Here is a 138,476-nt window from a genome sequence, read left to right on the forward strand (position 1 = left end):
CCGTGCCATCCACTTCTCGGAAGCCTCCCTTTTGACATCGTCAGGGTCATCAGCGCACACAGGCTTTATCTGCGTGTGAAATATCGGTCGGCAGCTGTGGCGGAGCGTCGATGTCTCTAGTGGGTGCTCGCGTGGCTCAATGTGGAAGTGATTGTAGGACCGCATGATGCGGGAATGTAGGGCTCTGACTGGGTGTTTGCTGTAGTATACTTCCTCAGCATTGCGGCGCAAACATCCGCCTCGTGACTCTCACATCAGCATGAATTTCATACTGCGTACAAGAGTGCTCGTCTTGAGTGGCAGGAGGTTTGCTTCCAGCAGAGAGTCCTCTTTGCGCGTCCCATGCGGTATGCCAGCTATGATTCGACTGGCTTTGTGTGGCGCTGCTGACAGGATATCACGACTTCGTTTCGAAGCGTCCCAGTACCATACCTCAATGCCATACATGGTGTGTGCCTGTACGAGTGCTAGATAAAAAGCTTTCAGCACTTGTCGTCTTGGCCCCCATGTAGAAGCTGAGATGGCTGCTATCTGCAGTAGTCTGAAGTCCATCTTGCGTCTCGTTTCGGCCGCATGTGTTGCCATCCCTTGCAGACACTAGAATGTTACTCCGAGAAACTTCGGTGTCCTGTCAGCTCCCATTCTTTCGCCGTCCAGTTGCAATGTAAGGGGGTGGCGCTCTGTACACCCGAAGAGTATTCACTTCGTTTTCGCTACGTTGACAGACATGAAGTACTCTTTTGACCACTGTAACACCACGTTTAGGCCGCATTGTAGTGTGTGGTTGATGACATCCCTCTCTGTGTGCCTCGCAAGTAGCGTTAGGTCGTCTGCAAAGAATCCGTGTTGCAGTAACGGCACTTCTGCAAGGCGTTGCTGGCTCAACGAGTTCATGACAATAATGAGCATGATTGGGCCAAGGACAGTTCCCTGTGGCACTCCTCGCTCAAATGTTCTGCTTCTGGAAAGCTTCTCCTTGAATCTCACTCTGCCAGTTCGGTTACTCAGAAATGATACGCACCACTCCACAACGTGGGGTGATACCTTCATTCTGTGCATTTCCCTCACAATTTTGTCGTGGTCCACTGTATCGAATGCCTTCTCGTAGTCGACGAATACAGCACCCGTGCGAAATTGGTGCGTGGGGCGGCAGAGGGCAGCCGGCGAGCGTAGGTGTCCAATGCGGATGGCGGAGCTCAATTTCTGTTCCAGGGCGTTGATATTATTATCTCTACCAATTTTCCTGCAGAGCTCGTCAACCTTGAGACGGAAATTCCTCCAGTCAGCTTTTAGCCATGGGTACATGGGCTTTCGAAGCCGCGGGCAACTCAGTGCATCTGTGCCGTCTCCAACGATAGCGTCGAAAAATATGTGATGGTGATCGCTATCGGGAGAATGCAGCGATGTCCACGTGGACACTGTGCAATTCCTTGACAGTGTCACATCAGGGCTGGACTCCCCGTGGTGGCGCGCGAACCCGGTGCACTCACCAGTGTTACAGACTAGAAACTGGTTGTCAATTTACCACTGTGTGAGGGTTTCACCCTTGGTATTTGGCGGGCTCCCGCGATCCCATGCCAACTCGCGTGTGCATTAGCGTCTGCACCGATGAGAGCTGGGCACCGTCAGTCGTCAGAAGCGTATCTAGGTCAGTTGCCGTGAAGGTGTGTTTTGGTGGGATGTATGCCGACGTGACGGTCAGCGCCGTTCCACATGTAAGGTGAATTGTTGCACGCACTTGTTCAATGCGACCAACAACGGCCATACCGGTCTCGACTGGCTGGCCCTCCCTCACTAGTATTGATACACCACCTCCTTTGCAGTTACGAGCTATTCCGTGATGTTGGTAGCCAGCAACGCTAAAGCAAGCCGCCTCTCCAGGCGTCATCCTTGTCTCGCTCAACAGACAAAAGGCGATCCGCTCATCAACAAGGGTTTTGTGGAGTGCTAATCTCTTTCCTTGAGATAGCCCGGCGCAGTTCCACTGCGACCCGCGCAGCGATGGACCGGGATTCTCTTCCACATCACCGGACAGCAGCATCTTAGTGCGGATGATACTGCTGATGGCACGCTGGCACGTGCCCAGGGACCGACAAATGAAAAACGGTGTCCCAGCAAGACGCTGCTGATCCCTGTGCTGTATGATGCCGTAGCCGAAGCACAGCATTGTTCCAAACGAGAGGAGCAATGACGTTCCGTCTGTGCAGAAAGCGAGTTTATGGGCCTTGGGGCCGCGGTGGTGTGGGTGATGTTTTCGCTGAATGAAAAGGCCCCGCCGGCTCATTCGCGTTGCGCGGGAAGAAGATCAAACCACCTCAGATGTGAATGTTTTTGCTTACTGAAATAAAACTGTGCTGGGCCAGTCTCGTCGTGTCCGGTGTTTGCGCACCTGAAACTCCCTTTTGTGGTGGAATATCTCCTTTAGGGACTGTTCGAGTATGTCGGGGTTTTCAGGGGCAGCGCGAACCTACTGCGCGCAGTGGATTGGGCTCATTTTCCAAGGCGGAGTGGTGGCGGTTCTTGGATACACGGCCGATCCGCAGCTGCGAGTTCGTCAGCGCCAGCCCTTCGGACCTCAGGGGGGGGGAAGTTAGGGCCTGTTTCCCTTTCCAAATCCCCTCAACTACTGTTGCCTAAAAGAATGCAGGGAGTAGAACCGGAGGGGGGAAACGTTGGGTCCGCCCCGCGTGAAAGCGGTTGGGGCGTACGTCAGGCTTCGCGAGCTGGGGGCGGTTGTGTTTCGCGTGGGTCCGTTATATTTACCCCTTCCGTTTGTATCCCCACTAAAGAGAAAGTGGTATCCCGATCCACGCTGTATTGCTTCGCCGTGTGCAATTGCTGTGCCGCTGGGGAGTGCCTTACGGCGTCGTGGGACCGACGTGGCTCGGGGACTTAAGGTGCGCCCTTAAACACCGTGGCTGCTGGCTGGTCATGTGTTTATGCTTTGCGATGTGAGGCATTGTGGGGTCGGGCCTTTATGCGGACCCCCGAGGCGTTAGCATGCTTGGTTCTATCGATCATCTCTGTTTGTGCGCGTATGGTTTCCCCCTCCGTGTTTCGGTGAGGGCAGTGGATGGGGAGATGTCACTGAACAGCGTCGCTGTTGATTATTGTTGCTATGTTATTTTATTTTCCTAAGGCCACATTGTGGTGCCTAAATACCCGGGTTATCGTCACGCGCATTTATCATTTTTCTATTTAGCCTTTATAGCTGATCCTTCTTTCAAATACATTTGCTTGTTCTAGTTTCATATATATATATATTGCAAATGGCAGCTTGGTGCACTTGTTCCGTTGTCGGGGTGATTATTTTCAGAGCGTATATACACCGCTTGTGGGTGATCGCGGTTTCAAGCCGGTTTACTTTTGTTTTTGAGGACATGTATTGGGGGTGTTACCACTTTTTTGTTCATTGACATTGTACACTTTTTTGTTTCGGTAAAAAGAAAAAAAACAATGACAGTGATATTTTTTTTTTTCGCTTACCTTCTATATATATACATATATATATATATATATACTTGTCGGTGATATGTGTTTGTGTTTGGTGCTGATAATGCTTGCGCTGGGAGTTTCTTTTGTTGGCGTTTGTTTTCTCTGTAAATAAGATCGGCTTTCATTTCACCAATAGTCCTTGTAATATATCTTTTTTTTTCTTTTTTTTTCTAGGGGGCCATTAGTGCATGTAAGGAGCACTCTTAAGGGAACTTTTGTCAGCAGAATAATCAATGGTAAGTGTTTTACTTTGGCCATTGCGAGTGCGCTGGACTTTGGGAGCTGGTACTGATACTTCTGTCTTGACGGATTTAAAAAAAAGACAAAAAACTTCACAACTATTTCCGAAAGAAAGTAAAGTTTATCCTCTCAAATCAAGTGCGGATCTGTCCCTTTGCACACGCGCTGGTTGACAATAGGTTGATGAGTGACATGTCTGATCACCTTGTGGTGCGGGTCTTTATTAATTGTCTTGCACTTTATTGATTCATCTGCGCTTTGGCGACTTAGGCGGAGTAGAGGATTGCCAATTCCGTCCCTTGGAATGGTTTACCGTCTTATTTTATTTTGTTAACCCAGTTGTCTTATGTGTATTCCTTTGTCGGTTGGTGCGAGCTGTGGGTGGGATGCCGATCGTTTTTTCTTCTGCAACGGCAGAGAGTAGTGCTGATGGATATCGGTAAAGGGTGTTTGCTGCGTCGGTGAAGTAAGTATATCAATAGAAAAGGTACGCATATACTAAACATATCACCGCGGGCAAATCCCCGCAACACTCCCGCAGCTCATATAATTCGTCCCCTTCTTGAGCAAGTGGAAACGTGCGGTGCTTTAGGCTTATACAACTCTGTTGCAGATGTTTTTCTGTGCTTCCCCAGCCACTGCAATTCCCTTACTCTCCGTGTCAGGAATAACGTCAGTGACGGGATGTTACAAGTCACCGCAAATCGAACCCCAGTCTTCTACACGAAATGTCTACCCGGCATAATCCCGTTTCCACGTATTGGCACGATGCTCAGTCCAACCGCTTTGTGCATTCAGGCATCAGCGCCACGCAGTTCGCATCATGTCAACCACGTGCATTCCTACGCTGTTGGTGAAAGAATGAGCCAGGAATTGAAGCACATGTACATCCATATGCAGGAGAGAGACAGTTCCCTCCTTCCCTCAAACAATACACACACGCCACACTACAGTCTCAAAATCACGTTCAGCATTTAACAGCATACACGACACTGTAAAAGGGACAAAAAGTCACTTCAAGCAAAGCATTACTTAGCATGCGATTACGTAGATATTCATATTGTTGCATGCCCTCCGTCACACGTTGGTACGTTGGAACATGCTAACATCAACCATCCGTCCGTCCACACACACACGCACACACCGCTATTTAAAGCAGTTTCTATACATCATTCCACTACCCAGATCCCTTATGGAAAAATAGAACAGCCACCATGGCACTTTTCCCACAAGCTCATCAGGCCCAAAGGAAGAAAATGAACAATCTACATATTGCGTTTAGTATAGTGTAAGTGAAAAATAAAGCAATAAAAACAACACTAGTGAACACCGACACGACCCTTCACCACATAAACAGGACCATTACTATTAACACTGTTCTAACAAACTAACCGACCAATAATTGAGCGATAATCACACTATCTACAAATAGAAAATACATCACACGGCTCTACACACTTCCATCGGAATAGAAAATCTAACGCCCTCACCACTCAGCGCCGGGATCCTACGCAAACTGCGTAACCGTGACGAAAAATATTCTCCGCCGCGCGCACGATCAGAGACCCAACGGCTCCACGGTTACCAAAGCTACTATTGAAACTAGCCGGTATATGGGGGAGACTCAAGGTCTCGGTGATGTTGCATTACCCCCTCCCACGGCGTCTGCCTCGTCGTCCTCATCTAATATTTCCCAAAAGTGTTCTGAAGTACATTTCTCCTTCTCAGCCTTCTCCGCTTCTCTCTCAGCATTCCTACTCAACGTCTCGGCTCTGACGGTATACTCATGTGCATCTAGAAAATTATCTTTCAACCCAAAAACGGCCTTCGTGGTGAGCACCGGTCTCTCGGGTGACTCCCCGCAGAACTTCACAACCTCAGTGAATAACTGACGGACACGCCTTTCACTATTCGACAGCTGCGGCTCAATGTACTTAATCGCCCTGTAGTACTGGTCCGCCAGCTTCTTTCGCTGTGCATTGACAGCGTCAACCAACTCCTTCTGTTCATTCGACTTCACAATTGCGTCACATCTCTTCTTCACAACTTCAGCCCGCTCGGTGGCACGATCAAACCTGTGCCAAACATTAACTAAACGCATGTTTAAGCGACCATACGAAACTTTCAACCCCAGGCAATACCGCAATCGGCGCGTCGTTGATAGAGCGACGCTCCCCCCCACATTGCACAGAATGGCAATGAAAAGGCACACGATGATTTTCTTCGCTAGATTCATTGTCACACACTTGTCTCTCCTATGTACCGCATGAAATTAAAAAAGAAAAACAGAATAATATCTTTTGGGCAAGACAATACGAAAAGGGCAATGCAACATATGCAGGAGAGAGACAGTTTCCTCCTTCCCTCAAACAATAGACACACGCCACACTACAGTCTCACAATCACATTGGTTATTTAAAAGCACTCACAACACTGTAAAAGGGACAAAAAGTCACTTCAAGCAAAGCATTACTTAGCATGCGGTTACGTAGATATTCATATTGTTGCATGCCCTCCGTCACACGTTGGTACGTTGGAACATGCTAACATCAACCATCCGTCCGTCCACACACACACGCACATACCGCTATTTAAAGCGGTTTCTATACATCATTCCACTACCCAGATCCCTTATGGAAAAGTTAGTCCTTCCACTTGATACAACGCACGACGTCTCCTTACGACGCAGTATGTTATGTACAGAAAATAAAATCAAGTAAAGGTGTAGAAAGAGTGACGAAAAAGTGGCATGGTAAGTTGTTATGTGTCCCGCATCAGTATCATTCGAACAGTCGCTGCCAATACCGCCAAGGATGTGACCAACATGGCACTCAAAATTCCACCAAGCACTCGCACGAACCAGTGCCACTGCCGTCCCATACGCTCGCGGTGAATTCCTATCCAGCCTACCCATTACTCGGAACCGATCACTGCGAGGTTACATTTTCACCACCAACAGGCGGGGCAGTGCCTTCGGGCGTTTCGGATGCTGCGCTTCCATCGTTGGGCTCCCCACCTTCTTTCTCTGGCTTTTTGTCTCCCTCTCCGCCCAATGCGTTCTTCGATTCAGCGGAACTGCATTGTGTCGTTCTGGCTTTCACTTCGCTTGTCTCCGCTTCCCTTGACAGCACCTCCATCTTTGATACTAAAGATTTGGCCTTCCACAATTTGACTCTCGCTTCACGCTTGAGCTCAGAAGACACTGGCATGAAAGACGACCAGAAGCCGCAATGCTTTCTTATACCATTAAGCAACTCGCGCACGTCTTTCTTGTACTCAATTACCTGAGTCTCAATATATCTAATGGCATTGTATTGTTCCACTACTAATTTCACTTTATCCGAGTTAGCGTTTTCCGTCCCTTCCCTAGTTTCACTTAGTCTAGCAGCCTTCTCACAGGATGTCCTCACAACCTTTGCACGATCCCGGCTACCATGAAGGGCCTGAAGCAAGGCTGTGCAGCGGCCACTTATTGAATTAATTGATCTTCTCAGTGAATCACAATATCTCTCTCGCACTACCCTCTTGCTGAATGCAATACCACCCTGCACACTACATAGCATAGAAACGACAAGGCACACGGTGGCACCCCGCGCAAGCCTCATGGCCATCCTTGAAGACTACTTCCACAAACGAAAGTTATAAAAAAAAAAAGAAAAACAGAATAATATCTTTTGGGCAAGACAATACGAAAAGGGCAATGCAACATATGCAGGAGAGAGACAGTTCCCTCCTTCCCTCAAACAATACACACACGCCACACTACAGTCTCAAAATCACATTGGTTATTTAAAAGCACTCACAACACTGTAAAAGGGACAAAAAGTCACTTCAAGCAAAGCATTACTTAGCATGCGATTACGTAGATATTCATATTGTTGCATGCCCTCCGCCACACGTTGGTACGTTGGAACATGCTAACATCAACCATCCGTCCGTCCACACACACACGCACACACCGCTATTTAAAGCAGTTTCTATACATCATTTCATTACCCAAATCCCTTATGGAAAAATAGAACCCGGAGCACGTCGCCGATCTGTTTATATCTTCAATAAAAAGAACAAAAAGTAAAGCATATTAATGTTATAAAGCAATAAAGGAAAGCCACAGCACGCAGCTGAATAACTTGTTATCGTCTAAGAGACCATAATTCTGCCACCACTGCCCATCGGGCTGAAAGAACAGATGAGTGTAGCAATACTCTCGGCGGCCACATTAAGAAACAGCCTGTCGCATCCCTTTAGTATTCAGCGTGCCTTACATTCTCCTCAGCAGCGTAGTTAGCATCCACCCCCATTCCAGTTATCACTTAATGGCTCAATTAGCAGATTCTGTGCCCGCATGTTCCTCACGGGTCTCGGACGAGGTAGTGGACGTGGCCCTATCGAGCTCACGAGTTCCGACAGTTGGAGTGGTGTCTTGTAGTGAGTCACCGCCACTTTGCGGCTCCGCTTCACTTCTTGTGACTTCCTCCTGCGTATCTGTAGCTGGCGCGGAGCACCACTCCCCTGAAGCGTGAGAAGCATAAGATTTCGCATTTTCACTGAGTGATTCCACCTTCGATATCAATTCTGAAGCCTCCTCAAGGTGGCGTTTTGTGATATCACGCAGAAACGAGGATACGGGAGTGAAAGACAACCAGAAGCCGCAGTGCTTTCCCAAACCGATTAATAAATCGTGAATTTTTTTTTCGTAATCGGATATCTGCCGTTCATTATACATAATAGCGTTGTAGTACTCATTCACTAATTTCATTTTATCCGAGTTAGCAGCATCACTCACTTCCTTCTCTTCACTTAACTTAACAAACCTTTCGCAATTTTCTTTAACATTCTCCACCTTATGAAGTGCATCCTCAAAAACATTCCAGGTGTCAGTAAACCGCTTCCCCAATTCCTCAACTGTTGCCTTCAACTTTGTACAGTATCCCCCTTTTTTTTCAACCAGAGAAAAACCACGCACGCCCCCCACATTGCACAGAATGGCAATGAAAAGGCACACGATGATTTTCTTCGCTAGATTCATTGTCACACACTTGTCTCTCCTATGTACCGCATGAAATTAAAAAAGAAAAACAGAATAATATCTTTTGGGCAAGACAATACGGAAAGCACATGTACATCCATATGCAGGAGAAAGACAGTTTCCTCCTTCCCTCAAACAATAGACACACGCCACACTACAGTCTCAAAATCACGTTGGGTATTTAAAAGCACTCACAACACTGTAAAAGGGACAAAAAGTCACTTCAAGCAAAGCATTACTTAGCATGCGATTACGTAGATATTCATATTGTTGCATGCCCTCCGTCACACGTTGGTACGTTGGAACATGCTAACATCAACCATCCGTCCGTCCACACACACACGCACACACCGCTATTTAAAGCGGTTTCTATACATCATTTCATCACCCAATTCCCTTATGGAAAAATAGAACGACCACCATGGCACTTTTCCCACAAGCTCATCAGGCCCAAAGGAAGAAAATGAACAATCTACATATTGCGTTTAGTATAGTGTAAGTGAAAAATAAAGCAATAAAAACAACACTAGTGAACACCGACACGACCCTTCACCACATAAACAGGACCATTACTATTAACACTGTTCTAACAAACTAACCGACCAATAATTGAGCGATAATCACACTATCTACGATAAAACAAAAAAGGTATTCTACCCAACAGCTGCTGGATCACTATAAACACATCATGCCCAAATCCATTATTGCACAGACACACCCTCGGCACCTACGGATCCAGCAGTTTCTTTAGGTCCAGCACTTCCCTCAGATCCAGCACTTTCTTTGGGTCCAGCAGTTTCTTTGGGTCCAGCAGCTTCTTTAGGTCCAGCATTTCCCTCAGATCCAGCACTTCCCTCAGATCCAGCACTTTCTTTAGGTCCAGCACTTTCTTTAGGTCCAGCACTTCCCTCAGATCCAGCACCTTCTTTAGGTTCAGCAGTTTCTTTAGGTCCAACACTTTCCTCAGATCCAGCACCTTCTTTAGGTCCAGCAGTTTCTTTGGGTCCAGCAGCTTCTTTAGGCCCAGCACTTCCCTCAGATCCAGCACTTTCTTCAGGTCCAGCAGTTTCTTTAGGTCCAGCACTTCCCTCAGATCCAGCACTTTCTTTAGGTCCAGCAGTTTCTTTAGGTCCAGCACTTTCCTCAGATCCAGCACTTTCTTTGGGTCCAGCAGTTTCTTTGGGTCCAGCACTTTCTTTAGGTCCAGCAGCTTCTTTAGGTCCAGCACTTCCCTCAGATCCAGCACCTTCTTTAGGTCCAGCAGCTTCTTTAGGTCCAGCACTTCCCTCAGATCCAGCACTTTCTTTGGGTCCAGCAGTTTCTTTGGGTCCAGCAGCTTCTTTAGGTCCAGCACTTCCCTCAGATCCAGCACTTTCTTTAGGTCCAGCAGTTTCTTTAGGTCCAGCACTTTCCTCAGATCCAGCACTTTCTTTAGGTCCAGCACTTTCTTTAGGTCCAGCACTTCCCTCAGATCCAGCACCTTCTTTAGGTTCAGCAGTTTCTTTAGGTCCAACACTTTCCTCAGATCCAGCACCTTCTTTAGGTCCAGCAGTTTCTTTGGGTCCAGCAGCTTCTTTAGGCCCAGCACTTCCCTCAGATCCAGCACTTTCTTTAGGTCCAGCAGTTTCTTTAGGTCCAGCACTTCCCTCAGATCCAGCACCTTCTTTAGGTTCAGCAGTTTCTTTAGGTCCAGCACTTCCCTCAGATCCAGCACTTTCTTTGGGTCCAGCACTTTCTTTGGGTCCAGCACTTTCTTTAGGTCCAGCACTTCCCTCAGATCCAGCACCTTCTTTAGGTTCAGCAGTTTCTTTAGGTCCAGCACTTTCTTTAGGTCCAGCACTTTCCTCAGATCCAGCACTTTCTTTGGGTCCAGCAGTTTCTTTGGGTCCAGGACTTTCTTTAGGTCCAGCAGTTTTTTTAGGTCCAGCACTTTCTTTAGGTCCAGCACTTCCCTCAGATCCAGCACTTTCTTTAGGTCCAGCACTTTCTTTAGGTCCAGCAGTTTTTTTAGGTCCAGCACTTTCTTTAGGTCCAGCACTTCCCTCAGATCCAGCACTTTCTTTAGGTCCAGCAGTTTCTTTAGGTCCAGCACTTTCCTCAGATCCGGCACTTTCTTTAGGTCCAGCAGCTTCTTTAGGTCCAGCACTTCCCTCAGATCCAGCACTTTCTTTAGGTCCAGCACTTTCTTTAGGTCCAGCAGTTTCTTTGGGTCCAGCAGCTTCTTTAGGTCCAGCACTTCCCTCAGATCCAGCACTTTCTTTAGGTCCAGCAGTTTCTTTAGGTCCAGCACTTTCCTCAGATCCAGCACTTTCTTTGGGTCCAGCAGTTTCTTTGGGTCCAGCACTTTCTTTAGGTCCAGCAGCTTCTTTAGGTCCAGCACTTCCCTCAGATCCAGCACCTTCTTTAGGTCCAGCAGCTTCTTTAGGTCCAGCACTTCCCTCAGATCCAGCACTTTCTTTGGGTCCAGCAGTTTCTTTGGGTCCAGCAGCTTCTTTAGGTCCAGCACTTCCCTCAGATCCAGCACTTTCTTTAGGTCCAGCAGTTTCTTTAGGTCCAGCACTTTCCTCAGATCCAGCACTTTCTTTGGGTCCAGCAGTTTCTTTGGGTCCAGCAGTTTCTTTGGGTCCAGCAGTTTCTTTGGGTCCAGCAGCTTCTTTAGGTCCAGCACTTCCCTCAGATCCAGCACCTTCTTTAGGTCCAGCAGCTTCTTTAGGTCCAGCACTTCCCTCAGATCCAGCACTTTCTTTGGGTCCAGCATTTCCCTCAGATCCAGCACTTCCCTCAGATCCAGCATTTCCCTCAGATCCAGCACTTCCCTCAGGTCCAGCACCTTCTTTAGGTCCAGCACTTTCTTTAGGTCCAGCACTTTCTTTGGGTCCAGCACTTCCCTCAGATCCAGCACTTCCCTCAGATCCAGCACTTTCTTTAGGTCCAGTACTTTCTTTGGGTCCGGCACTTTCTTTAGGTCCAGCACTTTCTTTAGGTCCAGTACTTTCTTTGGATCCAGCACTTTCTTTAGGTCCAGTACTTTCTTTGGGTCCAGCACTTCCCTCAGATCCAGCACTTCCCTCAGGTCCAGCACCTTCTTTAGGTCCAGCACTTTCTTTAGGTCCAGCACTTTCTTTAGGTCCAGCACTTCCCTCAGATCCAGCACTTCCCTCAGATCCAGCACTTTCTTTAGGTCCAGTACTTTCTTTGGGTCCGGCACTTTCTTTAGGTCCAGCACTTTCTTTAGGTCCAGCACTTTCCTCAGATCCAGCACCTTCTTTAGGGTCGACAAGACCCCCAGGCGTGACGGGGGTACCTTGCGTTTTGGGCGACTCTAAGGAAGTTGGACTGCTATTTTTTGTTTTGTTTGTCCTATTGACCTCTTTTTCGGTGGACATTTCGTCGGTTTCTGTGCCAGGATCAAGGAAAGTGCATATTCCCTCTTTTAGATTTTCCCCGTAATACCTGGCATCAAAACTAAGAGCCTCAATTCTTGCCGTAAGAAATTTGACCTGTAACAAATTGGTAGTTGTATACCGGTGTACCTCATCAGATAATAGCGTGAAAGACACCCAAAAGCCACATTCTTTTTTAATGTTGCCAACCAATTCGTGTACCTTCTTTTCGTGGTCATCAACCTTGCGTTTTATAAGAAGGATGGCATCATTGTACCCATCCAGTATCTTTATTCGCTCCCATGCAAAAGTACTCCTACCACTGGTGTCAAGTATCCTACAGTTAACAACCTCCTCCCTAACATTTACAAGTGAACGCTTGACGTCACGTTTTGCCTGCTCCAAACGATTATTAATATCAAATAAAAGACGCTTCATTCTTGCACAATATCTCGCTCTGCTCTCCCATCTATTAAAAAAACTGCTGGCATCAACAACATATGATGTATGCACCACAAAAAATAGCACAATACACCACAGAACATGCATTTTCTTCAACGACAACAACACAAAAACAATAAAAAAAAACAATAGCACATGCACATGCAGGAGAGAGACAGTTCCCTCCTTCCCTCAAACAATAGACACACGCCACACTACAGTCTCAAAATCACGTTCAGCATTTAACAGCATACACGACACTGTAAAAGGGACAAAAAGTCACTTCAAGCAAAGCATTACTTAGCATGCGGTTACGTAGATATTCATATTGTTGCATGCCCTCCGTCACACGTTGGTACGTTGGAACATGCTAACTCCCTTATCTCACGGCCGCTCCTCCCCACCGCTATTTAAAGCGGTCCTAACGTAATCTTATAACTAACCGGATCCCTTATGGAAAAATAGAACGACCACCATGGCACTTTTCCCACAAGCTCATCAGGCCCAAAGGAAGAAAATAAACAATCTAAATGATATCAATAATATAATGTAAAAATAAAGCAATAAAAACAACACTAGTGAACACCGACACGACCCTTCACCACATAAACAGGACCATTACTATTAACAGTGTTCTAACAAACTAACCGACCAATAATTGAGCGATAATCACACTATCTACGATAAAACAAAAAAGGTATTCTACCCAACAGCTGCTGGATCATTATAAACACATCATGCCCAAATCCATTATTGCACAGACACACCCTCGGCACCTACGGATCCAGCACTTTCTTTAGGTCCAGCAGTTTCTTTGGGTCCAGCACTTTCTTTAGGTCCAGCACTTCCCTCAGATCCAGCACTTTCTTTGGGTCCAGCAGTTTCTTTGGGTCCAGCACTTCCCTCAGATCCAGCACTTTCTTTAGGTCCAGCAGTTTCTTTAGGTCCAGCACTTTCCTCAGATCCGGCACTTTCTTTAGGTCCAGCACTTTCTTTAGGTCCAGCAGTTTCTTTGGGTCCAGCAGTTTCTTTGGGTCCAGCACTTCCCTCAGATCCAGCAGTTTCTTTGGGTCCAGCACTTCCCTCAGATCCAGCACCTTCTTTAGGTCCAGCATTTCCCTCAGATCCAGCACTTCCCTCAGATCCAGCACTTTCTTTAGGTCCAGCACTTCCCTCAGATCCGGCACTTTCTTTAGGTCCAGCACTTTCTTTGGGTCCAGCACTTTCTTTAGGTCCAGCATTTCCCTCAGATCCAGCACTTCCCTCAGATCCAGCACTTTCTTTAGGTCCAGCACTTTCTTTAGGTCCAGCACTTCCCTCAGATCCAGCACCTTCTTTAGGTCCAGCACTTTCTTTAGGTCCAGCAGCTTCTTTAGGTCCAGCACTTTCTTTAGGTCCAGCAGTTTCTTTAGGTCCAGCACTTTCCTCAGATCCGGCACTTTCTTTAGGTCCAGCACTTTCTTTGGGTCCGGCACTTTCTTTAGGTCCAGCAGCTTCTTTAGGTCCAGCACTTTCCTCAGATCCGGCACTTTCTTTAGGTCCAGCACTTTCCTCAGATCCAGCAGCTTCTTTAGGTCCAGCACTTTCCTCAGATCCAGCAGTTTCTTTAGGTTCAGCACTTTCTTTAGGTCCAGCACTTTCCTCAGATCCGGCACTTTCTTTAGGTCCAGCACTTTCTTTGGGTCCAGCACTTTCCTCAGATCCAGCAGCTTCTTTAGGTCCAGCACTTTCCTCAGATCCAGCAGTTTCTTTAGGTCCAGCACTTTCCTCAGATCCAGCAGTTTCTTTAGGTTCAGCACTTTCTTTAGGTCCAGCACTTTCTTTAGGTCCAGCACCTTCTTTAGGTCCAGCACTTTCTTTAGGTCCAGCACTTTCTTTAGGTCCAGCACCTTCTTTAGGTCCAGCACTTTCCTCAGATCCAGCAGTTTCTTTAGGTTCAGCACTTTCTTTAGGTCCAGCACTTTCTTTAGGTCCAGCAGCTTCTTTAGGTCCAGCACTTTCTTTAGGTCCAGCACCTTCTTTAGGTCCAGTACTTTCTTTAGGTCCAGCACTTTCTTTAGGTCCAGCACCTTCTTTAGGTCCAGCACTTTCTTTAGGTCCAGCAGCTTCTTTAGGTCCAGCAGCTTCTTTAGGTCCAGCACTTCCCTCAGATCCAGCACCTTCTTTAGGTCCAGCATTTCCCTCAGATCCAGCATTTCCCCCAGATCCAGCACTTTCTTTGGGTCCAGCATTTCCCTCAGATCCAGCATTTCCCCCAGATCCAGCACTTTCTTTGGGTCCAGCACTTTCCTCAGATCCAGCAGCTTCTTTAGGTCCAGCACTTTCTTTAGGTCCAGCACTTTCTTTAGGTCCAGCAGCTTCTTTAGGTCCAGCAGCTTCTTTAGGTCCAGCACTTCCCTCAGATCCAGCACCTTCTTTAGGTCCAGCATTTCCCTCAGATCCAGCATTTCCCCCAGATCCAGCACTTTCTTTGGGTCCAGCATTTCCCTCAGATCCAGCATTTCCCCCAGATCCAGCACTTTCTTTGGGTCCAGCACTTTCTTTAGGTCCAGCACTTTCTTTAGGTCCAGCACTTTCTTTAGGTCCAGCAGCTTCTTTAGGTCCAGCATTTCCCTCAGATCCAGCAGCTTCTTTAGGTCCAGCACTTTCCTCAGATCCAGCACCTTCTTTAGGTTCAGCACTTTCTTTAGGTCCAGCACTTTCTTTAGGTCCAGCAGCTTCTTTAGGTCCAGCATTTCCCTCAGATCCAGCATTTCCCCCAGATCCAGCACTTTCCTCAGATCCGGCACTTTCTTTAGGTCCAGCACTTCCCTCAGATCCAGCAGCTTCTTTAGGTCCAGCACTTTCTTTGGGTCCAGCAGCTTCTTTAGGTCCAGCACTTCCCTCAGATCCAGCAGCTTCTTTAGGTCCAGCATTTCCCTCAGATCCAGCATTTCCCCCAGATCCAGCACTTTCTTTGGGTCCAGCATTTCCCTCAGATCCAGCAGTTTCTTTAGGTCCGGCAGTTTCTTTGGGTCCAGCACTTTCTTTAGGTCCAGCAGTTTCTTTAGGTCCAGCACTTTCCTCAGATCCAGCACTTTCTTTAGGTCCAGCAGCTTCTTTAGGTCCAGCACTTTCCTCAGATCCAGCACTTTCTTTGGGTCCAGCAGCTTCCTTGGTGGTGACCGTTTCTTTTGGCGACTGGGATGTCGCACCACTGCTTTTGGGTTCCTCTTGTTTTTTCTTTGCCTTTTCTTCCTCCTCCCCCGCCAATACATTCTCTGTCCCCACCAAGACGCATCTGTTTCTTGCGGCGGTATCGCTGTGATTTTTTGCACCAAGACTGAGTTTGTCTATCATTATCGTTAGGGATCTTGCTTCTAACAGTTTTTCTTTAACAGTTCTTTTGAATGACGATGTGAGTGGCATGAAAGACAACCAGAAGCCGCAGCCGTTCCATATTTCACCAGTCAAAGTGTTGATCTTCCTTTCGCAATCACCGATGAGCAGTTCAATTTGCCTAATGGCACTGTAGCTCTCGTCTACTAACTTAAGTTTTTCTGAGTTGGTGGCGCCAGAAACGTCCTTGGCTTTCTTATGCTTCAAAATACCTTCGCATTCTGCTTTTACGGCTAGCGTGTTATTGAACGCACGGTCGAATACGTTCCATGACTCTGAAAATCGGTTGTTAACTTTGTTAATAACACTTTTGACCTTTTTACAATGAGCTGCTCTGCTTTCCCGCCTCTCGAAACCACGCACGCCCCCCACATTGCACAGAATGGCAATGAAAAGGCACACGATGATTTTCTTCGCTAGATTCATTGTCACACACTTGTCTCTCCTATGTACCGCATGAAATTAAAAAAGAAAAACAGAATAATATCTTTTGGGCAAGACAATAGGGAAAGCACATGTACATCCATATGCAGGAGAAAGACAGTTTCCTCCTTCCCTCAAACAATAGACACACGCCACACTACAGTCTCACAATCACGTTGGGTATTTAAAAGCACTCACAACACTGTAAAAGGGACAAAAAGTCACTTCAAGCAAAGCATTACTTAGCATGCGATTACGTAGATATTCATATTGTTGCATGCCCTCCGTCACACGTTGGTACGTTGGAACATGCTAACATCAACCATCCGTCCGTCCACACACACACGCACACACCGCTATTTAAAGCAGTTTCTATACATCATTCCACTACCCAAATGTCCCATGCTTATCCGGAAGCCGGAGCACGTCGCCGATCTGTTCATATCTTCAATAAAAAGAACAAAAAGTAAAGCATATTAATGTTATAAAGCAATAAAGGAAAACCACAGCACGCAGCTGAATAACTTGTTATCATCGAAGCAGCATCTCAACCTACGTAGCCTTGAGCAAGACGAAGCAACATCTTCCATCGTCGTGTTCCCAATCAAATAAAATCCGTTGACTCCTTCTTACATTCAACTTGTCTCATGCTCTAATCCACCTCTGCCTGGGCCTCCTTCCCTACCGCAGGTTCAGCAACAACAGCAGGTTCCTCGTCGGCGGTTTTTTCCCCAAGACCTTCTTGGCTGCTATCGGTGTCACCTTTAGCGGTGTCAGTCGACCTCTTTTCTTCTCTCTGCTCATCCATACTTGTGGGTGATTCAGGAGATTCGGGCACGGGGCCATCGGATGTTTCCTCGTTCTGTTTGCCGGAAGTGTCTTCACCAGCACCTGCCTCCTTCTCTCTGCGTTTATCCTCCACCGTGGAGCACTCATCATTCGCCGCATCAGCGGCATAGCTCGCCGCATCTCCACTAAGAGTTTCAATTTTCGACACCTTGCCTGTAGCTTCAGCCGTCGTCTCCTCAATGCTCCGTTTGAATGAAATGGTTACTGGCATGAAGGACAACCAAAACCCGCATCGGTCCTTTAGATACACCGTTAGTTTGTGTAAATCGCGCTCGTAGTTCCTAATCTCTGTTCCGACATACATGATCGCGTTGTAGTACTCATCTACAACTCTCTTCTTTCCGCTGTCTGCAACATCTGTTATCTCATCGTCGCTGACTTTCTTCACGTCCTCGTCGCACTTTCCCTTGACAACACTGGTTCGCTTGAGAGCAACTTCAAACGTGTGCCATGCGTTTGCATAGCGGGTATTAATGGCCCGAACTGATTTGGCCACTGTAGTACAGTATTCTGAGCGGCTTATCCTTCCCCAATGAGAAGAGGACTTGCCTCCAATACTGCATAGCCCGGCCACGAGAATATATAGTGTTACGCCCCTTGCGAAAACCATTATTTTCAATAGCGATCCTCTTTTTTCCGCCCCTCCTTTCCAGACCTAAAAAGACGACGGTGGGATGAAGAAGGGAAGCGAGACAAATGGAGGGACGCGTCCAAGCCACTAAAAGGCAATCCAGAAATGGAAACTTTAACAACACAAGTAATCAAAATAGGGGGGGGGCGTAGAAATCACCGGGTGAATAATTGATAAGGAAAAAAGAAAAACGGAAAATATACGGGTGGCCACCAGATACAATGCAGTTTGGGCACTTCATGCGCCACGCACCCTGACTCCCCTGCCACTGCGCACTAGATTTTCATCCCCGTGCCTCTGCACGGTGGATCACCACAGATCTGCAGCTGTCTAGATAGGGATACTCCTCAAACGGCGCCGTTTAGTGCATTAACAGACAAAAAAGGTAAAAAAGAGAAAAGAAAAGAAAAGTGCAGCCCCAGACAGAAATGACATAATCAAAACAAAAATATTTTCGTCGCTACACTCCACCGGAAGTGCCGCATGAAGAAGAAAACGGGGTGACAAGCACCGATGCAGGGGAGTCACACCTGTCACCCTACACTCAAGACTTATCCAACATTTACTTCACTTTTTGTGGACGATGCGCCACACGGGAGACTCTCGGAGACGAGACTATCCGCGGGGCACTCGGCCAAAGCGATGATGATGAAGTTCGTCCCACCGCATGCGAGTGGGAGTCCACCGAAGTAGCTTTGGTTATGGGGCCCAGCCCAGTGTGTGATCTCGAGGTGGAAGGCATTCCTTTACTTGATTGCAATTCCCTTCTCATAACACCCGGCTCGTGGATTTCGCCCGTCGATCGCGAGAGGGTGGAGCCGCGAGGTGCTGGAGACCCGCCAGGGGAACGCAACGCTCCCACACATAAACCCGGGGGCTCCACAGCAGCAACCTCTGTCTCTGTAGGCTTTGCGTTGGGTGATTGCGCGGTGGTCCGGCGGTGCCGCCGTTTACCCGGACGCCCCCTAGCGGCTCCCTTTGTCCCTCCTACACCCAATGACGGGGCCGTTAGCTTTGGTGAAGTTTGTACTTCACGAAACGGCGAGCACCGCTGGGACGTTCCCCTGGCAACCTCACTGCTCCCAGTTCCAGTCCTTGCCGGAGCAGCGGTGGAAGGTGGAACCTGTCCTAAAGTATGCATCCGTGATGACGCCGAACTCACCGTCACCTGAGAATGATTCTCACCACTAGTGGAAGATCGGCTGCGATTCCGGCTCTCCCGCTTACCTTGCACTCCAGAGCTGGTAATGTCAACAATTGCCTTTACAACTCCCAATACCTCACGACAATTACTAATACAGCCCTCGAGATCGGACTTTATAGAAGGGTTTCTCAGATCATGCAACAGTAAATCTTCCGCTTTGCCAATGTATCGTAGGCACTTCGTCCGGCATTCCTGCACTTGCGCCGAAACACCAGGATCAACAAAGAAATTACGCCGTGAGGCTGCCTGAATTTCGAGGAGTTTGGGCTGTTCTTTTCGTACCAACTCCCGCACCCGCTGGCAGAGCAAGTCACAGTCAGACACAACAGAAGAAATGTCGTTCTCACCACGGGGAGAGATGGAGGCCCTTCCAGCCGACGAAAAATTCCTCCTCCGTCTCCGGGGGGTGTACAACGTATCTTCGGGTTGCTTCTTTTTCAAAACTTCCAAAAGCGCACTAACGTTCCAACGATCCGGAGCGCTTTGATATGAAAAAATATCCTCTGCAGCTGCCAGTGGTGCTTCGCCCAATGGGTTTTTCCTTCCGTTTAACGTCGCACCACCTCGTGAGCTCTCCCGACCATCACGATGGCCTTCTTTGAATGAGGGCAAATCGATCTCAATAACAGTAAAGCGGTTCGTGAGAAGGGACTGAAACAAGCTACGCTCTGCGAGCAATGTAACTTTGGATCCCACACGCTGAGCCTCACTGTACAGGTTCCGGAGGGCTGACTGGGCTGGCGAATCCCCATTCTGCCAAGCCAACTCCGTGTCACGATCAAGCACAGCGTAGTAGCAGGCACCTTTGAGTGACGCAAGTTCCAAGTGAGCATCGTCTTGCTGATTATTGGTTATCCACCTCCCATCCATATCAGCGCACAGTGCAGCCACAGCAAAAACAACCTCTTCCATTTGCTGTACCTTTCCGCCACATGTTACAACAGCCGCGCGGTACCGATTTTCAACAGCACTTGTCAGGAAAAAAAAGATGCGCCCCACAAAAAGCGCACTACGTGAGCGACTCAACCTCGCCGGAGAGGAAATAGGGTACAATGGGAACGGAGATTCATCACACTCTGGCCTCAGGTATTCTGCTTCGGAAGAACAATCATCCCCATGCAGTATTGGAACGCCAGAGCACGCTGGTAATGGCGTTGCTGCCAAAGGTGATGCTGCATTGCGCGCCAAAGTAGCGAACCACTTAGGGATGTACCCAGGTTCCACCACGGTGTAGCCACAGGCAAGTGCAGCAATACACGCGGGGTCGTCATGAGTGAGGGCAGACGTGCAGTGCAGCAGCCCAACAGGAAGCGGTACATCAAGTTCACGTGTTGGAGTAAGCCCGGGGACCACAGTTGCACCACGGCGGTAGCACGCGCACTCGAGGTCGCACGCCTGCCTGCCACTTAAGCTACTGCGTGACACCGTTACGACGAGTGGACGGAAACGGAAGCGGAGGCGCACACGATCACCAAGTGACAACTGGCCACCGTCCATAACAAGATGCGGTTGCGTATCGGTCACTTCGGTGGCTCCCACTGCAACGCGACCACCATCAGGAAGCCTACGAACGAGCACAACGAGAGGATTTCTCTCCTTTACCACCTTTGTGTCTGTGCTTTTCTTTTCACCGTGGTCGTGGGTGAGGGCATTGTGTCCACAACATGAAGATTGTGTTTCCCTGCCCTCACAACAGTTATTTGTGTCGTTCAGAAAACTCCCGTCGACGACGCTGTCAAGAGATCCCATATTACACGCCTTCATGATAGCGCTGTCACCTGAGGCACCGCAATCGTCACCATTAATAAGATCTGGAAAACTTCTTTCACATATTGATACATTTGCGTCATCCTTTGATTGTTTCTCAATCAACTTTTTGGCGTTGCTCCGCCTCATCACAGAAAGGGATACATGTTGGGCCGCAATGTCAGGCTGATTTAGTACAATATCGCAGAGGCTCGCGCGACCAACAACATATGGTTCTCGAACGACAATCGCGTAGTAGGGTGCACTCATGGGAGGCCTCCCACTTACAAACTCAACGGAGAACATTGCACAACAAAACCAAAAACAGAGCACGCACTACTCCAAAGTGGCGTGATATATGAATATATTTTTACAGTTAGTGTCCCTGTGATTGCGTCTCGGCGCCGCTGCTACTGTTATTATTATTTACTCCTGGTGTTGACGCCTGCTTCCCACACAAACTTCCCCGGTAGCACGACAGGAACGAGCAAACGGACCCTTCCAGCGCACTCAACGTTATGCAGTCAGCGCCGTTTACTGGCTCGGTCTCTTTTTTTTTTTTGCCCTCCGCCGCTTTAATTCCTAGAAAATCTTTACCACGTTTGATATGTATATTATATATATATATATATAATATATGTATGTGTGCCTGTGTACAGGTGTACGTCCCGTTCGCAATTTATTTCGTCTTTTGGTCGCCGTATATTTTTTGTTTGCTACCGTCCTTGAGTCCCTTCCCTTCTCTTCCACCTTCGGCTAGTGTTGGATTCAGATACTTTTGTCACTTTCTGTGAGGCGAAAATGCGGGGTGATGGCGCCAACACGAGAAACACAAATATAGAATAGGAAAAAAGAAAACGACGCGCAGCAACACTGAATAAATTTTAACGTAAGGGTGAGACATTAACAAAAAAGAAGGAGCGTAACGAAGGGAAAAAGAAGAGAAAAAAAAAAACATCATGCAATTCGTTAGCCGGCCTGACCCAGTACTCACCTTTGCAGACGCACCCTCGCACGCGCGAGCATATATAAATATATATAACCTCATCATTTATTTTCTTGTTCCGCATGCACGCCGAAGCGCATACACGGAGCCCTGGAAACGGAAGGTTCTACTCGTTTTCACGCAAAAAGGCAAGTGCGGGCCGGAAGTACAGCGTCACGAGATTGCCTGAATTTGACCTCTCTCTATTAACGGTCCGCAAGGCCGCGCCACCACAGCAACGCTCCTCTTCCTTCCTTTATTTTTTTTCTTTTGTCCATATTGTGCTCAACCCTATTTAACACCTTATTTTCGTCTGTGATCTGCCAAGAATATCACCATTGGCGGCGCACTGCACTTCCCCCTGTAATGCAACCGCGCCTTATTTCCCGCCCTCTCCATTCCTCTGTTGCAGTTGATAATTTTTCTTTATATCCTTTATCCATTGCAACAGCTCCTTCATACGGTTGAAAAGCGGAGACTTGTACTTCCGCGTAGCATCCGCCGCCAGTTCATTTAGTTTTTGCTTCTGTAAAGGAACGTTGGCATATGCCTCAACACATTCCTTCATGGCACCCACATACGTAACGGCCACCTCGCCACCCACATCAGCCAATCGAGTTTCCATTGTCTCAATGTTCTCAATCATTCCGCGCATCTCCTCGAGCATACCATCGAATTGCTCTTTGCAAGAAACTAATGCAGCGTCCACCTCATTCACTGCTGCTGCTGCTGTTGCTGATGCCGCTGCTTCTGCCGCGTTATCACCTTGTGCCTCCATCTTGGCGCGCTTCAGCTGTAGCTTCAGCATTTGATCCAAAGACTTCTGTAGCACATCAACGTGCCGTTTGAAGTTGTCAATTACCTCCCGCAGTGCCGCCACAAGAGAATATGTTTCGCCATAGTCCACTTCCTCCTCTTGACTGCAGCCAGCGCCCTCAACAGCAGCCGCCGAAGGAACGAAATGATCACCATTTGCGTACACCGCCAAACCATCGGGGATGTAACCCCATTTCATTGCGCTGATGGGAATTCCTGCAATATCGGCTTCACGACCTGTTGCCGTATCACCCTTCAGTGCACTTTCTACAGTGTTGGTGCGCAAAGTGGCGGGAAGCGGTTGCTCCCCACGTCTATCACGCTGTTGTGCCTGAGCAACAAAAGCCTTTTCCGACTCGCGCAGGTCGTTCGCCATTTGTATAGCGGCCACAATCTTCGGATCATCAGGTGGAAGCTCCTCATTCACCTGCGACAGTCGTGTGGGTCTGTAGTTGGTGAAACAAACGTACTGATAGGTAAGGTGTGCAATAGCTGGGCGGAAGGTTGCAATGAATAGTGGCCCATCCAACAGTCCTTCCAACATGGTATGATTTTCCATCACAGTTGTGAAGAGTAACTTTCCTCCGTTACGCAAAAGGAGCTTGGCCGTTTGAATGTACGCTGTCCATACGTCCTCTGTGATGAAAGGCGGATCAGCTACAACGTAGTCGAAGGCACCAAAGTACTGCACGGGGACCTCCTCCGGTCGATGAAAGTCGTAGAAGACAAAACCGGTGTCGTCCTTCCACTGTTTGTCGTACTCAAAAAGACGACTGTCCCGAACTAGAGCGGACTTTGCATTACTGTCACCTTTGGAGGCCTCTTCCGTGTTACCGTCCCCACCATTCTTGTCAGCTGCAATCATTGCAAAATACAGCGATGGAGTCGAGAGGAAAGCACATGCAGTTGCATGATGACGGACCTCACCTATGAGTGCATCAATGGTGTGGATGGAGTACCAGTATTGGTTAAACTCAGCACGCTCTACGTTGTGGTCAAACCGCACCCCGCTCTCAGTCACGAAGCATGGAGCCGCTTCCGTCATTTGTTCCTCACACAAATCCCCCCCCTCTCTGTAACAGTAATTCCTCCTCCTCCCCCTCCCTTTTGAATGTTTTCCCTCCTCTACTTTGAGATGTCCATGAAATGGATACATGAAAGTCATATTGCACAGACACGTTGTCATGGTAATTGAAAGAGTATTAAAGTGAAGACACACAAAAAGAGAGAGAAATATATATATTTATATATTTATATATATGTCATGCAGCACAAGCAAATTAGAAAGGAAGGAATGTGTAGTCTTGCGTCCTAAACACCAACCCGGGTGCAGGTACATTTTACACATCTATGTATATATTAATCTACGTGTGGATGTGTCGGATTACAAATGCAATAATATATTAAGCCATCACACTCCCTTTCTTGGTGCCTCCAGGGACTAAAAATAACAAGAGGAGGAGGAGGAGAAAAAAAAAACACCATGATGGGAGGAAGTAACGAGATGTGAAGTTAAAACAATAATAATAACGGAACGCACAACCTCTTATTCACTCCCACACACACATAAACACACACAAACATACATATATATATATATATAGTTTCGAAAAAGGACATCTTCACGTGGCCAGCGCTGTTCATCCAATGTCCTCAGCCCCTTTTTTGTTATTCTCCTCTGATGGTAATGCTGGAGTTAAAGTTGGAATTGGGGTTGCTTCCAAAGAATTGTCATATCGTCCAGTGCTCCGCACATTTTCCGTACGACGTCTCACTCGGCTAAACCTTCAGCATAACTCTCTATGCTTTGCCACTTTTCTTTCCCTTTTTTTTTTTACTCTCTTTACTTTAAGACAAAACATGAAAGGACAAAATGGAAAAAGAAACAGATATAAAAGCAGTTAGTCCAATCACGAAACTGAGACAATGTGAAGTTGCGAAGGTTAAGAAAAACAAAGTAGGGAGTCAGAAATTTTCTCAAAGCCATCAAGGACAAGAAATGGAAGGAGGAAAAAAAAGAGGAGAAGTAAAGGATGGAAAAAAAAATGAATGCGGGAAAAAAAAAGGAAACAAATAATATGAAAAGCGCAACTTACAGACACAAATACGAACACAAACACTCACCTACCACCGCATTTCCCTTCCACTTTTTTTTTCCGATGTACTTCTTTCCGCCTACTCGATGTCTCTCACCACCTCTTTATTTTGTTGTTTCTCTTCTTTTCTTTTTCTTTTCTTTTCTTTTTCTTTTCCTTTTTCTTTTTTTACTTATTCTCATTATGATTTCTACTACATTTCCTTCCCCATCTTACACATTACCCCTTCGTCTCTGCAGTGCACACGGCGTACGTACTCACAACAAAAAAAAAGTGAAAAATAAAATGTGGCTTCTACATCTATTATTCACAATGGACTTTATTACTTTGTGTTTTTTTATTTAAAAAAAAAAGCAAACAAGACACAAATATTATGATAGTAATTATAACCGTTAAAATGACAATAATAATGGTAACAATAAATAAATAAATATATATATGTATGTGTGTGTGCGTGTAAGTGGGGGGAATGGTGAAGAGGCTCCAAATAAATGAATGAAAGGAGAGGGAAGAAAAAAGGGGGGAAATCACTCGTCTAGAAAAAAAAAACATACAAATAAATTTGCTCCCACCACCCTCCCACACACACGCACACACAGAAGCGCTATCCTGTCTCTTACTCACTCTATAATGCATCTAAAGCATAGACGTAATAATAATAATAATAACAAAAATAATGACAAAAATACCAAAAAGAAAACCTCCTAACCGCTTACTTGGGAGCGTATCAAACACACAAAAAGATACTCATACGTACGCGTACGTTTATAAAGATGAATAAATATGCGCGTGCAGAAGAGAAAAAGGGATTTTGCTTGCACACCGCATGACAGCTCTACGTAAAGCACACGGTGAAGTCAGACTCTAAAATTTAAAATAAGGAAGGGGAAGACGCGAAAATATCGAAGAGGGGGGGTCAAAGAAAAGAAACCACTTGTAACAACTCCCCTCTCCGCCTACTACCGATGTTGCGGTGGATGACATGACGGTTCATCACCGATCCAGCCTACAGAATTTACCCTCGTTGCTGGCGGCGTTTGTATGTGTGTGTGTGTGTGTGTGTGTGTGTGTGTGTTTCTCTTTTTTTAATTTTTACACGTCATTTTTGTAACACCACATTCTAAAGTAATTTACCTCAATTCAACTCATCAGATGACTGATCGCGTCTATGTGTTCACGCATGTGCCACCTTTTCTTCTTTTCACTCACGCAACACTAACTGAGTGTTTGCACGTGAATCAGGAGAGGGAACACAAGAAGAAACAGATACAAAGAGAAAGAGAGCCACAGAGGAGAAGGAGAAGCAATTATGTGTTGTTTCTCCCATAGCCAAGCGCATCGCATTGCCCCACCCCCCCCCCTTTCACCACAACTCAGCGAGGCTATGAGCAAAGACGCGGTAATTCACCATCACGTCAAGTGGCGGGGGATGATAGCGATGGCGCCCCTGTTGACATCCCAAACGGTTTAATTGCTGCCGCAGAAGCGGGAGACACGTGGGTGTCATGAGACGAGCCTCCGAGTCGGTTCCATCACTGCCATCATCCGCCTCCCCAGACGGTTGCACGCCGAGGCGCTCCATAACACCGCGTTCCCCAAAGCATTCGTGGAAGCAGCGCCAGAGACCTATATACATTTTCATGGCATCATCCTCCATGGCTGATGCCTTCCGTCGGTTCAACATCCTTTCCCACAGGCTCCTATGAGTTGCAGAAGGCGACGATACCCCCCCACTTGATATCGTGTGGAGGGTGCCGGGGGATGCCACCGACATTGGAGACTGGCTCTTCTGGTGTTGTAGTTTTGTTACGGGTGAGGGCGACGCAATGCACATGGAAAGATCCGCGGCCTCTTCACTGTTGGGTGCAACACTGGAAGGGGAACCAATCATAAGCACTTGCTGCACCACGCGAACCACAACAATCATTGGAAGCGTTCCCGCTTCATCCAAGTCATAGCCATGCAGCCGCCGCGAAATGGCAGCGGCGTGTGTTGCCAGCTGCCGGCGGAGAGAACTGGTATCGGATAAAATCGAGTTTATACTGTCACCTCTGCTGCCGCTATGGCTTAAAGTGCTTCGACCTTGTGCTAACTCGAGCTCGCCCAAGACGACAGAACTGCGGTTGAGACTGAGTTGAAGTGAGCGCACCACACGGCGCCCCTCAGCGGCCACCACGGCATCCTGACTGGCACTTTGAATCGCTTCGGATGGACCATTCGCATCAGCAGCGGCGCCGCCGTCCACATTGGATCCACTGTACGTGCGGCTTACTTCCTCCAACTTAGCTAAAAGGCGTTCGCTCGCACGCCGTACTTCACTCCTGGCACCTTCAACGAATGATCGAAACTCTTCACTAAGACGCGGCGAAGACACTAACTCGGCGCAGCCCTCACCATCAGGAACCACTGTACGGTGATCGGTGCTCCGAGGCCCACGTTCCGCGTTACCCCCCACACCTGAGAAACCACCTACGGCTTTATTGCCGAGGGTTTCCTTGCAATCACAACATTCCTCGGTTGTATCCGAAATGCGCAGTGCACATTCCCCCTCTCCGGTGCCGTCCCCAGCAGCCACGTTACGGGGCCACACGGAATCGTAATCACTTCCAACGAGGGAAGTTTCGTTATTTGGTGCTGTAGAAGCAGGAGCCGAAGTGTTAGCGTTGGCACTGTCGCGGGTGTCTAAAATCTCCGAGGCACAGCCAGCGCCATCTCTCACAGGCGTCCCAGTGAGTACCTGCAAGGAAGGCGTTGGTGTTGAGCCGCTAACAAGTAGCAGAGATTCACGTCCCCGTGGTTCAGTTGCAGGCGACAGCCTCACGTCCCACGATCCACTCAGGCAGCTGTTAGATAATTGGGTCTGCTGCACATCAGTAGCCGCCGTTCTCATCAGCGCTTCATTCCGCCTCTGTGCTGCCTCGGCGTCCGGACGAAACCGCTTCCTCTCATCTTCCTCATCCGGAGCGTTCGTCACCTGAGTCCCAACCTCCGAGGCGCCACCTACAAGTGGGCTGATGCCCCCGTTGCACAACAATAACGAAGACTGGAGGGAGCGTACCCGCTTCCCACAACCGGGTCGCAGCTGCTCTTCATGAATGGTTGGTTCACCAGGCGGTGTTAGCCCACCGGACATCGCGCCCAATGCAGCTCCCGGTGGCAACAACATACTCCGCCGCATAGCATTGCTCCCACAGCCTTCCTCATATACCTCTTGGCTGGTTATCAGTGGCTGCCGTCCAAAAACTTCCGCTGACTCCGCTTCCGCATCGAAGCACTCCCCATGTCCCTCCAAACATGCTTGAAACTCCTGCTCCAACGCAGAACCTTGTGAATCGGGTACGTGCTCATCATTGTCACCCTGTGAGACTTCACAGTCTGAAAGCTGCAAGTGAGGGAAGTTTCTCGGCGTGATCGTCGCTCGGGGTTCCCTTAGTAGCGAGGACGGGGACGAAGAGCGATCCTCGGTGGATTGTGTCGAGTTCAATTCACGTGAAATGGAAAACACCGGCGGACGGCCGCTCGAAAGAGCACTTGAGTCAGCGCAGGCATTGTCATTAGCTTCACTGACATCCATTCCCCCTTCCACTTCGTTATCACACGCACCGCTAGCGGGACCGACAGCACCTGGTCTTGGCGGCGGTGTGAGTGACTGAGTCTCAGGTATGAAGTCGGACTGCGAAAGTGAAGGTGATGTTAGCGCCGTGCATGCAAATGATGACCGGTGCTGGTGCCGTTGCTGCTTTAGTTGATTTTTCCTGGCGGATGCCGTGACGTTGGAGTCACATGGCGTTAGGACCATTGGTGTAGGGGGGAGGGAATCGAGTCGTAACGCGGGACGGCCTTGAGGCTGTGAAAGACTCGCTACGGAGCTTTCATCACAATAAATGGTATCACTGTCCATTGTCAATGCGCTGTTGCCACCGATGCCCCTTCCCTTCGTTTCTCCTCAGTACAACACTGTTGTTGATTTTTATTGTGTGAGCACAACCGCTCGCTCAAGCGAATGAATGATGACGATGACCGCAAAATGGAAGTGAGGCGGCAACGTATAATATATATATATATATATATATGTTATAAACAAGTGCCTCCTTCACTTGACGATGCACAAGTAGGAGTATAGAACCGAGGGATGTATGCGCGGGTGTGCCTTTTTTTTCTTTGTGTGTATTCGTGAGTGCACGTCTAACAAATGTAAGCGAAAATGAAACAAAGTTTCTAGTGCTCTACCTTTCTTTGTTTCGCTTCCTTCCTCTTTACTTATTGCTTTGTCCACCCGCACGTGTTTTCTAAGCCCTTCGGCACTCCTCTGTGTTTTCTCCGCAGCTCTGGCTGCGCTTCCGCACTAATATTATTCTCACCGGAGCCCTAAAAAAAAAACCCAAATATCTTAATTTGAACTACGTGTGCTCTATGCTCGAAAAAAAGAAGAGGAAATAACAATTATGTGTACCGTTATTCTTCACCCTTTATGTTTGTTTGTCCCTTCACTTTCCTCCTTCTCTCTCCTTCGTGTCTACTTCCTTCCTACTTTATTTATTTTGTTTGCTTGTCTGTCTTGCTTTTTTTTCTCTTCCTTTTCAATCTGTTCCTTCGCTGAGTTAATTCCCACTCCTTCGATCCCTAACCCAAATGTTGCTGTTTTTTTTTTCCTTGTTCTTGTTGCCTTGTCTTGCTTTTTGTTTCGTTTTCGGAGGGGGAGAGGGAAAAAAAAAATGATTCTTCCTTGTGCCTTCGGCGAAAGAAATCTATTGAAATGCAGAAGGTTAAAAGGCAAAATAAGACAAAATAAGAGAGTCGGATGTGTCAAACAAGAAAAGAGGAAAGGCCACAAAAAGAGTGACGTTCAGTTACTGAATTCATGCACAATAATAATAACAATAATAACAATGATAATGATAATGATGATAACGGTGATATAAAACATAATGAAAGGAAAGGGGAGAGAAAAGTGGGAAGAAGGCACATGAAGGAGAGTGCGACAAGAGGAAAAAAGAAAAAAAGAAAGTTTTCCCGAACCCCTGAGGCATCATCAACATCACACTCATTTTTTTCATATATGTTTTTATATGCACACGCGCATGTCGTAACGCTGAATAACAAACGTAAATATGCTTGTTTGTTCATATTTAGTTCATATAAGAAATGGAAGGGTGAAAAGAAGAAACAAAAAGAATGCTGAAGTTCAACACCGTTCCCACCAATACTTGCGCCACAGTAAAACGAAACAAAGTGATTAAAAATGGTGAACAAAAAAGAGTTCACATATCAAAGCAGACCGATGATGATGAAAACAACAGCAGCGAAAAAAAAAAGGTGCAGAGTTACGGACTGGTGTAGCAAACAAAAGAATCTGGAAAGAAAGAAACACCGTGAAATGCGAGTAAAAGTTGCGACAATATCGTAAGAGCATGCACATGCGCACTTTCATATCTGCATTTGAGCACACACACACACAACATCGTAGAAAGACAAAGAGACCCATAAAATACAACAGTACATAGGCATACGAGCATATACATGGATGTATATGTATACGTATACATGAATAAATATATGTATATACATAATATATATATCTACAGTCCTTTCTTTTATCTTTCTTTTTACTGGTTTACGGGCGCATTCCCATGCACCCAAACATCCCGTTTCATGATACCAATTCTCCCCTTTTTTTTTTCATTACTTTCAGATGCCCAGCATTGAACACACATACATACAAGTACATCATTCATATATACATATCTTCCTGTTTCTCTTGCTTCCTCACCAACGAATATATATATATATATATGTATATAACGCAGTGACTCAATCTGCTACGTTCTTCATCATTTTTTTTTGTCTTTCCTCCCTTCTTTCTAACTACTCTACCAATCCATCTCCTTTCTACTCTCCTTCTTCATGTAAAATATAACGAAAAAAACAGAGGGAAACCAACACACAAAGTAACTAAACAAAAGCGGCATCGCTCCCATGTAGTTCTATTGGGCTTATGGACTCATTCGGAAACTGCTATTGGGACTTACAGATGGAGGATGACGGCCACCAAGATGACGCAACTCCAAAGGCACAAGTACCCAGTTAGAACATAACTCGGCACCTCTCCGCGCCAAAATGCATTGCTTCACGAAGAATGCCCTTCTCGGGAGACGCTTTGCGGAATGACGAAGGGTTCGTGCACGATTAGCTGAATAACGTAGAATTTGCTTCCTAATTAGTGCACCCGAGAGCCGTGGAGGGCTGAAATCCCCCGAACCGCAGCTTTGAACTTTCTGTACATACCTCTTCACAACGTTCCGGCAGAATGCGAGGTTGGAAGGGCGACGTCCCAAAGTGCTCTGACACAGCCGATTAACGTTGCGCAGTAGACTCCGCTGAACGCATTTCGCCGTTGACGAGAGCGGCCGCCACGACTGGGGTAGTCCCGATTCTTGCCATAAATTTTCATCGACGCCCACATCACCTAATGTGATGTTAATGCACGGCAAGGGCGAACACATTTTCAGGTTGCGGCCCACGGGGCGAAGAGCACTAGTACCTCTTCTGCGGGAAATGTCGTTTGAATGGCCACCCTCAGCACCCATGTTTACGTATGGCCGAGGTCGAACGACTGGATTCGATTGGACAGACGACATTGTGCTGATAGGGTTGAAACACTTGAACATGTTCGGCTCAAGTACGGGACTTTCCGGAAGAACGGGCCCAGTGGCTGATTTGGGGCGGTGAGCCAGGAGCATTCTGGAGAGAGACCGATAGTAGGCCTCCTCAGCTGGTCTCAGGTACGTCCGTGCGGTGGGAAAGCCCTCCGTCCCTATGTCTAAAGTTACCCCGGGTTTTAACTTACGTTGGGGCAATTCGTGAGTACGAGCCAACTTACGCTGCAGCGGAAGTGGCTTATACGCACCGCGATGAGCAAATCCGGTGCCGGGGCCGCCTCCACCACTACCACCAGCACCGTAACCATAGCCAAAACTACCGTGGCCGGCGCGGGCATCACTGTGACCAGTGCCAGGACCATAACCAACACTGCCGGGGCCAGTGCGCTCACTGTAACCAGTACCGCCGGCACCAACACTACCGGGGCCAGTGCGGGCATCACGGCCAGCCCGGGAACCATAACCAAAACTGCCAGGAACAGTGCGGGCATCGCGGCCAGTGGCAGAACCATAACCAACACTGCCGGGGCCAGCGCGCTCACTGTAGCCAGTGCGCTCACTGTAACCAGTACCGCCGGCACCAACACTGCCTCGTTCTCTCCCACGTCCAATGCCTGCGAAAATTTGTTCAGCCGTACGCGGGGTGAAGGTATAAGCATGCAGCAGCCGCTGCTCCCGAGGCTCGTACTGATCCTCGTCGCCTTCTAACAGAGGTGTGCCAGGATCATACCAAGGTGTCCCACGCTGTTGAATAAAGGAGAAGTTCTGCTGCAACCCTGTGAACCTGGCTGGGGGCGCACGGTCCCTTTGCTTTACCTCAGGAATGTCGGTTAACAGGTCGACGCGAATCACCGAAGCCCGCCACGGAATACGCTGTACCCCACGCCGCGTAAGTGTCACGGGAGGCGGTGATCTCTCCCTTACATATCCCGAAGCCTCTGAAAGAAAGGGGACAAATGTTGCACCACCGGTGCTCTCCGAAACCTTGGTATCCCTATCGTCGGAGCACGGAAGATCCGAAGTACCAGGGCCAAACTGGGGAGCATCCGTAATAGGTCCTCGAAGACTTCCAGGGGCGCTACGCTTGGCAGGGACTGCGGTCGGACGCGGTGCTGTATCAGGTGGAGTGTCCACTTTTTCCACTGCAGAACTAGAGAACACACTCGAACCCCCTCCCACAGTCCCGTGCGAAGGTTGAATCGGGTGCGCTGTTCCGCCCTTTGACCACCGCCGCTTGGAGTCTGCCAACGAACCCGAGTCATGAGACTGAAAGCTCTTTGGTGAACTGCGGCCACCTCCACTCCTCGAAAGTTGAGAAGAGACCTTTCGACCCCTCGGCGACTGTGGTTGCACTTGAGCCGGCAAATCAGTTTTACCTCCCTGCTGATAGCGTTCATCTGAGGAAATATCACCAGACGATTCCCTTCCTCTAACTTGACCGGGTCCATGCCTGCTTGCCGGCTTCGCTGTGGTACGCACATCACCATCCCCTCCTGTAGCTGGTTGCTGCTGACCACCTGAGCCCCTCACCGGGCTCGCCTTTTGATTACTTGGCGACGCCGCAGATCTGGTGCTTCCACCACCAACGCTCGTGACAGGAGAAGCAGCAGCAACAGCACGCACCTTTCTCGCCTGCTGAGCACCTTTCGCCTGCGGGGAACCGGTGTCGTCTGCCCTTCCCGGTGCACGTAACCCCTGTGACGCCCCTGTGCCCTTCGATGGAAACTTGGGGGCAGCACCACCTCGGGGGCTCCCGGGGGCCAAATTGTTTGACGAAGATAGGCTACTTCTCTCGCCCGTAGTATCGCTGGCGCTTCCTCCAGATGGCAACCTCCCGCGCACGTGACGCAGAAAATTCTCCAGTACTAGTGTGTCACTCAATACTACTTCTGACATGTGCTCCGTCAGTACGACGGTATTTGTGTTAGGCCCTGGTGCGCGGAACTTCACGGTCTTTGTTGAGTCCGTGCTGCCCCTTAGCGACAACGATTCCAACAGTTCATTTAGTGCAATGACAGACTGGTGCAGCAAGCCATAGTGACGAGCGAGTTCGGCGACGTGATTGCCAACGCTTACCGACAAAGGACTCATCCGAGCCATAAGTTCCATCGTTTGAGAGAGTGAGCGTGTCTCCTGAGAGTTCTCGCGCTCACCATCGTCAGTAGTAGCCTCACCGCCGGCACCGGCAGAAGATCCCCGTCCTACTCCCAAAGGAGGCAGTGCATGTGAGCTCAAATCTCTCGTCGTAGCTGTCCCACCTCGGGAAGTCTGCGAATGGCTCGCTGTCCTTCGCTCAGATGGAGTCTTCCTCCTCTCACGGATGTCTGCATCCTCAGCGGTCGTTAAGCTTCTCTTTGAAGCTGACGTCACCCTCCTCCTCCCAGTATCGCTGCTGCGCGTGCTTCCACCGGAGAAAGGCCGTTGCGAAGCATCATCGCGGCGCGACTGCTTTTCGGTGCGGGACTCACCGTGGGCCCCACGCCTCGTTGAGTCGCTACCAGCACTTGGGACACGAGCGTCTGTGTTGTCACTAGGGAGGAATGACAGATCCGAAGCCGCGCGTTCACCCGAGTGACCTGCCGCCCCCGATTTAGAGGCTGTTGCCTCTTTCGCCGGCCGTTTGGAAGTGCTCTTCTTTTTACTTTTTTCCGTCGTCCGTGTAGTTAGCGACTGTCTGGGCGATGATGTAGAACCGGTGTCTGGTCGCGGCAAACCCAGAGGAGAGAACAAATCCCCTTTTGTCTTAGGAGGTTGAGCGGCGCCACTCTGCCGACCTTTGCTAGACGGTGGTAACGCCGCATCGTCGACAGAAGTTGCCAATTTATCCCAGCTCACAGAAGCACGTGAGTCCCGTCCCGATGTAACACTAGGCGGCAGCACGTTAGACTTCTTTTTTGACTTCGTCTTCGGAACCGCTTCCTCCGCAGAGGGCACGTCTTCCTCACTGTCTGAAAGAGTGGAATGAGATGCAATGAGAGGCGTTCGCTCAACAGAGCCCTCATCATCTGTGAAGACATCCCTCCTAGCCACGAGTTGAGCCGGAACCACGCTGGTAGGAGCGCCCTGAAGAGTGGCCCCATCAGCCGACTTCGGAGAGGCACGTCCCAAGGAAAGCCGGTCTTGCGTGCTATCGAATTTGGTGGAGCGCCCATCCCCGGTGGTAGGGACGGATTCGGTCTCCTCTTGTGTTCCCTCAGCAGGGGGGCCGACACATACATGCGATAACACAGCATCTTCCTTTGCCATGCACAGCGTTTCGTACGCCTCCGTCACCTCTTGTACATGTTTACGGTAGAGCGTGTGACGCATCATAATATATTTCTTTTCGTCCTCTAATTTCCTGATCTCCGACTCCAGTCCTAGCGTATAAAGTCGATGCTCTGCCTCAACTGAGTTCCCCTCAACGCCCTCCGCGATAATTTTGAGTGCTTCCGCGGAGTACTCGCCACCCTCGTGCATCAGTTGCTGGTGAGGAAGGCGCCTCCCGTAACTAGCCATCCCGATCTGTCGCCGCAGGTTTGTAATGATGGTTTCCTTTAATGAAAGCGCAACAAGTCCCTCGGCCACACGGTTGTTTGAAATCTGAAGCTCCTCGTCCCGTTTCGCCATCCGATCTTCAAACATCCCTAACTCAGCCTTCAACCGGCTAATTTGTTGACGCAACTGGTCCGCTGAGATATTCTGTCTAGCGATACTTTGATGCAACTGTGTATTGTTCTTCTCTAGTTCCAGGGAGCGCTTCTCAAGAACGTCATATGATGCCTGCAGCTGCTCATACCGAGCGTTCGTTTCATTCAACTCCTGACAGCGCGTGTGGAGTTCCGCCCGAGTGCGCTCCAACACCAATTCCGTATTCACGAAGCGAGTTTGCACCGACTCGAATAACTCAAAAGAAACGGAAATGGCGGGGATAGTGCTTGGCGGAGGTCCCTCTTCCCCGTAAAAGAGCGCCTTCATAGCGCCGTAACCCGGCTCTCCCATGGACTCCAGAATAACCCGGTAGCCCTCTCCGTATTCAATCGCGGCTTTGGCCTCAACGCTGATGGGCCGCTCGCTGCCAGCCGCCGCGCCATCGTTTGCGGCGGCGCCGGTGACTGACCCGATGCTGCTGGACGGGCTGCGATCCTCACCCAATGGGTTGGGTCGATGGAACCCTCCAGAGTGACCTGCAACAGCGGCATCGTTCATTTCTTTTGCCAAGATGGCTAACGCACAGACCGAATACAACCAGAGCCAGGTAAACTATATGTTACCTGCTTCCCTTTTCGTTCCCCCCTTTTCTTTCCTTTTTAGTCACTTTCAGACCTGAATAGGAGGCAAGTAATGGCAAAATAATGTTTTTGCTTTGTAATGATGATGATAATAATAATAATAACGGATGGAGAGAATGTCAGCACACAAAGGGCATCGATTTCGGTGCCACACACGTTCTTGTCTCCCTTCCCCCCTTTTTTCCTCCTTATCCCTGGGTCAAAAGGTGGAGAAAAGCAAAAACACCTTACATTTCCCCCCTTTCACCAAGTCCTTCTTATCACACCACAATGTGAACGTACGCGAGCACATTTGCAGCTGCTTCGTGCCTCACTTCCACCCACCTTACCGCTCCTTACGCACAACAGGAGCCAGAAAAGATTAAGTGAAAGGGGGACGAACTGAATGTGGACTGATATTAAGGTCCAGCCCTGTTGGCATGAGTTACAGTCATAAATTTACAACCCACGACATGCAGGTGAAAGGGAGGAGGAAAAAAACAGAGAAGGAAAAAAAAGGTGAATCAAGCAGCAAAGAACACCAACTACCATTGCTCAATAGACCCCTGGTTGGAGAACCAATAGAGGTAGAATCTATGAGCACTGGCAATCAACATAAAATTATTCGCACACGCACGCACCTCCCCCCTCCCTCCCCCACCCCCTCCTCCCGCTAGCGCCATCACAGACCCAACGAAACAACAGCGCCCATTTGCGCACGCCGCAAGAACCTGCCATATTTCCCCCCTTCCTTTCCTCCACACCCTCACAGTGATGCGCCGCAAGGCAAGCACTTACGAAGCCCCAAACCATCATCATTATCAGTCGTCACTTTAAAAGAAAAAAACAGCTACGACCATTCCCCCGCACACGGTGGTCTTTCCTCCCATTTCCTCATGCACACACACACACACACACAACAAAAGGCAGGCAAGTGCACTTCCCAATCGCGGCAAAAAGTAACGTAAACACGAAAAAAAACACGAAAAGGGAACGCTTTTCCTTTTGCCTTGGTGCTGCATTTCTCGAAAAGGTTTGGTAAGCCCGTGGGAAGAGAGAGTAAAGTGCGGTAACCGCACAATCAGCAACAAGCAAAGTAACATTTAATGGAAAGAATGACAACAGCAATAACCATAATAATACAACGAAAAAAAAAAACAGGGAACCCGTCGGGAAGAGAAACACGGAATGCCTGAAAACTTGAAGAGGGATAACAAAAAAAAAAGGACGAACGAATTCCATGTAAACAGCCTCCGTAATAATAAAAACAATAAAGCCATCGCATGAACATGGAACACCGCGATTTTGGCAGGCAAAAAAAAAATGCCGAAGCATCAACAGTGAACAATCATGTAAAAAACGAGACGCATTCAAGACAAACAAAAAGAAAAGCAGTACCATACGTGTCTAAACAAATGTGGCACCGAGGCTGAAGCGTATATTGGTTCTCACACCGCATTGACACCCCCTTCTGCTAACAACTGTCGATACTTCGCTGTCGCGGGAACTAATTGCTGAGGCACTGCCTCGTCGAAATGTGGCTGGCGAAGCAAGCAGCCGATGATGATCTCATACACTGCCATGAATTCTATTGCTTTTCGGCCCCTTCTCCCCCTACCTGCAACAACATTACCGTTACCACCACCACATTGCCCGTCCTTCGCGTGAGGGTTAGTGCCATTGATGCGCAAAGTAGATTCTTCCTCTTCTTCCTCTACTATCTTCAGAGACGACCGGAAAATGTCTCCCATCAGTCGCGCATGAATGAGACGCTCCGTAGGTCCGAGTCCCTGCTGAGAATGACTCACAACAGAGTAGAGATATTTCGCTGCCTCCACAAGCCGTTTTTCCTGTAACAGCACCTCCACAATCTTATCATCGGCACGGAGCCTCACTAACGTATCCATGCCCATCTGCCACCACTCCTCACCCATATCCAGGAAGAGAAGAGCCATGGGTAATTGATCTGTTATGACGGTAGACCGCAGGAAATGCCTCAGAGGACCACAACCATCGGCGACGTATGGGAAAAGGCGCATGAGGTCCTGCTGAAGTCCACCTATCAGTGTAACACCGGTGCCCACCACACAACGAGCATATTCCAGTAGGGCGTAAAAGAGGTACCGGCAGAAACACAAGTGCGCGGAAGCCGAACCGCTGGTCGAAGCAAGCGACCCCGCATCCATCGCATCCCCTGCGTACGTTTGTGTACCCTCTCTCATGTGACGCATCGCAGAGTCAACCAAAGGAGTAAACACGTCACGCTCTAGTCCAACCTGACCAATGCTTTCCTCAAGTAGTGAAACATCACGACGATGGGTCGAGGCATGAGACGATGTACATGCCGCAAGGATGTCCTGTATCGTCAGAGAACTCCTGCAGCGCCACGGTGGGCAATACGGCAACGGTCCATCCGTATCCTCCTCCGGAAGCCAATGGCAGAGCGCGGTAAGATTACCCGTAAGTAAAGCCGTACGGCTGAACTCCTGCTGGGGTATCAGAGAATATGTATCCCTCCCCGGTGTTCCACGTACAGTGGCCTCATGCAACGTGCTGGTTGAGGTTCGCGGACCCTTTATGCCGCATGGTGCCCGCAAGTGGTGATGAGCCGCATGGTGAGCTGTGATTAACTCGAAAGTACGGCCCACAGCAGAAAGGTGTTTCCGCCTCAAAAGCATATCGTACACAAGCGAGTGAACAGCCTTCCCAGCACAGTACATACGATTAAGATAAAACTGCACACGCTGACAGGGCTGCGACATTACAGCAGCTAATGCAAAGGGATTAACACCAACGAGGCACACGGCACCACTGCGGCGGTTGAGCAACAACGGCAGTGCACCAGAGACAAAATCGAGGTTGTAAATCTCATTATCTTCACACGAAATGGGATTGAACTTGTCCACGCGTTCCCCTGGGTGCAGTGAAAGTGCCGCACTAAGCAGCGGTTGCATAACAGGAATCGCCACTTCTGCCCCGGAAGCATCGTCACACATGCAAATACGGCCTTTTCTCACGCAGCTATTCCGAACTCTGTTCGCCAGCCATGAAAACCACGAGGACTGCGTGAACATCCTGCGCCCCGCTTGGTCATTCCCCTCTCCTGAACTTATCGTATCCGACGAGATAACCCCTGAGCGACGCTGCATTTCAGATTCCCCAACTGAGCCTCGTGCACCAGAAGCGTTGGTATGCCATGAACAGTCATGGTTGGCATCCTCTTCCCAATCCTCCTCGCAGTGAAGAATGTCAAATGCTGTCGATACGCCCAAACGCGGGGCATGCAAAACAACAAGATTATCGATCACCTGAAGTGCGATCGGCTCTCGACGCATATGCAGTTGGAAGTCAGTGCGCAACACTGCGTGCATCGTGAAAGAACTAACACCCCCGCTCTTTCCATCATCCGCAGAAGGAACGTAGCGAAACAATGTAACGCCGCTACTCCTCCGTGAAAGGCTACAGACAAACAGCTGCTGGTACAGCGCAAGCAGAACAACAGGATATCGCACAGGAGGTGCGTTCATACATGCGGCAGCTGGGAGTAGTGAAGAGGCCGTCGTCTCCCGCTCCCCTTCAGCCGCCAGAAAGTTCTCCTCCAGCCTTAATGACGGCAGCCTACGAAGCCCCTGTTCTCCCTGAAGCTCAAACACCTTTACGTGCCACGGTTTCAGCATATTAATTGACAGTATAGCCATAGCTGCTGGACAGTAGTGCCAGTAGTCTGTGTGCGTCGTGTAGCGGCATAAAAGCACCCAGCCATCTTTGTTTTCAGCACTCTTAGCACCGTACGGTATCCCAAGGAGATCTATGCTAATTGACGTGATGCAAAGGATCCGGCGAGTCGAAGGAGTGGCGGACTCACTGCTTTTTGTAGCACACCGCTGCTGCCGGTGCGGGTCACTCGCCGTAAACGGCGTAAGCAGCAAACCCCGATATGGCGCCTGACTTCCATTATCTCCTCTGTCCCCCCACACATTTTCCACCCAATAAAATGCACAGACGGGGTAAAAACCTTTGCGGAACCGCAGGTTTCGCGGTTTACACTGATAGGTTGCTATGAGGCTGTTTTCCCACTTGTTCTCCCCTTGCATTTGCAGGTGGCAAAGAAAGAAGAAAACAGCATCAGTGTTTAAACTAACCGCAATGAGATGAGCCGGGCCCGTAGCATTACTGCACACGGGAATGGGGCAGCGCTTGGCGTGGTGAATTACTGACTGGTCATCGCTGCTCTTGGGCACAATTCTGAATGAAACGGCGTCACCGCACAGCATGGGGTGGTGCCGCAGCCACTTCTCCTCCTCTGTAAACCGTTGCTGTTGATGTTTCTGGTCCCCGGGTTGGTCAAGTGAGGTTTCTATCCGATCCGCCGCCCCCTCCTCCTCCTCCTCATGCAACAATAACTGGTAAAAGCACACCTCGCGAGAATTATCACTGAAAATGACGACGTCATTTGCTACCTCATCAATGTATATTCGCGATACAACAATGTTAGGGGCCCCCTCCACGCTACCGCCATTCTTACAGCCATTAGCAGCTGTACCGCTGGCACTGGTTTTGCCTTCGCGAACACCGACAGGACCCCCATGCGTTTTGAAGCGGAATATGGGCTTCTGGAACACTACGAATGGTGGGGTAGTGGACGCGTTGTACGACATGCCTATGGAAAAAAGCGAAACAAAAAAAAAAGCGGCAACAACAATAACAAAAATGAAAGCAACCAAAAATGAGTTGCTACTGGCGCTGCGGCCTAAAAGACCCTATTATTTCTTTTCCCGCTTGCTGCTGTTAACGGGGGGTAGTTTCTTTTTCTTTTTCTCTCCCTCTGGGGGAAAGAGCGGGGATTCTTGACCTTCTCTCCCTCACACTTCTCTTTGCGACCTTTTCTTCCACCAGCGCACTCTGAAGCCAGTAGGAATTACTGATTGCAACATTGTGTTACGGGAAATGGGGAGACATGTACAAGTGTGTGTGGGTGTTTAAGCACAAAAGGGAAAGAATAGAGAGAAAACGGGCAGCAGTAGTAACCAGAGCGGTAAACGACAGACGACCAAAAAAAAAAAAACGAACGAACATGGGTATGCAAAAGCATTCAACAAGAGGCTCACAGTAAAGAACCCCACCAACATGTTAAGTGCAAAAGCAGGGTTAGGGGGCGTGAAGACACGCTTCCTAACCTTCGCTAAAGAAATAACAGAGAAAAATAAACTTCTGTTTTTTTTTTATTTAAAGAAAACAAAGACTAGCGGAAAAGTGTTATTAGACAAACGCTGCGCAGTGTATGAACCATACCCAAGACCACAAAAACAAGACGTATCTTCACGTACGTGTATGTGTGCCCGCACCTAGGCATCTGCCCGAGCATCAACGTGTTTGTCATTACACGAAGGTATAGAAGAAAACATATGTGTACCAGACAAATGACGCATTACTTTTGTCAACTAATAACTTAACTCACGTTTGAGGAAGGATTTGGGGCTCGTCAGCCAAGCCATATCATAGCTCTGTGACGACATAATGGCGTACAAAAACAGCATAGAGCATGTCGCCGGTGCAGTCATTGTATGAAACAGAATATCGAATGAGAGGGAAAGCAGGAACGCTGTTGTGAGCACTGGGAAGGCAGCGTAAAAGCGCCCCACCATGTAGCAACCACAGCAAAGCAGAAACACCTGAAACGCACCAGGAGTACGCCACCGGACCCAACTCCAGTATCGAGGCATCTCATCGACATTCCGTGCCATCCATTCGGGAAGAAACTTGTAGTAAAAATATTGCGTGTCACTTACTAAGTTACGATAGCGACGGTCTATGGTGGGGCTCTTTGTAATGATTTCGTATGCTTTATTGATCTGATTCAACCTCGATATGTCGCCGACACGATTTGGCTCCAGATCGGGGTGGACCTCACGCATAAGCTCATGGTAACGCAACCGTACCATATGAGTGGAAGCCCCGGGCTTCAAGCCAAGTACCCGCCACGGGTCATAACCCTCCGCCTCATACGCGGGTGTCTCTTCATTCGCCTGATCCGAACCCGACCTGCCTGATATATTTTTCAACACATCCTCCTCGCGTGGTTTACGACTATGGCGGGAGCTCTCAATATCAGCAGGGACGCTGCCGTACGGAACTCCGCTGCCTCTACGGTAAATATGACCAATACACCCACATGGCATGGCGACGCGAGGGCGCCGTAATGCCACGCGCCACATGGAATGTATAAACTTATGAGTAAATAGATAATAAAATAATGTGTACGGACAATTTTACTTGTGGTCGGTGGTTTTAATTACACGGTGGCGCCTTTGATTAAGTAACTAAGCGCACGAAGGGAAATCTCTTCACACGGTTTCTTTTTTTTTCCTTCTCGCCACTTCCTTTCCTTCGTTTTAACGTGTCAGTCAACTCCCCGTTTAAACGAGCTGCGGAGACACGTAATAGAAGCTTGCGTGAATGACCCTTGTACTCAAGTGTAGAGCTAAGAAGCGTGCTCGTTGGCGCTCTAAAAAAAAAAAATTACGCCTCCACTTTGCTACTAGCAGCACGTCTCACTGTGCCCTTTTTTTTATTTAAAAAATCTTTTTGGAGGAAAAATCAGTTAAAGGTGGTGAAAGAATCAACGGCAGAGGGCGATGTATTTTTGTTTGACGTGCTTCGCATACGCACACACACGTGAACCTTGGTCACAAGTGGGAGAAGAACTTTAAGTGGATGACGGACATGTGTGCAACCTTCGGCAGTAAAATTATAACCTCAAAATAAATGGGTGTGCTTCACTCTTAGCGACGTCACCGCCAACAAAAAGAACACACGCACAAGCGCTACACCCCACCTCACGCCTTCCCATCGACGAAAAAAAATGTTCGTTGGGCACAAACATTAGTGTACACTTGCGTACACACCAACATGCGCACACTTATTACTCGCAGACATTATCGTGGCGCACAACTTAAAAGCAGGAAGAGTGAGAGAGAGAGAGGTGTGTGTATATATAAATATATAAGTAAATGTTACATTCCGCCTCCGGCCACCCTACAACCGAGAGAGTGAAAACAACCAGACAAAGAGTAGGTGTGGCAAGTGCACACTCACACAAACATACAGCCCCATTCCAAAGCGCTCCACCACACAATTAACGTTAACGTCACCTTTTCCCTTTGGTACTTCCCCTTTCAGTCCTTCGTTGCCGGAATCTGCCTAACCTGCAAAGACGAAAGCACTCAAACTAGGCCACCTACGCAATCACCCAACAATATTGAGTCAAAGTAACTACAAAATGAAGGTCCACAGAAGCCCGTGTATAATCATTACAATGGCAGTTGCCAACCGCCGCTCATGATACAGCACAAATGCCCACAACGAGAGAACCAATGACACCCAGAGCCATTCCACTAACGGGCACAAGAACAGTAAAGCCACAAACAACATGGTAGTTAGTCCTATGCTTGCCGTATGAAGGTCCTGCGGACTGCGGAGAAGGAGCAAACGTCTCACTGGCAATTGCTGAAGCGCAGCGTAGCCCACAACAGCTGTAACCACATGATGTAAAAGAAGCAGTGGGTAATATATGAGCCCCCACAAGATTCGATACCAACTCGCGTACGGAGCCCCAGCATACGGCTCTTCCATAAGAAGAAGGCTGTGAGTAAAACTGACTACGGAACACTGCGGGTCGAGGTTTACCTGCGAAGGGGTCCCATCTCCCCTCGTTGACGAGTGTGGAATGGCAGGAACACATACTTTCAGGAACACGGAACCATTCACTGCGAGCGCTCCGCCGCTTTGGGGCTCATCACGTACGTAATCGTGCACGCTATGTACGTGCGCCCGGCCGTAACGAACAAAATCGGCTGCCATCATCGCGTAAGCCCGAGCCGCCGCAGACGTGTTAACGTTAAACATAATCTCCGGTATCATCTCCTCCCCCTGTGCCGTTTTAACATGCGTTTGCTTCAGCAGATGCCCTAAAGGCACGGAAACGCTGGTGAGTATGGCGGCAGGCCGACGCGCGAGCGGTACCTCCCCACCAAGCATATCACGCAAACTATACACCACCAGCTCCATAACCAAGAAGGGTTGAACGCCCTGGTTATTCCAACTATGCCATAGGGAGCGGAGAGCCACTAAAGCAGCGGTAGGGCACATGGTCGTGAAGCGCCACTCACGAGGCACAACCGCCGCGTCATAGAATGGGATCCGAAGCGGGGCAGAGAACGTAGACCTAGCAGGCTGTGACGACTGCAAATACCGTGTTTGTAGCATGGATGGCGACGACCACAGACCAGTGAGATCACCCGCAACAAAGAATGTGCTGTCGGCAAGTAGACAGCCTTGGCACTCTGTGGCTATGCCAGGAACAGCGAAGAGAATCTCCTCAATAGTACTGAAGGGACGAATTGGGGGAAGCAAGTTGGTACCATCGTCCACTACAAGCGAAGCACCCATGTAATACTTGTCATGCGTTCCGCTGCTCAATGTATCCTTCTGCATGTTTCGCTCAGAAGTAATGCGTACACCGATGAATGTGTCATTGTAGCGATAGATGAGCCGCTGTTGTTGTCCGTTCCCGGGGTCCTTAAGAACCTCAGAGAAAAAGTAACTGACAAAATGGGAACGGTAAACGCCACCTTGCTGCAGAAACAGGTGGTGGACACTGTCAAAACTGTGATGCTCCACAATGCTGAAACTGTTCAGTAACGCCACACTATGTGGAGAACGCTTGCGCTTTCCAACGCCCGCACGGCTCCGTCCCTCGCTTTGCCCCGGTCGCAACCGTCTCGTGTTCAACGAAGACCCAGCATTAACAACAGCCCATCCGCCCGATCCTTCGACGATTGGTGCATTACTGTCATCATCAGCATCGTAATCATCAGAACTGTAACCGTAGTCACCCGGATTGGCAGCACCCTCTTCATCTTCACCCACGTGTTCGTTCCAAGTGTCCCCAATGAGTTCAACACCGAGCTCCACGCCTTTACGTCGCATATCAGCCTCACACAATAGCAGGGGGCGTTTCCTTCCCGTTGCCGCCCAAACCACCGGAAGGGAATCACCTTGAGAGGGTAGTGATCGCAGGTGCAGCAGCGCCAACGTAGGTCGAACCTCCACCACAAACGAAATAGTGGTCCGCCCTTGGGTGTGACTATCTTGTACAAGGGCATCACGCATTGTGATGCGGAGCAGTCGGGGAAGTTGAAGCCGCTTCAACAGCTGCCCACTTTCCTGCTGCTCGTTGTACTCAATCGGACTCAGCATCTGAAACGAAGGGCAAGGAGACAGCTGCAGCCGCAAATGCTTGCGTGTCGCAGAATCAACGCTCACATCCATCCCGGCACGCATCTGTGCCAAACAAGAGGCGAGGCCCACGCCTGCCGTAGAGCCCTCTGGGCCACCGCCCTCCTCTATGACATCAGGATTCTGCAGCTCCTCTAACAAAACATTCTGCGGAGGAAACGCGCCTCCACTAACGAACCTTGTGCCGCTTACATTAATAAAAATGGTCGGAACTCGCCCCTCAACCTCGCACTGCTTAATCGCTGGTGGCGACGCCCCCACCGCTGGCGGTTCGTCCATTACCTCAACACGGGAAAACAGCACGAGCGAAGCGGGCGCAGTGGATGTGACTGAAATGTTTGTTCCACATATCAAATCCTTGTGTAGAGCCGTCCGAAGAAATAAGTTGTGGGGAACCGAGAATGAAGCGTAGTAAGGTAACTTAACTCGGATGGCGTACACACCCTCACCCGTTACGCCCTCGTACAAACGTGCAGCGGCCACGAAGCGCTCCTCCGCTGTCATGGCAGCAGTTGCCGCAGTGAGCACCAGTTGTTGTTGCTGCTGAGCATGCTGCCGATCTTTTTCAGCCTTTTCCCGTCGTGCTTTTTCGATCTCATCAAGTTGACTCTTTGTTATTCTTCGGCGGGCGAGCGCCTGCTGCACTTCTGGTCGCAACCCCGTCACGTCAATACCCTCACGCGTGAGACGGAATTCCTCTCGTAGCGCTTTTAGTTGCTGTTCGACCACCTCCTGAGACACAAACTTCTGTTCCTTCGAAGGAACGAAGCTGGCACGCCGAGAACGCAGAGTGGATTCCGTATCATCAGGAAGTCTAAGAAGCTGCTCGAGCGAAGCAAAAAGTGGTTCGCATGTCACCTCAGCGCCGCCCACGTGGCGAACGTACTCTTCCCACTCGGGGGCAGTCCCCCCCGCGGCCCCGTCAGGATGGTTGACCTCAGTCCAATACGTAAGCACCTCCGACCCGCGCAGTGTACCACGGACACATTTGGCAAGGAAGCTCTCCATCACCTCCCGCTCCTGATGGTGATCGTGACTACCTTCTCCCTTTTGACCAGCATATGGATGTGAAGACGTGGCGTGAAGAAAACTCGCCATGCGCCCTGGCTGACTTCGGTCCAAGTGAAAGACGACGTCCACCGACCTGCTACCATTCTTCATTCCCGCCCCCCTGTCTGTCGCATTGCTCCTCTCCCAGTGCATATACGTCCTTTCACTAATATCCAACTCGGAGGCAACAATATCAGCAACGCCCAGCTGACCAAGCAATGGCCGCATTGCCCGATCCTCACGCACGAGGGTGGAGGGGTTCATAAAAGGCAAAAATTTTGACAGCCCATCAGATGCCTCAGCAGCAGGACGGGAGCGGAAGCGAAACCATGACGAATCCTCAGCCGACCCACCAACGCTCCAGGTAGAAGCCCCCTCAATCACTTCGCTCGGTACAAAATCCCCCCCAGTGTGATGGCATGGTTGTGACATGCTGAGGTGCTCCTGGGCGAGGAAAAGGTGATGCGATACCTCTTTCGACTGCAAGTGATGTTCTGTTGCTATGACAGTAAAGGAAATGCACTGTCTTGAGTTATCAACCTTGATGTCGGACCAGCGCGTGGTGCGTGCAACCCACCATGGTAACGAGCAGCCACTGGCCGTAAGCCGCTCAGCACTACTCTTAATAGAATTCTCAAAGTCACCGGGTGCGACAAGGTGCACACCCAAATTCGACGACGAGGGCTTCTCCTGGGCCGCTACAGCATTAGAGGAGCTTGCTGGTTTAATACCTTCCGCATGAAGGCAGATAGAAAAGCGACCGCGTCCAGAGTACGCGTCGCATTCGTGATCTAGTGTGGTATTCACTGAGAGAAATGCAGAAACACGCTCAATTGTCAGCAGTCGCTGTTGTACAAATGGGCAACGTTTCCTCAGCATAGCCCCAAACAACCGAGGTGATGCGTGAAGCTCATACTGCAAATGGGTGGTGCCAACCGGAAGATTCCCCACGAATAAGGCTGTCTCCTCCGGTGCATCTTCCGACCTTCCACTATTGTTCCCTCCGCCACCAATACCGCTTGTAGTCTGATTTTTATAGACGCGACCGACTCGTAAGGTTGGATCGCGAGCTGACAGTAAAGCTGACGCCCTACGGTCAGCGGGCTCTACGAGCACCCAGCCTAATGTTGAGCCCGTGATGAGCATCTCAACACTACTCGACAATGTCACAAGGCGAGTTGTGCGAAGGTTTTCCGTTAAAACCAGCAGCCGCACCGTGTCATAATCCACCAAAATACCAGGTTGACCCTTCTGCCTTCGTTCATCGTCATCCGTTGTGCGTGCGCTGGCATATACGGACCAGCGTACGGTGACAATACCAAACGGAAGCCCCTTCACCACAGTGTGGGGACTGCTAACATCCTCAAACTTAATACCACTAAAGTTCGTCTCGTCTGTCAGCGTAATGTTGTCCGCCGTTTGCACTGACACCACTTCCCACCTCGTAGTAAAGCTACAATTAATGGCTTGTGGTAGTGGGGCCGCGGTGAGTACAGCCGTGTCCCCACATACAGTCAACTCATTCTCCAACACTCGTGCGTGTGTCACATGCAAAGTTTCGGTGACGGTGACGTTGGGGCACACGTTGGGATGGACAGGATCAAGGTGCTGGTGAGACAACGTGTACATTCCTGGAACTCGAATGTTATTCAGAAGGACAGTCGCACCACCGGCACCGCGAAGGATCGCACGGGGGTGCGGTTGACGCAGCGGGATAATCTGTATCGAATCCAAAAGCCGCTGCGTACCGACTGAGGTGGTTTCCGCCGGCACGACAGTAACTGCCCGCCACTGCGATGTGCGACCATCAGCTGGAGCGTCAACATGCAAAACGGCACGCTTCCCTACAATCCAATGTGTTCTCATTCCGGCTGCCGAGCTTTGGTGCTTACCCAGCGGTTCTCCACCTTCTTTTCCTGCTGTTGTGCGTGATTGGGACCCAAAGGAATTACTCTGTCGTCCAGAGCGCCGCATCGGGCAGTTACCAGGGGCCCAATTGTCGCTCAACACACTGAAGTTCAAAGTTACGGGCGCCGGATGTACACGCTTTAGCATAAATGTCTCGGACTCCAAAGTTTCGGTTAGTGCATTGTACACTGTGAGTTTGCACGGAGTAGCACCCGCTGAACCTTGATACAGAATTGAAAACGTTGGGCTGCGCTTCTCCACCATCATCACGCCATCAGCAGTATTGCTGTCAGTGCTGGACCGCCCAGTAGCAGTATTTTCACACGTCCATGTAAAGTCGTAGTGGTATTTTGTGTGGAGCCACGGATGACGAGAAAAGTTAAAAGTGGATTCGCAGAACGCGATGTCGCGCACACCAATCACATCCACCAAACCACGTGGGTTGAGGGCAAGAAACGAAATATTCCCGGGCCGCGAAAGACACATTCCACGGCGCGCAAACTCTGCAGCAGCGCCCTTCCGAGAAGGCAGTTCAGCCGCTGCGGCAACGGCAGCTAAAGACAGTCGTACATTATACTGAAACGGGTAGTTCGAGCTGTTACTGAGCCCATGAAGCTGCATATATTGTCCTGTCTGCGAGTTGTTGTGTGAAAAGCGGGCATCACATTCACGATCAATGTTGTAATCGCGGTGGTGTCTTTCCATCTCCCAGTACGCTGCTTCGTCACTAAATATACCTTCATTGTTATCCTTCCCATTGGAGCCGTGTTCGTGCGAGCCACTGACACCAACAGTGGGTGGGCGGACGAAGCGGCGAAGCAGCAACGGTCCAGCAGTGGTGGCAGCGGCGCTATCGTCGGGATCGGTGAAGGTATTGGGTTCGTCACTCTTCCCACTTCTATCGTCACTTACCGCAAGCCCTGTCCGTGCAAAGTGACTTGCCGTCACGTGCAGCTGATGGGCAGCATCATGTTCGTAAGCGAAATCCACCTCGTAATCTCCTTGTGAACCGGAATAGTTGAAAGTGTAGTGAACCGCAGCAGCGTACCCTGCGATAGGGATGACGCGACGCGCGAAATAACGCGGTTGTGCCTCGTGATGCACCATAGTTTCGTCAGTGGTGTTACTGTTGTCGCCACTGCGAGTAACGGTATGTTGGCTCTCATCGCCTGTTGTGATACCACCATCCAGCCACTCCACAGAAGGCAACGCAAGCGTATCAATGGGTGACCCACTACCACGTCTATCCCCACCGCTGAATTTATGAAACAGCAGATGTGGTGGTCGCTGACAGCGTCGCAGCGAAAACGTTTGTGTAACACTCCCCACCAAATTGCGTGCACTCCACATGGCTTCACACCACCGGTCCACCTCGACACCACATACAACCACTAAAGCATCAGCCGAGCCATTATACCCCTTCGTCAAATCTACTTTCTGTTTTTCCTTGGAGAAATATGGTGGAGCTGAGGCCTCTTGGCAGGGGCGGATGTCCCAGCGAACCTCCTCATCCTTCTGTGGTTCCCGTGGCGGTGACAGCGCAACACAACCGTCCTCCGTGTACACCGGCACGAACTCTGGCGCGACAGGTGGTGCAGGGACGGCAACGAGAGAAACAATGTACTCTACAACGCGTGGGGGACAGCGTGATGTATAAGGGGCAGCTAGTAACTTATCCTGCACCGCTTCTCCCGGATCCTCCGCTATGAACTGTAGCGTCCCCTCTGGTAGCACTTGCCGAATGTTGGGTACAGCGGATGTGTTCAGTTCCGCGGCGTAAGTCTCGTCGACGGATATCAAGCTGATTGGAGGGTTGACAACCCACCGGCCCGTAATCTGTATATCTGTGTCTTTATCCCTCTCATCTAAGCTTTCCTCATGCTGACCAATTACAGGATGCGGAGGACGAACGGTCAACCGACGTTCATGCATCGGTAGTTTGACGTCAACCCTTCTAGGCAAAGCAGACATTCGGCGCACAATGAGGACCGACGGCGAGCGTACCTCAATAACTGTGAGCCTCCCATCAGAAGAGATAACACGTGAAAGCGAGGGATCGAGAAAGCCTCCAAATGGTCCCTCATTATCATTGTCATCATCAACAACATCACTTCCCTGACGTTGCCGCAGTTGCTCGATGTGCTGTAGATATGAAGTATCCACTTCAACACGCACGACCCACATCAGCTCCGCTACCCCCCGCTTCAACATCTGCAATACACCGAAGTGGCTGCCTCCCATTCCCGTAGCGATCCGACAGGGGCCAACGCCGCTTTCAGTGCACTTAAAGTGCCCCTCTACAACCTCCTGTGTACCACCCGACCGGGCCAAATCTTCCCATGGCAAATCCCCCGCGAGACGTATAAGCATCCGCTGCCGAGACCGCATCGTCTCTAACAGCCCTCTAAGCTCAAACGCCTCTAGCGAAATCCTGTCATCACAAACTGTAACTGGAGAAGTGACCGGCTCCAGTAGCAATGCCTGGACCGCCCACAACTCCTGCATCTCCAGTAGCACCGGCTCACACACCTCGTCCATGTCACGCACGTAGTACGACAGTACGTTGCGGCCAACGGTAAGCGGGTACCAAACAAACGCTTCGGAGAATGGGTTGTGGGGTACATGGGGTGGTGAACCATCGCTCCCACGCACCTCATCGCTGGTTTGTGTACGGATCCAATACCCGGTATGGGATGGGCGCCCTTCATCAGGTAGCATGGCAAACGCTTGTTTCAGCTCTTCTCTTTCACGCGTGATGCGTGAAAGACGCAAGCGCCGGCCGACGCCAAAGTGAGGTTGTGTAACGTTAGAAAACTGCGCTGCTTTGCCTTCCAGTGTAAGAGGCAACCGTAAAACGAAAAGGCCGCTTAAGGTTTGCGTGGCAGCGCCACGAGAAACTGTTACCATCACGTTGTAAGTATGGTGCGGTATGACACTGAAGTAGCCGCTGGTGGTTATCTGTGGTTGAACCATTCCAGAGCCTTCCACCTCCTCTCTTAGTGCGGTATACAGGGAGACATTAAGTACAGCATTGGCTGCCCCTGTTACTGCAGTGGTATCTGTGATAATCCAATGCACGAGTGTTGCTGGAAGCAGTGCCGGTTGTAGAGTGAGAGACGCCGCCCACCCACCGTTGGCTAACTGTATAACAGGCTGACGAAGGACCTTCCCTTTAACATCCATTTCGGGTGTCACACTTCGGAGCTTTTGTCCCACACCACAATGCGATCCCAACCCAACTATAGATATTGGTGGTAGTGTGTCTGGCCGAGCGTGAAGCACAGGCATTACAAGCAGCGTGTGGGGGCACTTGCACTTTATTGCGACGTTAGAGACCCTGAGCTGGATATCGGCGGACGTACCGACAGCACCATCGACAGCACTGCCACTACCAACGCTACTATTACCAGTACGGGAACCGAGAGGCATGTCAAAGCCCCCACGGAGACCCGAAAGGGGGAGATTTAACGCAGTGGTTGTTGGCGGCTGTTGGAGCGGTACGCGACGAATGCCAGGCCCGACAGCACCGGTCACAAGCACAATTACGTCACCATCACCATCATTACCCCGCTGCATCTCCTCAGCGGAAGGCACATGTGAACTTTCGTAACGGTGTGGCGGCTGTCGCTGAGTGTCAAATATAACAACCCTATCACGGGGAAACATCCTCCGCTTCTCCCCAAGAGTTAAGGTATGAAACGGCGTGGACCGCAAGAGATCGTACAGGAAAGTATCGTAGCGAGATTGTTCCCGTAGCAACCGCCCGTTGAACTTATAACCGCAACACAAATTCAACTGAAGCGTGAGGTTGGCTGATACAAGGAAGCTTGCCGGCGTGAGTACGTCAGGGGCCGTGAAGGTTCCTGTGGCCCACACCATAGAGGCATGTGGACAGCCGTGATGTACCGAACATGGGGAAGATGAAACATTCGGCACGAGAAACTCGGACGATTTGAACAACTGCTCATTCAGTTCAGAAAGGTTATGTGGCGTCGCCTCAACTGATGCCTCCACAAATGCGTGTGTGGCGAGTGCGGCGATAATTACCGACACCGTAAGAAATGCAAACGGCGGCCTCGACAGAACCCCATCTCCAACAACGCGCGTCATCGCTAAGGAAGGGAAACGACTTCTATCACGTAAATAAACCTTCGTTCCCTTATCTTTTCTATGTTTACTTCGCTCGCTATGTTAGTGCCACCCTCAAAGACAACAACAACAACAATAATAATAATAATAATGGTAATGTACGCAGCACTTGAGTGTGGGTGTGCTGTTACGTTCCCTCTCCCCTTTTCTTCTTTCCCCCCCCCTTTGCTTTGCTTTTTTGCTTCCGTCCCTCTTCTTCTTTTGGAACTTTTTCCACTCCTCCTGTCACCTCACCTTCAATCCCAGCGGTGCGCCTCTCAGGAGCTTGAAATGGATCAAAGTCCAAAGAAGTGACTTCAATTTCAGAAGAAGAAAAAAATGAAAAAAAAAAGGTGGACAAACGAAAGGATGAAAATGAGAAGTGAGCGATTAATCCAACAACAACAAAAAAAAAGTGTATGGAGGCGTTGAAGCAAGGTGAAAGAACCAAAAACAAAAAATAAACCCTTCCTTTTTGTTTGTTGTTGTTTTTTTTTTTGCCACGCGTGTGTGTGTGTGTGTGTTGGTGCATATGGATTAGAAGTTACGGAATCGGCTCATGGGAATTTAGTGAGCAAAATAAAAGGAAGATAACCGCATATTTGCCTGAGGAGGGGGGGGGCGTATCCTCGGATTTCTCAGCCCTCATTTGTCGGCGGGATGGTGGTTTTCCTTTTTTTTTTTGTCCCACCCCCGCCACCAAAGCACATGTTTTCCTTTATTATTATTGTTATTATTATTGTTATTATTTTACGATTGCTTTGTTGTTTTTGTTGTTTCCGTCTTACATGCATTTACTTATGAGTGCGAAGTTAACTCAACGCCATACCGCAATGCAAACAATCCCAAGCAGAAGATTACCGACAACACAAATAGAAGAGAAATAAAGAGAGAGAGAAAGACAAAAGTAGAGGTAGAACTAAGTAATTTAAAAAAAAAGTGAAAAATCATTCTTCAAACAAAAAAATGAACAAATGAATGAATAGACGGGTGAACATATTTATAAAAGGGGGAAGGAAAAGAGGAAAGAAGAAAAAGGGATTAAATTAAGAATAGAAGTGTTTTCGCTACGAAGCAATAAGTTGCTCTTCCTTTTGTGACTATTATTTATTTATTTATTTTTCACTTTCCCTCTCTCTCTCTTTTTTTTTTTTTTTTTGAGTGGGAAAAAGGTGCCGGTGGCACGTTAGGCGGAATCAAACAACAGCCACCAAATGAGGGTGGAGGAAGTCAAAAAAAGAAAAAAGAAAAAGGAACAAAAGAAAAGAAAAGAAAAGGAAGAAAACATAAACGTAAACGTGAACGTAATTCATATATTTTTTTTCTATTTGTTACCATAAAAGGGGGAAGAAAAAGAAGTAGAAAAATTTTAAAAAAAAAAGGAAGCGTAACATTACTTAACCCTGAAGCATGATGTGGCACCACAGTTGTCAACACCTCTTCAACCCGTGACTAATCACTTGAAATACACATCCCACATGCAAAATATATATATATTTTTTTTTAGTTTTTTCTCTTCGTTTTTTTTGTTGTTTCTGTTTAATTTTGGCTTAGGTGATACGACTACCTTTTGTGCTTAATTCTTTATTTTGTTTTATCTGTTTGTTTCTTTTCGTTGCGCTTTTTATATATATTTCGTTGCCGTAACATATGCACGAAGACAAGAAAAAATAAAAAGAGGAGCATAGAAAAGAGTTATAACAACCAAAACGCCAAAATAAAACAAAGACAACCAAAAAAGAAAAAAAAGGAAAAAAAATGACGAAAGCGCAAATAAACAAAACAAATAAATAAATCATGAAGAAACGGGAGGAAGACGAAAGGAACCCGGCCGATTGAACGACAGATTTGTAACATCTGAAGCGCTTAAAACAAAAAAAGAGGAAAGATGGAAAAAAAAAAGAAAAAGAAACACATGAGGGGCGTAGCCGCCATTTGCGACGTTCACATCATCCTTTAGGGTTTCATCACCATGTTCCAAATTCATATAAACGCATCACCAGCGCTATGTCTTTTTAAAAAATTAAAAATAAAAAATAAAAATAGAGATGGAAAGCAGGGAGAGAGAAGACGAAAAAAAAAAAAGAGAGAGAGAGAGAGAGAAAAAAAGGCACATACAAGCACATAAACACACATGCAAAACACAAGATTTTTAAAAATAAAAAAGTAAATGCACGCCTGTACACAGTGATGTTGTACGGCACATGTAAACACGAACGGGTGCACTTTTTTCTTTTTATTTCTCAAAGCAGCTGGTTCCTTTCTTCCCTCAATCTTTCTCCTATTTGGTTAGCCATTTATTTCATTTTATTTATTTTTTCTTTTTTCTTTTTTTTTTTTCATCTTTCCTCTTTTTTTCTTTGATCATTCACTCCTTTTGGTTTTCCCCTTTTCTTTTTTCCTCAACTAATAAAATTCCACCACGACATGACCACTTCCAAACACCTTTATACATCAACATTTACCGCCCGTCACTCCTTAATTGGGTACAACACAAAAGAAAAAGAAAGAAAGAAAGAAACATACACACAAATATAAATATAAACATATATTTGTGTTTATATGTGGATGAATAAATGAGTGAATGAGTGAATACCCACACCAGAAATACCATTCGACAGAATAAAACTACCAAATGCAAAAAAAAAGGGAGAAGAAAAGAAAGGAAAGGAAAAGGAGGAAAAAGGCAAACCTAAATAAATCGAGACGAAAAGTGGAAGAAAAGAGGTCATTTAAGACTAAAGAGAAAAGATGAAGCAGATCTCTAAAAAAACAAAAAAGGAGTGGAAAGGATAAATATACACAGGAATATAAATAAAGCAGAAAAAGAAGGAACAGCAGAACGTAAAAACGTAAAAAAAAAAATTTAATTAATTATCAAAGCGTATCCTCCCACTCCTCCTTCACTGCTCATCTCCCGTTGTAAGTCGAGCAATGAGTCCATCGGCGAAATAAACAAAAATACTTATAATTGTAATACGCCTCCTCACATATGCCTAAAGAAAACGGGAATAAAAAGAGAAGAAGAGGAAGAAGCATATAAAAGATATAAAAGATGTAAAAGATATATATAAATACTACCAACTATATTCAGTGAATGCAAAACGCACGTATGATAAAGTTAAAAACTCGACTTTCTTTTTTTTTTTTCGCCCCCATCCCGTGCACTCGCAGCCATCGATGATGTTATTGTTGTTGTTTCATTGGGTCTTTCTTTTATTTTTTTTTCCTCTCTCTCTTCTTCTTTTTACCCCACTTGTGCTTTCTTTTTTTTTTTTTATTTTCTTCATTTTATCAAAGGTGGAATGATGGAGTAACCAAATCTGCCAAACATGCAGAGCTAAGAAAACATATGCAATCACCAATAGGTTCATTATGCTACCACATATCACCTCAACTGCGAAGAAAACATACTGTCGACGATCCGTGAGCCTCTTTTCCTTTCCTTTCCTTTTTATTTTTATTTTTTCTACAACCCCCTTCTCTTCTTCTTTTAAGTATACATATATATATATATATATATATTCGTGGAGTAAATCCAACAACTCACTCATTTCTGCACTTACTTTCGCTCCTCTTCCCCATGCACACACACACACACACACACGCTTCTCTGCTGTATCTACTTGTATTTTAGCTACGCTGAATGCAAAAAAAAAAAAAGAAAAAAATGGAAAGGGAAAACATGCACAAATATATATATATATATATATATACCCGTTCATGTACACCTTTGCTCACTCATCGTCTGGTGGCACCTCCTCCAGCTGAGACTCCGGACATTTGATCCATTCATGTTCCAACAGTTCCGCTGCCGTGGCACGCTTTGGTACATCACGCTCAAAACACCTTGAAAAGAAATCGTACAGCATTTTGGGGCATTTCTTCGGCACTCCCGTCGGCATGGAAGTACTCTTTGAAATTTGGTACATGACTTGAAAAGCATTGGCGTTAGCGCTAATGGACCATGGCTGGCGTCCAAGTAACTCAACCACAAGACAACCCGCAGACCAAACATCTGCCGGGGCACCGTAATTGCCGTTGCCACTTAGAACCTCTGGTGCCATAAAAAAGGGGGTTCCAACAAATGTTTGGCCACCGGGACCCGTATTTCCACAATCCTGCATGGCACTTGTGCCAATACGCTTGCTACAACCAAAGTCAGCGAGCTTTGCTTCACCCTGGGAAGAAATAAGAACGTTGTCGCTTTTAATATCGCGATGGACAACCTTCATACTATGCAAATAGGAAAGACCCTGAAGTATCTGTCTGGTATACGTTCGCACGAGGGAAATTGAAAACGATTCCTTTGCTCGCTCAAACTTCCGTCGCAGCTGCGTCAAGCTACCACCGTGACAATGCTCAAGGAATATCTCCAAGCAGCGCGCGCCACTTTCCTGAACTTTCGTCTGGCATCCGTAGTACGCCACGATGTTGGGGTGCTTCAAGGAACGCATCAGATTAATCTCGCGCAAAACACCTTCAAGCTCCGCCGTGTCTTCAGAAAATGGTATATCCTGCACCTTCACAGCAAATATTTTACCATCGTTGGAAATACCCTCGTACACGCAACCAAAGGATCCTTTGCCCAGTACACCCACCTTACTCCACTGCAGCTCTGAGTCCTCAGTAATTACAAGTGTATGATTTAACGTACTTGACGTTCTGTTAAGTTGAGTCGAGACGGTACCAAAAGTGGAGGTGAGACAATCGGTGTTTACATGACTTGAAGAAGGATTAGGCGACATGACATCCTGCTCATCCCGCTTCTCTACCTGCATGGGCATCTCTGTTGCAGATTGCTCCGGCATGAGTTGCTTGCGTGTATCCGGCAAACCAATCTGAGATCCCAACAACCGACGCTGCTCCTCCCGCTGCCGGATCTTGTGCGAATCACGCACGTAAAGGCGAAGCACCGTCGTGTTGCTACAACTACCATCCTCTACGCTCGTTTGAAATTCATGCGCTATTACGGGTGTGCGTGTTAGAGCTGCACTACCTGCCCGTGCCTCACTCGCCACAAATCGGCGTGAGAGTGGACTCGCTGCCGCACTTGGACTGCCTCGGCCAGAGGCGCACGTTGGCTTCGGTACCGTTTGACTTGCACAGACCTCTTTTCCTCCCTCTGTCATTAACCTCTTGAGGAACTGCGTGACGAGATTCCTAAAGTCTTTGGAAACATCAATATCCACGTGATCACCCGCAGCATTGATGCAATAAATATCAAAATCACCCATTCTCTCATAGCCGAACCGCCGCTTGATGTTGCTCCGAAATTGTGAGAACCGCGTAGATAGGCCAATGAAAAAAATTTTTACATTACGGTCCCCTTCACGTGATACCTTCACGGTAACTTTCTGGCGCCTCATCCACTTGAGTTCTGCGGCCTTCGCATTTCTGGCTTTCCCGTGAGTTTGACCGTGCTCGCCATCAAACACGTCTGAATCATCATCCCCATCATCATCACAATCATCCTCCTCATCATCATCATCTTCTTCATCTTCATTGTCATCATCCTCATCATCATCATCCTCTTCGTCGTCATCCTCCTCATCGTCTTCCTCGTCGTCGTCATCCTCCTCATCGTCTTCTTCGTCATCATCTTCATCATCATCGTCATCGTTATCATCATCATCATCACTATCCGAGGCGGCACAGTTTAGAGTCGGAACTTTTTTACTTTTTGACGCATCATTCTTTGATCCCTTGCCACGGGGTCCTGTCCCCACTAATCCCGCTGAAACCACTGAAGATGACGCCACTACTCCGCTACACCCTTTGGTACGTTCATTTTTACCGCTTCCTACCGAAACTAAATGACTCGTCGGCTCAGGACCCGCTTCTCCTGCTCGCCCATGAGGTATTGGAGGCAACTGCTCTATTGCCGTATAGGTCCCATCCAATTCTTCGACCATGGTTGAGCAGCGTGAGATTGGCTGAGTTGAACCGTCTTTTCCCACCACCGTTTGCTCAGATCCTGCGCCGCTTCCACGGCCTTCACTCGGAGTATTGGTGATGATATTCCTCATTTCCCTCTTCTGCTCTGGTGGGGCTAACGGATCATCGGTGCCGCGTCCCGTTTTGGCCTCCTCACATGCTTTAGTTGAAGTTTTGTGGTTTGTGGGTCGCAATCCCGGACGTAAAGTCGTTTCCGTCCCCTTTTTCCGACTTGCTGCAGCGCCTTTCTTGAGGCCGGTGCCGGGCACTTCACCACCACCTGGCGATGGCGCTTTGGCTAAATTCACTCCCGCTCCTGCCACCTGACGGGAATTCTCAACTCCTGATGGCAAATCCCCAACAGTTTTCCCACCTTTAGATGCGGGTGCCTCCCTCGTCACTTCTTTATTTCCGCTACCGGCGATGGGGGTCTTTTTAGTTGAGGTGGTTGCAGTCACACGCCGCCCAGTCGCTGCCTTCGCGCCCTTCACGACAGGCATGACAAGCGCGGTCAAACCGTGCACTCTCTGCTTGGCTCTTCCTTCTTGATATTTTTTCTTATATATATATATATATATATATATATCCTTCCTAAACACGTAATGTAAATATATGCTTACGCGCGCTCAGGTGCGTGAGCCCAACAACTGAACAGATAAATCAAAAGGAAAAAGGAATATCAGTAGTTATTACAATCTTTATTATTGTTGTTGTTATTGTTATTATAATTATATGCTGATGGGAACAAAAGAAACACAAAAAGTGAATGATCTGCTGTGGGACAATTCCTTAATTTAAAGCACTCACACACGAAAGTGGCGGCATCTTTCATTCATATCTCTACTCGATTTTCGAAAACGTTTATGCACACAATAATATGTAGGAAAGGTTGTAAAAAAAAAAATTTAAAAAAAAAAAAGAAACACGCACGATAATGCATGCTATGGAAAGTGGAAACGAAAAAAGAAAAAAAAAGCGATGTAAGTGAGGCAAAAAAAAAAAAAAAATCTGGCCATAATGACATCGTTTCAGCAAACAAAAGGAAAGGGAAAAGGAAAAAAGAAAAAAGAAAAAAAGGGGGAAAAAAAGCGCTGTCCCTCTAAATGTACGGCTTACTAATACTCGTACAAATATTGAAACCGTCACATACAACAACACATATAACATCACACAAACACCTCCTCCGACACAATTACTTCACATGTGTCAATCGGTACTTGAATTAATCCTCTCAACATATTTATTTAATATATATTTCCTTTCCCCTCCTATTTGTGTCCCTCGTGTACTTTTTTTTTCCTTCTTCCTTTTATTCCTCATTTAATTTTCCTCCTTTTACAGTTCCTCTTTTCTCTTGATTTTTTTTTGTTCTTTTAAAGTTCTAAAAATAGGTACAAAAATTGAATGCACATTTCCTGTGCGTAAAGGTTACAAATAAAAAAAAAAGAGGCGATTGTCTGAAAGGAAATAAGAAAGGTGAAGCTAACAAAAATAAGTAATATAAGGGTGAAATTTACAAAAGTAGCGCCCATAACAATTCAAACGAAAAACAAAAAAGAAACTGAGAGGATTGAGTAGCATAATTAAAAAAATCTTTAATGAGAAAACAATACAAAACATGACGGAAAGAAAGAAAGAAATGTGAAGTAATGAGTGAGTAACTCGATCTAACAAAAACAAAAAAAGTGCAATTAGAAATCATGTAGAATCAACAATGATAATGATAATAATAACAATAACAATAACAGCAACAGTAATAGTAAAATGGAAGAAACAGAGACGTGAAACAAAATATCGAATTCTCCATTGAAACCAATAAAAGAGGGAAAATAGGAATAACAGAGTACTATTTGAATCCTCTTTCTTTTTATTTCTTTTTTTTTTGCTTTGCTTTCCTTCTCTTCCCCTTTTTTCCTCTTTATTCTCACCATCAGGACCAGACGGCGGAAAATTTAAAATAAAAAAAGTACATACGCACAAATATATATATATATATATTTATTTATATTTATTTATTTAGGTGTGGAAAAAACACAAAAGTGGACGCCTGTGCGAGTGGAGCAGAAAATAAAAACACAAGGCAGCCACTGCGTCTCTAATGATAACAACTAAAAGATGATATAATAAGGAAAATTAAAAAAGAAAAAGGGATGGGATGGGATGGGATGGAATGGGACAAGCAAGAGAAATGTTTCCGGTGGCGAAAAAAAAAAAATGGGTTGACCACCAAATCTCAATAAGTTTCACAGATTGTGGATTACCCTGAAGAACAATAGTAAAAACCATTCTTGAAATAAAAAAATTTAAAAAAAAAAGATCATAAAAATCATAATAAAACAAAACTAGGAGTTCTACATCTCCTCCTCCAAGAAGCTTTCATCCCCGAATGCTTCTAACACTGTTGTCATTTAAAATATTAAATGTCATTTGTGATCTGTTAATCCATTTCACAGCCCATACATTCAACTGTCAGTATTTCGTGTATATCCCACACTCTCCTAAACTCATTCACCCCCCTTTAAATCCACTTAGTGAAGAAGAAAAATAAAAAACAAAACAGTGCTCGAGGTATATATAGATATGAGAAGAGGGAAGGGAGAAAGGGAAAGAGAGGAGAAACAAACTAAAGAAAAGGAATGTTTCTTTTTCTCGATTTCCTCATCCGTCTTTTGCCAAGACAATAAACTTATCTTTGACCTTTTTATCTCCATGACTCGCATTACGTAACCTTTTATTTTCCTTCTTGTCACCATCTCGTTTTCTTATGCGCCTCTACTAAATTTATTTTCTTTCCTTCTTTCTTTCTTTTTTTTTTCATTTAGTCCGTCATGACCTCATCTTTCCTCTTATTCCATCCCTTTCCTTCCTACCCCCTTTTTGCTGATATTTCCCTCACTGCTCTGTGTAGCTCTGTCATCTATATTATTTGTTACGGGGTGAAATCTTCCCTTCTAATTATATCACACATCCACTTATTTCTAGTCAAGTAGCCCTCCAAAATTCCCCCAAGCATGTACATTTACAAAATAAAATAAAAGAAAGAGAAATAGAAACAGAAACAGAAACAGAAATAGAAATAGAAAAGGCGAAAAACGCACACATATACATACACACACTTTAGGACCAAAGGGACCTGCTACGATGCTTCAATAACAATTACGAAAGCAGCGCACACTCATGCGGAGCGAAGTGTCCCACGTTGCGGCACCCGCCCACTCGCGATGTTGATGTTTTCATTTCCTTTTGTCTTTGGCCCGTTGACTCTCACCGTCTCATTCAACATTGACTGCGGGCGGAGGCACAATCCAGCCTTGGGTTTGGATCCCTCGGATGATAATGTTTCATTCAGCACCGCTGGACGACGCGATGAGTGCACATTGCTGCCCGGGCTGAGAGGTATGGATGGCGGCAATTCCAAAAAAAATCCACCGACACGGTGCGGTGCACCACGCATTTCGTATTCCGGAAGCGGAACGGAACTGCCCCGGCTTTCCCCTGTGGCACTTGAAGCAATTCCACTATCATCATAACGGCCTGGAGCCAGGCTCCTTCTCACAGCATCATCCCCACTGATCCCCTCAGAGTCACACCGCCCACTTTGTATATCTGCATTCCCGCTATCAACTGCACTGCGGGCTGCAAATTCTTGAGGAGTGCAAGTCGGGTTGCGCGGTGCAGGTGACCAACTTACGCTGTGCTCGCTATGATGTGGTCCACCTCCAGATCTGCTCTTATTTATCCGATGTGATGCCAAGCTCACGCGGCCGGCTGTTCGAGATGTCAATTGATAGTTCCCCCTTGTAGTCACGGCTGGTATTTTTGCGCATGGTGACTTTGATGCACGGTTGACACCTCCACTGGGTTGCATGGCTTGATTTGTGTTACCACACGCCCTACCAGCCGCTCCTGCGGAATCCACCGGACTGGTCGTGCCGACAGGAGTCGTGAGCGAATGTCCCCACGACACGCACGACAGATCCATCGGCAGTTGCCCGTCCGTTGAGGACTCCGTGAACTGCACACGAGAGCAACTTCCCTCCCGCTGCGAAAAGAAATCGACTGGGAGGTTGAGCGGACTATTTGGCGGCACATTTCCCTCTTGCGACCGAGATGAAAAAGCACCAGACTCCAGCTGCAACTCTACCAAGCTTTCTCCACATCTCATCATGCTGTTGGTGCTGCTGCGACGACACAAACACGTTTGTCCAAGTAGACTTGTATCGCATACGGCACTGCATTGGCTGACATATACCATAGAAGGTGCGGCGGAACGGTGCGCAACGCTATTGGCTTCGCTACGTGTGCCACCCCACGTCCCGGGTTCGCGTTCAACAACAGTTCGGCATCCAAACTCAACGGATTCGGTTTCTCTGTCACTTACCATCAGATGCTGCGGGGACGGAGAAACATCTCTGAGAGGAGGTGTGGCGGAAACACTTTCCGTCCCTGGAGGATCGCAAGTACAAACAACCGCTGGTGGGAAATTCGGAAGCGGCGAGGTATCGGCTACGGAGCGGGCGAGAAGCGACGTCGGGCAACGCTCACGAAGCGGTGATACGCCCGGGTAGGGAATGGGAGATTTGCGAAATGAAGTAACGGCTGCGGTGGGACGCGTCGCCTCAGGGCTTCTGGAGAGGCTCATTTCTTTGTTTTGCTGTTCCTTTTTTTTTCTTTTTGATTTTTTATTTTATTTTATTTTCAGTTGTTTGTTTGTTTGTTTGTTCGTTTGTTCGTTTGTCCCCTCACCTCTCCTACTGTTAATGGGGTGATGAGAAAATGTAATAAAGTTGCCCCCTGTGTGATCCAAATGATAGAACAACTTATTCTTCTCAACCCTTTTTTTCTTTTCCTTTTTTTTTTCCTCTTTCTTCCCCGAGATGTATGCGATTAATACGGGACGCGACTACCTTTTCCTATTGCCCCCTACTAACCCTTTATTCACCGCGTATATCCCCAGAGCCTTCACTTGACAGCAACTTCACTTTTCCCCCCGAGATCGTCCACAACTATCTGCTGCTTTTCTGTTTTACGTCCTCCTTTTTCTTTTTTTTCTCCTCCTCCTCCCCTTTCCTCTCTCGCCGTTTTAATGCCTTCCAAATCTTACACACAAATATATATATATATATGTGTGTGTGTGTGTGTTTATATATTTCTTTTATTTCTTTTTATTTATGCCTCAGTTGATGAGAAATAAACTCTCCCTTTCCCTCGCTATAACACAACCTTTGCGCCGTAAAGAAACGTGTGGTGTCGTTTACGATGCAGGAGGTGACGGACTCTAATTCCCCTTTCCCGTTCTTTCACTTTTGCCGCTAGCTATTTGATTTGGCTTTTGTTTCTTTTCTTTTTTTTTCTTTTTTTTTTTTGCTTTGGTTTGCTTTTTGTTTATGCCTTCTCTCTTCTTCTTTATTATTATTATTCCTCTCGATGTTCGTTAACAACAACAAAAAAAAGAAAAAAAGAACTACCGGATAATTGTTTTGCTATTCTTCCTGTTTGTCTGTCTGTTTCCTAAACGATTGTTTTTTCCTGCTAACGACGTAATACACACGCACAGTAAGCAGTTTTGAAATTTTCTGCTCAGTGAAATAAATAATAAAAGGAAAGCGTAAATATATAACAACCAAATCACGAGAAAAATTAAAAAAATTAAAAAGGAAAGAAAAGAAAAGGAAAGGAAAGGAAATGGGAGAAAGAGTGAAGCACGCTAACAACAACAACAACAACAGCGGCAGTAACAGCAGAAGCGGCAGCAAATAAAAGAGCACAGAACGAAGGACAAATAATAAATTAACAAATGAATAAATAGAGACAGTGGAGACATCAAATATTTCGCCAAGACGACGAGAGAACCGGCTAATATTTACAAAAAAAAAAGAAAGAAAGAAAGAACAAACAAACAAAAACTATTATTTACGTTATTTATTAATAGGCGAGTCTGCCATTTAAACATTGAGTCGGTGAGTAATAATTAAAAAACGGAACAGAACAGAAAAAACAAAACAAAACAAGAACTAAGAGGAATGGCAAGAACAACAAAAAAAAAGAAATAGAAAAGGTTTGATCGAATAAACGAATGAATGAATGCGTGAGTAAACGCGTGAGAGTTCGTACACGCTCCTCAGTAACGCATCAAACGGGAGCGTAAAAGAAGCAAAGTTGAGAAGCAAATAAAACAAAAAAAAAGAAACAGACAGAGACATAAATAAGCAGAGAAAATAAAAATAAAAATAAAATAAATAAATGAGCAGAAAAGATAAATAGAAAGGGAAATAGAGAAGAAGACAAGCAAACCAAACAAGCACTTACGGGCTCACACCTACACACTTACATGCGAAACACATTAATATAAATATACACACACATAAACATATAAATATAAAATATGTATATATGCATATAAGTTTTTCTTTGTTTTTTTTTTGCCCTCCTTTTCACATATAATAATAACACACATCCGGCAAAATGCATCATCAGGAATATTCGCTTTCATCCACTTGCATCTAAATATTCATCCAGCGGATAACATATTGTCAAAAAGATTTCTTTTTTAAAAAATGGGGGAGAATCAGAAAATGAGTAAAAAGGGAAGATAAAAGAAGTACGAGGACAATATGTTAAAATAAAGAAAAATTTTAAAAACAAAAAAAAAACAAAAAAGGAAGGACCTCCTATCTACAACACACAGAGAGAAACAAATACCTGTAAAAAGAAAACAAAAATTACTTTACATTAACAAGCAAACACACAAAAACAAAAGGCGCAAAAAGAACACAAAAGTATAAACCAAAGATTTTAAAAAAAAAAAGATATAAAAATAAATAAAAAATGAACTAAAGAAACTAAACCAAACAAAAGGTGGAAATGTCGCATAATCTCATCTTGAAAAGAAACCGTCACGTCTTCTTCACATCTCTTTTTTATTTCTTTTCTTTTTGTTGTTGTTGTTGTTGTTGATTTCCTTATTCGTGAGTTTCCTGGGCAATTTAACACCTACACATTCATTCAAATCATTCATTCAAATCATTCGTTTAGCTAAAGAAAGAGAAAGACCTTACGGCGGAAAAGCAATAGTGATGACTCAAAAAAAAAAAAAAACACAACACAACACAACACAACAACGGACTAAAATAAGATAAGATAAGAATATTATTCAGAGAAAAACAAAAAAGTAAGATAAGATAAGATAAGATGAAGTGGGGTGAAGTGAAGTCAGGTGAAGTGAGGTAGTAAAGAAGCAGGAGGGAAATAAGTAAGAATATTTAAAAAGAAAAAAAGTACGAAATTATTAAAATCACAATATAATATGATAATTAAATATATAGTAATTTATCTATTCATTCATCCATTTTTTTTTAAAGAAGAAAAAGAATGAAAGAATACGATAATGTGCGAGGAGAGGGTAAGAGAAACAAAAAAAAGGGATGAATAATGCGAGTCAAATATTACTAATTGTTGTAAATAAACATATTTATCGATTTCCTCCTCCCTTTCGTAACTTCTTGTTGTCGTTCCCTTTTCTTCTCTTTTTTTTTTCTTTTTTTTTACTTTTTTTTCTCTCTCTCTCTCCCTTTTCTTCTCTTTCTCTTTCTTTTATTTTGCTTTTACTGATGTCTCTGTTGTTTTGCATCAGGACACCCTCTCATTCTCTCACTTTCCTAATCCTAACACTTTTTCCTTGTCCGCTTGATTATTTTTGTTTTCTCTTGAAGCAAAAACAAAAAGCAATTATGCTTTTCTTTCATTTTAATATTATTATTATTTTTTTTCATTTCTTGTCCCTCCACTTTAACCCCATCTCTCTTTCCATATTTCCATAGTAGTGTAAAAAAGTGACACTCGCATGGTCTTCTGTACATGAGAAATGCACATAACGTTTAAATCATCCCCTTTCCATTCTCTTCCCCTTTTCGCATGTGCCGTTACAAAACCAAAAAAAAAAGAAACAGCAATAAGTAGCGCTACATCCGCATTATATCATGCGGAAGGGGAGAGGAAAGAAGTGCCTTACACAAAAAAAAAAATGGGGGGAAGTAAAAATAAAAGTAAAGTAAAGGAATGGAAAGGAAAGGAAAGAAAACATAGAAACACACACACACACACATATACGAAAATGTGCAGCAACGTCAGCTCGCACTTGCATCATTACTCATTTCACCAGGCCTGCACGACCGCAAGCGAGTGCATTAAATCCTCACTTTACCAATAACGTGGTTAAACCACGCACATACATATACATACAAGTGCATACACGTGTATGCACTTCATATATATATATATATATGCATGAATGGACGGGTTCATGTAAATATATATTTATCTATTTATATTTATGTATAAATGAATGGGTTGCATACCCGTACGCATGGGCTTGTTGTTGCTTGCTTGCTTACGTGATCTCGCAGTCACGCACGGATGCTAAAGGCGAGGTTGCAATTGCCTCTCCATCACCCCTACCACTTCGGCTGCAACTGCAACTGCAATAACCATGACGGCTGTTACTTCTCCGATTGTGAAGTCCATTGTGATTACGCTTGTAGTAACCGGGGTTTGGATATGGAAGTATGGAAGGTGATGGATCTTTTAACCATCGGCGTGCGAGAGGCACAAATGCTTGTCCATATGATGGCCGTGGCGAAGAACAACTACTCACAGCACAAATATCAGCAACTCCAATTGAAGCACTCGCAGTTGCAACGGCGGGACCACCCGTCAGCTCATCTCCGTTAAGCGTAGAGGCGTCTTCACATGCACACCACGCGAGAGGAGTCATGCGACCACCCGTAAAACCAAACGAACCCGTACGCGAAAACCAACGTGAGCGACTTCCAGAGCGACGGCATGATTCCTCCGCCATTAAAACATCATCGCAACAACAACAACAACAACCGCCAGCGCCATCATCATCCCCATTGGAGAAGTAATAATAAAAGCCATCATCGTCATCGACATCATCGTCGCGGTTATGGTTATGGTTATGGTTACGTTCAGCGCCGTAACAACAATCACTTGCGTAGTTGTTATCACTACTATTGAAACCGACGCTGTTGGCGCGGCCCTCTGTTCTTTCTTTTTTTTCCTTCTTTAGAGTTGCTAACATTAATTGTCGTCTGGCGCGAGTCGGTGGGCTCGGGGCCCGTGGGGGAAAATTAGCGATGGAAAATACGCCAGCAGCAACGGTCCTCTCAGGATCTTGTGGAATGTCTTCCATCCAGCTTTCGAGAGGAAATATTTTCTCTTCTCTTTTTATTTTCCTTATTTTTTATTTTCTTTTCTTTTATCTGTTTCCTCCTCCTTCCTTTTGTTGTTTAGCACAACACACGACTTTGCTATTGGTGATTGTGAATCAAATGTATCGTTGCCGTTGTGAAGGCGGCGTCCGTACCTTTCAGGTGGTTGTTCGCCTGCTTTTATCAACTTTTCAACCCTTCCGTTTTGTTTTTTTGATGATGTTGTTGTTGCTTTTGCCTACAAATAAATAAATATCCTTTTTTTTTCTTTTCTTTCCTCTCTCTCTCACTCACTCACTCACACCCTCTCTTTTCTTTTTTTTCGTGTGTGTGTGTGTGTGTGTGTATGTGTATGTGTCTTCCGAGTCTGATCTTCTCTCTCTTGCTGACCTCTTCCTTTTATTTTGTTTTTGTTTTTTTTTTAATGTTCCTCCTTTTCCCCTCCGTTCTCCTTTTATTTATTTATTTTGCTACTGCTTTTGTTGTTGGCTCTTCCCTACTCGAGGGATGTGCAGTTCCCTACTCGTTATTTTTCCGCTTGAAGCGTGTTTAATTGCTCTATGCGTGCGGAAGTTAATTTTTAAATAAAGTAAAAAAGCAGTTTCTATTGGAATGGGCACTTGAACCAAAAACATCGTGTGGAATATATTAATATTCAAATACAAAAGAGAAAAAAAAGAAAAAAGAATAGAGATAAGGAGAGAAGCGAAAGAAAAATATGTAATAACTGAAACAAATATACACGGAGAAAGACAAATAGAAAAAGCAAAAAAGGTGAAGGAGTGATTTTAGGGTGAAGATGACGGGAGTGAAACGATATAATCCCTCTTTTTGTTTTTCTTTTACTTTTTCTTTTAAAGAAAAAAAACCTTCGATTAGATGATGGAAAAAAATTAGGAGGAAGCGGGGCGTCATGTCTAAAATAGAGAGGATGAGAAAAACCGAGTAGAAACAAAACCACGCGGTCACTCATGTTCACACAAACACAAACACACACACACACACGTAATCACCCGTCCATATTAATAAATTTATATATATTTATATTTACCCCTCTAGTGCCTATTGTACCAAAGAAGCGGAGGAAGTGAGAACTTTTTTTTAACAAAAAGAAAAATATGGAGAAAAAAAAAAAGAAACAAGGTGTGGGTAAACTTTTTCTTTAAAAAAAGAAAAGAAAAGAAAAGCAAACAAATGAGACGGAATTGTGTCTAAACACACAAATACATGAACTAGGAAAAGAGGGAGAAAAGGAAGGAAAAAAAAAAGAAAACAAATGCGTTACACAGTGCCGGGGCAATAAAGGGTTTAAAGAGGAGAGCAAAAAAAGAAAAAAGAAAAAAATTGATATCAAGAAAGGAAAAGGGAAAGTGTGAAACCCAAAAGCAGGAACTTAAACGCGAACAAAGGAAGGGAAAGAGGAGAAGGAGAAGGAGAAAAGTGGGGGGGAGAAAAATATGGGAAAGGGGGCGAAATAATTGACACGAAAAAAAACAAAAATTGTACTGATTTATTTTTATATTCAGCAGAAATAAAACACGCACATTGGGAAAGAAAAATACATTCATTTCAATGCATGCGTGTCCTGAATCCCGTCGATAGGCGAATGTACGGGAATAATTAAGAAAAATAGAAAAAAAATACAGCAGTGGGTGTTGCACAGCAGCGTTGTTCCAAACAGTCGGTTGGTTGAAAAGCCGTAAACAAACACGCATGCGCGTAAGAGAATCCCAAAATAGATATAAGTGAAGACAGACATATGTTTACGCATATATACATATTTACATATTTATAAACAAACGCATGCGTTCGAGCGGCCTTTCATTGATGGAACCCTGCCTTGCTTGAAATCTGCACCGGGTTTGGTCATATTTTTCTTTTCCTTATTCTCCATTTATTTGCATGTTTACTTTCCCTCCTCCCTTTACTTCCGTTTGTTATTAATGTTAGTCTCTTTTCCCTCGTCGCCGTTCACTGAAGGAATGATCGCTCGTTTTTTTTTTCTCTCTTTTTTTTCTCTCTCTATTCCAAGCTTTCGCACATTCAATACCGCTCGTTTTTAAGGCGGTTTCATGCAGTTTGAAGTAAAACCTCGCACGGTGGGACAGGAAGCGGGAAAAAAGGAATAGCATAAACCTTCCATGCACGTGCACACGCATATATACACACAGAGAGAGAGAGAGAAAGAGAAAGAAACTGCGTGAAAGAAAAACAAGAAGTGTGGAAAAAAAAAACGAGCGATTAAAATATGAAATAATGCACAAAACAACGAATAGAGCCAAAAAGAAAAAAATCAAAAGGAGGTAAAACGAAAAAATGATGGCATGACGGTCCAAAAAGTTCACCCGGGGGCTCACACCTACTTCGCCCTCACGCACGCGCACATGCCACTAGCAGCATCATCATAACCAAATCCATAATAATTAAAAATACAGTGACATCCCGGAACACTTCACTTCTATTCGATTGTACCTTCTACCGAATCCGGTTGTTTGGATCCCTTGTTGTTTTTTTTGTGCACAATTTTCTCCTTTTGCGTTTGATACCCTCCCCTTCCTCCTTTTTCTTTTCGCACAGCACCACTTACCTTCCCAAAAAAAAAAAATGGTTTAGTTATTCTCATCCTCCCGTGTCCCATTGTTATCTTACGCAATGAATGTTCACACACTTAGCGACTAATGTGAACCACATGGTTCCGCGGGTCGACAGCGTTGATTCCACGGCGCCCACAATTCGCTACCGCACCTAATGCTGAAAATGATGCCTGCGTTGGGGTTAAAACACCACTCCTATTGTGTGTGGATTGAGTGCCACATGTCGCTCGCGAGCCCTTACGCCGGCGGCGCCGTCCCTTCAACAAAAGAGATGTATCTCCACATGGCATTATTTTGAGCCTCCTGAAGCGCCAAATGCGGCTGCTATTCAAACCACGCATTGCCTGCCCGCTCAACTCTTCAGCCCCTGCCGCAGCCTTTAAACCCTCACCAGAACTACGAGGGGTGTTAGCCGCGGAAGAGAGGGGTGACAATGTAACGAGCGATAAATCCCCCGGGCGCAGTGTAGACTTTTTCCGGATATGACCACTGGAACCATAAGCAGAGATCAAACTAGTGAAAGACACGTAGCCGGTGCTGGTGCTCGATACACTTACGGAGACGGTATCACCCTCAAGTACATGGACGAGGCAGCGACTCGGTTGCTTCTTCCGTACAGGCAGCCTTAACCGCTCCAATGGCACAGTGGAAGAGCCGTTACGCTCACCGCAGTTCGATGTAGCAGGAGTATCCTCTGTCAGGGCAGGGGTTTCAGCGTTCGTGGACATTCCCCCCTCAGCTTCACAATCACCGGCATCCACATCCTTTTCCTTGTCCCTGGGCCCCAACGCCACCGCAGTTCCGTTGATCTTCGGCTCCTTCGAACGCACCTCTGTGTCATGTCCCCCCTTTCTATCGACAATCTCAGGCCCATTTACTCGTTCCGGAACTTCCCGCCCCCCGCCACCGGGCGCAACCCCCGACGGCACCGTCGTCACCAGTTCCGTCGGGACCTCCGAGTCCCGGTTAAAATGAACGGGAGCTTCAGGTGGTGAAACGGCATTTGCTTCTTTCGCCTCCTCTTCGCGGTGCGGCCCCGGATTGCTATTTGCACTGTCAGCGGCGATTGGCTGCTGCACACAGGGCGGTTCGAGCCCAACGGGGGAAGATTCCTCATGTTCTTGTTCTTTATCTCGTTCAACTAAAAGTTTATTAGGGCCACAGTCCTGTACATCAACCGACTGCGGATGGGATTGGTGCTGGGGTTGTGCCGATGCCCGAACTCGCGAATCGCCACACCCCATTGCTCCTCACTATTGTCTTCTTTTTTACTTATCTCCCACTTTCAAGTACTAAGCTAACACCCTTTTACAGCGGTTTTGCCTGTATAAATATATGTATATATATTGCCTTACTTGTTTCGGCGTTAACAGCTGTTGTGAAATGACACCGCTATCCAATAACGCCGTCAATGGAAGCAAGATTCCGGAGTGGATGGCAGGCTTCGACCGTCCAAGGCAACGGTTTATCCTATGTGTGTATGCCCCTGCACGTCCTTTCCGAGGTATTTATATTTCTTTTATTTATAGATGTTACGAGATTGAATATATAAACCTCACTTCTTGCGGAGGCCGCGAATACTAAAGTCGGGGATGTTGCCAGTGCAATCCCACGGACTTTAAAATATGAAAATAGAGCGGTAATAGGGGCACCAAAGGAAACAAAAAGGAGGGAGTAATGAATTATACATAACAGAGAAGCAGCAGAACACGGGGAAAGAAATACTGCAGTATTGGGAGGCAAGTACCACAAACCTTCACTTCAACGGCGATGAACAGTCGCTGCAAAAATACACAAAAAGGCGGAAAGAATGTATTTTCCCCAGCCCCCAACTACCCAACCGTACTGCCTCACTGGTCACCAAACACCCCACCGGTGGGAGGGACGTATTTTATTTCTATCATATTATCTATGGGTGCATAAGAAAGCAACTCGCACGTGCCATTCCATATAAGCACATGGACATACTCAAAAGCGCAATAAATGTGTACGTAATGCAAAGCCACACTGATGTTCTATGGTGCGTACGTGCTCCGCTGTATGGTGCGCGCCAACGTACCCGCAAGTGCCGCCGACTGCTTTAGCAACGAAACGGCGTCGGGACGCACATCCTCGCACGCGGCCGCGCAGCTGCCCTCGTCTGATTCCTCTCCCTGTGGTGCAGCGCTGCCCTGAGGTTGGTTGTGCTCCACGCTCCACCCTGTTGCGTCCTTAACCGCGGCAGCGAGCCGAATCTTTGTTGCCTTGCAACGCCGCCGTAACTTCTCCACATCTCGCTCAAGGCGAAGAACATCTGCGTCACGTTCTCGTTGGAGCTTGGCGAGGGATGCAAGATGTACCTGTTGCTTCTCCTCGTAGTGCTTTCGTTGTTCCTTCAGTTCTTGTTCCGCCCCCTCCGCACGCAGGCGGACGCTCTCCAGCTCCTCTTCCAATTTGGCGCCAAGGGACAACTTTTGCAATGCATCGTTAAGTCGACCAGCCACAAGACCCAGTTCTGCCTCCGTTTCCCGTACGCGCATTTCGAGGGTCATGCACGAGCCACGTAACGACTCCAATTCCCCAGCCTGTTTCACCTTCTCCTCCACGCACCTTCGTCCAGCAGAGCGCTCAATTAGCAGTTCGCGTTCAAGCCGCTGACACTCCGACGCATGTTGAGCCACCGTCTCTGCCAGCGCTGCGTCACTCTCGCACTTCGCTCGCACCGCTTCTGCTGCCCGCTGCTCCGCTGCTGCCACGTCGGATACGAGCTGGGCTCTCTGGGCCTCAGTTTGCTTCTGAAGTGTCTCAAGAGTCCGCTGCAGGGTCTCACGTCCGTGAGCGTTGTCGTCAAGAGCCCTCTGTAGTTGCATCTGAGCCTGAGACAACTCCGCTGCATGGTTTAACTTCAGCAGTGCAACACAATCCTGGGATTCCTTACGCTCCGCTGCCACTGCTGCAGCCGTGGTGGCAGCGGCCGCCTGCAACTTTCGCTGTGTTTCATCTAATTCGTCACGGCAGTCGCGCAGCTGGGCATCTGTAGCTTCCAGCCTACCGGCAGTATCTTCAGCGAGGGAACGCCAGTGATTCAACTGCAGCCTGAGTCGATCGGCCTCCGCAGACAACATCAAGGAGTGCTGCGCCTCCCGCGCGGCAGAGAGATCCCAGAGTGTCTGCGCAAAGTTTAGACGGGCCTCCAACTCTGTGTATGCCATCGTGGTACGGTTCAACTCCTCCATTAAGCGGAGCTGCTCACGCAGGCATAGCTGGGAGCTGCACGCGGTCGACTGCTCACTCCCCCACTTGCTATGGATGCCAGAGCCCAGGTAATTATTGACGTTGCTGTTGAACCCGTTAGTATTGGAAGTTAGCTCATCGGCCGCTGCAGACCCACTACTTGCAATGCCATTTACACTCTCCATGGATTGCGTCTGGCGCCGCTGTGGTTGTTGGGCTCCCTCCTGATGAGGTGCGCCGCGCTCCGCCATATTTTGAGGCAACGAACTCGACGTAAATGACGGCGTTGGAATCGTTGAGCCTGTCATTGGCGTTGTACCAGACGTGAAAGCTCTCAGTTCAGAACTCCCGCTGCTGGGGACCTGCCCGACAAACTGTTGGTGATGATGGCGACCGTGGATTTGAGACTGCATTTGCTGGTGGGGCGGTCCTCTGCTATTTCCTCTGTGGCCTGCGACTTGTCGCAACTGCTGGTTATCCAAACTAAGTCTCTGCAGCTGAAGGCGGAGAAGTTCCCTCTCTCCTTCCCACCTCGAGTACTCACGACGAGCCTTTTCATGCTCACCTTCAGCCCTTACACAGACCTGGTGCAGACGCCGCGTCTCCTCCGCCTCCAGCAAAAGGGCATTACGACTATTTCGCACTTCTTCCAGCTCACGACGGAGCGCAGCCGTTTCGTTCTTGTGCTTGGTGGCGAGGTCAGTGCATATTGTACGGAGCTGCAGCACTTCTGCAGGAGAGGCCCAGTCCTTGTAATAATGCGGTTCATGAATTGGCATGCCCTCGTCCACGTACAGCGCTCGCTTCACTCTTTGACAGCGGTTGTTGTCGTCTGTGCTGACAGTGCTAGTCATGTTGTGTGCAACTGATGGAGCCCGGCTGGTTGATTCCCGCTGTGTCTGCCACCCATAATCAAACGAGGCGCCTGTTCCCGCTGTGGTTCCGGTCGATGACGGCGTGTGTGTAAGTTCGGAAGTTGTCACCGATTCGGGGCGGCGGCTGGGCGGCCCGGCCTCAAACTCCATCCGCCTGCGCGTGAAGCTAAACGCACTGACTCTCAGAAAGGAGGGGGTGGGAAAATGAGCCAATAATAGTGGAGAAAGTGTGTTATCACAGAAAAATAATCCGTGGCGCTGACGGTGTTCGTATCAAGGGCGAGGTACAAGAAGAAAAGTAGCCAAATTGAAAAGGCACCCACAGCAAAATGCCGCACACGAAAAATGGGGGGAAAATGTACAAAAGTGAAGGATGGTGAAGGCTGGAGAAAGCAGTGCCGACAAGACACCGCAAATAGGCATGCGAGTCAAAGAACCGACAACGTCCGAGAGAACGGATTCTGGAGCGCTCTACCCACGTTCGGTAGCACGGAAAGACCTAGTGCAGCACCACTTTCAAAAGTCATTCAAGGATGCGGGAATCTTCACCCCATTCGTGCAGCCCTCCTTGTAAATGTACTGCACCGTCAACTTCTTCGCCCGCCCATGTGCCCCTGCATTGCTCAGATCCACGACGTTCTCTCCCTTCGCCTTAGAAAACGCAAGCGGCATCCCCTTAGGTTTCGCTGCAATAGGGCGCCCAAAAAAATCCTTCAAAACAGTCTGGGCAGGCTTCGATGACGATAAGGCGGCAGAAACTGCAGCTTTGGGCCCCTCTGCTTGGGGAGAACACCCACACATTTCTGCGGCATCTTCCTCACGCTTAACCGTCACCCCAGTCCTCGTCCCGTGCATTCCATCCGCTGGCTTGGGCACGCCGCTGAACTTCTCTTCTTCCTTCTTCACCTTAATCTCTCTCCCATCGATTTCATCGTCCCGCTCACGCTTCCGCGACGGCAGCGTTGAATCCCTTTTCACAACGATTTCATCGGTACCTCCAGTGTTATCTTTGCGAGCTCCCCCGTGACTTCTTACTGCGCGCAACGAACTGGTTTGAATAATATGACGATGTATCTCGCCCACCAACAGCTGCTTCACCTCCTCCTTCATATGGAGGACCATAACTGAAGACGACGAGGTGTCCCTCACTGCCGGCCGCTGCCCTGGCATCCGCTCCTGCTGTGCTTCACTCAGCGAGGCGCAGCAGATGCGATGAATTGGGGGATCCAACTCCCAATGCTCCTCCTCTTCAGCGACATGATCCGGTTCGTCACTCCCCCTCCTGTGGTTACCAGGTCGCCCTCTTGTGGTTCGTACATATGTGAACCCATATAACGCGTGGCGCGCCACGGCAGCTCGTAGAAGCTGCTGATCTTTTGGAGTTAGGCCTACACCTGAAGCGACAGTGTGGGACGGAATATGGAGCGAAACATCACACAAGCACCGTAGCAATGACGGTACAACCTCCGTGATAGCTGTGGTAGAGTACAGGTGTGACGCCACCTCTAAAGAACGACAGTTGTCTCTGACCATACGAGTAATATGAAAAGATTCATCACGACGGCGAGCTGCCGTCGCGGCCGCGCGAGGAAAGCCGCTTGCGGTAATGGAAGAACCGCGTCCCATGGCGCTGCAGCAACTAAAGCACGACGTGGCAGTTGCGGACTTCCCGTACTGTTCGGCGAACGGCAGCAAGGGGGTGTGACGATATCCCGTGGTTGTGAGGCAATCCTGAAACGAGAAGGCATCCGACACAGCACACGTGTTCTGAAAGGAATAGTCCGTGTACGAACGCCGCAAGTAAAACTCATGAAGACCATCAAGAAGCCCGTTTGTATCATCACACCACTGAAGCACACGTGAAACATATGTGTAGCCGGGGTCGACCCTAAAACCCGTGGCCACGTACCCCTCCTCCGCCACATCCATGTCAACCTGCAGTTGTTGGGTCTGCTGATAGCTGCTCAGTGGTAAGGGATTTGCACACCCAGCCATAACAACAGCGTCGTAGTTCATAGCGAATTCCTTGCGTAGGAGTTGCACGTATTTGCTGCGGTCCTGACGCTCAAGTACAACCCGCCACATGTCCCACAGATTTAACTTCATGTCTTTTCCCTGCATCTCCCGCAGTAAGTCCTGTTGCCGCTTATGCTGTTGCTGCGGAGTTTCCCCTGTATCTGACACAACACACCGATAGGCGAACTGCAATGTGTTCAGGCAACAACGTACGTCCCCATTACTTGCACGAACCAATTCTGCTAGGACCGCATCAGCCACTTTAATGTTCTCATGCTCCGCAATTTCACCCAGTCGCTGCAACAGCCGTTGGGGACGGATGGGAGGAACATGAAATACTAAGCGACATTGCTGACGTAGCAGTCGCAATGATGGGACGTAGTAATCGTTACATAGGCACAGGACGGGACAATGAATATCCTGCTTCAAAAGAAATGAGGCGAAGTTGGCTGCAATGCCATCCATCTCGTCGATAATCAAACACTTCGGCAGCATTAACATATCCACAAGTGAGGTGGCAGATCCCCCGTTTCCCCCGTTGCTAGTGGGAACAGCTGGACGTTGTACACGGCGTCTTGAACGCCCCGGTGATACAGCAAGTTGAATGGCACTCTCAATGCCGGACGCTGTGCGATCGACACTCGCGTTGATTTCTATTGGCTCATACCCACAATGCAAAGCGAGCACATGCGCCAGCGTCGTCTTGCCGACGCCCGGTGGGCCAACAAGAACCGCTATGCGGTCATCGGGCCGTGTTGAGGGGGAAGAAGACAGACCATCCGCACCTGGCGAAGCTCCGTTCCGAAACGTGTACTCGTCCCAACTTTTCATCCACTGCAAAAGCTTCAAATTAGTGGTGTCGTCACTGAGAAGGTCGCGGAACCGCTTGGGGGTATACTTAATGACCCACAGCGAGTCCTCTTCACTCAACGGTCCTCTGCGCTGCTCACCTTCCTGTTGTCGTGGTTGGACCGCACCGCAATCTTTGACAGCGGCGGCCTCCACATCCTCATTGAATATTTGCCGATGCAAGGTAGCAACATTCACAAAGCCAAGCCCACTACCGGCAACACGTTTTTGCAACCCCAGCGCGTTAGCCCGCATTCCCTCTGCCTCGATGGCCTCTTCCTCTTGCTCTCGCCGCCGCTGTTCCTTGCTAGCTTCATCATCGGGGTTGGAAAATCCTGAAATTTCCTGCAACCCCGACGCAGTGAGCCAGCGCAACTCACCATTGTCACCACGCATCATAAAGTTCACACGCGTGCACGAAGGAAGAAGACAGACACCTTTGGACATCAGAATAGCAGACTCAGGTTTTGGCGGGTCAGGAAGCTCTGGCGCCGCATCGTGGGCATACGGAACGCCATGAAGTAGACTCTCGTCTATGCTCTCAAATTCATCCTCTATGTCGTAATCGTTGTTGTGACTATTTGTGTCCCTTTTAGGGACATCGTTATGTTCCGCGCAATCTATGTCCATCATGGGAGGGCCAACCTTCCCTCCTCACGACCAAGTATACCTAGATTTCTATGTGAAATACTGAGGCTATGCTGACGTCTTCCTCAGTCTCAAGGCTTCTTTTCTTAGCCGTTTTTGCTTTGGGAGTGGGAGTGGAAGTGGGGAAAATGATGACAATAAACGAGGCACCAATCTAATGACCCACTAGCACAAGTATCGCAACCCCCTCCCCCAAGTAAGGGTTAGCGACTCAGCTGCAAGGAACCTCTTTGAAAGGAAGGACGAACCAAACGATGGAAACTTCCAGAACGCAAAAATTACAGGGATGCAAGTTTTTAAGCCAGTAATGTAATATTGCTTCACGGTAACAAAATCAAGGCTAGCAGTGAAAGAGGGAAAAGCGGCAGCAACAAGCTGCATTGGCCAGAGTTGCAACAGCACAGGGCAACAAAATAGTCTTTTGCACAGACCTCATCTGGTCAACTTTATCGTTGAGCCGTTACGCAAGCGTATGCGCGCGAATTTCATTGTGTGCTCCTTTTGTCCTCCCTTGTTGACTACTTCCACTCCAAAACAGCGTGATGACCGACGAGTTTTGCCCCCACGTTACTCACAACCCCGGACATGCCACATTAAGCTTTTCGCTCAAATCTTTCAGAGCAGAGTGAACATCAACACGCAGTCCACTGAGCTTTGACCGTAGCTCCTTCAGCTGCATCTGCTGTTGTTGTATGGCACTGCTAATGCGCCCATCAAGCTGGTCGCAGCGGCTCTCCACAATGGTGTCAATCATCGACTGGTGGGCCGACATGAGCCGCCGCACGTGTTCTGCAAGCGGTTGCACAGCCTCTAAGTTGACGCGCTGAAGGCATCTCTCCTCGTAAGCGTCGGTAACACGTTGAATGCGTCGCATAAGAACATCCAACAGATGCTTCTGTGAAGCGGTCCCTGTATCACCGGCGGCCTCTGCGGAGCTTGTCTGTGCAGGCGGAGGGTGCAACGGAAAGGAAGAACTGCTTTGATGTTGTTGTGGTTGGTTATCCTGAGGTTGTGGGGCGCTTGCTGCTGCCTCCGTCCCGGCTGGCGTCTCAAACTCTTCCACAAAAACACTAGTGCGAAACTCATGCGACTTGAGGTGGGTAGACTCGGCAGCTGCAAGCGTGAGGCGCAGCTTCTCCTCTACCGCCGTACAGCGCTGGTGATATTCACGCTTCATTGCCCTCATCTCCCGCTGCTGCGACTTCTGCCGCTCAACGAGCTCCGACACGCACACAGGAAAGCCGAATTCGTTTAAAACAGCTCGAACGACAGAGTGGACATGTTGCTTCAGCGCGACTTCATGCCTGTCGGGCGTGCAACCACCCAGAGTGGCAGTGCCGACTGAGGCTACGGTGTTGTCACCGCACTTTTCATCGACGGGAGAAGCGTTGGCTAGCGGACTGCAAAGGGTAGACCGGTGACGTTTCCCCGAAGCTTCGCCGCATTTAGCACCACCGACCCACGTGGTGCGTGGCTGCTGCCGCACTACTCTATGTACCGTGTCAACGATATATTGCTGGAGCTCGGCTACAACCTCATTATACACTACGGGTGAACTTGCTTCACCTGAGCTGCCACCGTCACGCGCCCACGTGGGTTGTTGCCGCGCGAGATCATCCAACATTGATTGCTGTCGTTTCTGCTGTCGCTGAAGGTCATCCACCCGTGCGTGAAGAGCATGCAAGTCCTCCCGAACAGCCCCGCATAAGTCTGCGAAACCGGAACGAAGTACCTCGATATGCTTCAAGATGCTACCGCTGTTATCATTGTCGCTGGCGCTGCTGCTGACACTGGGGTTGTCCCCCACGCCGGCCTTCCCATCACCAGCGGGCTTCACTGAACACGGTGTCGAATCGACGACGTTGGTGAACTTTGCCGGCGTCGCGACGGCAGCACTGCAGAAATTACTTTGAGAGAACAAAGTGAGTCGCGAGCGGTCCCTTCCTGATGATGGCGGGTTTTCATAACTACTGCTACTGCTGTTGTCATCGCCTTTGCGCGCCAACCGCACATCAGTGCTCGGAGCAACCGCCAATGCAACGCTGGTACTCTGCAATGGGGCCGACTCGCACTTCAGAAAAGCTACGCGAGGGCATCCGTCGTCTGGAAAATTTTCGCCACACTTAGAGTTCCCAGTGCGGTTACCATCATCGGAAACAAAAGCAGAGGCGCCACACTTCTCTCTACGAACTGCCTCGCGGAGCTGTTCCAACATGCCCTTCAGGTCCTCACTCAACACCGTTGATTGAGAGCGCATGGTTTCCACATCAAGTTCCCGCCGCACTTTCGGCTGCCGCTCCTTCGCGGCATACCCTTGGTGCGCTGCAGCCCCCTGCCTCCGTAGCAACTGATCACGACGGGGAAGTGGCTCCGCAACGCGTTCGGTTTGATTCCGTCGCGGACCAGAACTGGGCTCACTCTTGGAAGGGCTACAATGAGGGGTGCTCGCTTTGCGAAGCAGCGAACAGACCGTACCACGATCCACTCCGATGGCTGGTGAGACGTTCCGCGACACTGATTGTGTTTGAAAATGGCGATCCAAAAATCCTCGGGACTGGCGGTTCTCTCTACTCCTTCCCCCTACCCAAGCTTTGCCGTCGCTATTCCTGCTTGAGTGTCTGCTCGTTACCGCGGACCAGCGAATTTCCGCCGCTGCAGGTGACGGACGGCGGTTGGTCGCGCCACCCGTGGCGTTCCCCTCGTCACCATGATGGTGTGGTACGTCCAATCTACGGCAAATATCACAGTAGGAGCTCATCACCAAAAAGGGAAAGGGTGGAAGTCGCGCGGTAAGCGTACTTCAACCTCTCCCCTTCCCTCCTTCCACCCTATGGGCCTTAGATTTTTTCGTGTGTGTGGCTTTACTTTCGTCTGTGGAGAGAGGATCTATGCGGCTGCAACTCCCCCTTCAAAGGAGGGTGGGAAACAGGAGCAGAAAAACCCACCCGCACGCACGCACGCACAACTGTCGTTGTCCCCTGGCTGCGGACTACCGCTGGGCTCCTGCGGTAGTCCAGCAACAGTGAAAAAGTGGGGAGACATATGTATGCTAGCAAAGTGAAATACCAGTTTGAGGAACGACGGCCAGACACAATAATGATGGTAACTGAGAAGGACAAAGACATAGGATATGGGCACAGCACGAGCTGCTGTTCCGAACATACAACGGCGCAAAGCGATGGCCCCCACAGCGAGGTTTACTCTTATAGGCCTCTTCCCCTCCTCGGCTCAGAGAGTCAGCGTATTACCACATACAGAGTTACACCGAGTGAAATGGGTGAAACCTGAATTACACATTAGGCAATCACAGCATCACCAATCATCCCCAACTCCGGGCACCGCGAGCGCCGACAGCCACGCAAGTGGAAGTTACAGCGATCTCGAATGGCATACATACACACTACCTCAGTCAGCCTCATTGCAACCCCCCCCCCCAATGGACAGTTATTAGGTGCCTAACTCACTTCCTCTGATGTTATCGAATGTCTTCCAGCTCCACCCGTACCGGAATCCCTTCGAACATTCGTCCAAGAGTACACAGGTGCAAAGGATCCAATGCGGGCACACCGTAGGAACTACACCTTCACTCTGCAAATATGGCTCTGCTAAGCAGCTGCTTTTCGCGGGATAACGCCCCCAAAGTATTCTGTTCCAACGCCAGCGCCTCGCGCTGTAGCGCATCCAGCGCTTTGCTTACCTTTGTTTCCTGCTGACCCAGCTCCTCCCACACGTTCCGTAGTGCGCGCCCCTCAATGCTGCTGTTGCACAGAATTTCACTATCCCTGTTAACACTCTGACAGGTGTCCCCATTGCATACCGAAACCGCACAACTTGACAAGGACTGTACACATGAGTCCCGCACAGCTTCCTTAGCCACATAAAGAGCCCTTAGCGCGCCGTCCCTCGCCGCCGTAACCGCTTCGCGGAAGGCGCGCAAGTCAGCGCAAATGTCACCACTTTCGTTGCTTGTGATGCTCAACTCCCCCCATCGGCACAGGTGTGTCCGCGTTCCAATGTTGACCCCCTCCGGCCACTTCGAACTAGCGCATGATTCTCTTAGTTGTGTTGGGGTCACTTTTTTCTCCCTCACCACGTCTGCAGAACTGGGGGCAACCTTTGTGGCTCGCGCGAGAACGTCGAGTAGGTGCGCAGAGGCGGAGGAGTCATCACTTGCAGCAGTAGAATGTCCCTCCTGCGACGCCCAGCGGACCATTCCAGCTCCATTAGTGGTAATAATTTCGTTATAACACTTGGGGTTGACGGTGACTGTATCCCCTGCAGAAGTGCACGTACCGGCAAGGAGCGACCCCGCCGTGGGATCCCCACGTCCCGCAGCCCGATGTTGTGGTTCTTTGGTCTCCGCCGCCAAGTCACTCAATGTAATTTCTCCTCTGTGCTCTAATGTTTGCACACCGACAGACTGTTTCTCAACACTCCGCGTGGCAACTACAGGGTCTGCGTTTGTCCCAGATGCCCTAACAATGTGTCGCGGGGTGCCAGCAAGGGCACTACCACTAGCAGGGGCACTTCCAGCAGGCGGAGTAGCCGTAGTGTCGTTTTGTCCCCGCAGCAAATTCAACTGTGTACGGAGCTCGTTGTTCTCGCGCTCCAGTCTCTGTAACCGCTGTTCAAGAAAACTATTCCTTTCTGCAGCAGCGAGCAGTTTCTCTTGTTGATGCTCATGTTGCCTCACTTCGCTAAGCATTAAACCGCCGGAGTGAAACAGCGCACTGAGATTGGATATCGCACGCCGCTGTTGACGCAGTTGCTCCCTGTAGTGCTGTGAAACTTCCTGCAGTTGTGCTAGGGGATGTTCCAATAAACGCTGGAGAACGTGCGCAACACCCTCCAACTCGTGCTGGGAAACAAATGATGGATCCCCACTCACAGGCACGCGTGAAATGTCTGGGCAGTCCGTTGCATACGTAGAGGACACCAGCATGGGGTTCGGATGTTCTGTTCCCTTGCTCGATGGCGTTGACGCGCACACAGCGTCAGGATGAGACACTGTAACTGGAGAGTGCCCTTTCAACCCATGTGGTGAGCCAACCGGATGCGCGAGGTCTTCTGCCTGTCCTTGCGGCCGCTGCGACCGAGAATTGGGAGTAGATTGCACGTCGACAACGTTAGCCTGAAGGAAGGCGCCACAGTTAGCGCGAGGCAAAGAAGGCAAATGTTGCCTAGGTGCGGTTGCGATACGATCAGCACATGATGAACCCGCAGGGGCCTCAGATGCCAAGACAGGGGATATTAGACGAGACCTAAGCCTAGACGAGGCAGGGTCACCGCATCGTGAAATATCGTTAGGAGTCGTTACCTTCGGGCTGCAACAGTCAACGTTGTAGTTGCTAAGCCCGCGAACAACACTAAACTGCAGAACGCCACGTTGCTTGAAAGGAACAGCGAATATGTTAATTACCCGCTCGGCAGCACGTAGGTTCTCTTGTCGTCGCTGGCGACGCAACTCCTCGACAAGATCGGCGTTCTCGGCATCACCACATTCTGAAACTGCAGCCGCAGCCCTCAAAACTTCCTTATTGATGACGTCGAAGGATGTGCCACGCCTCAGCGCGCCCATCCACAGAACAGAAGAGCAAGAGTGCTGCACACATGCTTCGATCATCGCCGATACACTGTCTAACCCAGAAAATAACAGGTTTTGGTTATTTTGACCTCTACATTGAAATAGGCTCTGCTGTGCGGTAGATGTGAGTGGCACGACATCAGATATGTGCCGCGGCAGCGTCCGTACCGTCTCTGCTTCATCCGCCATGCTTTCCGCAATGATTGACATTAAACCAGTATGTAAACCACCACTCCATATCATAAGCTGTGCCGTCCGGAGAAGCGACATGTGAACAGAGCGCGCCAGACAAAAGTGAGTGCTATTGCGGTCGTACGAGAACGGCGGGGGCCCGCAGAGATCCCATAACCTCCATATGCTAACGGCATCACATCCGCTAGCGCCGCGACTACGGATAAGAAGCGTCACGAGTACGTGCGAATTTGAGCCAACCACTGGGCTCAGCACTGCGTCGGGAGACCCTAAGTCGAAATCCCCGATGACGCAGCCCTGAGACCTGAGCGTTGTCTCTGATGGCTGTTCTGGGCTTCTGTCCACGGGCCTCCACGCAAGCGAAGAGCTAAATGCCTCATGTAAGGTCACTTGAACCTCGTGCACACTGCTGCACAGCACGTAGCGCGCCGCGGGGATGTCAGCGTAGTCCTCCATGAAGCACCTGGTGGGTGAAGAAGCATCAGGAGCACGGGCTAGCAAATCTACGGCCTCCGACTGCGGCAGCACATCGTCACCCCGTGACGAACCACAGCAACCAGTGGAATTAGGTACTGGTCCCCGCTTCATATTCCCGTGGTTGGGACGTCCCAACGGCTCAGCAGTCGCGGTACCGGACGTTGGGGCCACCAAACGCCACTCCACAACGCTGACAGCTGCAACTGGTGAGTGATACTCTGCAGGGTCATGTGGAACAGCAAACAATTGCTGCAGCACTAAAGGGAATAGCCCAACAGCACTAGTCGAAACATTTGGTCTTGAGGAAAGGGAAGAGCCGAAGAGCTGCGTTGTCTTCCCACTTCCTGACGGACCGTGAGCGAGGGTGAGCAGTTCAACTCCGTTACAGTCCAGCAGGGTGCTTGCTACACAATTTGCTAAAGCCTCAACATACGCGGTGTAAGAAAGTGTACATCCTTCGCCGTCCCCCGCGGTGACGAATGAAGTACGCACACCTAACACCGTCGGAGGTTTGCACTTTTGATTCCCCCTTTGTTGGGGTATATCACTACAACATACACTCGCCCACGCATCTTGCAGTGGCATCCCTAAACCCCCCGGAATGCCCCTCTCCCCGTCACGGTGGAGCACGTGCACACCGCCAGCCTCACTCTTTTCTTGCGTTTGGTTGCTTCCCTGAGAAAGGCTCAAAGCAACTGTCACGCGATGGTTGCTTCGGCCTCCGGACTGGTACATTGTCCACCCGCCAACGGGCGCAGCGAGGTGCAGAGAAGACAGGGAAAGTCTGGGGCCTAAGTGAAAAACGAGACACACAGGAAAGGAAGCACACAATAGAGAGTGGAGAAAAAACAAAGGAAATAAACACCGCACATACAAGCGGACGGCAGAGCCGGTTGAAAACACAGAACAGAGAGACACGCATGCCGCAACCCACAGCAGGCCCTCTCTTGTTTGGTTTCCAGTAGTGCGATTACTCAAACTCAAGTGCTTCCAATCAGTACAAAGCAACAGCAACAATACAGCGATACCATCACAGAGCATTCTTCACGTAACTGTACGTCCATGCGCGACACGGCGCGAGGCAAAGCATCAACTCGGTTTCCCCAAACACCAGGCTCGCGCTGTAGGCTAACACAATGACGACAGGGAGTGGAATACCGGCCGTCGCGGTAACGACGACCACTCCCCACAACCGAAGTGGCGGCACCAACGTTGTAACATTCTGACTGCAGCTGATATGTCTCCATCACAACGCATTGGAAAATCTCTCGAGTGCTCAACACGAGGTACCTAGCACTTACTGTGAGCAAACTGCAGCGACTTATTTTATCGATGAGGGTTACCGGTTTCCCCTGGATTGACATTTTCTCTCCTCTGTTCCACGCACACACAGCATCATGTGTCCAGTAAAAGGATCGAAACCCACACCTCTAACGAAAATGCTGCTGCCGCCCCCAGCCCCCCCTTGCAGAATGGTCCCGAACGAAGCCGATGTTCAGCCGGTTTGGCTATGCACGGATGCCAGTGAAGCTGCTGAGCTGCCGCACCTCACGGTCGCTGTCGGCATCAGAGCCGTGCAGGATCACTGCGCTAAACCCAAAAGTGCGATTGGCGACGGTTTTTTTGGACCCATAGGATTCGTAGTGAGTAAGCAAACAGGTCTCAACGGACATTTACGAATTATCAATCCGCAAAGGCCCCATGCCACACGTAACACATACACACACAAACAAGCACGGGAAAAAATTACTTGACCGACTAACCTGCTCCGAGCGCAAGCCGGTTAATGCGGCGCGCATCCTAGCACAGCGAAACTGCTCGCATGAGAGGCAAAATAGTTGTAACCCTCCACCGCGTCACGTGGAGTTGTTCCTTTTCGTGTCATTCCTTCATATTACTCATTTTTGGCGGCCTGGCGCTCTTGGTCGCTGGTACCGCAGCCCCGACATGGATTTCTTTTTACCATAAGTGTAGTGCAGTACCAAAGTAAAAAAGTGAAAATAGGGAAAGTTTTCTCAGTACACCTAAATACACAAAGAAATGTACGTCATCCTAACCTATCGGCAACAGGTATGTTCGCTATACAAGTGCGCGATTGCGTTTGTGCGCACATATAAATACAAGTGAAGTTACCACTGACAGCGCGGAGCAGTGCAGGTAAATCCCTCGATGTATATGTACTTGAACGAAAAAACTATATCCCCCATTTCTGATAGCCCGTAGTGCAGTAACTTACTGCGATGGTCTTTTCCCCTCAGCCCCATTAATACCTTCCTCCCTTCTTTTTACCCCTGTCATCACCATCCTTCATTGTCACACACACACCGTGTTCAACCCAAGGGGTTATTGAAATTAATAAGCAACGTAAGTGTGCGCACTGCAAATGCTAAAAACAAACGGCTCGCACAATTTACGTACAGTATGTCTCGAGCTCCCTTTCGCTACTCCGTACCCTTCCCCCACACATTCCCAAAAGAAAACAAAAATACACACACCATACATGTGTTCCTTCACCACCCTTCTTTTTCCTATGGTACCGTGCTTTTATCCGGGTCTTCGTTTACTCCACCTCCCCCCCCCTCCTCCCCTTGATCTCCTAAAAAGCAGAAGAAAGAAAAAAAAGAAACGAGTGCGGGTGCCACCACCATATCACAATCACCTTCACTATGCTCATTTATGAGTAAGCATCCCTTATTCTCATCGTCGTCACGCAGAAGGTGGCGTCCTCTAATTAGCTTCGTCTATTTCTCGCCATCGTCTTCGTTTTCACCTTCCCTTCACCCTCCTCGTTCATTCGCACACGAGCACACAACGCCCCCTTGCCACGCTCGTATTGTAAGAATCCCCTCTCAGAGCTTCTACTGAGGTGGCTTCCACGGGTTGGCCGTGTTGGCTGTCTTTTCAACGAGCAGCTCCACGTACTTTTTCATTGCATCCTCCTTTGACATATCGCTGATGGCCTTACGGGCATCCCATTTGGACCGCTTCTCCAACTGTACAGCCCATGGCTGAGGATCCGTCACGGGGCCCTCCGTCGCTTGCTTAAACAGCGCGTAGAATTGTAACTTTTCCGCATCTGTCAGCTGAACCGGGCCGTCCTTTGGGAGCGAGCGAACGAACTCTGTGGCAGCTTCAAACTGGGCAGAACTCATATGTACCGGAACGATGTTGTGAATTACCGTTTACAACGTAAATAAACAAATGTATAAGCTGAATTGTGCTTTCGGCCACTACTCGTCAAACGGTATCGGTATTACCTTCCGGAGTGCGATATATATCCTTATTTATTTTTTTTTTGCTCCTTTGTCGTTTGGACAGTTTATTTTTTAAAAAAACGAATGTCAAAAAGGAATGTACGAGCGATACAGCACCAGTATGATGCAATGAGAATGAAATGCATATATATATATATATATATGCGTGACAGCAATTTCAATGACAAGTGAAACGGTGGATCAATAAAATCGGATTCAAACTCCTGAAGAAGGGAGTTGAAGGAGTTTGGCGCAACGCCCATCAGGAATACACGAAGCGAGTGAAGGAGCAAACAAAGAAAAAAACAGGAGCGAGTTTGTGGGAAATTTTGAAAACACAAGAGAATCAGCAAAATGGAGTGGTGCTACACAAATGAATCGGGACCAAGAGAAATGTGAGAAAAAAAAGCAAATAACAGAACAAAAATTCAAGGAAAAGCAGCTCCCAGTTGTTTTTGTTTCGGTTATTTGTCGTTGTTTTATTTCATTACGCACCTCGCCTACTCTTCTCCCCCATACCCTCCCCTTTTTTTCTTTCTCCCCCTTTTGGTTCCCAGCCACTTTTTCACAAATTAATTTATAGGCTATTTAATTTAAACATAATTTGATTCTGAAAGTGGACAACAAAAAAAATTAAACAAACAAACAAGCAAATAGATCAATCAACAAATAACTTAATGAAACAATGGAGCAAAGCAAATAACAAAAGCGGCGGGAAATTAAAGTTACCCCATGGTGGTAGCGAGCACATGCGTGATATATACATATATATATATATACCTATTCATTTGCTTACATTATTCACATATTACTTCATTTAAACATAGAAAAATAAATGAAGTTATGTATACACACATTTTTAAAGGCAAAAATAAATAAAACGGGGATGGGGATAGGGGATCAAGGAGTTGTGGGGTCGGCTTTATGAATCACACTCAAGAAGGCACACACAAATAATAATATGGAACAAGAGAGAAAAGGAACATAGCAGGAGAGGGGGAAGTAAATATAAAGCAAAATAAATGAATGGTTTTTTATTATTTTCCTATTTTCAACGGAACCTAACATCACCACATACGCACACGCTCCACGCTTTTGCTCTGAGTTAAAAAAGACGCAAACGCATGTCCTCTTCTCGTCTTCCTCACAATTACACACTTATGTCACATTTCAAACTTTATCCATTCGAGAATTTGTCATGTTCCCCTTTTATGATATAAACTGATCCGCTACCCGCTTCCTTCACAATTAAATAAATATATATATATGTGTGTGTGTATGTGTATGTGTACGCGTATGTATCCTTCCCCTTATTGTCGTCGCCATCATATTTTCTCTACTTTGTCTTGTTTCCTACGTTTCCTCCTCCCTAATCATCATCATCATGACGATGAACGAGAGGAGAATTCATCTACACTTATATCACACAGACACACACACACACACATACACACAGAGGCACACGAACAAATATATGTGTACCTGAATGTACATAAATACAAATATGTGAACACGCAACGTTACGAGCATATGAGTGTATAAGTAAGGCACAAGCTCACCAATTCACCACACATTTTCCCACCATCAGTTACAGTTTCCTCACACATATCCTTCTTTAATCTAGTTTCGCCTCTCCAGCTTCCTTTCCTCTCTGATTATCCCTCCCTCTCTTTTCTTCTCAGCCCCCTCCAACTACTGCCCCTCAATACGCGCACACACATATATACAGATAAACATGTAAATATGTACATCAAAAAATTAGAACACATTATATAAATGTATATATATATAGAGAGAGAGATAGATAGAGATGCATATATATGTATATATATATATATATATAAATAAATAAAACCATTTCGTTTACACGTCTACTGGCGCGGGTGAGCGCCGGTTATCGCTTCATTCGGACTCGCACACCCCAGAAAAGAAAAGAAACATGAACGGTGCCTTCCCTCCCTATTTTCCAACCAAAATCCTCAACAATATTATCATTATCATTTCTCGTTTGTTTACACTTCCCATTATCTGTTGGTATCACCCTTTACACTATTGCTTTACCAGTATTCCCTCACCTTCACCCTTCACAGACATATAATACGCATATCTTTCCGAAAAGGAAGAGCTTGCCCCCGCTCGTTCACCGACCAAGTGCGGCTTTTCTTTCACTTTCGTCCATTTTTTTTTTGATAGTTATTTTGGTTCGGCTCCGTTTACAAAAAAAGTTGGAAAAAGAGAGAGACAGAAGGTAGGAAGTGACCCCCTCTTCTCTTCCCTTGAGTGACTGGTTGGGTTATGAAGACAGTACACTGGAGGCGAATAAATAGATAAACGAAAGTTCCCATCAAAAAAAAAAAGTGTCAAATTCGATCCCACATGCGGACAGAGAGGATAGAGAGAGTGGCACAGGTTTTTTAAAAAATAGTAACAATAATGGTAATTGTGATGGTAATGATGATGGTAATGGTAATGATAACAATAATAACCACAAACGAGGCAAATGGGCGTGATATAACAATGAAAGGGATAACAAAAATAAACTGAAAGTAAAACAGGTGAACAGGGGAGGACATAAATGGGTGGAGGTCAAAACGTTAATGAACCACACCGAAAAAATGTAAAAAAAATCCTTGAGAGAACCGATCACACAAATGTGACACAGCACAAAGTTACTCTTCCCCTTTAGCCACGCGCTCCGCTGGGGACATGCCGCTGTATTTTGTTTAGTTTTGGCTCCTCGTTGCTTGTTTTCTTTTTTTCCTGTCTTTTTCCCCTCCCACATGCACCGCCGAAACTGACTACCAACCCAAAGGGAGAAGAGAGTTGAATATAAAAGAAATACTTCCCCTGTTCGAAGCAGGGAAAATGGTAAATCGTCATCATTATCTTCTATTTTCATTTAGTACCCACATCCCCCCTTTTTCTATCTTCTCGCTCATCATTTCGCTTCCTTCCTACTTATACCCTCGTCGCTGCTCTACACTGCGTTGCGCCACTTCCAGTGAGCATGACATCAAAACACACAACATAGCCAAATCCTCGTACCACCATGCCATCAGCTCTCTATATGTATAGATGTGCGTGTATGCGATGCAAACACATTCTGCCTACTGCAGGCGAATACCGCCATCCAAAAACTCCTCTCAAACATTTCCACTTTGCTGTTATTGGGGTTGTAAAACATTACCACCTTCGCGGCGTGTAAGAAACAGGTACTGCTTCGCCAACCGCGCCACCACAGGCACCACACGAGCAAACTCCTTCTCCGTCCACGCCAGTATCCGCGTGAGCAGTGACGATACCTCCTGTTCATAGTGCGAGACGACGGCCTCTTCGGGGAGCAGTAGCGCTCGCGACTCCGCCCAAACCCTGTCGCTGCGAGCACGACACAGAATACAGACCTCATCCATAAACGACATGCAAACCTCCGCGGTGAAGTGCTTTAAAAAGGCCCGAAAATGCTTTGGAGGCGGCGACACAAACCCCGGTGACTCGCCTGCACATGAAACGTTGTGACGCCTGATGGTCCGCACTGTGCCACTAGGCTTCCTTCGACGTCGGGATGGCGCTTCAGTTGGCCGGGCCGTCTCCTGTTGCTGCTGCGGTCCCTTGGCAATCAAAGACGCAGCACCGTTGCTAAGAGTGCCAGCAGAGCCGCAGCCGTACGTCCGACGGAGAAAATTTAACACTTCCTTTGCGTCACCTGCAGTAAAAACTGACAAAATGCGTTCCGTCTCGGACGCCGGGCACGTCATCAGCGATGCCAAATAGTGATCAGCAAGCGCGGCCTCCAAAACCTGCGGCAGTGCGGGATGCTCCGTCAGAAGTTGCGGGACGGTCGCCACGTCGGCATTCGCGCGCTGGAAAGCGTCAGCCGCGTGCAACTGGGCCCGGGGCCGCATCTGCCGCTCGTGTTGCCAAAAATAATCACTTGGGGGGAGCGCACGACCGCGACGCAACATCACCTTCGAGCCGCCAGCTGGGGCCCCACGGTCAACCCTCTCGCCGTCACGCCGGATCGTATCGGACTGCAATACAACCAGTTTGGAGTCCCCATCGGCGTTGAGGGTGGCTATACGGCCGGCAACAGTGGACTTGCCGCTATCCTCATCGTTCCCAGAGCCCCACGCAGGGCCACCAAATCGTTTCTCCGGCAAACCGGAGCGTGAATAATCTCCTGATGGGGGTGCAGAGGTATGACGGACTTTGCTTTTGGATGATCTGGAATGTGCCGCCCGCCTCACCTGGTTGGCCCTCGGAAACTTGTTGCGAGACATTTCAAGCAACAACCCTGACCTCTCATGCATACTCCTGAGTGCCTCACTGGCCCTCATACCGTTGTAAGCATGGTTGCCGCTACCACCGTGAGTTGTTAAGTCAGCCGGGACCTGGCCTACCTGTGCTTCAACCTTCATATGTGTCTTGGAGACGGTGGCGGCCTCGACAGAGTTGGTGGCGGCAGCGGAGGGCACGGCACGTCTCACTGAAACACCCTTAGAGCACCTAGTTAATGTCAACCTCTGCGGGGGTGAAAGACTGGAATCCGTTAGATGATTAAGTTGCTGTGGCGGCTTCCCGTCCAATTTTGTGCGTCTCCACCCCGTTGCGGAGAAGTAATCTTGGTGCGACGGTGGGTGATCTCGAGAATTGCGTGAGACAACACTACTCTCCGTCAAAGCGTTCTGCACCTTGTCGGGTGTTGTTTCGTCACAAGAAGGCTGTATTGACGCTCCGTTGCGACCAGCATGGTACTTTATTTCCGAACATTCCACCAGCATGATGCACAAACCCTCTCCTTGCCTTGTTGCCCCTGCTCGTGTTAACTCCCCCTTAGCTCCTCCACTGAAGTCACAGTGGTAACCACCTTACGGTAACAACACCAAAACGCTTTTTTTTTTCTTTCGTATTGGTTGAAAAGTTTTTTTTAATTGCCTTTTTCCTCCGGCACTATATATGTATGTGTGTGAGAGGATGTGCTTACTGAAATTTCACTTTGGGCACATAGAAAGAGAAGGGAAAAACAAGAAATGACAAAACGTCTAAAAAATACGCGATCCACAAAATGCCTGTTGAGATGCCTCCTAACGCCGCTACGAAAAGTAAAGAACGGGGCGATACATCCTCAAGAAATGATGATTTTCGATAAGTCCCTCCAGTAGAAACAATAATGTGCCATCACATCACCACACCTGAGTCCCCTGTCGGACTCTCTTTTTCTCTTCACTCTGCTGTGACAACAGCCAAGATGAAACTGACACACATCATTCCACAAAAAAAAAATGGAGGTGTTTCAGTATTCAACTACATGCGGTGCGAGTACTGGGCGGACCGAAATGCGGCTCCTCCTTCAGGCATAAATTGCCGTAAGCTACAGACGCATTCTCTTGGGCCTGGGCGCGGGGAACAAACCTACATCATAACGCCAAAGAAATAAAAGTCTCGAATGCAGTTCAGCGCACGCGCCACGGACACGGACGCGGACACGTCGGGAGAGTGTAGATTTTCATCTTCACGCCTTTGATTTCTTTTTCTCCTTCTTCTTCCGCGGTTCCCCTCCACCCTTACCCGCAGACTCGGAGCTAACCTGGGCGGTGCTCAACATAAGTTGACCCATCTCATTCGCCGCCTGCTCATACCGTTTTGAGATAAAGCAATCTGGCTCAAAGCGTCGCATCCACGCACCTAGCACTCCCGCAACCTCCTTTGCCGCACTCTCCTTGAAAAGGTCCTCGTGTCGCTGGCAGCACTTCACCACAGCAGGGCGCCTGTGGCCGAAAACTTCACTGTGAGCTGCCGCGTCCGACAGCGGGTTAGCAGAGGGAACAATCAACTGCACGGGATGCCGAACACCCAAAAGAGACTTCAGTGGCACGTACCGGCTTTCGTCACGCACCAAACCCCCTGCGCCGAAAATTCTGTTAGGGTCGAAGAGGTAGTCACGGTACAGGGACTCATCCTCAGCAGCCGGACAGGGCAGCGGCCCTTCAAGGGAAGAAAGAAGAGCTTGTTTTGCAAAGGCCAAACCATCTTCCGGAACATTGATGTCCCTCTCTGCCTTGGCAATGTCCTCCCGCTGCTCCATGTTACGTAGAAGCTCACGAGTTACTAATGGGGTATCTAGAGACATTAGCGTCCCAACGCGGTGGGGAAACTCCTGAGATGACGCCATTCGCACCGCGACGAGGGCACCATAAGAGTATGTCAAGAAATGCGTCCACCGCACGTCGAGCGCGTCCATTACGGCACATATGCGCTGGCAGGACTGCTCCAACAAGTCCTTCGACGAATCTGTACACTGGGCATGTAGTGGGATATACACTGCGCCATAGTCCCATGAAAGTTGGGAAAGGATTGATTCGTACTTTCTTGCCGCCTCCGCAACCCCCGCTTCCCCTTTAGTGGAATGATCAAGAATTATAAGGGGACGGGGGCCCAGGCGCGCTCCATGGTACATTAACATCTGCGGCAGCAACTTCCTGCGCGAAGCTCCCACGCAACGTGCCTGCCACGGCTGAATAGAGAAGGGCGTGAAGCTTGCGTGTTGCTTGTGAGCAACCTCTGGTCCATCATTCACCAGCCCCTCTAACATCTGCCCACCACCAGTTGTTGCTGATGCCACATGGTGAAGGGTCCGCGCCAGCCGCATGTCGGATCCAAACCAGCAGCAAGTTGACCCCACAGCAGCGAATACCAGGTTAGCTCCAGCCCCTGCACAATTCCTCCTGGAACAGCCTCAAACCCTTCCTCTTGCTTCCCTTATATCCGGAACCGCTGCCAAAGGTAAAAGGAAAGAAAAGTACCTGAAGCAACGCAGTACATGCTTATCGCAAATAGGAAATGAATTTTACTGGACGGGGGGAGAGATCATACAGGGGTGCACTATTACGTCCCCAACCTTACAAACATCGATTGACCTTCGACAACAGGGGACTGGTATGGTCCCTTTGACACAAATAATGCTGGCCCTATACGACCACAGTAGCGAGGGCACGTGTAGTTGGTTCACCACACCAAACGCAAGACGAGTGAAATGCGCTAGTCCTTCCACACGTCCACCCACCTGAGACCTACAGCTCAGCACAAACCACGGAAGTTTACAGCGCTCCATTATACTGGCGGAACACGGTCACAGGACCAAAAACACACCGTAAAGAAAGACCATCGGTCAGGCCCACGCAATTCTAACCCGGTCCCACACACACACACCCATAGCTCCTGCTAAACGTAGAAAGCTGGAAAATTAGGCACCCCGCTTCTCAATAACAAGGAACCAAACAAGCTTTCAATGCATAAGAGGAGCCACGAAACAGTAATGTAATCCGTCACGTCAGCAATACACCACACGTGGAGGAGTCACAGCTCAACCTTTCCCCGCACACAGCGTCCATTGCAAGAGCCATACTCAATACACTCCGCCTGTGCATGCACGTATACATCCGTATGGCACCTCGTTAACAATACATAATTTCCTACCCTTTCGACGCATGCAACGGAAGCACATGGATGTCTACAGAGGGGAAAGTTAAGGAAAGATCAATAACAACGGAAGTGCGACGAACATAGAAGCATCTGTTATTCGTGTCATAATGTCAATATCGACTACCGTCCCCCTCCCCAAAAGTCACCTGCAAACGGGAAGGTCTGGGGCAACTAACAAAAGAGGGAAGTAGAATTACTGAGTGAAAACTAACTCTCTCCTTTAGCGAACACTCGTAATACACTGACAACTATGCCATAAACCTCTCAGGACACACATGTGAGCCTGGTTTAAGCATCAGAGAAAACTACCGAAACACGCAACAAGCCACGGATCCCCCATTACCTACAGCTATAGAGTCATGTGTATATTCGGGAATGGGGAAGCAGAAAGAGGAGAATTAAAGCGGGTGTTGCAGAATAAATGGTTGACTGGTGAAGTGTACACAACCGAATACTATATTATTACACCTCAGGGTCAAATCAATGATGAAAAGGCATGTAGACATGCGTACATATATAAGCAAATTGAGGAAAAAGATTTTTAGGCACATACTCTTCCATTAGTACTAGTTCTAATCGCATTTATATTAGTTCCCACTCCCTCTCCGTTTTGCGGTGCAGATTACTGGGTACAGAAATGCACCTTCTCGGAGGTGCAAAGAGCGATAAGCGCAACAGGCAGTAACCTCACAGTTTCGACCACAAATTCAAGAGAGGAAGGAACACCGCCCGGCAGCCCATTTCATCCCATTCCAACTTGGCACACCCATTCAACTCCATTAAAACAGCAATACGCAATTACTGAAGTACCTTGGTGAAAAACATTATTCGTTTGCGGCAACCTGAGCCATACGGTCGTACTCCGCTCGAGCAAAACGATCCCAGTGTGTCCGTTCCAAGCCACAAAGCAGCCGGTCCTGGTGTGCTACAAGCGGGTCCTTCTGTTCAAACTGTAGAAGACGCACCACATTTGTCAGCATGTTCAGTGCCGCGCCGGCTGCCTCGGAATTCGACAGGAGGTCATGTAACGTGATCCCACAGGACACAGTAACACCAAGCATATCAAATATCTGGCACACAGCGTCCTCAAAGGGTATTCCCCCCTCTGGTACGTGCTCCAATATGATTCTTCTAGTCTCATCGTAAAATCTCTGCAGCTCGTACAACGAAAGCACACCATCACAATCAAGGTCAAGTATGCTAAACCAGTAGCGTACCGCTGTGGGGGTTGTTTTGTCCTCCTCAGAGAGGCAAAACCAAACAAACTCTTCATAATTTATTCTATCCTTTACGGCAGATTTCGATCGCCGGCCAAGACCATTAAATATGCGGTCCACTATTATGGGATTCATGACACCATCTGGGGTATACTTTACAAAGTCCTGTCGGGACAATAACATGTCGCGGTCCGTGTCCAGCTCCCAGAAGCGACAGTAGAGCACATAAAAGTGTTCGTAAGAAAAATAATGGAAGACAGAATTGATGTCATCCGCCACATCAACTTGGCGGAGGGAATCTATAAGAGCAGAATCTTCCATCTCGGCATAGGTAATCCGTCCGCGGTTGAAGCGGTCGAGGTCGTAAAAAATGCGGTAGATGACGGTCTCCATGTACCTGTTCTGAACGTCGGGAGTCTGCTTCAGAAGGGCGAGCCCCGGGTGATGATCCAGAAGTATCCTCAGATAGCCGCGGAAATCCTCCGGTAACAAATAAGACCGCGGGGACGCCGAGTGGGGCGTAGAAGCGCAATTGCTGCCTGCTCCAACTGCCGATCTGCAATTGTGCTTGCCGGTAGAGGAGCTTAAAAGAAACAATTCAAACACACGGCGCACAATAGAACGACCACGCAATGAACTTTCAAAGAAATCTAAAACCTGCTGGACTGTGATAGGTGCCTGCGAACTGCACGTGGCCGTTACAGCTGAAGAATATCTAGATAAGGGAGAGCAAACATCCGGAGCAGCAAACATGCCCATGGCATCACTATCGCCAGTCGCCCGCAAGATCTTCATTATCATAAAAGCAAAGTACTTCGGGAGGCCAAAGCATTGTGTACAAATCCTTTGCATTGCCTGCGTTAGTTGGTCGTTGTAGTTTGCACCTTGTTTTGCCAGAGTGCCGTTGCTGACACAGAACCCTCTTACTTGTGGACCAACAGAGGGGCGGGAACTTTGAATTGTTTTGGGTGGCATCGGGATTCGACTAAGCTCCCTTTTGACAAACAGTGAAACATTTTTGTCCTCTAACGCCCTTAGGGAAACTATGACTACGTTCTTGTTACCTCGCGTCGCCGATCTGCTATTCGCCCCAGCACCCTGCTCGGCAGCGTTTTTGCATGCAGCTGCGGGGATCATCATCCCCTCGATCACCTTGAGGTGTGGGTTTTCGTGTTTCGTATAAGTAACTCCTACTAGTGTTTCCTCACTGGTCTTCGGCACACCTTTAGGAAAATAAAAAGGTGGTATATCCCGATATGATGCTCCCCGAAGGGTGGAATCTTTCGGTTGACCACTACGTTGTCTCAAAAATAAGTTCGGCGACGCACAGCCATCATCTTTCGCTTCTGGAGGGGTTGGCAACCTCGTCGCATCAAGGGGAACACTTTCAGACCGCTGGGCAGGTGGGGAATGCACCGGAGGCTGTTGGGGAGGTCCATTTGGGACCCTACTTTGCTCAAAGGCATCCTTCACCCGATCCTCGTAACCTTCGTCCCATCCCGCATCCCGTTGCAGCTCTTCAACTTCTTCCTCACCAGCCGCGCGTGTTATGTCAGTATTAACGAGCGTGAAGTAACCCGATGACGGTGACAGTGATGTGGGTGGTCCCGACCTACCGCCGCAAGCGCCATGCGGCGTGGTGCCCGAGCCCCCCTCGACCTTCTCTAAATCATCAGGTGACGTCTCCCGTAAGTAGAAAGCTTCATCACCGGCTTTAGACGGCGTCGCACTAGCATCATACCTTATACCAGCTTTCTGAAGAAACTCGGCAATCAATCCTTCAGCTACCTCAGCAGTTGATTTCTCACCCATCCAGTACTCCAAGAGCTCAAGCACTTTTATTCCAACACCACCCTGCGATTGCCCGTTCGCACAAATCATACGACTTTGAACCCCATTTATCTGTTGAGGCGTCAGCGAGGCGGAAATAAGCAGTGGCAGGTCCGCGGGACCTCCAACATCAGCTGAGGTCTGGCCTGCAACACCGGAGTTACTACCAATCGCGCGAGAATTCGGAGCGTAGAACGTGTAATGAAGCGACGAAGCCCCAGCAACAGGTGCAGAACCGCTACGAAAGTACGTACCCAGTTTAGTCCCTATATCTTGAGGGTGACCAGTTTCCTCCCATTCCGCCATATGAGAGCCGTATGCGCAATGGTCTGAACCATGTTCGCCACTGACAAAGTCACTAGTAACTCCACTGCCCACATTGGAATAACCGCGGAAGAGGTTGCCGTCTGCACCAGTGCGGTAAGATGCACCACGCCTCCATTCAGGAGAGCTACCACGACTAGGAGGCGTCTGGACCCTTTGAAGATCCCAACGAGATGAGTAACTTAATGGTGATACTTCACCACTAACAAACTCGCCCGGGAGAGCAGAACGAATGCTACTACTGCGGCCTTGACCATTCACAGTGTGTTCAACCCTGTCATGAGTAGCCACACTCTCACCTCCAACTCCCCGCCGCAAGTCTACGGGGGAGGTACCCCATGCACTAACTACCCTTTCATTTTTCATTACTTGCAGCGGCTCCATGTAAACAAAAAAAATAAAGAAGCAGGGATGATCGATGTATGCTAGTTAGGATATGAAACAAACGTCCTTGTTCGGATCATATTTTAAAAGGATATGCCAGTGAAATGCGCTAGTCCTTCCACACGTCCACCCACCTGAGACCTACAGCTCAGCACAAACCACGGAAGTTTACAGCGCTCCATTATACTGGCGGAACACGGTCACAGGACCAAAAACACACCGTAAAGAAAGACCATCGGTCAGGCCCACGCAATTCTAACCCGGTCCCACACACACACACCCATAGCTCCTGCTAAACGTAGAAAGCTGGAAAATTAGGCACCCCGCTTCTCAATAACAAGGAACCAAACAAGCTTTCAATGCATAAGAGGAGCCACGAAACAGTAATGTAATCCGTCACGTCAGCAATACACCACACGTGGAGGAGTCACAGCTCAACCTTTCCCCGCACACAGCGTCCATTGCAAGAGCCATACTCAATACACTCCGCCTGTGCATGCACGTATACATCCGTATGGCACCTCGTTAACAATACATAATTTCCTACCCTTTCGACGCATGCAACGGAAGCACATGGATGTCTACAGAGGGGAAAGTTAAGGAAAGATCAATAACAACGCCTTCCAACGATCATTGAGACTGGCTATTACAGTTACCGTGGATGCATAAGTGCATTCGTCCGAACGTTCCTCACGATGACGGGGAACAGATGAGAACATTAGGCTCGTCACTGTGTCCTGAGGGGAGCTGACTGACCATAAGCATTTATTAACTTCTCCGAGGGCATGCGACAAAGACGCGAACAGGTCATCCTTCATAGCAGTCTATTATGCCTGTGGAGTGCAGTCTATTCATTCGCAAGTAACCAACCAACTTACGCGGAGCGAACAGGTACCATGTGGACACGCAGACTTTGGGGTCTCAGAAGGTGCAGTGGAAGATTAATAAACAAGTACAAGTGTGAAAACATAAAATTACGGCGTAATGGAACAACGGCAAGCAAGAAAGCAGACATAATTCTTGAAGTCACCTAACACCCCCCCCTCTACAAGCCACTTGTTGCACACATAAATGAGGTACAATGTTAACGAGCATATGCTCAGCAGAGTACCGCGTTACGAAGAAAAGGGAAGGAAATGTAAGTACCGAAATTCAACTCTTACTGCGGACCTAGGGTAATACCTCGAGCAGAAAAATTATGAAACAAAATGTAACGGAGGTTAAAGACAAATCTTTAAATGTGTTGAAACAAAATAGTCACAGAATAATTTTTAAAAAAAGCATGCCTGTACGTGCGGGTGTCCCACGCATATGCGGTGGCAAACATTAAGCACAGCAACTTTCGTCAGGCACATGTAAAAATGATGGGTCATCATTCTTCTTGTAAGGTGGAGTCCATCAATGAGTTCTAGTACGTGATACTGACGTAAAAATACTAGCATTAACGAAGGGCAAAGTAACTGTGCTATAGAAAATTAACCCTGTCGCACGCTAAGTCCCCGTGCGAGATATAGAAACCGTCTGTCTTCCTTTCCACGTAGCTTCTGGAACGGTAAAATGTGGGTTTTGGTAATCATCTCACCTGGCGCTCGGCGGGCAACCGATATGTCTTAATGTCCCTATCAAAGTGCAGTACGATTGACATGCGGCAGCACGCGCACACGTCGACAACTGCACCTCACCAGCGTGTCAGTAACACAAAACGTCAACAGCACAAAAGATTTTTCTCCACAAGCACATAAGGTTTCCCATCGGCAAATCTGAACATCTAACAGAAAGAAATTTTGCCCGCTTTGTACATGGCTGGATGCCCTCCACTTACTAACCTGTTCTCTATTAAGAGAGGTTGGCGTCAAAGAATGTCTCAAGTCTCAAGAGCATCACGTTTGGTTGTGAAGAACAAAGTCTGCAGTAACCTTGAGTGCATCCAAAAAACAATAGCTGAAAGGATCCAAACGCCAACGCCACCAGTTCCAAAAATAATGGCTGATCACACTAAGTGTACGCGGACCCATACAGTTAATCTACAAGTCAATTTTGTCATCAACAGAGTGCCGTCCTGTAAGTACCAAAGAAAGTGTGGTACAGGTAATTTCAACCTACAATATGAATTTCTTTTCAAAACTTCACACCTACGCAGCTGCGAAGTGCAGCTGCCCGTTGAATAGACATATGCGCACGCACACACGAAAAAACAAAAAGACTCCCCGACTGCTTCACGTGGGTTACGATGGAGGTCCATCCCTCTAAACTGTACGACTGGAGCACCCAGTACATCCGCTTCAGTATCATCATGTGACACTTGAGAAAAAGAGTACGGGTGTCAGTGCCCTTAGTGAGCACAGAAAGAAAAAGAGCACAACTCTCAAGGCAACCGCATGATTGATACGCAGATTGATGAGTGTCGGAAACGAAAAAAGGTGTTTGAAATCAAAGGGGGCAATCCATCCTCAGAGCTTGTTTCCACCTACTAAAGGGCGATAAAGCCGTTCTGTGCAATGAGTCTCTTCAACGTATAACATCAAAACTCAACATTAACGCGTCGTCCTTGTTAGAATTACTAACGATATATCTCACAAACTAAAACCTAAGTTTTTGGCTCACGTCGTGCCGCGGTAACCAGCAGAGAGGATGTGCACGTGTACGCACAAAAGTGGGAGGATGGTCCAAATATAGGGGGAAAAACCATACGTGACAAATTTTTAACCCCAACCTACAACCTTGGAAATAGGACAAGGTGTTGCACACGCATCAACACTGCCCCTATCATCCAAGTCAGTGGGTCACAATGCGTCAAGTAATGCCACGCTCTCAGAGAGGGGTTATGGCTTACGAACTCAGTAACGACAGAAATGGTGTCAAGCATACGTCAACTTTCCATTCCATCAAACACCGACTCAGTAATTTTTTTTCAGCTCCTTAAATATTGCTCTTCCACGGGTGGGCCAACAATACACTCTATACAACAGCCTTTACCACCGATTTGACCTCCTCAATAAGTGTATTTCTCTAGTTCCCGAGAGGAAAATCTTGTATTGAACCGGGCGTTCCACCGACTGTCCCATCTACCATTTACATTCATGATCCACTTCTTCTGTAATATTATGCCCTCCTCCGCTCCATTCGGTATTTCATGCTGAGAACCACATCAGACCGTATGTGTGAAGGGCTCAGAATACTATGAACACACCACCACTGCAATTGGGTGTTTTCGCCTTGGCCTTAAGTGGATTTACAACATCACACTAACTAGTATCCCCCCCCCCTAGAACCAAGTGTTCATGAAGGAAATGAACAGAGTACGCAGTAGGCAACCGCTTTACACGGCGGCGTGGAACATGGTGTGTGATCAGTTTCAAATCAACGTTAAACAAAACAAAAATCTTAACTAGGGCATATGGTAGAAATGCTCAAGAGTGTATATCCACAGCTCCCGAAGCAGTTGCCGTGACGAATCGCATAGGATACGGAGTTTGCTCGGGAAACCCTTCCACTAGTGAGTTGATATAGTCGCGTAGGAACGTCTTTTCATCATCGCACTTTGCATAAACGGCATACCCATGGAACATCGGACATGTCCATAAAGCACCAGAAACAACGTCAATAACATGACTGGCTGTATCCGATCTTTCAAGCCACAGTTCGTACTCACCGATCGTTTCAGTGAAAAGAGCAGAGACAGTAGCCCCCGTGACCTGTTCAATCAAGTGCGCCACCCTCAATGGTGGAACATCATCGGCAACAAACTTCAAAATTACGTCGGGTCCTCTGCAAGTTAACCTTCCAAAGAAAGATTTGGTCGCGCACCTCGCACAAAGGTAGTTAAATATCTCCAAGTGTATTCTTGGTTTGTCAAGGGGTCTTACAGTAAGAGAATGTACGAACAGGCTACTCATCTCCATAAAAGGAACGGGTGCGACCGCAGGCGCACCATGATAGTCCACTTTCGTCCATCCTTTTTTAAGTTGTATGTACGTGTCACCATCCTTCTGGCTAAGACCTGAATCAGGGGTCGGAGACCAAGGTTTAGCATGAATAGACAAGCTACCTTTTTCAGCCTTCTTCACCTCCTCTGATGTTGATGAACTCTTTCTGCCCGGGCTTGACGTTCTTACAATGGGAGTGCCACTATACCTTCTTGGGCCGCCAGGAAGCATGACATTCATTTGCGCCATAGCCCTTACATGTGGAGTTAGCATAAACATATCGTAGTACTGTAGAGGGGAAGGTGTCCATGGAGTACTTGATCCCATCACAGCACTCTGCTCTCGCTGCACTCCAGGCTGCTCTTGCCACTTGTCAGCCGGGTATGATGATCCGCTCGAGCCGGGCTCGAAAGGAGTAGCGTTAACAGAAAAGGTATGAGGTGTCGAAGGCTCACCGTGGTTCCCCTCATTAACTGCCTCGTTGCCATCACCGCCCATTTTGCTTATTAACTTGGTAATATTAAGGCCTTTACCCTGAGATCTTCACAAAAAGAAAAGAAAGCTAACTACGAACGGGATTTACGGTCGGAAACACATACAAGAGCAAAGAACATTAGCCACCACCTACACCATGTATAGCATAAACATATATACGGTTACCACCTGTAACCATCAAATATTCTGGAGAGATAAACATCCGCTCACGAAAATGATCCAAATTATATTCTCATCTAAGTAAAAAGTAAAAAAGAAAGGGAAAAACAAAACAGATCATGAAAAACCAAATATAAAAATGCAGCGGAACCAACGGCAGCAACAAAAAACACGTGGGATTGTTGGTGGTACGCCTGCACATAACCAAGTTATTTCTAAGAACTATTCCTGTTCTGTAACGGACCTGCTACGCGCCCCAGCGTAAATTAATGACGTAACATCTCCAATGGAGGTTAAACATAACGGACTACGCTGCAGACGCTTGGCTTTTCTCACCTAAGCAAGGTACATGACTAAAGTGCCTAGTTGACACAGCTGCCATCACCAAGGAAGATGTTGAGTCATTTACCATACGATCTTCTAAGGGACTGCCGAAAAGGGAGGTCCTCCCCACCCATTTGAGGCTCACTGTTCTCCACCAAATCCTCTCCAAGAACGATGTTTTGCCTACTTACACCTGCTTCCATTAGCGTCTTCCGCGGCCTCAGCAAGGTAGCGACGGTGTAATGCAATGGAGGCGCGCCGGCAACGCGCGTGCACGGGCGTCGAGTCTTCACTTCATGCACCGGAATTGCTGTTAAATTTGGCTCCTTCTCGACAACAAAACACGGGGGATGGGAGCGGATGGCGCGGACTTCACCAGAAGGCGCCCCGCCTACACATGCTCCCCTCGGTGGAGGGAAGTGTACACCGCAAGGAGGGGCGGGCCCGTAAATCACCATCTGTCCGCTTTCCACGCACGCACGCACACCTCCCTGGCCCATGTATTGAGCACGTGGAAACGAGGGGATCAAACCGGCCAGCACAATGCGGAGGTTCAGCTGCGCACTCTCCCGAGAATCGAAGGAAGTGTACCGCGCAGGTCCCCCGAAAAAAAAAAAAGGAAAAGGAGTTGGTGAGATGCTAAAAGTCGACTCCACACCCACCAGACATGACGGCGTGAGCTTTCGGAGGCTTAACAAGCGCTTCCGGAAGCCCGCCGCCGGAGCTTACTTTGGGGGAACACCGCCAACCAGCACCGGAGGTGAAGGTGCGAACGCGGCTCATCCCGACCGTTGAGGTGGAGACGCGCGGATGCGGTTGACGAAAACGTGGAGAAGTTGGGTATCGATCCCAATACCTCCCGCATGCTAAGCGGGCGCTCTACCATCTGAGCTACATCCCCAGCGGAGGCTCTCCACTTTTCCGAACCTCGAAAAGCTATAAAACACGAGTGACCTCAAAGGGGAAAAACCGCAAACGGAAGGGTTCGAACCTTCGCGTGAGATCACACCTGCTTAGCAGGCAGGCGCCTTAACCACTCGGCCACGTTTGCACCGGACCTCGGCGTCAATTCGAGCCACTTGGACATCTTATCGTGAAGTACTTATCGGCGCGTGAGATGCCGCGGGTTCTCGGTAGTATAGTGGTTAGTATACCCGCCTGTCACGCGGGTGACCCGGGTTCAATTCCCGGCCGGGAAGGTTTTTTCGTCTGTGTACACCTCCGGAGGCCAACCGTCCTAACATAGGTTTTGTCTGCCGACAGGGCCAGCACCACCCCGGAGGGGCTGATACTATTGGTCGCCCCGTCACCGTCCGCATTTTCAGAGCGTTTGTTTGAGTCGTTTGGTCCTCCGAGTATCCATCCAACACCGGAGGTGCCGCGATCCTTTCCCACAGCATGACCACGTGTGTGCGCAGCGCTTGAGCGGAGGTGTTTTTTTTTTTTTTGAAAGCCTGCGTTATGAATGGTTTTGGACTTAGGATTGCAGAGTATTATTTTGTACGGTTATCTCTGTATAGACACACTGTCTTCCCCGTTATTTACACAGCTGTCTGCAAGAGGGTGAAATTTTTAGAAAGCCCACCCAATCCGACCCTCTCCGCCCCGCACTGGAGACGAGTTAAAGACGCTTTCAGACACTTCCGCTTCGTCAGTAAATTATCGTTTCAATTCATATTTTGTGTAGGATAATGAGGAACGCTTACTATTTCTTCAGCATGATAATTATTTCGTATATCTTTCTTTTCGGTAGTAAAAGGGAAGGTAAGGACTAAACTATTTTCGTTGCCAGATCGCCTTGCCTTCCATCCCAAGCGTTCCCCCGCTACTGACCACGCCAAATCTAGTATTTATCCAAACCTAATGCTTATTTTTGTCGTGTGGCCGGTCGTTGGGCCTCAACGCGTTTTCGCACTCTGCCCTCCAGCTCCCGAGATCCCGTCAAGGCTGCTGTCCTCCCCCCCCCCTTCCCCAAAACCGATACGAAGCCTTTCTCCCTAAAGCTTGAAGTTGACATAAACAGTTATCGTTTTGGAATGAAAGAGCACGACCCTCACACAACGGGAGGCTAAGTGTACATGGTGTCCAGCAGAACGAGACCTCAGGCACCCGATCCCCTTGGTACACCCACGGGTGTATGGGGCGCTAGCCTCGCTTATATGGAAAAACTCCCTCACAACAACGGTTCCCCTCATCAGATGACATTCAGGAGACAACAGCAAGTAAATACAGGTGAGAGGGTGTTGGTACGACTTGAACAATATTTCACTGATGGTCGTGCCTATCTGAGCGATTTTACTGCAGAATCAAAAGTAGCTGACACAAACACCGCAGTGTGCCCAGTTATTGAATACTTTTCCGCTTCTAAAACGGTCTATCAACTCCGTTTTTGATAGTTTGTCATTGTATTTTTGTGAGAAGGTTCTTGTTTCAGTGGGGTCCGTTCCCCACTTTCTTTCAGACTGCTTCCTTTGAAGTCGAAGGAATCTAGGTTGCCGACGCGCCTCACCCCGGGCTAAGAATGCATGAAATTATTCACTTGTAGTCAAAGTCTGGTAGCAATGCACTTCTTGACAACACCACCTCCATTATCGCACCATCAGTCGCTACTGTGTTAATCCCAACGGAAGTGTTTCGCTCCTCCACAAGGCCGTAGTTTTACCGATTCGTGAAGTGCGCTCGGAAGGTAACGGAGAAAAACAAACTCGGAGGCTGAAAAACCAGTCATGTTATATAGAAGACGTCGTTCAAGGCTCGACTCTCCTCAGGACAAAGGGAGTTGGCGGACATTGAATATGGCCGCACACCTGCATTTGCATTGGTAGTCACTCAAACGCCACACCTTTTCTAAAAAGCTTCATTGGCGCTGCACCTGTTCACTTTTGTTGCCTAGCGTAAATGGATAATGCAATGTTAACATCGCTGAGCCGTTGGCTCTCAACCTCCTTCTGAATGCGACAGTAGCGACTGATGGTGCGATAATGGAGGTGGTGTTGTCAAGAAGTGCATTGCTACCAGACTTTGACTACAAGTGAATAATTTCATGCATTCTTAGCCCGGGGTGAGGCGCGTCGGCAACCTAGATTCCTTCGACTTCAAAGGAAGCAGTCTGAAAGAAAGTGGGGAACGGACCCCACTGAAACAAGAACCTTCTCACAAAAATACAATGACAAACTATCAAAAACGGAGTTGATAGACCGTTTTAGAAGCGGAAAAGTATTCAATAACTGGGCACACTGCGGTGTTTGTGTCAGCTACTTTTGATTCTGCAGTAAAATCGCTCAGATAGGCACGACCATCAGTGAAATATTGTTCAAGTCGTACCAACACCCTCTCACCTGTATTTACTTGCTGTTGTCTCCTGAATGTCATCTGATGAGGGGAACCGTTGTTGTGAGGGAGTTTTTCCATATAAGCGAGGCTAGCGCCCCATACACCCGTGGGTGTACCAAGGGGATCGGGTGCCTGAGGTCTCGTTCTGCTGGACACCATGTACACTTAGCCTCCCGTTGTGTGAGGGTCGTGCTCTTTCATTCCAAAACGATAACTGTTTATGTCAACTTCAAGCTTTAGGGAGAAAGGCTTCGTATCGGTTTTGGGGAAGGGGGGGGGGAGGACAGCAGCCTTGACGGGATCTCGGGAGCTGGAGGGCAGAGTGCGAAAACGCGTTGAGGCCCAACGACCGGCCACACGACAAAAATAAGCATTAGGTTTGGATAAATACTAGATTTGGCGTGGTCAGTAGCGGGGGAACGCTTGGGATGGAAGGCAAGGCGATCTGGCAACGAAAATAGTTTAGTCCTTACCTTCCCTTTTACTACCGAAAAGAAAGATATACGAAATAATTATCATGCTGAAGAAATAGTAAGCGTTCCTCATTATCCTACACAAAATATGAATTGAAACGATAATTTACTGACGAAGCGGAAGTGTCTGAAAGCGTCTTTAACTCGTCTCCAGTGCGGGGCGGAGAGGGTCGGATTGGGTGGGCTTTCTAAAAATTTCACCCTCTTGCAGACAGCTGTGTAAATAACGGGGAAGACAGTGTGTCTATACAGAGATAACCGTACAAAATAATACTCTGCAATCCTAAGTCCAAAACCATTCATAACGCAGGCTTTCAAAAAAAAAAAAAACACCTCCGCTCAAGCGCTGCGCACACACGTGGTCATGCTGTGGGAAAGGATCGCGGCACCTCCGGTGTTGGATGGATACTCGGAGGACCAAACGACTCAAACAAACGCTCTGAAAATGCGGACGGTGACGGGGCGACCAATAGTATCAGCCCCTCCGGGGTGGTGCTGGCCCTGTCGGCAGACAAAACCTATGTTAGGACGGTTGGCCTCCGGAGGTGTACACAGACGAAAAAACCTTCCCGGCCGGGAATTGAACCCGGGTCACCCGCGTGACAGGCGGGTATACTAACCACTATACTACCGAGAACCCGCGGCATCTCACGCGCCGATAAGTACTTCACGATAAGATGTCCAAGTGGCTCGAATTGACGCCGAGGTCCGGTGCAAACGTGGCCGAGTGGTTAAGGCGCCTGCCTGCTAAGCAGGTGTGATCTCACGCGAAGGTTCGAACCCTTCCGTTTGCGGTTTTTCCCCTTTGAGGTCACTCGTGTTTTATAGCTTTTCGAGGTTCGGAAAAGTGGAGAGCCTCCGCTGGGGATGTAGCTCAGATGGTAGAGCGCCCGCTTAGCATGCGGGAGGTATTGGGATCGATACCCAACTTCTCCACGTTTTCGTCAACCGCATCCGCGCGTCTCCACCTCAACGGTCGGGATGAGCCGCGTTCGCACCTTCACCTCCGGTGCTGGTTGGCGGTGTTCCCCCAAAGTAAGCTCCGGCGGCGGGCTTCCGGAAGCGCTTGTTAAGCCTCCGAAAGCTCACGCCGTCATGTCTGGTGGGTGTGGAGTCGACTTTTAGCATCTCACCAACTCCTTTTCCTTTTTTTTTTTTCGGGGGACCTGCGCGGTACACTTCCTTCGATTCTCGGGAGAGTGCGCAGCTGAACCTCCGCATTGTGCTGGCCGGTTTGATCCCCTCGTTTCCACGTGCTCAATACATGGGCCAGGGAGGTGTGCGTGCGTGCGTGGAAAGCGGACAGATGGTGATTTACGGGCCCGCCCCTCCTTGCGGTGTACACTTCCCTCCACCGAGGGGAGCATGTGTAGGCGGGGCGCCTTCTGGTGAAGTCCGCGCCATCCGCTCCCATCCCCCGTGTTTTGTTGTCGAGAAGGAGCCAAATTTAACAGCAATTCCGGTGCATGAAGTGAAGACTCGACGCCCGTGCACGCGCGTTGCCGGCGCGCCTCCATTGCATTACACCGTCGCTACCTTGCTGAGGCCGCGGAAGACGCTAATGGAAGCAGGTGTAAGTAGGCAAAACATCGTTCTTGGAGAGGATTTGGTGGAGAACAGTGAGCCTCAAATGGGTGGGGAGGACCTCCCTTTTCGGCAGTCCCTTAGAAGGGAAGGGGTATATCACAGTATGCTCGGAAAATGGCTTAGTCGATTTGTTCCCACGCTGACAACGACATGCGGCAGCGCTCGGTTCCTTTAGTGCGCCTTTGACCTCGAGCATGGCAATGCAGCCGAACTGAAAGAACGGGAAGCCTGATATGACGCGGTCTGCAGAATACAATTCGCGGGAGGAATCCCGCTGTGAGGAGATACCTTCGGAGCGGGGAGCTGGCACACACATGCGTTTCGTGGGAACCAGCGGGGCGATATCGCCGTAGAAAAGACAAATGGTTGGGATCTGTCGATCACATGGAGGATCGGCAGCGGGAAAGATGCCAGCCGACGTGGCGGCCAACACCCAAAGGTTCGCCGGGGAAACCGACGTCTAACGAACGAAAGGGAGTGCGAAATTACAACCAGCGCGGGGTGCGCCAAGTATCTTGGCCACGCCGTACAGTATTTTTGGGAGCTGTGCCAGGCAATGGAAACAGACAGAAATGAGCAATGAGATTCGGGCACACGAAGCACACGCACTTGCATGGGAAGAGGATAAGTATGGGGATCGTTAAAAGGGCAAAAAAGCGGTGCCACTTATCATGCAGGAAAGCCGACAACGCAATTCGTCCACAAGGGTAAAAAACGGGTACGAGTAGGAAAGAATCGATTATGAAAACAACCATGTGGACAATGAAGCGCGAGTGCGTTCTCCAAGCCTTTGAAGGGGTCGCAGCCGACGTTGAACTCCCCCCCCCAGCTAGTTACAGGAGCGAAAAATAGAAACTTTGCGTAGGCAAATCGGTGGTAACAACAAAAAAAAACAGTTGGCGGGATTAGTACACCATCACGAGTTGCCAGCAGCTTTTGCGGCAAGCCAGCCCCGGCACCGCCGGTACGATCTTACGACGCCTTTTGGCGGAACACTTGCACAGCAGGAGGACCAAATAGAGCGTACGGTCGGGTGAGTTCCCAATTACGCGGGAAATCGTTCCGAGTGATTCCTCCCACGTTGCCCCAAGGTTGCTAGATTCGAACACCTTGCGGAACCCACCTTCTACGTTAACGCCAGAAGTGTCTGTCCGCGCGCTCATCAGCAGTTTCCCATTCCACTCAGTAAGAGAAGCTTCCGATGTGAGAAGCGCCGTTTCACCACGGGCAAAATGCCAACTCACACCATCGTCAACAGAGTACATAACCATGCTTACAACGGCATTGTCTTCATTCCTCGCCTGCACCGGAAACAATATTGTACCGTTCAATGTTACAACGCCGTTACCAGCTCCTCCAATGAACTGCGTGCCCTTGCTTCCTGCAACAGTGAAGTCGTAGAGGGGTTTCAGTGGTGTCTTTGTCCAAGAGATCCGCACATCACTGGTTTTACCGTCGGCACCCTTAGTCACTACACCCTTGTACATGAAAGGTTCCCAATCCGCTATACCCGCTGCGTTGTTTTCGTTGTGCCAATACCCCTTCGTGACATTGTATCTTGCCACAAGCACAAAGACACTGTCCGCCTTAGCAACGACAGTAGGATCCACAACACGAGAGTATGTGGGATCCACGCGACCATTTTCAATGATGACCTCTGTTTTCCATGTTTTGCCCCCGTCCGCACTGTATTTAGCAACGGTGTCGGTGAAGAAGTAATCCGTGGAGGTAAGATACCGGGCATCACCAATACCCATCAGCACCCCATCAACCTCAACAAACGAAGGAATACGAAAGGAATGCACAGTGCGCTCTACCTTATCACTACCCTCAATAGCAGATGAAAGTATCTTCGTTTTGCCGAGCGTTATGTACCCACCTGTCATTCGAGCGAACCATTCGCTACGCTTCTCAGACCCTCCCCAGGGACCTTTCTCTTCTTTGAACCATCTCTCCCATTCCTTATCATACTTATCCTTCCAATTGGGTCCATCCTGCCACCACCACACTTCACCATCCTTCTCGCTCAGCTTCTTTCTCAAAGCCCACGCACCGCCGGACAGAAATGCCTCACGCGTCGTCCCCTTGCCCGCAGCCTTGGAAGTCAGAGCGCAGCAGTGACAAACTGCAGTGAAAATCAACAGCAGTCTCGAGATTGGCATGCGCATTTGTTGGTGGAGTTCCTCCATTCCTCCGACGGAGTGGATGTTTTGTGAGCAGAAACAGCTGATATGTCCGGATGCAGGCGGTAATCCCAGGACCTCGCACCTTACGCTGACGCAGCTTAGTATGATTGGCTTCTACGGCACGTCCACAACAGGATAATGCACCGTTGTCTTGCAAAGGGAAGCACAAAAAAACGGACAAAATGGAAACAGCAATGAAAATGGAAATCAAAAATGCAACTAGCGTAGTGGTTGGGAAAGAAGTGCAATCTGCAAAGTTAGAGAAACGCACAGGAGAGGCGATTGCACCTTTCCTTCAAGAATACGATGTTGTGGAGTACCTGCGTGTAAAGCAGGATACGGGTGCCAACTGTGATAGAGGTCATGACACCTGACTGCTCAACACTTATATCGCGAGGCAGTGGTACAAGTTCTTCTAATGCAAAGGGCAGTCTCTTGTGGCAAAAACGCGGCAACTTCCGACAAAAGAGGGGAATAGACTGGAAGCGCAATGGTGTGGTTATTTTTTCTTGCAAAACAAATGAGCACATCAACCTGGCAGCACACATGTTCAAGAAACAGTGGACAAGTCTCCTTTCTACCGACAGCACCCTCCTACAGCATTTTCCCACAGGGTTCAGGAAGCCGTAGGTTATTCGTTAGATGGCGCTTAATAATCTGTGAAACCCCATATCAAGAGGATTTAGCAGCAACAAGATGGGCTGAAACACGAAAGAACTTCTGTTCAACCATCACAAGGATAAGCGTGGAAAGATACGCGAACGGAATATAATATTTTCAAAAAAAAAAAACGTCCATACTACACATTTTCGTACTACCAACGAACTCGCCCATACGAAGGGACTAGTAACCTCCATAACAAATCTCCATTATCTATGCGCAGAGCAAATACAACGCCACTTAGAAGAAAGACGGGAGGAGCATGCTTAAACTCGTGTGCTATTGTGTCCTCCATATTGGAAGGGCAAAGATCACCCAAAACACGTAGACCACAGCGAGACGCAACTTGGAAATGAGTAACTGTTTATGAAGCAATTGCCACCGTAAATTGCAGCGTCGTGCGATAAAACTGCCCACCGCAACAACCAACGTGCATGGCGCAATCCAGCGGGGTCCACCAACACAGGCATCGGCACCCCCAACAAACGTGGTCTTGCGACACCGAAATATATGAACAAATATTGAACCGCTTCATACATCACGATGGCAACAACCCCCCTCGCCGAGCAAAGGGGTATAAGCGACCAAACACTGAAACGAGCCAGAAAAAGACGGTGTACAACCCCCGTTTCTTCTTACAACACATCGGTGCCTCAGAGCAACACCTTCGCCGAATAGACATTGTAGATACCGTCTTTTGATGCACATCGACACTGACGAGAGTGAAAAAAATGCGCAAAAGCCGATTTTTTTGCCAGACACAATTATGCCCCACGCCCGCACAAGAAACACGATATGAGTCTATCATGCATACCGACAGACTGAGTCGAAAAGGGGCGCGCCTTTACGCAAGCTTAAAGAAATCACTCTCCGACGTACCAGCGGCTGAGTTCAGGGACAAAAGTGATGGATTCGGAGGCATTAAAGTTGTTAACCTCGTCTTCCACTAGTTTAGTGAACTTTTCAGTCCTGTTAACGCCACCGTCGACACCACCACTGTTGCTGGTAGCAGGGAGAGACAAGTTAAGGGGCGAATGATTCGCCCCATCATTCAAGAAATACGATGACGAGAAGTTGCCATTAGCTTGTATCAGCAGCCGCGGCGGCGTTGAGGCTCAGTATAGCCCACCTGTCTCAATTCGTACAGGCTCAGTGACCATAAACACCTAAACAAACGAACCCCCTGCACAAGTATTTTTGCAACATTAGTTTGGTCATTTGTCACGCGATATTATGCTATGAAGATGACGAGCCTGATGGACCGCGGTTAGAGGCATCGGTTGCCTCCACTTGCGAGGCAACCAACGAATCTTACAGACGGGACCGAATAGGCCGCAACATTACACTGAGGTGGCGACAGGAGGATCATGAGTAAACCCGCTTATCCGGGTATGTCGTAGATATGCTCCCCAGTAAATCGTACGCTCCAGCAAAATTTGTGCCGACGGATGCAACGGTCATTAAATTTGTAATATAGAGATCATCGCTTTGTCGTTTGGTACTACGGGTAGTGGCAGCACCTCCTATCGAGTGTTTTCACACAAACAATAAGGACCTGTAGGTCGTAGGCACTTAGCAACACGCAAACCCCTGTCTTTACGAGTGAGCAGGGTGTTTAATTGGCCTGTGTAACTCGGTGCTTGTTTACCCTACAGAAGATAAAAGCAGTGGGGGTCCCTAAGAAGGTGACACAGGTATTTGCTATTAAAGCACTTTTTGACAGCGATGCATCTTAGTAGAGCTGGAAGACACGTGATGCTGGGCACCAATAATTTTTCAGGAAGTGTGCTACGCATGCGGCATTATCTAAAAAAAAAATGAGGGTAGTAATGTCAAGATAGCAAATGCCTTCACATGAATATTTGCCTCTATTTTCTAGCTCCTGCGGCTCGTCGGTGTGCTCTGCGAATTTTCTTTAAGAGATGGACATGCTCTTGATACTCACACAGAAATGTCTATGGAACTGGATGTTTCAACCGCGAAGACGATCCCATTCATCTCGACGCTGGTACCAACTTCCAGGAAACAAAAAATAAGAGCGGTAATACTTGACATCTGCTACAGCCACGTGGCAGCTGCTTACCCGCGGGGAAGATTGTTCAATGACTTCCTCCGCGCATCAAGGCTACGTAGCCGTGCGACTAGTAGCGTTTCGACGTTCTCTTCGCTAGTCCCATGAGGGTGCCGAGGCAATGCAATGTCCCTGCTCACTTTACTCCTGGAAGAAACCCTCCCACCGTTTTCACGTACATCTGATCGCTTCAATAAGTCAAATAGTTCGATGCAGATTCTCATTTTCGCCGCAGCATACTTAGCCACCCTGAACTGCAAGGCAGTAATGGGGGGCTTGTATCCATATTCCTGAGACAACATGCGAAACACAGATGATGCGAGCGAGCAATCATTACCCTCTATCACAAACCATGGGTATCTGCGCATCAGTAACGCAGCAACTCCAGGAAAACCGCATAAAATACTGCGCATAAACAGAGCATAACAATGAGGGTCACCGCGGTAGACATCCACCTCACTAACACCATCCCACCCGTCAAATCCAACGATGTGAAGCCGATGTTGGAGAGCCGAGAGTGTCAACTTCTCCATTTGCTTCGCATTCACTGAACTTCTAAATATGCACAGTCAACAAGTTCGGAGGCGAAATTGAAAGCACAAACAAAGGAAGAGAAAGGAAGATAAAAAAAAAAAGTGGAGTTAAGGTTAAAAACAACTCTTAGCGTAGCGCCGAAGCGCGTAGCACCGCCAACTTTCTGGAAGAGCATCGACAGCAATATGACCAAAGAAATCAACAGCAATAACATTTTCTGTCGCGTCAGATCAGCTCCAGCACAAAGGTCTCACAAGCAACAAACGTACTTAAGTGAACCGATGTATGCAAAATGTTAAAGAACACACTGAGTTTTACCAGTGACCACCGTGCATGCCCTACAGCTGTTATTAAACTGCGGCACTTTAAGCCACGGGTGTTTCAGAATCAGCAAAACAAAAAAAAGAGGACATTCATAAGCATACACCAAGCGGTCGTAAATTTTGATCGGTGGTGGTGTCACTGGAAACGACGGCAAAACCAATAAAATGTTCAGAGAGTCCGACTTCGAGGGAGAGGTGGCACACGGTGAAACCACGCACTAGGGAAGTGGCTTGCGGGAGCTTGCCTTACTCGAAATTACTTCATCCTTAGCAAAACCAAGCGGAGTACCGAGACAAAATGGGAGCTATTCCTCTCTGTGGATTGTTCACTTCAAAAAAAACGACGCACACCCCGAACCCCATGTAGAGCAGTTGCTTTGCAGCCGTCACACGCATGGTGTTAGTCACACGCTAACGTATATAAGCATATGCAACCACTCGAAGTAAATGCGTTGCAAGTGCATCCAACTCGTTCCAGAACAAGGATCAAGAGGCTTTCCAAAATGGAAAGCCTCGCAGAAAATACGCGCTCGAGTTCCAGTTGTACAAGGCGTCTAACCAAGTTGATACACACAGAGAAGCACCAAACTTCATCGTTTACGTAACGCAGCGTAATCATCCGGTTGTCTTTCACATCTGAGGCTAAACACCGGAAAATAACAAAAACAATAGTAATAACAGTAATAATAGCCTCATTATGCTTTAGAGTGTCCCACAAAGAACGCGCAAGGAAAATTCAGGTGACGAAGTGGGCATCCTCAGTCGTCGGAAGCAGCGCAAATCACTAACGATGTAGCACGCAAATAGAATTTAAAACAGTAACAACACCATCGTTTGAATGCCATACCGCACGGAATTGCATAACAGAGCAGACCATTAACAAGGTTCCGTCAGCTATATTATAGTGCTATCGCCAAAGCTTCCAGAATTGATCGAATCAATCACGTTATGACAGGTTGTTCAGCGATCCAAATAAAAGAAACTGTATGCCACCACTGCGTACATGAGGTTGAAGAACTCTCTCCACACACAAAAAAAAGCTGTTGAGAGTCGTCCCCACAACTGCGCAACCTCAACAAAGTTTGCGCGCAACAGAGAGAGAAACATCAGCACTGGAGGGGGAGAAAAAAGGTGTATGATGAACCGGATGAGTCGTGACCTGAGAGTTAATAATCTTAACAGTGCTGTAGTGACGCTCGTCTGTGTTAGTAAAAGACGAAACGAAAATTCCATGCTGCTTCATTGCGCACCCAAACACGAAAACTGTATGCAGTCCGCGGCGAACCGGACGTCCACAAGAAGTTTACAATGTTTGTAAACCTTTTTTTTTTTTTGTACAATGGAAGTATTGAAGTAAAAAAGTATCAAATTGAGATGTTTGATCCCCACCCCCTAAAAAGCACCCAAAGTTTCTGCTGCAGCAACAAAAACAAACAACCCATAACAGCGCAATATGGTGCAGCACCATAACACATTGTCATGAAGAAAGAATCGGTATTATCCATCTTTTTTAAATACCGATCCCGGATCATACTCGCTGGAGCGAATCCTCTGTACGTAAAGCTCGTGAGATTGCATGTTCGATTCAAAGAACTTCCTAGAATCAAATTTACTTTTATTTAGCCATTAATTGGCACACCAACATCATAACAGAGCTTCAGCTTTTAATTTCACCTAGAACTAACCGGTACAGTTAGGCAACTCATAACCTTTTTCACAGCATATAGCTTGGGAGGAATCCACCTCCAGCAGGTTCCTGCCTTAGTCCCGGGTGACATATCGATCACACATACACAACAACAACAAGATAAGCAGCTGCCCTATATTAAGTGAAGACTTACCGCATGTGACAGATGTCGTCCTCACCCGTTCCATGATTACATTCAAACCATCACCTGTCGTGAAGTTGTTGTTTACCTTTGACGAATGTGCGGTGAATTGTTCTTCGCAGTCCGTTTCCAGCCTCAAGTGAAGTCACTCGTTGTTCCGGAACGGGGTGGAGAAACGCACCCCTACACTAGACTATTAAATAGCATGTCTTAGCTGAAACGATAGCAGGGATGTGAGGAACAGAGCTCCTGTCGGGACATGCGGAAGTCCATCGTTGGTTGTCACTTTCCTCTATCCGAAAAGTAGGACGAAGGCAAAAGAACGTCTATGAGCCTTATTAACCTTTAGACGTATAAGCGGACTTGCGTGACATCACACATTAACCCATTCTTTAATAACTCTCTCATGTAATTCACCCCATCTGTAAAACATCTAATGTGGAAATCAACCAAGAACACAACCTTTAGTTCAATGTCATCTCATTCTCTTGGAATAGAGGAATAACATAACGGAATAATATTTATGCAGGCATTATCCACTGATGGTCCAGTAATCAGAGAATCTATGCCTCCATATGCGTTACCTTTCGCTCACGTTTACAGCGCGGACAGTTTCTGCTGATGAACGCGTCGTGCGGTGTCCTCGCTGCAGACTGTGAACACCGAAGATAAAAAATAAATGTACATATATAGCGATTCAAGTGGGAAATAATTGTGCTGGTTGGTTTGTTATCTCACTGCCTTGGAGTTGCTGCCGCAGGAAGAAACATGCAAACGTCTTGTTAGTCAGTCGCATCACCCTAACTATCTGACTCCTGCAGTGACCCCAGATTTCTGATATACCCAAATAGTTCGTGGTCGTCTACAGTATTCCCCAAACCTTCAGAACTTACAATGGTCATGTCTGACTTTAGACATTACATGGTGGTAGGGTTCGCAGTCGCCGTCACTTCTTCGCCGTTGACAGTTTGGTACTATAGCCTATTGATTTCTCACAACGCCCCTGCCATGCACCTCTTCCCTTCATGTTATTGTTCCATTTCCACCTAATCGAATACCCAATTACATGAATGCGTCCCTTGTTTCACCAGCAATTGCGGTCTCAACCAGATTTTCAGTACCCAGCCGATGCACCTGCACGATCCTGTTTCGCTAGCAGTTGTGCAAGTTCATTTCGTATTTCGGTTAAATATTCGTTCCCCGCGAGGGGATTAAAGTTTGGACCCCAGACATCACAAAACCGTATGTAAACAGCTGCATCCCACCATGCTGAAGATAATAGCCTCACAAACTGTTGCACTGTTCCATAAGGTCATTTCCCCTGTTTAGTGCTAACAAAAAACCCCATCCATGAAGCACAGTGGGTTCTTAGCCACAAGAAGCATATCTTTATCAAGACATCAGACTCCGTATTGGTGGTATACTTTCCCTTCCTGTATGAGTTACGAAGTTCCCCCCGCTACTTGTCTAGTTATCACCTTCCTTCCTTTGAGCACCGTGATGTAGGAACACCAGTGTGACCTAATGTTCTGTATCCCCACAGAGATGAACTTTTTTATCCTTTTGAAGAAAGGGTAATCATTCCCATTTGGTTTGCGTGTTGAGGTGCGGTCCGAAAATCTTAGTATCACGCCGCCACGTCTCCAGTCGCTGCTTAGTTTGCTGGCATGGTACCACCGTGCCGACCACCTAGAAAATTTGAAAAGTCAACGATACATTACATCTTTGGGGTAAACTGTACCGGTCATTTTCCTATCATACAGTACTGAATGAATGGAAGCTAATTTTTGCGGTGACATCCTTCTTATGTTTGCATCTGCCTGCAGAACCAGCTTAGCGCACGCCTCCATGTCGGGTAGACAGATATCGGGATACAAGGATTTGAACCGCAGGCTGCCACGGCGTTCTCCCGCAAGAACCCTTTCCATGAGGAATAAGTGGAAGTCATTTCAATGTTCAGGCACACAAACAATGCCGCTCGGGTAATAGGAATGTCAGTCTCCACCGCTTCCTCAGCGCAGTGACTGTAGCCAATTCGAAGAATGCGCGATCGTTCATGGGCATACTGTAATGATAAAGAAACTCTCTTGTAGCCTGCAAAGTTGGGAGTGCTGCTCGAAATAAGCAAAGCTATTTCAAAATTTCCTTGAGTTGCTTCCAACGGTACAGCCTAGCAAAGGCTGTGTTCGCACCCTTCGGATGGCCCCGACACGTGAGTATACTTTTCCACCTGCATATTACTATGTCGTGCCCCAACGTTCTGACGCGACCGGCGCGGGCACACTCAGTCTGTGGGGCCAACTCCGCGTACTGGAGGAGAGACACGCTGAGTACGCCCACACGACCACCAACTACATATTAGCGGCACCTCCGCCACAGCAATGCGCAGCCGCACGGTGTCCGTTTCTTCCCCGCCCCCGAGACAACCAAAAGGAAGGAAAGCCGCGCCGAGAGCCGACAGCAGACGTGTCGCACTCACACCCTCATGCATGTCGATTAAATGAACTCAACAAAAGACGGCCAGCCCCTTCACCGAAACCGAACAGCCAAAATTCTGGAGGCCAGGCGCGGGCCAAAACGGCGGACGAGCCTCCCAACACATTCGACCCCGCGCGTTCACACATAGCAAACGGCAGGTGGGCGTGATGGCAAACAACCTCGCAGTTACCCCCGAAAGGTGTTTTCAGCAAGTCCGCTTCAAAGAAAGTAGTGCATGGCACAGGTAAACTTGCTAAATTGGCGAAGAGCCGCTTCGCAGGAACCGGGTCCTGCTCGGCAGCGTGGGCCACCTGCACCGAAAGATACGATACCGGCATGTGAACGCCACCCTCCCACAAGGAATGTTCGCCGGAAACAAATACTATCCGGAAGCATTTGCCGTTGTATCTGACTTTTAAAATTATCGGCGCATTTCAAAAACGTGGCTACGTTTATTTCTGTCACCAAATCGACTCGCGGATGCCGTATTGGAGCGATGCCCTTGTCGCCCGCTTTGCCGCCACCAAAAGCGCCCGAGTTTCGTGCGGATGTTGTTCGGAGTTGCGTGTCAGCGGCCTCTTTGGTGGGGCCACTTGCATCCGGATGGTGCTTGCAATACTCTGACCACGTACTCTTCACCACAGGAGAGAATCACCGCCTAGACGTGGCAATCGGGAGGCAAACCACCACCACCCAATGACCTGTTGGCTGAGCAAAAAATTGTAAAAAATTGCCCCACGGGCTGCGTTGCAATGGTGCCCTTCCAAGAGAGGAACATGGAGAGTCGCAAGACGACGGCTAGGGGGCGGGGCTCCCGTTGTTATTTCGGCATTCACCTTCTCAGCATGTGCCGTAGAGTCTTTCGCCAATGGAATCGCTGAGGAGCACGTTGTGGTGTGCGGACCCGTGTTGGACGCGCCTCCGGCACTAGCGACTGGATAGGTAGCAACTGGGTGACAGGCGGCCGATCAGATCGCGTTTGTAACCAAAAGCAAAGTACCCCCTCCCACGAAAGCGCCAAACTCGCATCCAGATTGCGCTAAATGGCTGTGGGAACAAGGACTGGTAGAGCGACGGATGCGGAAATAGTGACTTCGGGTAGAGAGTACTTGACCCTCCGTTGAATATGCACAGAGGCCATGGTTGTGCTAAATATCAGCGATGGTGGAGTGATGTGGTGAGCACTCATGTGACCCGTCGCCTTGAACCGCGCACACTCTATTTTTTTTTTTTTTGTGAGTGTGAGGGGAAAGATCAAATTACGTGATGTTCCAGTGATCGAATGAGAAATTACTGAGAAACATGATCCCCCGCACTCAATTGTTCGATTCGAGAGAGTTGACTTTCGGTGCTGGCTCAAAACCCCAACCTGGCTACCCCGGGTTGATACTCTGTTCGAGCCTGCATGAAGCTGCATGAAGAGGGTGCTGCCTTCTGTTGGTGAAAAAACTGTGGTTGTGGGCATTTGGCACCCTTAAATATCCCTGGAAACTAGAGCGTACAATTAATGATGTCATTCATTGCAGCTGAGATAACTTGCGGATTTAGCACTGTGGTAACAGGAGTGGTGATGGCAAGGTCAACGAGTTTCCAAACGATGCACGTGATATATGGGAGTGCCCTCAGCTGGTGTTGAAACTGACAGTAAACTCTGGGGGAAACGAACCCCCATTTATGGTACTTAAGTTGTGATGCTCGTTTGCATTGGCTTAAGTCACAGCGGCAGTGAATTTTGTTGTTGTTTTAATTATTTTTAAAGACAGTCCCTCATGAGGTAGCCACTTGCTGTTGCGTGAGTGGTGCTTGAATGAATTGCGCATAGATGTTCTTTTCTTTTTGCGGTATTCATGGATCGATCTACATTTGTCGGGCAATACGCCAAGGTGTCTTGTAACCGAGCTACCAGTTTGGAAGGTCACGCTGTCTTGTTTGAAGGTTCGAAAGGAATACTTGAAATGTTGGTTCTACAATACTTTGTTGCCGCTCTATGATGTGCCTTGCATTCGTTTACTTTCGCTTGACGCACCTTCCTCGTGGTTGTTTCATGCCCAAAAACTTTGAGCCGCCACGGGTCTATTCACGCGTTTCGGAAGCTTAGAAGGTTGAAAGCCTGCACGAGTTACTGATCCGGCACCAGCGGTAGCGTTGTAGTGTATTATAATGGGCCGAAAGCGCTTGGTATATGCCCCGCCAGTATGTAAGCTACCTTTATATACCGGAATTACGCCAATACCCTCTTTCACATGTATAAACATTTGTGCATAGTGGAAAAGAAAGCTTCATGTAAAAATGCCAGGGTATGCAAATATGTGGACTTAGCGTGATCTCTGAGCTATTGTCATTACGTTTATTAACTTCTCTATTTCGGAAAGGTGTCAGAGAAGATGCGGAGACTCTACTTTAATGAGTCTGCAGTACTGAGAAGGCGGAGCGTTTACTATTTCTACCTGCATTGTGAATCGTGCTCCTGGTTCAAATGATGTAGAAGTAACTTATACGGATCTCACGTTGTGAATGCACATCAACACGAATTGGAGACATCGGTTCTGCTAACGAAGTCAGGTTTTCACCATTGAATGGAGTTGTGCTAGTTTCAGGAACAACTGTCTGCCAATGGAGGTATGTAGACTAAACAAGTTGTGTGTTCCCTCGAAATACATGCCCGCGACATGCAATAGCACCAGTTAGTCTCACCTGTATATATGAAGGAACAATATGTCGTAGACAAATATTTCAGTCCATGCTTTGCCGCGAATTTTTTGCGCGTTCGATGCCGCAGTATTTTACGCAGCCCTTGACAGAAAAAACTATGTGAGAACAAGGGTAGTATAAAGGTAGTAGATTTTCGTTAATTTACAGTTGGGACATTCAAAAACATTGGAGTAGGAGGAAGTTTGTCCGTACGTGATGCATTACCCCACAAAGTACGGTCGCCACTTCCCGCGCGGGACGCTGTGCAACATCTGCGTTATACGCATAGAGAATGGTTTGTATCCAAGCGCTTGATGCTTCGAAAAGATGATGTGGTCGTTTTTCAACGCCGGATCGATCCAGGAGGTTGCTGAATAGTGGCTGGCTATGATCTCTGTTGTACCCTCCGAGAACGAAGTAGGACCTTAGGATTGCTGCTGCATCGAACCGATCACTAACATGGCGCCGTGCAGTGGAGCTGGAAATAGACAAGAAGCATACGTACAATATAAAGTTTGAATGTGTGATGTTACGTGTGATGTGACATGCCACCGTTTTGTTAGGGTATGCAACAATTCGGTGGGTATGTTTCTACATTTTTTTTCTGTAGCAAAAGAAAAAAACGGTCGAACGAAGGTGGGAACTTTCACTTTTTCTCCAACGAACAGCTGTACGGTGCTTGAAGCAGGAGGTGCGGGAAGTTATCCTCCGGCAAAGAAGTGATAGGCACTCTCTTTTCCCGCGTCACGGCGTCACAACAACGTTATCTACAAATGGAAGGGCCCGATGCAGAAAAGCTTCCCCTGAATCTTCAGAGGCAATAGCGGGGACCAGCGTGTGGGTATTGCCCAGTGTTGTATTTACACATAGCGTGGAAGATGTGCTACGTGTTGGTTGCAAACTTTGAGCACGTATAGCACATCGAAGTGGCATGTGAAACTACACAAAGCTAAATGCCACATGGTATTCTAAAGCTGCGACGCGGCACCGCCGGCTGCAGGATTCCACAGAAGTAACTACTATGCGCAGGGAATAGGTGTTTGTTCTAATTTTTTAATTCAGGGGAGGCGATAACCAAACGGTGGCGTGCGATTCGCCATCTTAGTCGCCATGTTGAAGCCGCTCCGTGACTATGCCTTGGTGCCTGTCGTATTCGCAACGGCAGGCAAATCGAAGGGAGGTAAAGAGAATGTTGAAACATTGTGTCGCGAAACAAGGTGATCGTCCTTGCCGCTGGTGGTATGTGGAAAACTGGAAGCATGTGTCTCACCCAGTGATGGTAATGAGGTGGGTTTGCAAATAGCGGGAAATTGCATCGTGTGACCCTTAGTCTATTTAATTCTTTTACCGTAGTAAATATCCCCGTCGCGGTGAAGGGGTTGACCACTTGCCTCGGTGCGAACCCCTGCAGAGGAACCAAATTTTCCCACAGATTTTTCCCGACACCACCTCCATTATCGCACCATCAGTCGCTACTGTCGCATTCAGAAGGAGGTTGAGAGCCAACGGCTCAGCGATGTTAACATTGCATTATCCATTTACGCTAGGCAACAAAAGTGAACAGGTGCAGCGCCAATGAAGCTTTTTAGAAAAGGTGTGGCGTTTGAGTGACTACCAATGCAAATGCAGGTGTGCGGCCATATTCAATGTCCGCCAACTCCCTTTGTCCTGAGGAGAGTCGAGCCTTGAACGACGTCTTCTATATAACATGACTGGTTTTTCAGCCTCCGAGTTTGTTTTTCTCCGTTACCTTCCGAGCGCACTTCACGAATCGGTAAAACTACGGCCTTGTGGAGGAGCGAAACACTTCCGTTGGGATTAACACAGTGAGGAAAGCTATCCGTTTTTTATGGTTTTCAACCAAGACCACCACGAAAAAGAATGCGCTGATGCCTTCGTACTTGCTCGTGATGGAATGAGCGATTTCGAAGGTGAGAAAATAGAAAGAGCTTTTAGAGGTGTAACCGCTGCGCTGCGGTTTTTGGATTACCAAGAGACCACCGGAACCTCAACCCGATCGCCCACAGGCTCGAATTCAAACGCAGAGCAGCGATCAAGCGGGAGTCATGAACCACTAGTAAGTGGAGAGGACACAAACTATCACCACGTCGTCTGCTTGGTCCGCTCACTGGATGGTGAGAAGGAAAACACACCCGTTAATTAACTTTAAATTACTTCCAAACACAACACTCTACATCTGCACAAATCAAGACAGAGACAAACACAGAGATGTCAGGAATCATATGTCGTTGTTTTTTTTTTTCGCTGTGCGTTTGACCTGCACTTGCCTTAGCGGGTTCCCTACAAGCCTTTTGCTTAATGTCGACTACGTGCCTTCTGTTCGCAACTGGGCTCACCCAGAGTTTTTTTCTATTTTGGTCCTGCTCCCATCCTACCCTCACTCGATTCTGCCGTTGCCGCTGCGGCTTCCGAAACGCACTTCTCGGCAGCAACTGCGGCAAGAGTCACCACATCCCCCGAAGACGAGGTCGCATGCAGGCGCTTAGCCTCCTATTCGATGGGAAACTGCTTTTTGGCATCGCGACGAGGTTACAGCGCCATCGGGGAGACTAGCACTGCAAGAACTCAAAGTCTTTTTTGGTACTGACACCCCAAACCGACATGCTTGACTAGGGAAAAGCTTGTTTCCCTTTCTCAAATATCGGAACTTCATTTTCAACACTTCATTTTACCCTGATTGAAGCACCGTGCCTTCCGTGGGATATTCAGAAAGGCAACCCCACCCACTCCGCTTTGTTCTTTTCCCTTCCGGCCGCCTCCTTGTATCCCGCAGCCGTTACCAACAGCGGTGGATCCGCGTATCTTGTTCCGTTTTTTTTTTCCAATTCCTGTGGCCCTTATTTCTCAGCGAGCTGCCTTTCTCTGAGGAAGACTTACCGAAGCGCCGCGTGTTCGGTTGCTGATTTGGCGGCTTTTCCACCCATAAGATGCTTTTCGCCTCCGAAGCCGATGACTGAATGACGGTAACGCCTCACCCACGCAGTGGGCGCGAAACATTCCACCGGGGAGGGCGGGGCGTGCGGTCCGCCGGCCGGTGCTCGTCCATAGTTCTTTTGCGCTGCCGGCCCCGCTGCCCTTCTAGCTCAGTCGGTAGAGCGCACGGCTCTTAACCGTGTGGTCGTGGGTTCGAGCCCCACGGGGGGTGCTTTTCCCGTTCGGTCCAGGTCGGGTTGGCACCGAAAAGTTGCCGACGTGACTGCGCCACCCCGTTCGCGCCCCTCACACCCGATGTATTCCATCTTGTTAGCACAATTCAGTCGTACCACCGACTCCCAACACAGCGGTTTGTACTAAGAGGCTTCTCAGTGCCCTCACGCTCTTCCCTGACCCTCCCCCCCCTTCGTAGGGAGGCCCGGTAGTTGTGTCAAACCGCCGCGCCTTTCAGTCAGTTATACCAGCAACCTTGACAAGGACTGGGCAACAGTGCCCGGCTTAGGCGGTTACCGAAAGGCAGGACCCTGGCGTGGGTGAAGTTGGCCATGGCACAGCAGCAGAAACGCAGAGACAAGCGCCGAAGCAGCAACACAAAGGGATTTTTTTTTCAACGTTAAGGACAGTGCCGGCACTTTGCTCTCCAGCAGCACGGAGCACGGGCCCTTGGGCCGGCAGCGAGACGGCAACCGCGCTCCGCGACCTTGGGCAATGGGTCACAACCAGCCGCAAGTCACCAGCGGAAAGGAAAAAAAAACTCTTGGGGGGATAAAAAGAAAGGGCCGTGCGAACGCGTCGTCGTTAATACCCCAAATTCCACATACCTCACTGGAAAGATGAATTTGGAGAGGAAGCAATAAAACGGAATACGCACCACCAAAAAGGGCAAGGGAAATGGACTGGAAGAGCGGCCAGAAATGACCCGGCAGGCTCCATCCGGGCGCCTTCGGGACGGTCGGACAACACAAAAGCCGCTACGCCACGGGGAGTGGCGGAGGGCGGCGTGCATAACGAAACTAACTTAAGATATCGGTACTTCTCCACCCTTTCAGTCGAGCGCATCCTTCTTTTTTAAAAAAAGCCGAGGCTCATAGCATAAGAATGCCCCTCAGCGCATTACTCAAACGTCAAAGCTGCATTACAGCGGCAGCTCCGCAGATATCTTTGCAACCGCGGAAAGGGGACTACAAATACTTTGGGAACTGCCCGAATATAGCCGCATCATTAACTTAACCCCCCCCCCACACACACACACACCTACACACATCAAAATTGTAACAACCTCAATTCTTTGAGTTTTGAGAAGCGGTTGTAACAAGGCTCTCAGTAAAGAACATAATTTCCGCGGCGCACAGCGCAAAGATAACCACGGTGCCGAGGTAGAGGCACGGATTCGGAACTGCGTGAACTCTTGAAATTTGCTTCCCAACTCATGCGAGGTCAACTGACTTCTAGAGGAAACTCTTGCCACAAAAGAAAGAGGGGGAGTAATATTCTGCTTTTGCCGTAGTTTGACTACTCTTATTGGATTACTTTTGCTATCTCTTTCCATTTCAAAGGTTCGGCAAATTGATTTGTTTATGGCTTTGGCGCCGGTTAGAACGACTTTCTTTTTTTTTCTTTCGAACTGAGAGTTTCTCTGCTACTAGAAAATATTGGCTTGGTTCCTCGCCCTGCAGCGGCCTTTTCTCTCGCAGAGAAATGTAACGCTCAGTCGTCACAATCTGAGAGAATTGTGGCGGAATACTTCCCTTACGAGGCGCGTCTAACACCCACGTGTCGCTTCAGGAGGTGAGATATACGTTGCGCTCTTCATACTAAAAGGTTGGCGCCATTGTTTTATACGGGTCACCGCGCACCTTTGGCATATCGATCATTCCCATACTTGAGCGCACGGGCACCACACGCACCTTGTCTCAATGCTCAAACCCATGGCTTATTTCATGATGCTCCCCCAATTTTTCGGAGCCTCTTCTAGTAACGGGTAGTACCAGGCTTCTAGCAGTAGGGTTGTTGCGTCCACCACCATATTTAGCAACATTAGTTGTGCTGCTTGGAGACCTTCTCTCCACATTTCCTCTGATTGGATTCACTCAGCTTCCTTTTTTTTCTTTTCATTTCCCGTTGGCAGACCTCACTTCCCCACTGCAGTTTCAGGAAACATGGGCTTCTGAAAGCAAACTCATGTTAGGACAACCCCTACTGCAGCATGCCAAATTGTCCGTTCAGTGCTGACCGCGTTGTGGTGCGATCTACTCCAGTTACATGCGGCCACAATTTTATTCCGGAGTATGCACTTGAATTTAGTCGAACTCGCCTTGCCCCCACGAGAACAGTGAAGTTTCACTGCGCCACTGTAAGACACCTTCTTGGACGATGTGGACAACCGTCGTTTCCAGCTCATCGAGGAAATTTTGCGTACTCCTCCGCTTCTCGAAGCAAAAGCATGTCGAGGTCAGGTCCATCCCGTTGCTCTCCAACTGATGAATTGTTGCGGTCACGTAATCATGGCCTGGCATTTCGGCGAGTCCTATTTTCATTCGGAAGCTTCCATGCGTTAAAGTTCATATGTCACCACCCCTGGCATTTCGTAATACGCCAGGCTGCCGTCGCGGAAGGAAACGGACAACAGACTAATTTGGGTCGCAGAATTTTCTCTCACGCACGACAAGCTGGAGGTGTCCTTCCCATGCCGAAAACAGCAGCGTAACCTCCATTGCTTATCAACGCTGAAGCCGCCACGCTACGGCGCAGTCCCTGGGGAAACTGGCGCAGGCGCTCAGCTACACCTAAGCGACGGAGGGCGTTGGATCCAGCCACCGCGTTAATACGGTTGATTTCATCGGCTCTATTCACCCTATTCCTCGAAAGACACAACCGTTGGCTGCGACACCGCCGGCGTTCCCTGTTATTACAACGATTTCGGCCCGCCCATGTAAGCGTGTTGCGCAGCCTACGGTGGTACACGGATTCTTTTTCTTTTTTTTTTGCGTAGGGCACCACTTTCTCTACAAGATATCACATACCCTCAACACTTTGACCATAGATGCGGCACTATCCCTGTACGAAAACAAAAAGAATACCGTTGCCCTTTTTTTTCTTTTACGCTGGATCTCCCACGTGTGCATCAATTCATCCAGAAGATTCGGATGCAAGAACGTACTCAGCCTTCACTCATTTCCCTTACCCCCGTTGATGTTGCTTTTGGTCTCCACTTTCCGTCATCTATTGTCATCATGCCACTTCCATTCATCCGCAGCGTGCGGTCCGGATACTAAATCGTAAGCTTCGTGGCAGCATCGCTAAGGCTGAATACTTTCAATAATGAGCCAATCCAACCCACACATTCCTCCCCCCCCCCTCCCTCCAATTCCTCTGCCATCCCGCCTCCACCATGCGACAGGCCATGCAGGCGGGGGGAAGTGTTCCGTTTTCATGGTTCAAAGTCGCCCTCGACCACCGTAACAAATCTCAAAACCCCAACAGAAAAATGGAGCTATCACTTCAATTCCTCCACTATGCTCAGAGCACGCCTGACCTCCAGCCCCTTTGATCTTCTGTGCCTATCGCCTCCATTGCCGACATCAAGCCCTGGCGGTGTTTCCATTCCATTCCATCCCGCTCCGCTCCTCAGCCAAAGCAACCTCAAAACGCCACTTACCTTTCCACCATACCTTCCACACATTAACCCATTATGACCGATTCCTTCGGTTAGATCAGGATCATTTTCCTCGTTTGTTTCTCCTGCAGTAGCGGTGTCAGAATCCCTCCCCCCCCCTGAACGGCAATGAATGTAATGCAGTGCCCGGTCCGAACCCTTTATCTTACGGGCGGCATGTTACCACCCACCAGCACTGCTTCCCCTTATTCCACTACTTGTGCTTCCCGCAACGCTGGAGACTTTCGCCCAAGAAACGATGTGATGTCCGTGGTCTACGAATATTTCCCTAAGCGTCTTTTGCTTCAACAAAGTTGTAAGCCTATGCGCCTTGACGTTGGGCACGGAGGGGACACATTCACAGCAAAGAGGAACCCACTTCCCACGGCACATTATGTAGAAGCTAATTGCAACAATCTCATTCCCGGCTATGAGGCGAAAGCTCGCACGACTAGTTAGTCCCTTCGAAGTCGATGCCGGTAAAGACAAAGGGCATGGACAAATAGAAAGTGAACCCCAGAACTACCACTCCTCATACCGGCAACGTCAGTCGTTACCAGTGAGCTTAACGTCAGTACTAGCGTCTCTGGGAGCACACATACATACCATACATACGTAGATACCGCAGCGCTCTGGTTGTCAGCCTTACTCCCCAGGAGCTGCACCACTCCAAATAATAATGCTCAATCACGCATTGCGGAAGAACAAAATATCTGCATTTGTGTGTGAGCATGGCAACGAACATAGAGTTATGAGCGAATAAGAGTCTGTCATCACCCCAAACCAAAATGAAGAGCACCCACTAAACTTACAAACACCCTAAAAAACTCAGTATTTTGTGGTAAACCAAGGAGAATTCAACTCAGTTCACACACTGGGCCCAGACATCCGCCAACCTCACCTTCGGAGCCACCGAGGGTTTTCTCCTCTGCGGTGTTCTCTCACATTCTTTAAAACCACCCACAACGTCAACAACAGACTAAATGAGATGCTGTACCACATAATGCGCGCGAGCGTTCGCACATCTATGTGTGCCAACCCCAAACGAAAGTAGTGGCAAACCAGCGGCCAAGCTGGTGCTCAACAACTCGAAATACGGTGCGAATGAAACCGAACACTGTGCTCACAAATGTGGCGGGAAGGCAAAGGAAAGCAAATGCGCGCCACGCCACAATACTTGCAGGAGCCGCAAAGGGGCGGGTAGAGGAATGCCCTTTCCGATAACGTACAGCACTCCTGAGTTAATCAAATGCGGTCACAACACCTCATCCGACAGCACACGCAGTTCAAATGACTTCCGTGGCGTGCAAGAACAAAACTCATGTTCATGCGCCCGTGGGACATTCTACCAACGGACGAGCATAATACGAAAAAGAAGAGAAAGAAACATAAACCCAGGGAAGAGAAATAAGTAATAGGAAAAGATATAGGAGAAACCGCACCTCGCTACTACGGCCGCGACACTCGGTGGCACACAAGCATGTGCAAAACGGAAAAGAAGCGGGGGTAAAATTCACCTCGATGAGGTTCGCAACGCAGAAATGTTCGTTGACAAAAGAGAAAAAAATAGTTATTTGAAACGTCGCACTCTGTGTGCGTGAGTGTGTGTTATTCCTTTTTTGGAAACAGTAACCCATGCTATGTCTAATAGGAAGAAGAGAAACATATATTTTTCGATAATGGATGTTCATAATTTAAATGTAAAAACAAAACAGGAAGGAACCATGCGTACAAACAAGGTGTTCTTGGAACACTCAAAAAATAAATAAAAAATAAAAATAAAAATAGAGAAAAATAGAGAAAAATAAACCTCGGAAGTTTGGTTGTGCATAAAAGGGGAAATGGAATGTAAAGATTACACACCACATGCAATGTTGCTGACTCAGTTTCACGAATGGAGGGTGGCGACGAACCGTACGTGAGGGGAGCAGAAGGGTCCCATCGCGCCACGAATGCTACCATCCCCGTCCTCAACTAGTGGGCATCAACACAGAACAGCACGCATACATGCATGTTTCGCCCTCCTCACCCCGTACGCCTCCTCCCTTAGGTAACTATTATCCTCCAAATAAAAATTAAAAATGTCTGCACTAGTAAACAAAAAAAATACGTTAACAAGTAGAGGCGGTGCCTCTACAGGTGAGAGTAGACCCACCCAAGGGACAAGAAAAAACACATACGTACTGGAGAACGTCAAATCGCCAACACATACATTAAGATCAGCAGACAACATAACCGAGGTGCGCTCATACCTTCGGGGATACCAACTGCACTGACGACCGGTTGTATCTTTTCCCTGTTGCTATATAGCAGTTGCAGTTCGTCCTCATCGAGCTTTCGATTGTACAGAAGAACATTTCTGACGATCACATTATTGCCTCCCTCCCCACTGTCATTTACCGGCGCTCCAATAAAAAAGTGTGAGAGATGTAGATGTGCAGAAGATTCAGAAGCGCCTACACTCACTTCTTTTATTATGAGCTCTCCATTGACATGAGCATCCACTTTACCATCACGCAGTGTGAGCGCAATCTGATGGGTTTGATTCCAATCCATCGACGTGGTTGGGCCCTCTTTACGGACGGAGCCGTACGTTAGGACCCACTTCTTGCCGCCAACTGTGAGACTCAAAGTTTCGCTCGTTTTCCCCTCTGCGTTTGAAAATCCCATCAGCGGTGCCTCCGCCTTCGGTTCCCCCGCGAACCGAACGGTGGCAAGCAGCGTAAAGTGCGTGTTGGCGAAGTAATACCTCTGGTCCTGTCCCTGCTCGCTCACAGGCCACAGCACACGGCTGTTTCTTTTGCCTCCCAGCTGCACGCCTTCCGAAACCTTCACACCATCAGAGATACTGGCATTCACGCAGTCGTACACATCAGCCCACACACTCGCACCAACAGGGCCGGCGAGTAAACCAACAAGGCCATCGGTAGGGACACCGGAGCAGGTGGGGTCGTTCTTTTTCCGTGATGAAGAGCAAAGGCCAGCAAGTAAGGCGTCCTGGGCCTTCCATTTCCGCACCGTCGCGTTAACCTTCTCCAACTCATCCACAAGGTGCACAAGATGAAGACCATACACTTCGTCAATGTTCTGCTCGTGCAGACAATAAAGCAGTCCATCACGGGCCAACAGCAAAGAACTGTAAGCGCTGTTATCGTCGCCCTCCGATATCTGGCCAACAAGCCACATACGGTTACCATCTGTCATCCACAGCTGTAGACGGTCCCGGCTCCATGCCCCCTTTGTGTTTTTCGGGTGGGTAATCAACATCACAGGCACATCCCCAAGCGTCACAGTAATAAGAGCCCCCGAACTACCGGGATAGTTGGCCGTTGGAGACGGTTTCGTACGGTCGGGTGAGTTCCCAATTACGCGGGAAATCGTTCCGAGTGATTCCTCCCACGTTGCCCCAAGGTTGTTAGATTCGAACACCTTGCGGAACCCACCTTCTACGTTAACGCCAGAAGTGTCTGTCCGCGCGCTCATCAGCAGTTTCCCATTCCACTCAGTAAGAGAAGCTTCCGATGTGAGAAGCGCCGTTTCACCACGGGCAAAATGCCAACTCACACCATCGTCAACAGAGTACATAACCATGCTTACAACGGCATTGTCTTCATTCCTCGCCTGCACCGGAAACAATATTGTACCGTTCAATGTTACAACGCCGTTACCAGCTCCTCCAATGAACTGCGTGCCCTTGCTTCCTGCAACAGTGAAGTCGTAGAGGGGTTTCAGTGGTGTCTTTGTCCAAGAGATCCGCACATCACTGGTTTTACCGTCGGCACCCTTAGTCACTACACCCTTGTACATGAAAGGTTCCCAATCCGCTATACCCGCTGCGTTGTTTTCGTTGTGCCAATACCCCTTCGTGACATTGTATCTTGCCACAAGCACAAAGACACTGTCCGCCTTAGCAACGACAGTAGGATCCACAACACGAGAGTATGTGGGATCCACGCGACCATTTTCAATGATGACCTCTGTTTTCCATGTTTTGCCCCCGTCCGCACTGTATTTAGCAACGGTGTCGGTGAAGAAGTAATCCGTGGAGGTAAGATACCGGGCATCACCAATACCCATCAGCACCCCATCAACCTCAACAAACGAAGGAATACGAAAGGAATGCACAGTGCGCTCTACCTTATCACTACCCTCAATAGCAGATGAAAGTATCTTCGTTTTGCCGAGCGTTATGTACCCACCTGTCATTCGAGCGAACCATTCGCTACGCTTCTCAGACCCTCCCCAGGGACCTTTCTCTTCTTTGAACCATCTCTCCCATTCCTTATCATACTTATCCTTCCAATTGGGTCCATCCTGCCACCACCACACTTCACCATCCTTCTCGCTCAGCTTCTTTCTCAAAGCCCACGCACCGCCGGACAGAAATGCCTCACGCGTCGTCCCCTTGCCCGCAGCCTTGGAAGTCAGAGCGCAGCAGTGACAAACTGCAGTGAAAATCAACAGCAGTCTCGAGATTGGCATGCGCATTTGTTGGTGGAGTTCCTCCATTCCTCCGACGGAGTGGATGTTTTGTGAGCAGAAACAGCTGATATGTCCGGATGCAGGCGGTAATCCCAGGACCTCGCACCTTACGCTGACGCAGCTTAGTATGATTGGCTTCTACGGCACGTCCACAACAGGATAATGCACCGTTGTCTTGCAAAGGGAAGCACAAAAAAACGGACAAAATGGAAACAGCAATGAAAATGGAAATCAAAAATGCAACTAGCGTAGTGGTTGGGAAAGAAGTGCAATCTGCAAAGTTAGAGAAACGCACAGGAGAGGCGATTGCACCTTTCCTTCAAGAATACGATGTTGTGGAGTACCTGCGTGTAAAGCAGGATACGGGTGCCAACTGTGATAGAGGTCATGACACCTGACTGCTCAACACTTATATCGCGAGGTAGTGGTACAAGTTCTTCTAATGCAAAGGGCAGTCTCCTGTCACGCTAAAAATACTTAGTGTATATCGTTTTTCCGTGCACGACGCTACCCACCTCCAATCGCACTCTCTGACAGGGCCAGGTGACATTAAAAGGAAAATGTGAAGAGGAAGCACCAAGAACACCTCCCGAGGCGGGGTTGAAATCTCTTGGGCTGAAGCTGTGGATGTGCCCCTAGAGAACGCAACATCCCGCCTTCAACTATCCCCTCCCCCTCGTGGTGCACATGACGGGCACCGACACCATTGACTCGGGCACGACCTAGCGACAGTGAAGGTACAACCAAACAGCAATGCCACTACACAAGCAGCGGCACCGCCACGCCTAAGACCCTCTTCCCAGTGGAAGCTTGAACTCGAAACCACAATGGCGTAGATCCTCGTCTCTTCCATCAGTAGTTGATGAAAATATGTGTGTCGGTTTTCCGTTCCGGCAAATGGCACTGAGTGCTCTTGCGGGTGGTCCACCACCTTATGGCGTGCTAGACACTGTCCACAGAAGTAAAACTATACCCATACACTCCGGCAAAAGCATGTTTACAGTGCCGATATGTTACGAAACCCCCATGACATGGGTCAACCAAAGGACCACGGCGTGGGGCATATTTACGTAAAGCGAATACAATCAAGACTAAACACAAGCACGCACGCAGACACACCCGCACGTGCGCAAACAACCCGATACTTAGTGAAGACAAAAATGATGACCAGAAAACACCGTCAAAACTGCTATTTACTGCTCGCTGAGGACAGCACTAATCCACTTACCTGCGACAACGGCCGATTCACAGGGTAGAGAGAGCAACCCCTCGAATTCAATATAGTGAGCGAAAGACCAACAAAGACTCCCGTGTTATTTACTTCATTTGTCAAGCATATACTCGTTGTGGGCACACTCAGTTGACCGTGCCTTCGGAGTCGGACAGAACAGTATTCGAACCACAAGCGGCGCCCGCCATATCGCCACGTCTGTGCGGTCATCTGCTGCAGACGGCGCTCCCGGCGTCTCAGTCGCACGTTCCCAGAAGATCTCGAAAACTTCCTTCCAGTTACAAAACTTCCGCGCTTCGCATGGTGCACTTATCCCACAACCTTAACATTTGGGCACATTTCTTGGAAGGATTGCAGAAAGTACTCAACATCGCCAGGGCGAGGGGAAACGCCGCCGAACGAAACCGCGTAGGCACAGTCGCTATCAGGACGGTCACATTGACAAATGCCGGCCTTCGGTCTCCATGAAAATTGTGCCCGAAAACTCGGGCACGTACATCATTTATTTTTAGTTGTCGAAGCATTGCCTATTTGCTCTGTTACTGTGCCGCTCCACCTTTCGCACGTTTATTGCACGACCGAACAAACCCCCGTTGACCTTCCCGTCTATCAGTGTACACTCAGATCCGGGTGAGGCACCTCGTTCTTCCTGTATTCATCGATCTTTGAATTTCCCTATATTACTTTTCCATTGTTTCAATTTGGACCTGAACCCAACAACCCCTGCTGGTAGAGACTTGACATCTTTCACTATTGGTCCAACACGTAAGTAAATGTAGTGTCTTGGTATTCCAGGCATACCACCTGAGCGGCTTACCACGCTTATGTAACAGGAAAACCACATTTTTTTTTTTAACGAACAGCGGCGGGCAGCCTGTGCGTTAGGTGTCGATGGGGGAGTAGTCGTTTTCATAAAAGATTTTTCTTTTTTACTTGATAAACCATGCAGATGCGCGATCATCCACTGACTCTGCAAAGAGAATAAGCGTAAATCAAGATGCCAACACATAGCGTCTTGCCCCAGGACAGCGTTGTATTGCACATGAAAAACTCTGTTCTCACCACTAAGCATTTTTCGCTAATTGGTCGGCGGTGGTGAAAATCCACTTTTTGTTTCTAGGAGCGAGTCAGGGTGGTGAACAGACCGGCTCTCGTTCCAAATAAACTACAAACTTCATCATGCGAAAAGCGTGTCACTTAGTGATAGCGTGATCGGACACGTAGCGTCGAAGTGGCGAAGCACCCCTCCCCTGGTGCAAGAAGTCTTCTAATTGAAAAACTTTGTTTCGTCCGTCGTCACCGGCTGCACACCCCCTCCCGATGGCGTACTTGATCTAACACAGCGTGAACAATCACGGGCACTTTCAATGTATTCACTCCCTCCATTCACCAAGCATAGCCACTATACTTTGTGAATCATAAATTTGGGTGAGTTCGATTGCCGTGATACCACAACGGAATGTTGCGCCCAACTAATTAGCGTATTTATGCTCCCTCGACAGCGAGGTACGTTCGTCCATCCTGCACCGGGTGGTAGTGTTTTAGAAAGGGAGAAAGGAAAGTTTTGGATTTCCATGCAGACAACTATTACCTACTGCCTAGATTTTGTTCTTTAAATGCAGGAAAAAAATAAAAACGTCCTTCCGCTCGAAAAGGAAGTGCAATGGTAGAAACTGTGATTCAAATCCAAAAGCCTAGGTATGTGATTCACCACCCACAAATGAGCAACAAACAACACAGGTTCTGCGTCAGCGCATCAGACTTAACACGGCGTTCCATGTTCCTTCAGTGCAACGTAAATTCAGGAAGAGCAACAAGGGAACGCTAAATTGCATAGCCTGATGGAAGTGAATGCACCACAACTGCCTGAAATGAAACACTACCGTCCCTCCCCATATTAGTATGCACTCCGAACTACGTTGCATACTTGTATTATCCCTTTGGCCTTGTAACTCATGTAACCAGAACCTTACCCTTATCCCCCTAAACGCAGCTTAGGCAGGGATGCAATGAACTGGACCTCACTACTCAGCCATTGCAGGTGCACAACCACAAGACTACAACACCCAGTTTACCACGGTGTATAAGCTTTAGCACCACAGCACGTGAGAAAGGAAAGATAACCAAAACAACGTCCGCAAATGTCACTGGGAAGCTGCGTCATTACTATTCAGATATGCTCCTGGGAAACTGCTTCAGCATTTAGCCCGCAACGGTGACGAAACCCTCCCCTCCATTGGGTAGTTTCTCAGCGGTGCTCGCGTCACATTGAATGTTCAGCTCAAATCCATAGCCGAGCCTCCATAGTAGTTGCGATGCCCTCGGAAACTTATGCGTAACCCTGATTTGCCTTGCTTCTGTATGTAATCTGTCACCTTCACTACGGTATCCTTCAGTCGCCCCAACGGATTTCTGAACAGCGTGCGGGAGCACTATATCACAGGCACGCCAGTACGAGGATGACTATGCCTAACTTGTTGCCGAGTGGGACCGTACCACAAAGCAAAGGTGCTGCGTCACCGGCATCCGATTTCGCCGTAATTGTCCACCATTGTTTCTCTATGTGCCCTCTCCCCCCCCCCCCCGATCCCCCACGCCACGCAGAGAATCCGGCAGCGCATAAACCCCACAAGATGTGCCATCGTGCATACTAATAAACCGTCAACATTTTCCCGTATAAATTTTTTACGGACTCTTCCAGCTCCGTGTGTGCACCCCTGGAGAACCTGTTCTTCGATCTCCTCCTTGGAATAGTCCTGAAGGACTCACTTTCCCGCCAGCTGCGAACCGGCATTACACGTATATGCAACGTCATCCCATCAACAATGCAGGAACCGCTCCACTCCATGATCAGCACATTTGATTTAGAGCGTGTCATTACATCGTGAATAAGCATGTGTTTTGTTTCCTTATCGAACAGCAAAGGACGGCCCACAGAGTCCTCTAAGCAAGCGCTCCAGGTGTCGAGAGCATTCCCCTTACATCTCGATTGTCACTTGTGTCACAGAGGTCTGTAGAGTAACATCCCGCCCTATGTCCGCAGCTTTCGGATACGTTTTCAAAGCGCAAATGACGATGCGGGGTTTGAGTATCACTCCGCCGCTGTCACAACAATGGCAGCCATCGCCCAGACCCTCTTCCCTCAGTGCTCAACAAACAAAAAACAGTGTCATAGAATGTCATGTGTGATGTCAAATGCGGCACTGAAGCACTGACTCCCCGTTACATCCACCACAACAGAACGTACGATAAAATAATAAAAAGTCACTAGTGTTTGACGAAGGTCATTGTTCATACAGTCGGTCCCAAAAAGATACGTGGTCTCTGATCCGCTACAACGACAGCAGAATATGTTAATGCCCCCACTTTGATGTGACATCCACACCCGAAAGCTTTTACTAGTGCAAGTGTATTGCAGATGGCACCATAAATTCTGCGTGTGTGGGGGGAGGGGGTCGAAATGTCGAGAAGTAAGCAACAAAGATCGCTGCATGACACTTGGCGAGTGCAGATAAAACGTTGTAGCCTCAAAAATATTCCACGTCCACATGTCAAGTTCAAAAATCAAGTGTTGATTTGAGAATCGTGTATACTCATATCCACTTTCAATTACATTTGATCTCTGCCACTAGAAACGCTATCATATAATCATGCACATGATAAGATTTAAAAAATGCATGGGACCGGGAGACTGCATATGGGCAACAAAAGATCAGTGGCCGGGGAATAAGAATAACAAGGCTCAGTTAATCTTTCTTCCGAATGGTGTTGTGCTACCCATAATTCAAAGCACGGTTTTAATACGGGTTCTAATTGCGCGACAAATGCTTTCACTGCTCTGCCTCACAGAACAACTGCATTAAAACCACTGCTAGTTAGAGGTTATGACCCCAGCGCTGCTGAAAGTAACCTCCTTCGGGGGCCGCGGTGTCATTGCTCGATGAAATATTATGTCCTTATGGTTAGTTGGGTCGAAAGACGCTCTCCTCGTTTGTTGCGTCCATGAAACAAAGTGTTCAGGAGTTCGTTAAAAAAAAAAACTGGGGCGGATTGCACAACTCCCTCGCAAAGCACACTCGATGCTACTAATAATTCTACAAGGCACCACAGCAGCACCTGCACCCGATATTTAACAAGCAGCGCACGATGAATCTCCAACAGAATGTTGCATGTAGACATCGGGTGTCGAGCGATCGAATGCAGATAGCTGCATCAATATAAAAATACATATCCGAGATACAGGGGAAATCCCACGTACCTACGTGTAAACTATTGTTGCGTATCACTGATTTTAAATCAGGAAAGTTCCCGCTGCTCTGCGACAGACAGAGCGGGACTACATGTTCATATGGACTTTCTTTTGCGCATATTCACCGTGTATTTCCCTAGCGTTAAACACCCTAGAAAGAGTGATTTGCTGCTTTCACCAACTTCAAAATTACATCCCCTCCCAATGGCTGTGAACGCCATGCGCCGAAGCTTTAAATTGATCATGGCACATCATCAGCCGCCACTGTGCATTTCAGTGAATGCGAACCTGTTCGTTAGGCAAATAGTGGCAAACCATTTTTATTTTTATTTAGCATTCTGTGCTGAACCGCGTATATGCTTGCTCCAAAGAATAGAGCCGCTCGCAAACCATTGCCTCCATCGTATATTATTTATTTATTTACGAATGGGGAAATACACGCGGCCGTCGCCCAGTATTCGCATAGAAATATATTGCGAATGTCTGCAGTCCTCATAGCAATCCCTTAAGCACCACCGTGACGTCAGACGAGGCCAGTTGGCTGTCACGTCTTAGAAAGAATGGCGCGATCGAAGCTAGAATCGATGCAATGCCCACTCCTCCTAATAGCGTGAAGTGTTTTCATAAACCTACCCAGACCCACTACTCCCGGGACATGGAGCACATTTTAATTTAGCAAGAATCCAGCAGCCTGCATCTGATACTTGCCCATCCCCCCCCCCCC

General features: G+C 48.3%; 31 protein-coding genes and 7 non-coding genes across 38 annotated transcripts, besides 92 other annotated features; 4 read left to right on the forward strand and 34 right to left on the reverse strand.

The window, feature by feature from the left end:
* Positions 1-2,184: part of a mobile genetic element that runs on past the window's edge.
* Positions 1-128,149: part of a sequence feature (sequence corresponds to BAC RPCI93-15M23) that runs on past the window's edge.
* Positions 2,018-2,184: a mobile genetic element.
* Positions 3,491-3,520: a microsatellite.
* Tb927.7.6550 (hypothetical protein, conserved) lies at positions 5,360-5,971 on the reverse strand (the record flags this gene model as incomplete). The annotated part of the gene is made up of 1 exon (XM_841182.1): positions 5,360-5,971. The coding sequence occupies one exon, from the start codon at positions 5,969-5,971 to the stop codon at positions 5,360-5,362; it is 612 nt and encodes a 203-aa protein (XP_846275.1).
* Tb927.7.6560 (hypothetical protein, conserved) lies at positions 6,663-7,346 on the reverse strand (the record flags this gene model as incomplete). The annotated part of the gene is made up of 1 exon (XM_841183.1): positions 6,663-7,346. One exon carries the CDS (start codon positions 7,344-7,346, stop codon positions 6,663-6,665), a length of 684 nt encoding a protein of 227 aa, XP_846276.1.
* Positions 8,057-8,764, reverse strand: Tb927.7.6570 (hypothetical protein, conserved; the record flags this gene model as incomplete). The annotated part of the gene is made up of 1 exon (XM_841184.1): positions 8,057-8,764. The coding sequence occupies one exon, from the start codon at positions 8,762-8,764 to the stop codon at positions 8,057-8,059; it is 708 nt and encodes a 235-aa protein (XP_846277.1).
* Positions 9,466-12,696, reverse strand: Tb927.7.6580 (hypothetical protein; the record flags this gene model as incomplete). The annotated part of the gene is made up of 1 exon (XM_841185.1): positions 9,466-12,696. One exon carries the CDS (start codon positions 12,694-12,696, stop codon positions 9,466-9,468), a length of 3,231 nt encoding a protein of 1,076 aa, XP_846278.1.
* Tb927.7.6590 (hypothetical protein, conserved) lies at positions 13,339-16,392 on the reverse strand (the record flags this gene model as incomplete). Its single annotated transcript, XM_841186.1, has 1 exon — positions 13,339-16,392. One exon carries the CDS (start codon positions 16,390-16,392, stop codon positions 13,339-13,341), a length of 3,054 nt encoding a protein of 1,017 aa, XP_846279.1.
* Tb927.7.6600 (hypothetical protein, conserved) lies at positions 17,042-17,848 on the reverse strand (the record flags this gene model as incomplete). Its single annotated transcript, XM_841187.1, has 1 exon — positions 17,042-17,848. One exon carries the CDS (start codon positions 17,846-17,848, stop codon positions 17,042-17,044), a length of 807 nt encoding a protein of 268 aa, XP_846280.1.
* Positions 18,244-18,280: a sequence feature (A-rich).
* Tb927.7.6610 (hypothetical protein, conserved) lies at positions 18,432-21,125 on the reverse strand (the record flags this gene model as incomplete). Its single annotated transcript, XM_841188.1, has 1 exon — positions 18,432-21,125. The coding sequence occupies one exon, from the start codon at positions 21,123-21,125 to the stop codon at positions 18,432-18,434; it is 2,694 nt and encodes an 897-aa protein (XP_846281.1).
* Positions 21,425-21,462: a microsatellite.
* Positions 22,184-23,806, reverse strand: Tb927.7.6620 (hypothetical protein, conserved; the record flags this gene model as incomplete). The annotated part of the gene is made up of 1 exon (XM_841189.1): positions 22,184-23,806. The coding sequence occupies one exon, from the start codon at positions 23,804-23,806 to the stop codon at positions 22,184-22,186; it is 1,623 nt and encodes a 540-aa protein (XP_846282.1).
* Positions 22,522-22,561: a microsatellite.
* Positions 23,854-23,881: a microsatellite.
* Positions 24,178-24,221: a microsatellite.
* Positions 24,609-24,690: a sequence feature (GA-rich).
* Positions 24,832-24,886: a microsatellite.
* Positions 25,049-25,069: a sequence feature (AT_rich).
* Positions 25,134-25,156: a sequence feature (AT_rich).
* Positions 25,367-25,404: a microsatellite.
* Positions 25,755-25,791: a microsatellite.
* Positions 26,080-28,617, reverse strand: Tb927.7.6630 (hypothetical protein, conserved; the record flags this gene model as incomplete). Its single annotated transcript, XM_841190.1, has 1 exon — positions 26,080-28,617. The coding sequence occupies one exon, from the start codon at positions 28,615-28,617 to the stop codon at positions 26,080-26,082; it is 2,538 nt and encodes an 845-aa protein (XP_846283.1).
* Positions 28,768-28,789: a microsatellite.
* Positions 29,584-29,627: a microsatellite.
* Positions 30,231-30,295: a microsatellite.
* Positions 30,493-30,517: a microsatellite.
* Tb927.7.6640 (hypothetical protein, conserved) lies at positions 30,710-35,563 on the reverse strand (the record flags this gene model as incomplete). Its single annotated transcript, XM_841191.1, has 1 exon — positions 30,710-35,563. One exon carries the CDS (start codon positions 35,561-35,563, stop codon positions 30,710-30,712), a length of 4,854 nt encoding a protein of 1,617 aa, XP_846284.1.
* Positions 35,724-35,750: a microsatellite.
* Positions 36,525-36,544: a microsatellite.
* Tb927.7.6650 (hypothetical protein, conserved) lies at positions 37,074-39,899 on the reverse strand (the record flags this gene model as incomplete). Its single annotated transcript, XM_841192.1, has 1 exon — positions 37,074-39,899. One exon carries the CDS (start codon positions 39,897-39,899, stop codon positions 37,074-37,076), a length of 2,826 nt encoding a protein of 941 aa, XP_846285.1.
* On the reverse strand, positions 41,067-41,840 carry Tb927.7.6660 (chaperone protein DNAJ, putative; the record flags this gene model as incomplete). Its single annotated transcript, XM_841193.1, has 1 exon — positions 41,067-41,840. One exon carries the CDS (start codon positions 41,838-41,840, stop codon positions 41,067-41,069), a length of 774 nt encoding a protein of 257 aa, XP_846286.1.
* On the reverse strand, positions 42,898-51,990 carry Tb927.7.6670 (hypothetical protein, conserved; the record flags this gene model as incomplete). Its single annotated transcript, XM_841194.1, has 1 exon — positions 42,898-51,990. One exon carries the CDS (start codon positions 51,988-51,990, stop codon positions 42,898-42,900), a length of 9,093 nt encoding a protein of 3,030 aa, XP_846287.1.
* Positions 52,092-52,127: a microsatellite.
* Positions 52,727-52,758: a microsatellite.
* Positions 53,112-53,167: a sequence feature (T-rich).
* Positions 53,241-53,293: a sequence feature (A-rich).
* Positions 53,491-53,514: a sequence feature (AT_rich).
* Positions 53,666-53,803: a sequence feature (A-rich).
* Positions 53,877-53,920: a sequence feature (A-rich).
* Positions 54,041-54,118: a sequence feature (GA-rich).
* Positions 54,314-54,370: a sequence feature (T-rich).
* Positions 54,650-54,694: a sequence feature (A-rich).
* Positions 54,862-54,886: a sequence feature (AT_rich).
* Positions 55,217-55,301: a sequence feature (T-rich).
* Positions 55,507-55,533: a microsatellite.
* Positions 55,595-55,615: a microsatellite.
* Positions 55,702-55,724: a microsatellite.
* On the reverse strand, positions 55,746-58,445 carry Tb927.7.6680 (protein kinase, putative; the record flags this gene model as incomplete). Its single annotated transcript, XM_841195.1, has 1 exon — positions 55,746-58,445. One exon carries the CDS (start codon positions 58,443-58,445, stop codon positions 55,746-55,748), a length of 2,700 nt encoding a protein of 899 aa, XP_846288.1.
* Positions 57,464-57,643: a microsatellite.
* Positions 58,505-58,531: a microsatellite.
* Positions 58,632-58,677: a microsatellite.
* Positions 58,838-58,864: a sequence feature (AT_rich).
* Positions 58,976-59,034: a sequence feature (A-rich).
* Positions 59,200-59,320: a sequence feature (T-rich).
* Positions 59,656-59,708: a microsatellite.
* Positions 59,806-59,871: a sequence feature (T-rich).
* Positions 59,926-59,961: a microsatellite.
* Positions 60,093-60,121: a microsatellite.
* Positions 60,237-60,282: a sequence feature (AT_rich).
* Positions 60,731-60,760: a microsatellite.
* Positions 60,969-61,028: a sequence feature (A-rich).
* Positions 61,121-62,329, reverse strand: Tb927.7.6690 (hypothetical protein; the record flags this gene model as incomplete). The annotated part of the gene is made up of 1 exon (XM_841196.1): positions 61,121-62,329. The coding sequence occupies one exon, from the start codon at positions 62,327-62,329 to the stop codon at positions 61,121-61,123; it is 1,209 nt and encodes a 402-aa protein (XP_846289.1).
* Positions 62,587-62,644: a sequence feature (T-rich).
* Positions 62,648-62,683: a microsatellite.
* Positions 62,977-63,020: a repeat region.
* Positions 63,047-63,095: a microsatellite.
* Positions 63,276-63,311: a microsatellite.
* Positions 63,599-63,631: a microsatellite.
* Positions 63,655-63,688: a microsatellite.
* Positions 63,813-63,837: a microsatellite.
* Positions 63,921-63,956: a sequence feature (A-rich).
* Positions 64,161-64,181: a microsatellite.
* Positions 64,563-64,598: a sequence feature (AT_rich).
* Positions 64,625-64,802: a sequence feature (A-rich).
* Positions 64,881-64,901: a microsatellite.
* Positions 65,042-65,065: a microsatellite.
* Positions 65,118-65,138: a microsatellite.
* Positions 65,139-65,173: a microsatellite.
* Positions 65,228-65,278: a sequence feature (AT_rich).
* Positions 65,461-65,551: a sequence feature (T-rich).
* Positions 65,689-65,714: a sequence feature (AT_rich).
* Positions 65,988-66,025: a microsatellite.
* Positions 66,171-66,287: a microsatellite.
* Tb927.7.6700 (hypothetical protein) lies at positions 66,335-67,156 on the reverse strand (the record flags this gene model as incomplete). The annotated part of the gene is made up of 1 exon (XM_841197.1): positions 66,335-67,156. The coding sequence occupies one exon, from the start codon at positions 67,154-67,156 to the stop codon at positions 66,335-66,337; it is 822 nt and encodes a 273-aa protein (XP_846290.1).
* Positions 67,177-67,224: a sequence feature (T-rich).
* Positions 67,431-67,499: a microsatellite.
* Positions 67,500-67,533: a microsatellite.
* Positions 67,833-67,948: a sequence feature (A-rich).
* Positions 68,152-68,180: a microsatellite.
* Positions 68,195-68,225: a sequence feature (AT_rich).
* Positions 68,340-68,370: a microsatellite.
* Tb927.7.6710 (hypothetical protein) lies at positions 68,408-68,890 on the reverse strand (the record flags this gene model as incomplete). Its single annotated transcript, XM_841198.1, has 1 exon — positions 68,408-68,890. One exon carries the CDS (start codon positions 68,888-68,890, stop codon positions 68,408-68,410), a length of 483 nt encoding a protein of 160 aa, XP_846291.1.
* Positions 68,498-68,644: a repeat region.
* Positions 69,345-69,369: a microsatellite.
* Positions 69,844-71,013, reverse strand: Tb927.7.6720 (hypothetical protein, conserved; the record flags this gene model as incomplete). The annotated part of the gene is made up of 1 exon (XM_841199.1): positions 69,844-71,013. The coding sequence occupies one exon, from the start codon at positions 71,011-71,013 to the stop codon at positions 69,844-69,846; it is 1,170 nt and encodes a 389-aa protein (XP_846292.1).
* On the reverse strand, positions 71,785-74,007 carry Tb927.7.6730 (hypothetical protein, conserved; the record flags this gene model as incomplete). Its single annotated transcript, XM_841200.1, has 1 exon — positions 71,785-74,007. The coding sequence occupies one exon, from the start codon at positions 74,005-74,007 to the stop codon at positions 71,785-71,787; it is 2,223 nt and encodes a 740-aa protein (XP_846293.1).
* On the reverse strand, positions 74,374-77,355 carry Tb927.7.6740 (hypothetical protein, conserved; the record flags this gene model as incomplete). Its single annotated transcript, XM_841201.1, has 1 exon — positions 74,374-77,355. The coding sequence occupies one exon, from the start codon at positions 77,353-77,355 to the stop codon at positions 74,374-74,376; it is 2,982 nt and encodes a 993-aa protein (XP_846294.1).
* On the reverse strand, positions 77,942-79,627 carry Tb927.7.6750 (hypothetical protein, conserved; the record flags this gene model as incomplete). Its single annotated transcript, XM_841202.1, has 1 exon — positions 77,942-79,627. One exon carries the CDS (start codon positions 79,625-79,627, stop codon positions 77,942-77,944), a length of 1,686 nt encoding a protein of 561 aa, XP_846295.1.
* Tb927.7.6760 (hypothetical protein, conserved) lies at positions 80,954-84,664 on the reverse strand (the record flags this gene model as incomplete). The annotated part of the gene is made up of 1 exon (XM_841203.1): positions 80,954-84,664. One exon carries the CDS (start codon positions 84,662-84,664, stop codon positions 80,954-80,956), a length of 3,711 nt encoding a protein of 1,236 aa, XP_846296.1.
* Tb927.7.6770 (hypothetical protein, conserved) lies at positions 86,482-86,775 on the reverse strand (the record flags this gene model as incomplete). The annotated part of the gene is made up of 1 exon (XM_841204.1): positions 86,482-86,775. The coding sequence occupies one exon, from the start codon at positions 86,773-86,775 to the stop codon at positions 86,482-86,484; it is 294 nt and encodes a 97-aa protein (XP_846297.1).
* Positions 87,022-87,041: a microsatellite.
* Positions 87,500-87,584: a microsatellite.
* Positions 87,634-87,656: a microsatellite.
* Positions 88,135-88,179: a microsatellite.
* Positions 88,301-88,332: a microsatellite.
* Positions 88,591-88,728: a microsatellite.
* Positions 89,222-89,776, reverse strand: Tb927.7.6780 (hypothetical protein; the record flags this gene model as incomplete). The annotated part of the gene is made up of 1 exon (XM_841205.1): positions 89,222-89,776. One exon carries the CDS (start codon positions 89,774-89,776, stop codon positions 89,222-89,224), a length of 555 nt encoding a protein of 184 aa, XP_846298.1.
* Positions 89,295-89,362: a microsatellite.
* Positions 90,042-91,655, reverse strand: Tb927.7.6790 (hypothetical protein, conserved; the record flags this gene model as incomplete). The annotated part of the gene is made up of 1 exon (XM_841206.1): positions 90,042-91,655. One exon carries the CDS (start codon positions 91,653-91,655, stop codon positions 90,042-90,044), a length of 1,614 nt encoding a protein of 537 aa, XP_846299.1.
* On the reverse strand, positions 92,387-93,523 carry Tb927.7.6800 (hypothetical protein, conserved; the record flags this gene model as incomplete). The annotated part of the gene is made up of 1 exon (XM_841207.1): positions 92,387-93,523. One exon carries the CDS (start codon positions 93,521-93,523, stop codon positions 92,387-92,389), a length of 1,137 nt encoding a protein of 378 aa, XP_846300.1.
* Positions 95,181-98,111, reverse strand: Tb927.7.6810 (hypothetical protein, conserved; the record flags this gene model as incomplete). Its single annotated transcript, XM_841208.1, has 1 exon — positions 95,181-98,111. The coding sequence occupies one exon, from the start codon at positions 98,109-98,111 to the stop codon at positions 95,181-95,183; it is 2,931 nt and encodes a 976-aa protein (XP_846301.1).
* Positions 101,522-102,535, reverse strand: Tb927.7.6820 (hypothetical protein, conserved; the record flags this gene model as incomplete). The annotated part of the gene is made up of 1 exon (XM_841209.1): positions 101,522-102,535. One exon carries the CDS (start codon positions 102,533-102,535, stop codon positions 101,522-101,524), a length of 1,014 nt encoding a protein of 337 aa, XP_846302.1.
* Tb927.7.6821 lies at positions 103,844-103,916 on the reverse strand. The gene has a single exon. It is a non-coding gene; the product is annotated as a tRNA-Ala (tRNA).
* Tb927.7.6822 lies at positions 103,986-104,066 on the reverse strand. The gene has a single exon. It is a non-coding gene; the product is annotated as a tRNA-Ser (tRNA).
* On the forward strand, positions 104,143-104,214 carry Tb927.7.6823. The gene has a single exon. It is a non-coding gene; the product is annotated as a tRNA-Asp (tRNA).
* Positions 104,465-104,796: a mobile genetic element.
* Positions 106,805-107,136: a mobile genetic element.
* Tb927.7.6824 lies at positions 107,387-107,458 on the reverse strand. The gene has a single exon. It is a non-coding gene; the product is annotated as a tRNA-Asp (tRNA).
* Tb927.7.6825 lies at positions 107,535-107,615 on the forward strand. Its single transcript has one exon. It is a non-coding gene; the product is annotated as a tRNA-Ser (tRNA).
* On the forward strand, positions 107,685-107,757 carry Tb927.7.6826. Its single transcript has one exon. It is a non-coding gene; the product is annotated as a tRNA-Ala (tRNA).
* Tb927.7.6830 (trans-sialidase, putative) lies at positions 109,314-110,597 on the reverse strand (the record flags this gene model as incomplete). The annotated part of the gene is made up of 1 exon (XM_841210.1): positions 109,314-110,597. The coding sequence occupies one exon, from the start codon at positions 110,595-110,597 to the stop codon at positions 109,314-109,316; it is 1,284 nt and encodes a 427-aa protein (XP_846303.1).
* Positions 113,334-113,858, reverse strand: Tb927.7.6840 (hypothetical protein, conserved; the record flags this gene model as incomplete). Its single annotated transcript, XM_841211.1, has 1 exon — positions 113,334-113,858. The coding sequence occupies one exon, from the start codon at positions 113,856-113,858 to the stop codon at positions 113,334-113,336; it is 525 nt and encodes a 174-aa protein (XP_846304.1).
* Positions 114,838-114,871: a microsatellite.
* On the forward strand, positions 124,274-124,346 carry Tb927.7.6845. The gene has a single exon. It is a non-coding gene; the product is annotated as a tRNA-Lys (tRNA).
* Positions 128,150-138,476: part of a sequence feature (sequence corresponds to BAC RPCI93-25D22) that runs on past the window's edge.
* Positions 129,548-129,599: a sequence feature (A-rich).
* Positions 129,984-132,299, reverse strand: Tb927.7.6850 (trans-sialidase; the record flags this gene model as incomplete). Its single annotated transcript, XM_841212.1, has 1 exon — positions 129,984-132,299. One exon carries the CDS (start codon positions 132,297-132,299, stop codon positions 129,984-129,986), a length of 2,316 nt encoding a protein of 771 aa, XP_846305.1.
* Positions 138,465-138,476: part of a sequence feature (C-rich) that runs on past the window's edge.

The sequence above is a fragment of the Trypanosoma brucei genome, chromosome 7 (genome assembly GCF_000002445.2).
Source record: "Trypanosoma brucei brucei TREU927 chromosome 7, complete sequence".
Classification (NCBI taxonomy): domain Eukaryota; phylum Euglenozoa; class Kinetoplastea; order Trypanosomatida; family Trypanosomatidae; genus Trypanosoma; species Trypanosoma brucei.